Raw genomic sequence first — 144,179 nt, forward strand, 5'->3', positions numbered from 1 at the left:
TTCTTTGACGGAAGACTGAATTATTGTAAGGCACGATGCTATGGTGAATTTCTTCCAGTATTCTTTTAAGGTGAAGTCCTCCATCATATCCACTGCACTGACCAGGTGTTGCAGAGAGTTACGTGTGTAGAGGGCCTTAAATGTATGGATCATGCCTTGGTCCACAGGTTGTATGAGGGAGGTGGTGTTGGCAGGAAGGAATTCGATCTGCACACCATCATACGACAAATCTAGGGTGTGCCCTCCGGCATTGTCCATAAGTAGCAACACCTTAAATTCAAGGCCTAGGTTGAGAAGGTAATTCTCCACTTCAGGGATGAAACACTAGTGGAACCAGTAGGACGCTATAACTTTCATTATCCAGGTCTTGGGGTTATGCATCCAGTAGACAGGCATGGCAATCTTATTCTTGAGGGCCCTGGGGTTTTCAGACTTAGAAATCAGGCCTGGTTTGAGCAAGTGGCCAGCAGCATTCCCACACATAATGAATATGATTCTGTCCCTTTTGAGCCTTAAGTCCAGGAGCTTTGACCTCTTCCTTCATTAGGTATGTTCTCAATGGCAATTTCTTCCAGAATAATCCAATCTCATCCATGTTAAGGTATTCAGGCCTGTATCTCTTCTCCTGGATTATTTATTTGAAGGTCTCTGGTATCGATACCTCTCTGTGGCTTCTACGTCAGCAGATGCAGGCTCTCCATGCAATCTCACACTCTTTAGATTATAACGGTTTGAAAACTTTTCCAACTACCTCCTGCTGGCCTGAAAACTTCCAGTGCGTGGTGTTGTAGGTGTTCCTGGCTGCAGGTCTTGTGAATTCTCTTCAACAAGCTTCTTATGAAGATTTAAAGCCTTCTCCCGAATCACGTTGACCGGCAAGGGAATTTCCTTTTTACTGAAATCTTCAATCCATAATGAAAGGGCAGATTCCATCTTAAAAATGTATGGGTCTCTTTTGGTCGAAACCTGCTTTGCTACATACGGGTAGCATTTGCAGACTAATCTTCTAATTTCGGCCTCTTTACTTTTTATAGAGTGTATGGTGCTTTCATTCACTCCATATTGGCACCCTAAGCTTGTAGCCGTCTCGCCAGATTTCAACAAATGTAATACTTTAACATTTTCTTGTAGTGTCATCACCTTCTTCTGACGGTTAGAAACACTGCTAGGAGCCTCAGAACGCCCGGGACATTTAGGCATCTTGAGGGTTCAGTCATACACTAGTACTGTAGAGTACTGTACACAAAGCATCTGAGCTAAAACCAATAAGTAACAAGGAAAGCTGGTACTGTATCCTGCCGTGTAATTGGCTACTTCCAACCCTTCCAGCCAATAGCGTGTCATCATGGAGCCTACGTCATCGCCTAAACCCAATACAATACAGTGTCCATTCTCTATGAACATAAAACATCCAAGCTAAACACCTCTGCAGGGTTTTTCAAGGAATTTGCAGATCTGTGAAAAAATCGTGTGTAATTGTGAATGCAAATTACTAGGTTCCAATGAAAATTTTTCAAATCCATGAATCCTGAAATGCGAAGTATTACTGTAAGTTTTAACTATACATATTTTCCACTGCAGCTGAGACATTTTATTTATTTTACTCACTTATATAGCGCCATTAATTCCACAGCACTTAACAGACATTATCGGCACTGTCCCCATTGGGGCATACAATCTACATTCCCTATTAGTATGTCTTTGAAGTGTGGAAGGAAACCAGAGAACCCGGAGGAAACCCAAGCACACACAGGGAGAAGAACATACAAACTCCTTGCAGATGTTGTCCTTGGTGGGATTTGAACTCAGGACCCCAGCGCTGCAAAGCTGCAGTGCTAATAACTGAGCCACCGTGCAAGCATCTCTAAGAGCCTCAGTCACAGAAAAAACATCCAGTGATAAGTCAATGGCAGAGCTGATCTGGGTGAGCTAGGAACCAGCAGCTTAGTGTCAGGAGGAGTCCCAGCTATCATGTGACGATGAGTGTAAGGCCATGTTCACATATTAAGTATTTGGTCAGAATTTTACATCAGTATTGGAAAGTCAAAACCAGAACAATCAGAGAAAAAGTATAACAGAAACACGTCATCACTTCTGCATTTTTCACCCACTCCTGGTTTTGACTTGCAAATACTGAGGTTAAATACTGAGGTTAAATACTGAACATGTGAACGTGGCCTTATAGAAGCCTCAGCTGTGTCGAAGCTTTTATTCAGCTCCCTGAGCTCTCTGTGCCACCAAGAGAGAAAACAGACAGCGGTGATAAACCACTTCTGTCTTCTCGGGGGACACTCAGCATTGTGCAGTGTGTTCTCAGCAGGTCAGTGTTCTCACGCTGTGCAGTGCTACACTGAGGAAGTCACGGCGGGACACTGACCGGGAGAGACCCAAATTCAGGACTGCCTCACTGGTTCTGGGACGGTTGGGAGCTGTGGTGATGGATTCATCATCGGTCTTCATTTTGATGGTGTAGTCCATTCTTACTTGTCGAACAAGCGCCATTCCTAAAATGTCGGTGCTGTGTCTCCTGTTGGTCATGTGACACAGTCATGTCAGCCTAGGAAGCATGACTCTTTCTTGTTGAACCTTTTGGATTTTGTGTTACAACATCATTTTTTCGTCTTTCACGGAACTTTTTTTTGGCAAATATCTGGAGTGGCAATGGGAGCCTGCTGCGCACCAGCCTACGCAAATTTATTTTTATGCTGGTTGGAAGCAACAGTTGTGTACCACCTCCGAGCCTACCAAGAGAACATCTCTCATTGGCATCAATAAATAGACGATGTCTTTTTTGTTTGGACAGGCATGGAGGTGGATTGCATGAACTTCATCTTATGTCATAAACAAAATGATTGCCACATTTTTTTGACTCATGCATTGTCCCCTACCTCAATTAACTTTCTAGATCTGGAGACTTTTGTTGATGACGGAGGGTTATGTACGAGAGTATATCGTAAACCTACAGCCACAAATGGACTATTGCAATATTCCAGTTTTCATCCCTTCCACACCCGTAAGGGAGTTTCTACTGGCCAATTCTTGTTGACAAGACGGAACTGTACAAAAGAAGAGGATTTACGAGTTCAAGCGCAGCAACTTACGGCCTGTCTGAGACGAGGCTACCCCCAAAAAATCTTATCTTCGGCCTTTCAGCAGGCCAAGGGCCAGTCACAGAGCTCTTTACTTCTACCAAAGGCCAGCAAGCAGGATACATGTATCCAGTTTTATCACGGATTACCACAGCCAGTGGAATGAGGTGAGAAGCATCCTCGGGAAGCATTGGGGGATATTAAAGATAGATGCCCACACAAACACCTTAGTGAGTGATCACCTCCTACTTACTGCATAAAGAGCCCCAAACTTGAGTGATCGTTTAACTAGAAGTCATTTTATGCATCCTACCCATAGGTTACAACGGGGTATAAGGTGAAAGGGCTCTTTTCAGTGTGGAAACTGCAACATTTGTCAGCATATGCCCCCTACGAGGGACATTTTCATAAATCCATTGGACGCCCAACAGCATAAACTATGCAATTTTATCAACTGCAAAACAAAAAATGTGATTTATGCTATCATCTGTATGTGTGATAAAGTCTACACTAGTGGCCAAAATTGAGGCAACACCCTTAAGATTTATGAATTTTTAGCATTTTGCCAAAACAAATCCAAATTTCATGAATGTTTTTAATTTCACAGTAAAGTTTTTAAGTAGAAATAACAAAATCTCATATAGAAACACAATATTAGCAGGAAATTTGTTAACTTGTCACTCAGATGACTGTGGGAGAAAAGCCATTTATTTGTCCTATTTTCATATATAATACTAAAATGTTAATACTTAGTTGGATAGCCCTTGGCCTTGATAACTGCTTGGCATCTACTTGGCATGCTATCTACCAGTTTGTTTAAATCATATGGTGTAATGATATGAAACCATGATTTGGTGATGGCTGCAATGAGTTCCTGTTTGTTTGAAGCCCGCTGTTTTGCCACCGCTCTTTTGAGCCGTGCCCAGAGATTCTCAATAGGATTGAGATCTGGGCTGTTTCCTGGCCAATTCAATAGCTGGACATTTTTATCCTTGAACCAAGAGAGACATTTTTTAGCTGTATGGCATGGGGCTCCATCTTGCTGAAAAATAAACGGTGTCCCTTCACCAAATACATCACGTGCCGAAGGAATGAGTTTAGGCTGAAGGACTTCCTTGATGTACTTTTCAGCATTAACTGTTTCTTCAGTTATCTGCAGCCAGCCAACTGCATCCCCATACCATAACACTCAGAGGATGCTCCATGGTGGGTACTATACACTCTGGCAAGCAATCCTCTCCAGGTCGTCGTCGAACGTAGCGGACACTGTCGCTGCCAAAGATGAATATGCGTGTCTCATCGCTCCATAAACATTTCTTCATTGTTCAATGGTCCATTTAGAATGTTCTGTGGCCCGCTGCAGATGTTTCTGACGCTGTGAGGCACTCCTGTCTAATACTGCTGGCACAATATCGGTCTTAAATCACACCCAGGTGACTATAAACAAACATAGAATACATATCGCAGAAGAGGGCGTGTGTTCAAGTAAGTATGTCAGTAAAAACTTTCATTAAATATTGGTGATGGTGAAAAACTGCAGGTGTTGCCTCAATTTTGGCCACTAGTGTATGTTGGTCAAACATCACAGGAGCTCAGAAGATGGATTCAAAAGCACATTTCTACTACCCTGTTGACACGGACAGATCAAGAGAAAGGGAAAAGTCTCACTTCGCTGGCCTCACCCTTCCTAACGTACCATCAAGGTAAGCCTGAGGGCATCAGAACTGTTGGCTTACAAAATTTACAGACCAACATTAGGGGAGGAAACCTTCGAAATTGGCTACTTCAAACAGAATCGAGATGGATTTTCTCCTTAAATTCTTCCTCACCCAATGGGTTGAACGAAGAATTACTTTATACTGGCTTTTTGGGTTAATGAATATATGGGATTTTTTCTGCTCTTTTTTTTTTTTTTTTTTACCCCATGCGTATACAGTATAATAATTGTATTTATGTTTATTCTAGATTTATAGCAATTTTCTTCTTCTGTGATGTTCCATCATCTCATCATAATTATATCCCCATCTGGCATGGGTAATATATTGAAGACCTTTCATCCTAATGAATAGCATATTATATATCCTCTTCTTCTACAATTGTGGTGTGCTCTACAATTTTGGAGGTCTTTTCTACAACTGTGGCATTGTCTAGAATCTTGGAGGTTTCTTCTTTTTGAAATGGATTAATAGTTGAGAAAACCCACATGGAGTCAGCCTAGATATGGGATTTGGACTTGGATTTACAGTTTACAACTGTCTGAACTCTGATGAATCTGGACACACGGGATTTGGACCTGGATTTCCAGTTTATAAATGTCTGGACTCTCTTTTGTGAGCCACTCGTGGGGTTTCACATCTATATATGCTTGAATGGAGTGACTAACCAGTCCATTTGGACCGACTATGATTCCTTCCATGTACTTACTACTATATATATAGATATGTATATCTATATACAGTACAGACCAAAAGTTTGGACACACCTTCTCATTTAAAGATTTTTCTGTATTTTCATGACTATGAAAATTGTACATTCACACTGAAGGCATCAAAACTATGAATTAACACATGTGGAATTATATACTTAACAAAAAAGTGTGAAACAACTGAAAATATGTCTTATATTCTAGGTTCTTCAAAGTAGACACCTTTTGCTTTGATGACTGCTTTGCACACTCTTGGAATTCTTTTGATGAGCTTCAAGAGGTAGTCACCGGAAATGGTCTTCCAACAATTTTGAAGGAGTTCCCAGAGATGCTTAGCACTTGTTGGCCCTTTTGCCTTCACTCTGTGGTCCAGCTCACCCCAAACCATCTCAATTGGGTTCAGGTACTCACCTTTACACTAGCAGCTATTTTACCATGAAGGCCTGCTGCACAAAGTCTCCTCTTAACAGTTGTTGTAGAGATGTGTCTGCTGCTAGAACTCTGTGTGGCATTGACCTGGTCTCTAATCTGAGCTGCTGTTAACCTGCTGAGGCTGGTGACTTGGATAAACTTATCCTCAGAAGCAGAGGTGACTTTTGGGTCTTCCTTTCCTGGGGCGGTCCTCATGTGAGCCAGTTTCTTTGTAGCGATTGATGGTTTTTGCAACTGCACTTGGGGACACTTTCAAAGTTTGCCCAATTTTTCGCACTGACTGACCTTCATTTCTTAAAGTAATGATGGCCACTCGTTTTTCTTTACTTAGCTGCTTTTTTCTTGCCATAATACAAATTCTAACAGTCTATTCAGTAGGACTATCAGCTGTGTATCCACCAGACTTCTGCACAACACAACTGATGGTCCCAACCCCATTTATAAGGCAAGAAATCCCACTTATTATACCTGACAGGGCACACCTGTGAAGTGAAAACCATTTTCGGTGACTACCTCTTGAAGCTCATCAAAAAAATGCCAAGAGTGTGCAAAGCAGTCATCAAAGCAAAAGGTGGCTACTTTGAAGAACCTAGAATATAAGACATATTTTCAGTTGTTTCACACTTTTTTGTTAAGTATACAATTCCACGTGTGTTAATTCATAGTTTTGATGCCTTCAGTGTGAATGTACAATTTTCATAGTCATGAAAATACAGAAAAATCTTTAAATGAGGTGTGTCCAAACTTTTGGTCTATGCTGTATATATATATATATATATATATATATATTTGTATTTCCTCATACAGATCATGGCCTTATTGGGTGGATTAGGGTTGCCCAGTCCTCCTTTAAAGTATTACTTTTTAGGGAGGAGTTTTTTTTGTGGGGGGGGGGGGGAGTTTTCTCAGAAGGGGCTCTCCTTATCAGTACCATCAATTGTCTATGGTCTGAGGGTGTTTGGTCATACAAGGCTGCTTGCGCATGCGCCATTCATCTATGCTGCAACATAAATATACAGGTATTTAATTAAGTTGATATTAGTCTCTTTTAAAAAAATCTCTTGCAATATCTGGTACTTTCATGTGCATTACTGGGTTTATATTTACCCCAATGATAATTTCTGGTCAGCTTATGGGGTTCAGGAACTCCTGACCCATGCTGGCCGAATGTCTGTATATAGATAATAACTTTTATATAGTGATCTTTTAGGTCTAAAGACATGTCCACTTATGTTTGTTGACTGTGTCATTGAACACCTTCCTTTCATGTGTGCAAGGGTTACTATACCTTTGCACATGTTCCAGAATATGCTGTCCTAAATGTAATTTGCACATGATTTATATGAATGTGTCTACATAATGACCGTACCCCTTTTTCATCAAAATGATGGAGCTCTTGCCTATATTACTATACTCACCTTGATACATTCTAGGATGGGTTTATAGATGCTGTTGCACTGGTAGTGTATTATACATGCCAACATTCGTCAGGGTTGTTTCATGTAAGTTACTTACATGGATTCGCGTCCCTGGGTACAACGATTTCCGGGCATGTGATACAGTGCCCCGGGTCTAGTGTGCATGCGTTGGCGCCTATCATGGCGCAGTATGCTGCACGCAGATCTGTTCTACATGAGACCTTCCCTCTCCTCCCAGGGCGTCCCTGGTTACAGGCATTTCCGGGTATGCGACACAGCTTCCCGGTTCTAATGCGTATGTGCCGGAGTCTATCATGGCGCGGCATGCTACAAGCAACGATCTCCATTAGGTCTTCCTCCTCCTCCTGAGGCATCTTACAAACCACCAGTAATTGATTATTCTAGATTATTTATGCTTAAATACTTTCAGTGTCTCCTTCACTCCATACCTTCCCTGATGAAGCTGTGCTTCCCAGCGATACGCGTGAGGTCTGTGGGTTGATCTGCATCATATATTTTTTCTATGGGTGTTATGGCTTCCTACATATAATTGGTACTCTTGTATAGTAATGGGTTTTTGACTGGTAGCTTTACTATTCTATACTAATGGTTTTTTGACTGGTAGCTTTACTAGTACCACCTCGGCTCTGCTGTATTACAGTAAGTGCAAATTACCTGTTATACGGCATTAGACATATATAGGATATAGGATAGTAGGATTTATTATTGACTGTATATATTTTGCATATACAGTGCCTACAAGTAGTATTCAACCCCCTGCAGATTTAGCTGGTTTGATAAGATGCAAATAAGTTAGAGCCTTCAAACTGCAAACGAGAGTAGGTTTTATGAACAGAAGCATAAATCTTACAAACCAAAAAGTTATGTTGCTCAGTTGAATTTTATTAAATTTTAAACATAAAAGTGTGGGTCAATTATTATACAACCCCTATTTTTAATATTTTGTGGAATAACCCTTGTTTGCAATTACAGCTAATAATCGTCTTTTATAAGACCTGATCAGGCCGGCACAGGTCTGTGGAGTTATCTTGGCCCACTCCTCCATGCAGATCTTCTCCAAGTTATCTAGGTTCTTTGGGTGTCTCATGTGGACTTTATTCTTGAGCTCCTTCCACAAGTTTTCAATTGGGTTAAGGTCAGGAGACTGACTAGGCCACTCCAACACCTTGACTTTTTCCCTATTGAACCAGGCCTTGGTTTTCTTGGCTGTGTGCTTTGGGTCGTTGTCTTGTTGGAAGATGAAATTACGACCCATCTTAAGATCCTTGATGGAGGAGCGGAGGTTCTTGGCCAAAATCTCCAGGTAGGCCGTGCTATCCATCTTCCCATGGATGCGGACCAGATGGCCAGGCCCCTTGGCAGAGAAACAGCCCCACAGCATGATGCTGCCACCACCATGCTTGACTGTAGGGATGGTATTCTTGGGGTCGTATGCAGTGCCATCCAGTCTCCAAACGTCACGTGTGTGGTTGGCACCAAAGATCTCGATCTTGGTCTCATCAGACCATAGAACCTTGAACCAGTCTGTCTCAGAGTCCTCCAAGTGATCATGAGCAAACTGTAGACGAGCCTTGACATGACGCTTTGAAAGTAAAGTTACCTTACGGGCTCGTCTGGAACGGAGACCATTGCGGTGGAGTACGTTACTTATGGTATTGACTGAAACCAATGTCCCCACTGCCATGAGATCTTCCCGGAGCTCCTTCCTTGTTGTCCTTGGGTTAGCCTTGACTCTTCGGACAAGCCTGGCCTCGGCACGGGAGGACACTTTCAAAGGCTGTCCTGGCCGTGGAAGGCTAACAGTAGTTCCATAAGCCTTCCACTTACGGATGATGCTCCCAACAGTGGAGACAGGTAGGCCCAACTCCTTGGAAAGGGTTTTGTACCCCTTGCCAGCCTTGTGACCCTCCACGATCTTGTCTCTGATGGCCTTGGAATGCTCCTTTGTCTTTCCCATGTTGACCATGTCTGAGTGCTGTTCACAAGTTTGGGGAGGGTCTTAAATAGTCAGAAAAGGCTGGCAAAAGAGATCTTTAATCCACACATGTGAAGCTCATTATTCTTGGTGCCTGAACTACTTCTTAATACTTTAGGGGGACCAAACAGAATTCTTGTGGTTTGAGGGGTTGAATAATAAATGACACTCTGAATTAACTTTTAACGTTTTTAAAAAAAAAACAAAAACAAAATTTGCTGCAGTGCATTTCCCACTTCCAGGCTGATCTACAGTACAAATGTCACAATGCCAAGTTAATTCCGCATGTGTCAACCAGCTAAATCTGCAGGGGGTTGAATACTACTTGTAGGCACTGTACCCTGTCTTCATTGATCAACTGTTCTTGAGCTGGTTTAACCCCTGATAGTTTGCTTCTTCTGGGCATTTATATTACTATATGTGGTTTAATGGGCTGTAACATCATATGAATCATCGTAACATTATTTATGCTACCTATCAATCCTTTTTACATTAGGATATATGCCTTTCACCCATAGATGATGGGTTTGGTATTTTTATATGTTTTTTAAATGAGGTATAATAAAGTTTGCAATTTTTAGTTATAGTATGTTTAATCTAGGTGTGCGCATTGTTAGTTTTCCCGCCTTTCTTCTGAATCTGGTTCCAAAATGATGCACCCTATGCTACTCCTGCCCCTGTTTGTTCCAACTGTCATGTCAGCCGCCACTGATCACCTGACATATTCCGTCAGAGCGGTGTGACATCGGCGTCCCGGAGGGGAGTATGCAGAATAGTGGACAGGCCCTGTAATAACGTATATGAGCAGTGTGACAGCTGCTGACAAGTCTGCTGAGCGTTAGGAGTTATCAGTTACTTCTGTGACAGTACTTGCAATAAATGGTCACACAGCTGTGGTCTTCTCTCTCCTTATTCATCTGCTCCCTCAGTAACATCCTACACAGGACGGCATCTATTATGTCTGCACCTCAGCTTTCAGCCCCAGTGTCCTGTGGTAAGGCATTTCCCGCCACATTTCACGTCTTTACTTCACTATTGTCTACCTGGATGCTGATTGAAGAGTTCTATGGTTGCTATAGTAACCAAAGAGCTGAACGCAGTGACGTGGGAGAAGGAAGCGTCCAGCGTCGCAGCCGACGTCAGTGGTGCGTCTCGCTGTACCCGGCCTGCGTGCTGTCGTCATCAGTGTGCGCCCTGCAGGAGTCCTGAGTGAGAAGCCGCGGGAAGCGGAGCAGGAAGAGGTGAGGAGCGCGCAGTGAGGGCTGGACGTGCTGAGACACGAGCAGCGCCCCGGGGAATGGGGGGACCGCTAGTTCCGGTCTAGACCCCGGGCCTGCTTCTAGCACAGGATGTGTGTGAGGAGAAGCCGGCCGGTGTCTTTGTGTGCACGTGCGCTCACCGTGTGCTGTGAGGTGGTTCTGCGTGTCTGTCCGTGCCTGGTACCCGCACTCGTGTGGAATGAGCAGCCCTAGGCTGCGGCCATTGTCTGCCAGGTGTCGGCGATGAACCATCCCAGCTGTGCTGATAAGATGACGTCACTAGAAGCGCATGTATCGGCCATGATGATTTCCTCCTGTAGCCGGCATTCTGTAGTCAGAGATGATCTATTGTTCTCTGTTAGCAGCCAGGTCAGACCGCAGTGAGGCTGACAGTGATGTTCTCCTATGGGATTGTCTTATGATCACTGACTATCCAGAAGCAGCTTGTATAAGGGCTGATGACACCATTATTACATACAAATGAGGGGTCCATGGAAATAATCGGTTGTGGTTGTCCACTCCTCATTGGTTTATAATACTGATGGCAGCATTGAGCGTTACAACTCGGCAACCACGTCCGAAACCACATTTGTATAGCAAGAGGGCACGGCTTAATGGAAACCTGATCAGAATCTCATTGCTGAACTGCGTACATTGGTTAAACTAGAAAAAGCAGGTGAAGCCCCAGCAATCCACAGCCATTCCAGGGCGGTATTCTGCTGCTATATGGGAATGTGCAAGTGAGTGTCCTCAATATGACTGTGACCAAGGCCAACATAATTAGAAATGAGTAGATATTTCGTATGGGAGATTTTTCCATAATATGTACAAGATAATTATATCATAATTCACAGTGAAAAAGTCCATTGGCTATAGAATGCCGGTTTTGTATGGGCCTTTTCTCTGTGAATTGTGCTATAATAAAGATTAGTACTGTACATTGCGAAACACGCTTCTAGAAGGAGTATATTAATTTCTAATTGCTTTGGGCTCGGTTGCAGTCTGTTCACATGTGTGAAGGTAGCCTAGTCAGGCGGGACACTTCAGAGCTCCGTACTTCATTATTGTAGACCGGTATTCTGACTGGCAGCCATTAAGGGCAATGATAATCTAGTGATAGAGTCCAATTGTGTCTGCAATGTTTCCTACAGAAAAATGTAAGGTCCTGATTGTAGGACAGTCACATAACATTAAAATATAGAGAATGAAAACTGCATGAATCTGACCTCTAAATAGTGTTAGTGGTGGTAAATTGAAAAGTTCATCTATATGGAGCAGTTCACATCTGTCAAGCACTATTGAAAAATCAAACATCACCCCCCCCCCTTCCTTCAGCATATACATAAAGGGGTTTCACTTTTGTAAATCCTAGTCTTCTCGCGGCAGTTTAAAAAAAAACAAAAAAACAAGGCTATGCTTTACTCGTCCTGCATGAGTCTATGCCGCTTGCCCTGATGTTTGTTATTGTCTGCAGTGATGATGTCCCTTTGCCAGTGCTGCAGCCGCTTAGTGGCTTGTGCCGTCTTCTCGGACAGAGCCTCTGAGCTCCGGTATTGGCTATCGACGTGACATCAGGTCTGCAGACAATAACACACTGAAAGCAGCAGCAATTCCATGCTGGACCCAGAGAGGGTGAATTAACCATAGATTGATTTTTTTATTATTTTTTTTTTTAAACAAGTGGCATATAGTTGAGGGAGGCTGCTTCCTCTTTAAAAGAACTCTGTTAGCACAGAACAACTGTTCAAATCAAGTATACGTTTTGCACACATTGGGGACAGAATACAACTGTCAGCATTGTCCCCTTCTGGTGTTGATTGCAGGGGACAATGATGACAGATGCCTTCAGCACTTGGGACAGCGCTAACTGTACCACTGATTCCCAGGCACCGGTACGTGGCACACTGATGTCATTTGTGTGTTATCAGTGTGGGAGATGTTTTGTGGCCCGTGCAGAGTGTAAAAAAAACGGACATGTCAGCGTGTTTTTCACACGTTCCGTGGAAACACACTGACATATGCACAGACCCATTCATTTGAATGGGTCTACGTTTCTCCGGTACTTGTGAAAACGGTCACCACACGTACTGGAGACACTGACGTGTGAAAGAGAGCCCTTAAACTGTCCGTCTCTATATTTAACTCATATGGTGAACACTGTTAAAAAAAAAAATAAAAAAAAAACGCACCAAAAATATAGCCTTTTCAACATACTGACATGCAAAAAATGGAATAAAAAGTGATCAAAAAGTCATATAACAGTATCAGTGAGAAGTCACCTCGTCCCACAAAAAAAGCCCTTTTTAGGTTCTCTTGACAAGAAAATAAGTTATAGCTGTCAGAATGTGCTGATACAAAAATTATTTGTTGTAAAAAATTGTTTTTAGTGTGCAAAAGTAACAAAACATAAGAAACCCCAAAGCAGAAAAATTAAAAAACTTCTTTAATTGCTGTTTTTTTTTGTTCACTCTACTACTATATAACCTTAGTGTTGCTTTAATCATATTGACCCAAGGAATAGTAATCATCACTTTTATGGTACAGTGACTGTCAAAGAAAAAAACAATTCCTGAATTTCAGTTTAATTTTTTCATATTCTGTTTCCATAAAGCAAAAGTTATTGAAAATGTTACCCCCCCCCCCCCAATTGACACCAATAAATATTTTAACTCCTCCTCTAAAATCAAACTCCCACTCACATCTGTCTATAGAAAATAGAGGCTTTACTCGTTACAAGCAGCTTAAAGGCGCTGGAAAAGCGACATTGTTCTAAAAGCCAATCTAGCAAAATCCACGCTCCCAGAGACAAATTGTCCTTTCTGAGCCCTGCAACATGCCCAAACAGTTCCTGGGGTTGTCCAGGCTTGAAGTTCAAGACTCTGTGACTGCAGACTTGAGTCCTCAGTTCACCAGGATGGGCGGGCGTTTAACCAAAAGTATATGGTTTGTGCTAGATGTGCTCGGCATCTCTCAATACAAGTGAATTGAGCAAGGCTGGACACATCTAGTCGAAATGTAGCCGGAAATGTGCCAGTTGCGTACTTGCGGTCACATGACCGCCCCCTCCCCATGCGAGTATTGTGAGGATTCAAAAATCTGTAGTCACATAGAATATGATTACACACTCCTAAATCTTAAAATTGACATGTGTGGCATTGCTACAGAGTGGTGAACCCACTTAAAGAGTTCTCCAAGAACTAATAATTGTTGTCCTATCCGCTAAATAGGCCATCAATATGATATCAGTGAGGGTCCAACACCCGGCTCAACCACTGACCAGCTGAAAATTACTCCAGCAATAGTTAAAACTAAGATGTACAGGCAGCAGAGTAGTGTGCATTATCTCCAGTTGAAGTGAATGTACTTCAGTTCTCGGCAGCAGTCACTAAGCAATGCACGCTGCTACTGTGTTTCGACTGCCAGCCATTTTCAGCTCCTCTTTGGGGTTGCTAGATGTCAGACCACCACTGATCTCATATTGAGAGAGGTTATCAATTAAGTCCAAGATGACCCACTTTATGGGGCACGTGTCTCCCGAAGCAGAAGCTGGGCATTGTGTATTGGGCACTAAAATGGCATATTTACATTCTGCAACATTCCCTGCTCACTAATATCAGGGAGACACCAGTGTGGTCAAAAGAGTCACTACATTTATAGATGAATTCCCTGAGTGTAATTCTCAAAATTGGGTCATTTTTGGAGGATTTCTGTTCTTTTGGCTCCTTTTGAGGATTTTCAAATGGTTCCCACAAACTACTCGGGAACTCTGCACCCTACAAGCCCAATGGTGCTCCTTCGCTTCTGATCCCTGCCGTGTTCCCAAACAGTGCTATGTGACCAGGTATAGGGTATTGCCATACTTGGAAGAAATAGCGTAATCATTTATGGGATCCTTTTATTTTTCTTACCAGTCGTAATAAAGATGAAACATTTTGAGCAAAATCTCCTTGTTATTGTAACATGTAATTTCACATTTTCACACATCTCCGTGGTATATTAGTGTAACACCTATGGGGTAAAAATGCTCACCACACACCTAGATGAATTTTCTGAGGGGTGTAGTTTCCAAAATGGGGTCACTCTGGGTTTTCTCCTGCTCTAGCACATCGGGGGGCCAGATCATTATCTGTTACTGCAGGATGCAAGGCGTGCGAATCTACTTACTTCCCTGCTCTTGTTTTGATTAGCTGGCCTGGGGAAACATCACCTTTGTGGTATGACGTTCACACTACGTCGCGCCATTCCAGCTAATCCAAATAAGACCCCGTGATGACGAGTGGTAAGGAGATTTACAGGCCTCTGGTCCAGAGGTCATTGATTACAGACCTGGCTTAAAGGGGTTGTCCACTACTAGGACAACCCCTTCTTGATCTAAATGTTTGGCACCCATAAAATAAAAAAAGCTTATTCTCACCTCCCTTGCCGTCACCATTCCAGCAGCAACGGCGCTCTCGTGCTGCTGTTATGACACATGAGCCAGGCGCCCAATCAGCGCTGGCGTCACTGTCTCCGCCTTCAGACAAATCGAACATCAAGAGGAAGTGAGGATAGCTGTAGCCCTGACTTGTTCTTGATGTTCGATTTGTCTGAAGGTGGAGACAGTGACGCCAGCGCTGATTGGGCGCCTGGCTCATGTGTCATAACAACTGCATGAGAGCCCCAGGAACGCGAGTACCGACACCGCTGGAACGGAAAGAGATCTGGTGATTGACTCTGCAGAATATTCCACTTACTTGCCTAAGGCTATGTGCCCACGCTGCGGAAATGAAGCAGAAATTTTCTGCTTCATTTCTGCATGTCCTCTCCCGGATAAACGCATGCGGAATTCCGCACGCGTTTATTGTGCGTTTTTCGTGCGTTTATTGCGCGTTTACCACATGCGGAATTGCCTTGCGTTTATTATTGCACTGCTAAGGCAATTCCACTTGCAGAAACGCAAAATTAATTGACATTAAAACGCTGCGGAAACGCTGCGTGGAAACGCTGCGTAAAAACGCGGAAAAATCCGCAGCATGGGCATTGAACCTGCGGAATCCCCTTGGGGACTATGGGGGGCGAATAACATAGCGTTTTATGCTGCGGAAATTCCGCAGCATATCTGCTTGAAATTCGCTACGTGGGCACATAGCCTTACACTCCTGGGTTGATTTTACAGTATGTTATGAGTCACTGTTCTTCAGTACTGTGAAGCGCAGTCCGATCAACCTTACTGCATTTGAGTCTGAGCAGAAAGTATAACCCTGTACACTTCAGAATTCATCCGGCTGCTTCTGTCTTCAGTCACTTCATCAATAAACATTAGTGACCCAGTGCCATTGAATGGAGGGCGTCTATTAATAGCCATGGAGGGGGCTAGTATTCATGGTCCCTTCCATGGCTATTAATATCAGCCCACAGCATATACTGGCTAGATTACAGGGGGACCCCAGAAAAAAATTGACTTGGGGTCCTCCTATAAAATTTAGCCAGCAAAGGCTAAACTAGACAGCTGCGGGCTGATATTAATAGCCTTGGAAGGGGTCATGAATACTAGCCCCCTTCGCGGCTATTAATATCACCTCTCAGCAGTCCCAGAAATGGCGCATCCATAAGATGCGCCAAATCTGACGCTTAGCCTCGCTCTTCCTCACTGCAGAAAGCCGGCATCGATAGGAGTGTGACAATGCTGTGGGCCCTGGCCTGGGAGGAGGGTGTGTCCCGGCTGTGCAAGGCTGCGGGCCCTGGGCTTTCAGAAAATGTTGGCAGTGAACGGAGCCCATTGATTTCCCCGTGGTGGGCTTTGGGAAAATGGCCACATGCGCAGCTTGAGATCTCTGCTCCCAACATCTTCGAGCACAGATCTCAACCTGCTCATTCGCCGCCTCCGGCGGCCATTTTCCCGAATCCCACCACCGGGAAATCAATGTGCAGAGCAGGGACTGCGTTCACCGCCGACATTCTCTGAAAGCCCAGGGCCAGCAGCATTGCCCCACTCCTGCCACCACCGGCTTCCTGCAACATGCCCCGCTCCACCGCAGCCACCCTCCCTTCCCGGTAAGCTCTATTAGGATAAAATATATATAAATATTATCTCATTAGATCTTGGCGTATGTTCATAGTGAATGCACTATGTATGATATTCTTTGTTTTTTCAGTTTTTTGGCAATGGTTATTTGTGTATTAACATGTTCTATAGGTGTTCAATTGCAGCATACTGATTTTGAGTAGCTTGAGGCTAATTTATTCTTAATTGACAACAACTGTGCATGAGTGTTCAGTCAAAAGAATAATTTAAATAGGATGTGATGTCACACAAAGATTCTTGTCTTTTGTGTAACATGGCAGCAACACACTGCATAGAATAAGATCTGCTGTGATCGAAACGCGTCGCTTTGTACTTGCTAATTTTAGCCTTGCAATTTGGTTATGGACTGCACATTCATTTTTTAATCGCTTTACCAATAAATGGACTTTTTAGAAGACTTTCATTATGCTGGACCTTGCTTTTTCGTTTCACGGCATGATATAGGGTTCAAAACCCTGAATCCAGCAATGTGTCACTTACTGGGCTGTTTGATGAAGTTTTGATAAAATCAGTTTTATCAGCAGGAGATTATCACTAGAGGACTAGTAAACTTGCTGCCATGTAGTCCTCCATATCCATGAGCTCTGTATAATTGTGCCCCCACCACTGATTGGCATCTTTCTGCCTATGCACTGTGTTCACAGTTCTATAGAGAACTGTTAGATCTGCAGTAAATAAAAGTGATTTTATTAAAAGTATAGCAAGTAGCCCAGTAAGTGACACATCGCTAGAATCGGGGTCTCTGCTCCCACATCATGTTATTCTTAGATGTGGCAGCTAAAGCCTTGTGACAGATTCCCTTTGAAGGATTAGTCCACAGTAAGAGGTATGATGCATATACACCATTAGAAAATTGTCGACCAAGTGTTATTAGGGACATAAACAAGCTGGCAGCCACCTAATGTACTATCACCTCATGCCGACATTTTTTTTTTTTTTTTTTATCAGCTGCCTTTCAACCCATGTAAAAGATCATGTTCTACCGATAAAATGATGCTACTATGGGGGAGAATAAACGTTATAGCGATTGTTCTGTCCCCATCATTGTTTGTCAGGCCATGTAAACTCTCCAGTAAATAGTGCCATGTGATTTGTGTGTGTATATATACTTGGTGCTCGTTAATGACCTGAAAACAGCATGTCCAAATGCATCGTTGGCTTCCATAAGTTCTGTCCCTCCCCATATACCGAATGGTAATTTTGCAGTAATGCCCTGTACTTAGAAATCAACATTGGCCATGTAAAGTTATTTCTGGACCTTTCTTTGGAATAGCTACATGTGCACATAAATAGATTGGGGTGTTAAATCCTGCTAAAATATTCCATTTAAGATTTCCTTTCCTTGTCACTACACAGCATACGTTCCCATTTCTCCCGAGTCCAGTGGCTTCCTGCCTTACACCACTTCATCTCACACTTTGCATTGTGCTTGGTGACGTAAGGCCTGCATGCAGCTGCTCAACCATAGGAGCTCCTGGCACACAGTTTTTGTGCTGCTGTTCATGTCAGAGAAGGATTGGACTTCTGCCGTTATTTTGTCAGCAGAGTGCTTTCAATTTGTATGTATTATGCCCCTCAGCACTAAGTGACCCATCTCTGTAATTTTATATGGTCTATCGTTTTGTGGCTGAGTTGTGGATCACGAGCGCTTCAACTTCTCAGTAATACAGTGGTGGCCAAAAGTATTGGCACCCCTGCAATTCTGTCAGATAATACTCAGTTTCTTCCTGAAAATGATTGTGCATGCAATGTAAATGTTCTCTGCTGTCATCATATACAGATTACTGATAAGTGATCTGATTATAATGGCCCATTAGTTCCATGATCTTTATGCACAGACATGCAGAGAAGATGCAAATCGCTGCCACATACAACCTTTTTGAGGTGTAATCCAGGTTCACAAACAGTTAGAAAAGTGCTTGGTTAAACATTTGGATAACAAACATTTATTAACCCCTGAATTTTGAAATCTCTAACCTGATGACATCTAATATTTTTCTGGACTTTCTTAATTGTTAGTGGCACGGATTTAAGGGAACCTGACAGTAGATATATGTGACGCGCCCCTGGGCCTGTGTCGCGCTGCGTTGCGCACGCGGGAGCTTACCCGGAGCCGGATCTCTTGAGGGTTGTAGTCTCGTGGCGGTGATCCGGTCCGTGCCCAGGGAGTCAGACTAAGTGGCGCTGTATTAGCGGTAGATGTTGGACGACTACGCCACCCGTTGAGTACAGCTAAGGAGCTGCTGCTGCAGGGCAGACCGCTGAGGCCGGTGGTAGGATTGTGCAGCGTGATAGTATAACCCCCAACGGGAGGGGTATGGCCTCAGGGCAGCCGACGTGGATGATGGGGGTAGCAGGAATCACTCAGAGACGGTACGGTGTAGTTCAGGGTCTTTACTGGTGACAACGATAGACCCTCCCGGAGTACTGGCTAGCGATTGGGGCCTGGTCAGTCCTTGAGCAGATGGGATCTCCCCTGGCCAGGCGGAGTTGTAGGCCTCCCAAACTAACGATACTCTTCTGGCTACCTTGCTAGAAGCGGGTATAAGTAGCCCACGTCCCTGAGTGTACCGTGTGGTGCTCACCCGTATGGCCGGTGACTCGGGGCCTTCTAGTAGCTTCCGCTCCACGACGGCGGTGCTGGTCCCACGCGTGTGACCGTGCCTTCGGGTTTCTGGGCCAGAGGACCTGCAATCCCCTGCCGGTCGGTTTCTGCTGCTGGATAGGAGTTAGTCCCCACAGCCTCGGACTCCGGGTCCGGTGATAACTTCTCAGTCAGGGCGAGCTCTGCAGGTGCCAGCCCCTGACTCCTTGTAGCACTGCTCCCACAGAGCTCCTGATGTTCTTTTCCTATATCTGCTTCTCTTCTCTGTCTCTACTTCTTCTCTACTCACTAACCCTGCCTCAGCCCTAGGTTTATATAGGGGAAGTTCTTCCCCTCCCAGGACTGGGCAGGAGGTGTGGCATGCATAGGATCCCTGACCAAGAGACCTCCCACCTGCTCTCAGACATAACATTGCCGTTACTGTGGAAACCAGACCCCTGGGGTGCCACATATGCTATCCAAACAATGGGCACCATGATTCAGCTACTGGCTGTGTTATTACAGCTGTATACATTTTACACTGAAACGCTCTGGGGTTTCATTAAAAAAACATATTTTTAAAGCTGTCTGGGGACAATGGGCTGAATTTATCAAGTGTATTTGCCAGATTTCTGATGTAAAACACTTTAAAAAGTCGCAACATTTTTATGTAATTCGACTTTTAACAAAAATGTTGCAGGTTTTGGTGTTTTCACAAGTTCTGTCCAGATCCTCCAAAGTGATACCCGCCCAACATTCTTCAAAAGTTGCGTTGCTTTAGTGGCATAACTTACAGCCGAAATGTACTCTACTGAGTGACATTGAGTTGAGTGACAATGCTGGCGAAGCACATATCAGTGATATGTGCCTAATTTATCAAGTTGTGTGCTCCTCTTAATGAATTAAGCAATTCTTACTCCACCACACGCCTTCATTAAGATTGGCATCAACAACACTAAATTAATGAATATGGATGGGCCTTTTGCTTCTTGAATGGTCCAAGGCTTGTTGCGTGCTACTTCTCCCCCTCCACCCTAGACTGACAGGTCTCTCCCCATACATACACAGGATGGCACTTATCAGTGTCGGGGAGCAGGACATGTGGATCTAGTCATCCAAGACTCAGTCCCTGGCCAGCTTCTGAAAATATTTTCTCTGAGTAAGACATACAATACATTCTTTCAAAGTAAAACACACATGACTTCAATGCCTGATTCATGCTGTCTGTGATTCAGACAGCATAAATCTCCTGTCAGTTATCCTTTAAATGGAACCAGTCATGTTGAAAATAATATCTGATCTGTATTCTGGATGTTATAGAGCAGGGGTTGGGAATCCTTTTTCTGCTGAGGGCCATTTGGATATTTATATCATCCTTTGGGGGCCGTACAAATACGAACTCTCCCCCCCCCCCCCCCCCTTTACAAGATACGTCCTGACGCTGGCATTGGTGTCGGGACATAATCTTTCGTGCGTGCGCTCACAGAGCAAGAAGAAATGAATGGGTCTGCGGACATCAAAATACAGCTGCTGGCCCAAGCACTTCCGTTCCCGGGAATCTACCCGGGGCTGGATAAAAGTAATTGAGGGCTGTAAACTGCTCACGGGCCTGAGGTTCCCCACCTCTGTTATAGAGCAAAAGGAGTTGCGCAAATTTTCCATTTTTGTGGAAAATTTCTGTATACCTTGTATTTTTGTCAATGAAATTGCTGGTGTTTGTAGTATGAGTCCAGTGGGTGGTCCTACTCAAGGATTGACTGTCTTCTTTGTAGAACTGTTCATGCAGCGAAAGCTGTTACATCGAATAGGACCATCCACTGGGCTCACATGCATACACACACCAGGGATTTCTCAGTATAATACAAGTTATACTGAATTTTTTTCAACAAACCTATATATCATTGTGCACAGCTTCTCCTCTATACTATGCTGGTCACACATTGAACTACATGTGCAAAATATCAGGTTCCCTTCAATTTGACATATTGGGGGGGGAGTTCTGTGGTATGGAATAAAACAAAAAACTAATTTCTGTGTCAAAACTTCAACAGACCAGGTAACTAAAGGCTATGAGGGAGCCATAAGGAAGCTGGATTTACATCATCCCCCGGTCTTATATCTGGAAAAAAATGTAATGAGGGTATACTAAACAAATGGGAATTGTTATTTTCCCCCAAACTTTTTTTTTTTTTACTTTTAAGCTGGACAATCCTTTTAAAAGGTCATACATACAGTGAAAAAGATGTTTGCCCCTTTCCTGATTTCTTATTCTTTTGCATGTTCGTCACGTATAAATGTTTCAGATCACAAAACAAATTTAAATATTAGACAAAGATAACACAAGTAACCACAAAGTGCAGTTTTTAAATTAAAGTCTGTATAATTAAGAGAAAAAGAAATCCAAACTTACAGGGACTTGTGTGAAAAAGTGATTGGGTGGTGCCGTTGCGGGTTCAAGTCCCCATTCTGTGTATAGAGAACGACGGCTGTAACAGAGCCCCTGACACTGACTGACAGCCGACCCTAATGCTGAGCCAGCTGTCAGTCAGTGCCAGGATGTGATTGCTGCCACCTCTCACTATATACACAACGGTGGCTGAACACCAAGCACTGCCTGGAAGAATAAAGTTAATTTCCTCCCAGCAGCGGGGTTCAAAGTGTGGGCGCCAGGCATGTTCAGAACACTAGTAACCTGCAGATTAACCCCATATCTGCTGGTTAATAGCTTTTTTTTTTCACATGACAGGGGTGCCTTTTAAATGCATTCCCAAAAAAGTGCCTTATGTTTGACATATTTCTCTTTACATTTCAGTTTCTTCTAGATTGCTCATTTGTGTGTCTACTGTGAAGCAATGAGCTCCTTTAACCTTGACCGTTTCCGTTTTGATAATAAAAAAAACGACCAATTCTCAACTGAAAATGAAGGCTCAAGCCGGCCTAGCACTCCAATATCGGCGTTAGATGGCAAAGCAGGTAAGATGTTTTTAAAGGGGTTACATGAATGTAAGCTAGGCCATAACTTAGTGATTATTAATGTATGACTTCTGCAACCTCCATGATCTTCAGAAAAGTGATGACAGTCCTTTTCACGTTTTTTTTTTACAGTGTACCTTTTAAAAATTTGGTTACATAAAATGAATGTGTATGTAGTCATTTCATGTTTTATTTTGATAACTGTAACATGTTTTTTTTTACAGTTACCAGCATTCCCGAGACACCCGAATATAAGAGACTGAACAATGTGTCCTTGTTTAAGAAGGATAAAGGTGTTAATTTTCTTGAGTCAGATTCTGAAACTGAAGATCGTAAAAATAAGCCAGGTTTCAGTTTGACGCACAGGAAAGTCCACCCACGACAAGAGTGAGTAACCACTAGCTGATTAATCATTGTTTTTTTTTTTTTTAATCACGCTACCCCTCAATACCCCCCCCCCCCTCCACCCCCCTCCCCCAAGGCTGTTCGCACGTTAACGACCAGGCCAATTTTTACAATTCTGACCACTGTCACGCTGAGGTAATAACTCTGGAACGCTTCAACGGATCCCACTGATTCTGAGGCTGTTTCTTCGGGACATATTGTACTTCATAATAGTGGTAAAATTTCTTCGATATGACTTGCGTTTATTTGTCAAAAAATCTTAAATTTGGCAGCAATTTTCAGACTTTGAATTTTCATGGCCCTAAATCGGAGATAAATGATATTTGGTGAAAATTTGGAAAAATTTTCAATTTTAACACCGTAGGCAATATATAATATTTCCCACATGTCTACTTTACATCAGCACAATTTTTGCAGCCATTTTTTTTTTTTTTGTTAGAAAGTTATAAGGGTTAAAAGTTGACCAGCGATTTCTAATTTTTCCAACAAAATTTACAAAAGCAATTTTTTAGGGACCACATCACATTTGAAGTGACTTTGAGGGGTCGATGTGTCAAAAAATACCCAATAATGACACCATTCTAAAAACTGCACCCCTCAAGGTGCTCAAAACCACATTCAAGAAGTTTATTAACCCTTCAGGTGCTTCACAGGAATTAATGAAACATGAAAGGAAAAAATTAAATAACACTTTTTCACAAAAATTTTACTTTAGACCCAAATTTTATTTTCACAAGGGTAACAGGAGAAATTTCTCCTGAGTACGCGGATACCCCATATGTTGGGGAAAACCACTGTGACACATGGCAGGGCTCGAAGGGAAGGCGCGTAATTATGCTTTTTGAATGCAAAATTTGCTGGTATAATTAGCGGACGCCATGTCACGTTTGGAGAGCCCCTGATGTGCCTAAACACCCCCCCCACAAGTGACCCCATTTTGGAAACTAGACCCCCTAAGGAATTTATCTAGATGTGTGGTGAGCACCTTGAGCCCCCAGGTGCTTCACCGAAAATTATCACGTTGAATTTCACAAGTGTAACTGGAGAAGATGGACCTCAAAATCTGTTGTGCAATTTCTCCTGAGTACGCTGATGCTCCATATGTGGGGGGAAACTACTGTTTGGACGCATGGCAGGGCTCGGAAGGAAAAGAGTTCATGGAGACTTTGATGGAATGGTCTGCTTGCGTCATGTCGCGTTTGCAGAGCCCCTGATGTGCCTAAAGAGTAGAAACCCCCCCCCCCACACACCCACACACCACACACACACACACACACACACACACACACACACACACACACACACACACACACACACACACACACACACACGTGACCCTTTATTGGAATTGATCTAGTGTGTCCTCGAGTATGTTAATCTAATAATGTGGTGGCATACGTAAATTTTGTAGGTTGCATCAGGTTGTCACACACGAGTTGTGTAAGTCAGAAATTTATTTAGTAGTCCATGGATGTGTGGTATAGTCTGAAGCATTCTTTTATATGCAGGCCAGGTTTTTCCGTCGCATTGCCAAACAGTGTCCTTGCCTATCTCCCTTTTGTGACAAACTCTACACCTATTTTGCGACCTTCCTCTCTATGTAGTTTGACAGACCTCATCGACGAAATGTTGGCCTGGTATGATACGAGCACCTTCAGTTCCAGAAGTACTGGGGCCCACTCCTTCCTGACTGCCAAATATCAGGGCCTTAATCACTACCTCCTGGAACTGAAGGTATGACGTAGCAGTCTGGCCTGCACATCGTGATAGCACGAAAGCGTTGTGCATTGCCAGCTTCTTATACCACACCTTAGCCTTTCTCATGGCACTGTATGGCTGGAGGACTTGATCAGAGAGATCAACTCCTCCCATGTTCTTGTTGTACCCCTGTACAGTGTGGTTTGTGGACCTGTGTAGAGGTACCTCATACAGTGCTGGGGGTGCTGCCATCACCATAAATGGTGGTGATGAAGGATAACCTTTATCCAGCAGTCTGTGCACCAAATCCCTCTCAATTTTCCCACTCGCTCCCAGAACAGGGGGGGCATTCAGGGGGGTCAATCCGGGAGTCCTTCCCTTCAGAAGCTCTAAACCTGTGGGTGTACACTGAGGTACTTTCACACAGCTAATAAAGTTTAATTCTGTATCTGGCTCTCTTACTGGGCAGGTACTGTCGGAATTTGAGCCTCCCCTTGAAATGGATTAAGAACTCATTCACGCAGATGTCCCTTTTGGTGGAGCTTGTACACCTCAGCAAACGTGTTGCTGAAGTGCTCAATGACCGGCTAGACTTTGAAAAGTCTGTCAAAGTTGGGGGTCATCTCGGAGAGGACACCGTACATTCTCATTATGATTCAAGAATTTGTGGATGGCCTCAACATTTACGGGTCATGTCCATGCGGAACACTGGAGTGTTATACTAAATGTCAACACTCCAATATTGCCAAATTTCTGGCTTCTTCACTATCACCATGTGAAAAACCAGGCCCCCAAAACTTCATCATTTCTACTGAGTCTACAGGGATCAAGTACGGTTTTGTGACAAAAATTGCTGGGTGTACAAATTTGTCCCGGCCATCATGAGTCTTACAAAATCCTCAGAGAAATAGAATTTGTAAGTCTATTTCTGTGGGGTTGGTGGTGTCAAATTGGATTCCTGATTGCGCCATAAAATCATCAATTTGTGGCTCATAGTCTTCGGAGAAGGGGGTGAGGTCCATAAAGGTTCAGTAACAATGGGCGCGGGTTCATTTTTTGTCCTGTGGCGTCTACGTGGGGGTTTGGTATCACTTGAGAAAGAGAGTGAGTCAGTAACATAAAGGTGGGATCCTCTGCCTCACTGTCAGTGTCGGAGGCAAGGAAGGCGCATGCCTCCTTCGCTGAATACCGGCTTTGGGACGAGCTGGACAAAACTTTTTCGTGTGTGTAAAATAACCAAATTTTATTCAGGTGTGTGTGTGTTTGGTGTAAACTTTGTTGTTGTGTTTTTTTTTTTGTTTTTTTTTGCTATAAACTAATCTAAATAATTTTATTTATTTTTTCACAAAAGAGAAAAACAACCAAGGGCCGGTCAATGATGTTCGTTACCGACCAGCGCTCTACTGCTGTAGTGCGTGCATGCATGCGCGCACGGATGTGGTGCAAAAGAAAAAAGTCCTTTCCAAAAATGAGCATGGGTGCTAATCAGTGGTGTAAGTCTAATCGGCGGCTGCAGGACGCACACACAGTTGTACAAAAGGGGGGTGGGACACGAGGAGCAAAAAATAGTGGAAAACATCGAGCATGAGGGCAGATTAGTGATTTGCGTCACTGATCAACGCTCGGCACGTACTGATGTGGTGCAAAGGGAAGGGAGTGAATGGACAGGGACGAAAAAAAAGTCCTGGAAAACAGTGAGCTTGGACGTTAATCAGTGATTTGCGTTACTGATCTGCGCTCGGCCGCTGCAGGACGCACAAAAAAGGCAAAAACCTGCCAAAAATCGAGCTATGGAGTACTGATCAGCTCTCGGTGGCAGAGGGGGAAGGGGGATTGGTGTGGATGAGGAGAGATCAGGCAAGGATCAGGGATCAGAAACTCTTCTTTCTTCTTTTCAGCAGGAGCAGCGATTCACAGGCAGCAGCAAGAACTGTGATGACACAGGCTACTGTGGCACCACACGGCCCAGAACGGCGCACAGAGTGACAGTGTGACCGCCCTGTACAAAGCTGCAGCTAGAATGAGAAAGTACAGGGTGGTCACTGCGGTCAGATCGCCTCTGTGCGTTCTGATTGCTGCGATCTACGTCATCGTCAGAATTGAACAGCCAATCACAGCTATCGTAGTTGCAGGGGGGCTGCGACACCCCCCAGGACGCCACCACCATGTGCCCTGCTCCCAGATGGCGCCAGCAGATGAATGTGATCACCACGACAATGATCATGGTGCCACATTTTAGCCAAGATGTACTCTGTACGTCTAAGGTCGATAAGTACTTTCCAACCTGGATGTACAGAGTACTTTCAAGGCCCGGAAGGGGTTATTGAAATTCAACTTTTAAGGAAATACTGCCTTGTGTTTTTTTTTGTTTTTCTCTCACGTTGTGTTGATCATGGAAACATGACAAAAATTTTAACAATTCTTCGGACAATCCCTTTTCTTCCCAGGACTTAAAGGGGTTCTCAGGGAATATTAGAAAATAACTAAAGGAATTGACAAGTTCCTAATCACATTTTCTCTAGGGAGGTAATCGTTATAGGATTAAAATGTCTGCCACCTTTTTTCATTTGAGAGAATGTTAGTGGGACAGGTGCTTGTTAGCATGAGCAGTAGAAAGTACTTCTGTTGTCACCATAGTGGCTCAGTGATTAGCACTGTTGCTTTGCAGCACTACGATCCTGGGATCAAATCCCACCAAGACATTAGCACGGAGTTTGTATGTTCTCCTGGTGTTTGAGTGGGTTCTTCCCGTTATCCAAAGACATGCGGATAGGAAATTTCGATTGTGAGCCTCAGTGGGGACAGTCATGCTGATGTCTGTAAAACGCTGTGGAATTTAAAGGGAACCTGTCACCAGTTTTTTCCCATATAACGGAGGGCCAGCACCTGTAAGCCCTATGTGGCAGCATTCTAGGTGTCAATATGTCTCCAATGCACTCTCTATAAAACCAAAAATAGCTTTGGTTATACTTGCTTATGGTGCGGTCCAGTCCTATGGGTGTCACTGTTCTCCATCCAGCGCTTGCTCTTTTGCTTTGTGTTGATGACTCGTTCTACGTCATTCTCACAATGTCCTTGGCACCGAACTCCTGCACAGGCGCACTTCTCTGTCTTGCCAAGGCTAGAACAAAGTATTGTAGTGCGCATATGCCTGCGTTCTTTGGCTTTTCCTGGAGCATGTGCTTTACAGTACTTTGCTCTGCCCCCAGCAGGGCATAGAGAAGTGTGCCAGCGCAGGAGCGTGATGTTGGGGACACTGGATGACATAGAACGCGTCATCCACACAAAGCAAGACTAGAGGTCGCGCCGGATCAAGAACAACGGCGCCCATTGGACCGGAAAGCCCCGTAGGGGAGTATAATAAAAGCTATTTATTTTGTGTGATGCAGAGCACATTGGGGAGTTATACACAGCATCCTAGAATGCTGTCACATAGGACTTGCAGGTATAGGCCCTTCTTTATATGGGAAAAACCTGGTGACAGGTTCCCTTTTAATTTTTGCTATTTAAGTGAGTAAAATAAATAAGCTATCTACTAGTCACAGCAGCAGCACAGTGGCCTCTTCTTACTTTACCAACTCTAGTAGGTATCTCCAGCATTAGATCAGAAAGACATGATGGACAGCAGTGTGAACAGCCTCTTTCTTCAACACCTTTGGTATCTCCAGTATTAAATTAGATTATCCACTAGGAGCATATCTTCCTACATAAGAAGTGAGAGGGTGGAGCTGCTGCGCATGCTCATAGGGATTTATCATATTAACATTTTATTTCTATAGTGATTACCTTCCTACACCAAAATTATCATGATTTGCTAATTAAAGGGGGTGTCCAGTCCAAATCAATAAAAATCCCACCCCCCCAGCACATGCACTGTGCGCTGCTGGGATTTGCTGGTTTCTGACCTGGGGCCTGAGGGTATGTATAACTTATACATACTCCCTCCCGGCCAGTGGGCGCAGCCTCACTTCTATACACCTGTATGGAGCGGCAGTATCACTAGTCGGGCCAGGGCTGTTATATCCTCTCCTGATATTTCACAGGTTATGAATGGTCTTATCTTTTTACTCCCATTCTTTTGCAACCATTTGTGTGCCAGCAGTATATATTGTGTAGATGTCTATACTTGTGCTATTGATATATGTTCTGGGCACATAGTGACTATTACCTTTAGCATTTGCACTTTCAGCACTAGCACTTTACAGTTTTGTTTTGCTCAGGGTAGCATTATTTGACTGCATAGAAGTATTCACATGTGATATTAGATTGATGCTGTATTGGAGGGCTTTTCATGCATGTCATTGTATTATCATGCTTATGTTATGGGGTAAATAGCCATTTGTTTGAACACTGTTAGGTTATGTGCCCACGTAGCGTTTTTGTAGCGTTTTTGCGGTGTATTTACGGCCGCAAAAACGCCACGAAAACGCTTGTAAAACAGTCTGCCATGCAAAGCAATGTGAATTCGTATGTGCTGTGCACATGATGCGCTAATTTGCGCGCCGAATTCGCATTGGTTTGCAAAATGCAGCATAACCAATTCTACCGCGATTACGCTGCAAATTCATGGCCATTGAGGAACATTGAAACGCAGCAAACACGCAGGTATATGCGGATTTGCCGCGTTTCAATTAAATTCATTGGCCGCGAATTTGCAGCGTAATCTCGGTGCGTGTGGTACCCAGGATGAAGAGGAGACTACAACTCCTCTTCATCCCGGCTACCACGCGGTGAAAAAAAGAAATAAAGTTAAAAATAAACAAAACCTGTATATTCACCTCTCCGGTCTGCTCCCGGCCGCGTCTTCTCTCTTCAGCGTCCCGCAGTGTACTGTCAGGACCTGCGGTGACGTCATTTAGTCACCTGATGGTCACGCGACCGCTCACGTCGGCGGTCAGGTGATGGTCGCGTGACCATCAGGTGACTGACGTCACCGCAAGTCCTGAAGAGAGAAGACGCGGCCAGGAGGAGACCGGGGAGCAGACCGGGGGCTGCCGGAGAGGTCAGTATACAGGTTTTTTTTATTTTTAACATTTTAAATCTTTTTTTTTTTTTTTTTTTACTATAGATGCAGCATTTAAAGCATTTAAGTTGTTCTCACATTATAAATCCATGCCGATTGCATGGATTTATATTGTGTGATCAACTTGTCAAGCATTTTCCAAGTGATGCTCAAAATCGCTTGGAAAACTGCTTGAAAAAACGTATGTAAAAACGCTTCTCTCTGGCAGAAAAAACGCATGTAAATCTGCATACATTTTTTTTCTGCCAGAGAGAGGCAAAAACGCTCTGCATCAAATCTGCTACGTGGGCACATAGCCTTATACAACAGTTTTTGGAGGACCGGCCTAAGACAGTGTTGGGGCCTCATTTGGCGGTTTTTCGCTTTAATTCTTTTCAAATGTTTGTTTGTCAATAACGTATTCTGATTTCATTGTTGGTGATCCCTGTCTATATATACTGCTTTCTTCTTGTATATTCCTTTATGTGATGATTTTTCAGTATGTGATGGGCAGATCCCTAGTCATCATATGTTTTTGGGTGGTGCCCTCTTTCCTTCCTCCTATCCCCGAATTCTGTGTTTCAGCCTCTATCTCCTGCTGTCTTCAGATTACATACCAAAAACCTGCTGACAGATTCGGTTTAATCTTGGCTGTCTTATGATAAAAACTGCTCATAAATACATACCACATTTGTAGCAGTCAGCTGTCAAACGTTAACCCTTATAAAGAAGAAACATAATTACACTTCAAACATAATTTGTTCATGTATTTTTAAGTTGGTTGTGCTTTTTAATGTCTTTTTTTTTCTCTTTTTGTGAAATGTTACACTCTTTCTCCGTGCATACATTGAATGTTGTATTATTCATGGTTTGAGCTGAACATCACATATATTTTGTGCTGCTTGCTATGGCAATGTATTAGCAAAGTAATATGGTTCAATGTTCATCCTGATTACTGTATACAGGTAAATGCTCTTTGAGAAAGAAAATTGTCAGCCTCCATTTATGATTCATGCGGATCATTGGCACTAACTTACTCGACAGTTTTAATTTTTCCCAGAGATTATAATGGTTCATGAACAAATGTGCGGCCACCTTTCCTCTGCAGTAGTAGAAAATAATCCATAATATGCCTTTTCTATATTATTGGATTTTTCTGGAGACATTTCACACATTGCCGATCAAATTGTGTTATCTGTTTGTGACATGCCATCTTGCTGTGGATTTTGAGCCATCTTTGCAGCGGTTTTCTTCTGCGTGTGAACGTGGCCTTTTCCTGAAGCTTGATTGATTTTCAGCAGTGAAATTCTAGCATACTTAAGTACCCAGTACAACAAGCATTACATTATACAGCTAGTATGCTACTGAACACAACACAATTTAGTGATAAGTACACTTTAGATGACCTTTAATTCATTATCTGGCCTTAATCTCTTATGCAAGAAGTTTGTATGCCAAATTAATTACTACTTGCAAGTTTCCTTTTTCTAAATGCAAATTCTGCATGTTTAAGCTGGTGTGACTATGCTAAATACTGAATGGGTATTATGAACATTTCACACTGGTCTGAACTAGTGATGATGGGGGGGGGACGGACGCAAACTGCATCTGTATTGGGTTCTTTTTACATTGTGTTCTTGCCCATTTTCAGTAATCCCGTCGGGGCTTATGTCTGAACTTCCCACAAAACAGGGTACGAGTTTATGGGCCATAAACTATAGTGGTGCCGACAGAGTTAACGTGTGCTCTCATGTGCATTATTTTCGGAGGTACGATAGGTCATCAATGTCTGATCCGGGGGGGGGGGGGGGTGTACAACACCCTGCAGTCCCGCCGATCAGCTGTTGTAAGTGCCGGCAGCGGCTGGAACTGCTCAATTACGGAGCTATTCTGTCTACTGATTATTTCTGCAGCCGGGTACTGCACATTTACCACTATTCAAATCAATACTGATGTTTTGTACCAGGGCTGTGGAGTCAGTCGGTGTCCATTTTGGTGGAGTCTGTATAAAATGGACCGACTCCAACTCCTAAAATATATATAATAAATTGGTACAGTAGTTCAATGCAGTTTGTGGGGAATATTTTTTCATAAGAATTTGGGAAAGTTATGAAATGTCCTATAAATGTCTGTCCTATTCCTGATCTAAGGGTCTAGACTTTTAGCTGAGATGAATCTGTGCTGCTGTAAATTTATCACTTACACATGAGCCAAGTATGAGGGAGTCGGTGTCTTGGAGTTGGAGTCTGTGTCATGGAAATTGAGGAGTCTGAGTTTGGCTTACCGACTCCAAAGCCCTTTTTTGTACTCCAGTCTAGATGGATAGTGTACTAGAGTAAGACGTACCAAATTCATGAAGGATCGTATAACAAATTTACAATTTGACGGCTGCAATTGGCCATGCTACCTCCTGGCTAAGCTTTGCCCACTAAGAAAAAAATTTGGTGGATCTGGCCTGGACTGATGTAAAACTGTCAAAAATAGCCGAGTTTTTGCACAGCTAAGAGCTATGAAAAAACTTTGTGACATTTCACACCTTTTTACTCTACAATTCTGGCAAAACTGTTGGATCTATTTGAACTGCTGCTTTCTCTTTACAGGAATGGTTTTTCTGAATCTAACAATGACGATTCTGAAGATGAATGCTCTACAGAGAAGACCACTGCAATAAGTGTACCTCATAAGAAGAGTGAAACCAAAGATGAAAAAATGCAAAGGCTTCAAGAAACCTTCCCTCCAAGGACCAATGAAGAGTCATTACAAGTAATGTGTATCCATATGCATAATTCGCCCAATTACCAAGTGACTGTTTTCTTCCAGAAACAGTGGTCCACTGGCTGTGGGGATGGTATAAGAGCTTCTGCATTGAAGTGAATGGGGCCGAGCTGTAAAAACACAAACCACCACCATGCACAAATGAGTTCCGTTTCTGGAAGGATACAGACCATGGACCCAATTCATTATTTGTTTTTGTCACTTTATGTTGTGGTATTTGATTGTTTTGCACAAAATTCTTCAAAATGTCTTATGTGGTTCATGAATTTTGAGAGAAACTGTTTTTAATTTATTTTTGTTAATAAATCAATAGTACACTTAAATAAAAAACTTTTATAATTAATTTTATTAGACAAAAGTGCTTCTTTCTCCTCTTGGATTGATCATTGACTCTCACAATTCTCAGTTCATGAGTAAAATCTGTCTTCAGTGAATACAGACTTTCCTACTGAGATTAATGACGGTGCTCGTAAAGGTCTTTGGAGAACTATAACTATTTCAGGAGAACTTGCAGCAAAATGTCTGCTCTCTCCTCACATCTCCATAGAACTTTAAAAGCACCAACTGTCTCCTTTCATCTCAGTAATATGAATATTTGTCTTCTCTGAATACAGATTTTACCCATGAATTGAGAAAAATCAATCCAAGAGGTGAAAGAAGCAGATTTTTCTGATATTTTACAAAGTTGTTTATTTTCATGTGTACTATTGATTCATGAAACAAACATTAAAACGACTGTTAATCTATAAAAAAAAATTTGTGCAAAAAGTCTTGTTTCATTAAAATATCTCAAAATTTGGCCCAAAAAAATCCAGGCTCACATAAAATCACTCCAAGAAGATACTGGAGTACATTTTATGCAAACAATTTTGCCTCTTTAAAAACATCTGAGATGCCCCTAACCCCACCCAAAATAACAAACCTAAGAATAAAAACAGGTGAACACATACAAAATTCAAAAAAATAAAAATTCACAAGTTAAAAAAAAAAAAAAACAGAATTTGCCATTAATCAAAAGCAGGCTTAAAACACCAAAATCTAGACCATGCGCAAGTGCAATAATCTGCCTCATGTTTTTACAGTCCTAGACGTTTCCTTTAGCGAGTTCTCAGCAGGTATAAATCTAAAGAAGGCATATTGTGTAAATCTTTTTTTACGACTTTAAATGGTTACTGCACCATTAGGCTATGCCTATACATAGAAAGAATGTCAGATACTGCTCCTTTTAACCTGAATCGGTTTTGAAAAAAACTCTTGCACGTCGCAGAATTTCAGTCTCAGACAATTATGCTGCAAATCTAATATCCTAACTTAATGCTCACATCAGACTTCAACAGGAGGAAATCATAGTCTCTAACCCTTTCACTGTCCGGGATTTCAGAATGTGTCCTGTCTGCCGAAGGTGCAAACATTTTTTTTTTTTTTACATGTGCAAATTAAATAAGAATTCTAAAATGAATGCTGAACCCTTGTACTATCTATCTATTATATATATAATATATTATATTTGTTCATGCAATTTTTCAACAGTCACGATGCATAAAAGCTTGTAATTAAGAGTGAGTCACACGTAAAATGACTGTAGGTTCTGGTTCTGCAGGGTTTATACTATGCTTTTTACTTATGCCTACATCTACATGCCGATAGTTTTATTAAATCACCAGAGATGAAGAGAACAAAATAAAACTTATTTAAAAAGCATTGTATGTGTTGAAAAATGAGTAGACCTAATCAGCCTATGGCCCCTATTGATCGAAGTCTTTACGCCAAATAACTGTTGTATAACACTTAGAAAAGTCGCAAAATGTTTGTGCACAAAAATGTTGCAACTCTGCAGTTTCATGCCAGTTTTTGGCAACTCTGAAAAAATGTTTGCAGCTGGAGAAGGGGGTCAAAGCCGGTCTACTCCTGTCCCTCAATAGTGACAACGTTTCTTCCACCAGAATAGTTGCTCCATTTCCTGACTGTGTATGCCTCCTGTGTGGGTTCCCAGGTGGATGAGTTACTATAGCTGCCGGGAGCCCCACTAGTGGCACAACCTAATACATACCAAGTCAGTTTTACGCAAAGAAGCAATAATGCTTTGAGTATATCAAAGCATTACGGTATATCAAAGATTATATGATCGATTTGTGAATTTATTTATTTTTTTAAGTTTGACTAACAAAAAAATACAAGAAACCAAACCAACAAATATGATATCACTGCAATCCATAATGTGATCAATGTTATTTTATTTAAACTACATGGTGAATGCTTTTAAAAAAGCAAAAAAAAAACAATAGTTGATTTTGCTTTCCTATGCCCTCCAAAAACAAGTTAATCAAGAAGTGCCATAATTAACATAAGAAACCCTACATCTCAGTATAGTTTTTGTGACGACCCAAACTGTTTAATCACTGTAATGCCTCTAATAAAAATTAACGTCTCGCCTTAGAAAAATAAAAAATAAAATGCACTAAAGTGTCCAAAAATACTCAACATTACGGTAGGTTCACACTTACTGTACGTTTAAACAGTCTTTCAGTTTCATCCAGAAAACTGACAATTTTTTTCTAATTTGTCATCCGTGTGCTGTCCTTTTTTTGCAGCAGCCATTTTTAATTTACAAAACCATTTACAGTTTCCCATGTCACAGAATTGCAATGTATCCATGAAAATCAATGCTGTACTGTGGCTCCGTATGGCATCTGCCTTTTTTTTTTTCTTTTCCACACTAGTAGACTTGAATAGGGGAGTCTCATCCGATTTATGGAAAAAACTAAACTAGTGCATGCTGCAGTATAATTATTTTTCTTCTGCATGAAGATTCGGTCATTAAAAAAACAAAAATTGCTCATCTGCACTGCCACATTGGTTCAAGTGCGGTTAGATTTTTTTTTTGTGTGTTTTTTGTTTCATGGACGGCACTCGGACCGAAAATACTGTAGTGTGAATGAGCCCCTACATTTTGTCTCACGAACCAGTTTGTCACATTTTGATCCTGCAATAATCAAAACCATTTTCCATCCTCCTCCTGATACCACAGCTTTTAGAGAGCTTTTTACTGAAATGCCAGCTATCTCTAAGACATCCACTATATGTAAGTTTAATATTCCTTTTTGTATAGACATTGCATTCCTTAGGATGTACAGATCCTATATTACAGCTTGTGTAACAGCTCAGAGCTTCATTACTGATTCCTTTGGCTTTAATAGCGGAAAGCTTCCATAAGAATACTGTGCAGTATTTTGACGAAGAAAAGTAGTGAATATAACACTGCACTATATAACACGGGCCGTAACTCAGGTCACTGTTAGATAAGTGATGCAATCTTTTCGACAACTACTAATCTTTTATGCTGTGGATTCTGTTATTTCTCTTACCTGCCAACCTCCGCGTTAACTATTGTGACAAACTCCTCATCACTTGCAAGAAGTAAAAAGCACCTGAGAACCATGGAGGAAGGAAGTTGTATATTTTCAGTGGATATCCTCTTCAGGCGAGGGCTGCACTTCTGCATGAGTTGTGCAGCACTGAAAATGCAGTGCCGCATTGCAGCTAATGATTTCTGATGATTTTTATTACTGCTACTCTAACTCGTCAATTTTCCCTGACTCCCAGTCCACAGCCCGGCCTCACTACTGAGCATGTACATAAAGTGCAGCACTGATTCATCTCACTACTGAGCGTGTACATAAAGTGCAGCACTGATTCATCTCCACTAAAAGCAGAGATCCTTAGATCAGGAACAGAACAGACATTTATAGGACATTTCATGTCTTTCCAAATTCTTACGAAAACATTTACAGCACATCCTGCATTGTACTACTGTACCCCATTTATTATATATTATACCAACTCCTTTAAAGCGGGAATTCAAAGGAGCGCCATGATACCAGGCACCTGGTCTTCAACAGACTCCCGGCTGCCATAACAATCCATCAGTGCCTGGCAATCGCGTGACGGGGGCACCAATAGGCGCATAGAATGACGTGTGATCTATTAATGCTGCTGTCTTGAACAGTTGTATTTAACAGGTCAAACACACAGCTGTTAGAGGCAGGTCCTGACTGTCGGCCATTGTCTGTCGGTTATGGCCTGATACCCCTGCTACCAACTTGTGCCTTACAGCAGATGTCGTTAAGGCGTTATCTGCTACAGGTTTGCAAAGATGCCTAGAGGTTAAAATAAAAAATTACTGCTTTAGGGTATGTGCCCACGTAGCGTTTTACAAGCGTATTTGATGCGGAATTTCCGCAGCGGAAACGCTTGTAAAACGCTTGGTAATCCGCACCCCATGGTCCCCAATGAGTTTCCGCAAGTTCTATGCCCATGCTGCGGATTTTTCCGCAGCGTTTTTGATGCGCACAAAAATCCGCAGCATGTCAATTAATTTTGCGTTTCCGCAAGCGGAATTGCCTTTGCAATGCAATAAAAAACGCAAGGCAATTCCGCATGCTTTTTTCCGGGAAAGGACATGCAGAAATTTTCTGCTTCATTTCCGCAAAGTGGGCACAGCTTTAAATGCACTCTACATTTTATAATAGAGTCCATGGGAAAGCTCAAATAACACCTGGAAGATGTCCAGGAATTATTTATTTTTTTTAAGTTTTTTTCTTTTTTTTTTTACAGCATTTTTTCTTGAAAAACTGCTGGCAGTTTCTTCATTGGTGAATGGAATTAAATGAACATGAGGGAAATGGCAGTAAAAAGGTGTGGGAAAAATGCTTAAAAAAAAAAGGCCTGTGGTCAAAAATATTGGTGATGTGCTCAGAAATTGACTTCACCCCCCCTTCCCCTTCGCTTCAGTAAGAAAAGCCAGTGTTTCCTCCTAAACTAACTGGGTTTGCACCAAAAGACAACGTGTGCACATACATTTTAACAACTGTGCTGAAGTTTGATTACATTTTGTGGGGTAAAATTATTTGCTAAGGGTGTGCAACACAGTGGTCATTCTGTAAACAAATGTATTTTTCTACCTTTTAGCTTATTGATTCCACTGACACATTGGAAGATGCAAATGCTGCTGGTGCAGGTCAAGTTGACGATAAAGGTAAGTTTTAGTATATCAGAGATAATTTCTGTTATGGGAACCCCTGAATGTCCTTTGGAAAAGTCACATTCTACAATCGTTATGACATGTAAAGGGGATTTCCTGGCAATTAAAGACGCACTCCCATCAAAGTTTGTATCCTCTTAGTATATTGTAGTCATCATATTATATAGCCCTCGTATTATATAGCCCTGTGTACTTACAATTGCTCATTTTGCCTTTCTACCCAGCTAATCCTCCTCTTTTCTCTTGTCCCTGCATGACTCATTTCCCTCTTCAACTCTTGACCCAGCTGCTATCTCTTCCCCTCTGCCATAGACTTTTTGCATTGATGGCTCATTACTTGTGAAGAGAAAATTGACCTGTTTCTACATGGAGCTTAAAAAGATTCAGCTAGTCAGTTTTTAATCGTGATGTCATAGACCTAGTGGAAAAAAGAAGAATTAACTTGGTAGAAGGACAAAATGAGCAATTGTAAGTACACAGGGCTATATAACAGGGCTGTGGAGACGGTAAGCCAAACCTCCCGACTCCTCAATTTCCCTGACTCCCGACTTCGACAGCACTATCTCAGTACTGAGCGTGTGCATAAAGTGCTGCACAGATTCATCTCAACTAAAAGCAGAGATCATGAACAGAACAGACATTTATAGGACATTTCATAACTTTCCCAAATTCTTATGAAAACATTTACAGCACAAACTGCATGGAACTACTGTATCCAATTTATCATATATTTTAGGAGTCTGTCGATTTTATACCGACTCCACCAAAATGGACACCGACTCCACGACTCCGACTCCACAGCCCTGCTATTTAATACAATGATTGCAATATATTAAGACAATAAAACCTTTGATGGAAGTGCTTCTTTAAACATTGATGGGCTAACCATAGAAATGTGGCTGTGCCTGGAATGGAGTGTTTTTTTTGTTTTTTAAATCTGGTTTCTGGAGAGATTGGCTAGTAAAGTTCATGGCCTCTAATATGTTAATTTCCACTGCAACCAAGCAAGCATTGTCAAAGATCCTTCTCTGGCAGCGTTTACTTTTTCTCCTGCATAATGATGCCTGATCGTGCAAGAAAGAAATCCCCCCCCCCTCCCCCTCCCTTACCCTCCTGCCCCACCCAACAAAGGTCCGTCTCAGCTTTCACACTACCATGTGGTAAGCTTGATGTGTCTTCCTACACCACACAGATCTCACTGCTGGCACCTACTGTGGTTACTGTTTAAAAGTGCAAGAGGAGGGCAGAGCTGTGTGTCATTTTGTATATAGCTTTGCATTTACCCCACGCATCGGGCGGTGTATGTAGCGACACATAGCTCTGCATTCCTCACCCACACTTTCAGCGCTGTCTGAAAAGGGCTGCATTGTGTCATATACTTCATTGAATTACAGTACCCAATTTATTATATACTTTGAGTCGGTCCATTTTATACTCTGACTCCACAGCCCTGGATATAAGGGGGAAGAAGCTACCTGCGGGAGTCTTCCACCACCCCAAACCCTATATGATGTGGGACTACAAGCTTTATGGCTCATTCAGACGTTCATACAAATCTGTCTGAGCATGGACCACTAATGAGTGGACTGGCCACAGCTCTCCCGACCCCAGCATGACGGCCTCATAGAAATAAATGAAGCTGTCATGCTTTGATCGGGAGACCTACGGCCAGCTCGTGCATTGTGGTCTGTACGTGGACCGATTTGCACTGTCGTCTGAAGGAGCCCTTAGGGTATGTGCGCACATTCAGTATTTGATTGCACACATTTCTGCAAGGTTTCTGCATCTCTTGGCAGCAAAAATGCTGCGGAAAAAAATGTGCTTTTTATTCGGTCGTCCATGACAGCACCACGTGAGAGAGAGGATCCGCCCATCAAGGACAGGAAACCTACAGGTTAAAAAGGGCGGCCCTCTCTTTCCGCCTCAGTTTAGGTTTCCTGTCCATGATGGGGGACCTTGCAGGCTTACCTGCAGAAGATGGACTCCTGTCCCAGAGAGGGCCACAGCAGGTGGTTGGAGCCGGTCCGTCCCGGTCCTCTGGAGACGCCACGGCAGGGCTCATGGGGGCGCCTCCGTGAGCGTTGCGGCAGGCGCGACATCGCCTCACGGGAGGTAGATGTCCGCCAGGTGTGAGGCCGCTAGCGAGCTCCCCCCCCCCGCTACCGCTTGCAGGAGATCCTGGTCGCGCTGGCGGCGCACGTGATGGGCGCGACCTTCTGACGCGACTTCCGGTGCGCCGGGCAGGAAGCCCTGTGACGTCACCGGAAGGGGCGGGGCTCGTTTGAATTTTTTGGCGCGAGCAGCTGAACGCCGGGGGATTGAGGACCTGGCGGCGAGTAGCCCACCTGGATCCCACCTGGACCTGGAGAGGAAGACCAAGGAGCAGGTAACGCCCTCCTGGGTTTAAAAAAAAAAAAAAAAAAAAAAAGGAAGCACACACCCACACATGGTAACGGTATGGCCAGTATATAAAGGGTCTGGTAACATACAGAGGTGCTTCCCAGCCCATTCTTACATTGTAAGCTATGGAAGATTCACAGGAGCTGTCACCTAGGCAACAACATCTGCTGCAGGAGCAGCCCTCTGGGGAGCCCTCACAACTAGTGGCGCAGCGTCATTCCCGGCTAGGGTCTGGTCGTACAACTAGAAGAGCTACCACTAAGAGCAGGAAGGACGGTCCGGTGCGGCGTGATTCCTCGCCATGCATGCTGGATTCTTCTGCTTCTACGGTACCGAAGGTTCTGTGGGGTGAGTGGAATCTTCGTGAAAGTTCTACTAATGTTTCCTCCTTCTTTCTATCTATGATTTTCTTTTAGAGCAAGAAATGTTCCTCGAAGTCCAAGCACAGAGAGTGTGCCTTATGCAGCTGTCCACTCCCTGATTCATATAGCAAAAGGTTGTGTCAGCTTTGTATCAGCAAAATGATATCGGAGGAGACCCCAGATTTTTCCCTAAGCCTAAGAACTTTAATAAGGGAAGAAATAGGCAAAGCATTGCAAGGTTCAGAGTCTGGGCATATTCCTCAAGAAACCCAGCCGGGTTCAGACTCTGAGCTATCGGTCGCTTCCTCCTCCGCCTTCTCTTCCTCTGATAGTGAGCCAGACAGACAGTGCTTCCCCCTGAAGGAGGTCGATGCCCTAGTAAAAGCTGTCCGATCTACAATGGGGATAGTGGACTCGAGGGTAGAGAAGTCAGCTGAGGATGTTATGTTTGGTGGTCTGGGGCTAAAGAAGAGAAGGGTCTTTCCAGTAAATTCAAGGGTGAAAGACCTCATTGATAAGGAGTGGAGAAAGCCTGACAAGAAGGGTAGTGTTCCTCCATCCTTTAAAAGGAAATATCCGTTTGAGGATGCTATGTGTTCCTCCTGGTTAAAAGCACCCAAGCTGGATGTTGCTGTTACTAAAGCAGCGAAAAGAACTTCCCTCCCGTTCGATGATATGGGTGCATTGAGAGACCCCCTAGACAGACTGGCTGATACTTTCCTGAAAGGGGCATGGGAGACAGCTGCGGGAGCACTGAGACCAACAGTAGCAGCTACCTGTACGTCCAGAGCCCTGATGGTGTGGCTTGAACAGCTAGACAGTCAGTTGAAGGATGCTGATGCATCTGTGGACTCGGTGAGGTTGGCAGCAAAGTCAGCAGCGCTGTCAAATGCGGCTCAGCGAGCCTTGTGGATTAAAAGCTGGCCAGGGGATTTACAGACTAAGTCCAGTCCCGTGTGAAGGGGAATACCTCTTTGGTCAGACCATGGACGACTTATTGGAGAAAGCAGGGGACCCTAAGAAGGGGTTTCCATCAGTACCTCTACCCTCCTCTTCCGGAATAGGAAATTTTTCCGGAAGAGATATTTCAGGGAGCAAGACAAGTCTGATGAAAGAGGTCGAAAAGGTAGAGGTCTACTCTTTGGTCCGTCTCCAAAAAATGAGCAGAAGACAGGGGATACACAATCAGCCCAGGTCGGAGGGAGATTGTCATTTTTTTTGTCCCAGCTTGGGAACAGATTTCTCATAGTAATTGGATTTTGAGCCTGATTAAGTATGGTCTTAAGTTTCTATTTAAAGCATTGCCTCACAAAAGGTTCATGGTTGTTCCCTCCAGTTCTTCCCCAGAACGCCAGGCTGCCCTCGTTTCGGAAGTACAAACCCTAATAAGAAAGCACGTCCTGATTGAGGTTCCGGAAGCTGAAAAGGGTCTTGGTTTCTACTCCCCGCTCTTCTTGATTCCGAAACCGGATGGAAGTTTCAGGACAATTATAAATCTGAAATCCCTGAATAATTTCCTTAAAATACACACCTTTAAAATGGAGTCTTTAAAATCCGTAATAAAGTTACTTTTTCCCCACTGCTATATGGTAGTGCTCGATCTCAAAGATGCGTATTACCATATCCCAATTCATAGTGATTACCGGAAATACTTGAGGCTGGCCATTAAAATAGACGGGGTGGTTAAACACTTCCAATACACTGCACTCCCCTTCGGTTTAGCTATAGCCCCACGGGTTTTTACTAAAGTAATGGCGGAAGTTATGGCCCATATAAGAGAAAGGGACATTCTAATTATCCCTTACCTGGATGATCTCCTGATAGTGGGGAATTCGTTGGTTCAATGCGAGACCCACCTGTAGGAGACCATGTCGGTCTTAAAGAGTTTGGGGTGGTTTCTAAATTTAGAAAAATCTAGACTATCTCCACTCAAGGTACAACAATATCTGGGGGTCATATTAGATTCCAGGAAACAGCTATGTTGTCTTCCAGAAGAGAAAATTGATAGAATCCGGGAGTTGGTAGAACAATGTATACGTAAACCTTTTATGTCACTCCGTAAGGCCATGTCACTGTTGGGAACCTTCACCTCCACTTTTCCTGCGGTTCGTTGGTCACAATTGCATTCAAGAGCCTTTCAGTGGGATGTGTTGTACAATAACGCAGCTTTAGAGGGGCATCTAGACCGTAAGTTTACGCTAGGTCCTCGTGCCATATGGTCCCTTCGTTGGTGGTTACGACAAGACAATCTTGCTAAAGGGGTTCCCTGGGAATGTAGTCCAACTGCAGTCTTGTCCACTGATGCAAGTGCTACAGGTTGGGGAGCTCACTTTGAAGGGAAATTAGTGCAGGGAACCTGGTCAAGCAGTGAGCAACAGTTGTCATCAAATGTTAAGGACCTTCTGGCGGTGCAGCATGCGTTCAACGAGTTCCTTATATATTTTCAGGACCAGCATGTCCGTGTACTCTCGGACAATCAAGTCACGGTAGCTTACATAAACCACCAAGGGGGAACCCGCTCAAGAAACTTGATGAGGGTAGCGAACGCACTTCTGCTGAAAGACGAAGATCACTGTCTCTCTTTTTCGGCTACTCATCTAAAAGGCAAGGAAAACATCACAGCGGATTTCCTCAGCCGTACTTCTGTAAAAGAAGGAGAGTGGTCCCTAAATACACAAATATTCTCCAGAATCGTAGAGATGTGGGGCCTTCCGTCTGTGGACTTATTCGCAACAAGAGCCAATCGGAAAGTGGAAAATTTTTGTTCCTTAGACCCCAGAGAAGGACCCCTGGCAGTGGACGCCTTTATGGTTCCCTGCAGGTTTCCTCTGGCATATGCCTTCCCTCCCATGATCCTGCTCCCAGCGGTGATAAAAAAAGATCAGGGCAGACCGGGCCAGAGTGATACTCGTATGTCCCTTTTGGCCCAAAAGACCGTGGTTCCCTTGTCTCCGGAAGATGTCCATATCAGATCCCTGGGTTCTTCCGGAGATTCCGGACCTCCTCACTCAAGGGCCACTTTCCCATCCTCCAACCCCGAGTCTACATTTGACGGCGTGGAATTTGAGAGGGTGTTATTGACCAACAAAGGAATCCCTGCAAATGTAGTGAATACTCTCCTGGCTAGCAGAAAACCTGTTACCACCCGTATTTATGCCAGGACCTGGAGGAAGTTTCTGTCCTTTGCAGAAGTTAAGGTGGAGGAGGGGCCCCCTATTGGGAAAATTCTGGAATTTCTGCAGCGAGGCTTAGAATTAGGTCTCACTACCAGTACCTTGAAAGTACAGGTGTCTGCTTTGGGAGCTTTATTTTCTTCCAATATTGCAGATAACTATTGGATAGGCCGTTTTATAAAAGCTTCCTTTAGGTGTAGACCCATTACCAAAGCAAAGATGTCTCCCTGGGATTTGAATTATATCTTAGATGCCTTGACCAGTCCTCCTTTTGAGCCACTAGATTTAGTCTCCCCCAAAATTATTTTCCTAAAGACGGTCCTGTTAGTAGCCCTAACTTCAGCCAGGAGAGTCAGTGACCTACAGGCCCTTTCAATATGCCCTCCATTCACGCAAATTCTGGACGATAGGATTATATTAAAACCTGATCCAGCCTTTCTTCCTAAAGTGGCCACTCGATTCCATAGAACCCAGGAAATAGTTCTCCCAACTTTTTGCTTTCCGCCCAAAAATCAAAAAGAGGAGAGACTTCACACTTTAGACGTTAGGAGGTGCGTACTAAGGTACTTAGAAGTATCACATGGCTTTAGAAAGGATAAGTCCCTATTTATTTGCTATCAGGGGACTAGGAAGGGTTGTAAGGCCTCAAAGGCTACAATCGCTAGATGGATCAAGGAGGCCATTTCCCTCGCATACTCCTCAGGGGATAAAGAGATACCGGAGGGATTGAGGGCGCATTCTACCAGAGCGGTGTCAACCTCCTGGGCGGAGAAGACAGGGCTTTCCATTGAGGAGATTTGTAAGGCTGCCACTTGGTCTTCTCCCTCTACTTTCTATAGGCACTATAGGTTGGATCTGGGTGGCTCTGCAGATCTCACTTTCGGGAGAAGGGTGCTTCAAGCTGTGGTCCCTCCCTAATTTCCTTTGTCTCTGTAATTCTCTCACGTGGTGCTGTCATGGACGACTGAATAAAGCCTTAGTTACTTACCGGTAACGGGATTTTTCGGAGCCCATGACAGCACCCGTATATTCCCTCCCTTCACTGGTGTTGTGCACTCCTGTAGATTTGATTTTTTTGTGCACCCTTGTGGGAAATTGATGAAAAGTAATGTACTTAATGTGATTATGTTTTGTTATAACTAACCTTGGCGGTACTCTCATGCTCTGTTAACTAAACTGAGGCGGAAAGAGAGGGCCGCCCTTTTTAAACTGTAGGTTTCCTGTCCTTGATGGGCGGATCCTCTCTCTCACGTGGTGCTGTCATGGGCTCCGAAAAATCCCGTTACCGGTAAGTAACTAAGGCTTTTTCTTTGCGTTTTTTGATGCATTTTTGTACAGCAATGAATGCTTTTTGGAGCTAAATAAAGATATTTGAAAGAAACGTGGAACATCGCTTTGGATTACCGTCGAACCTGGGGTGAGTATATTGGATTAATTTAAATTATTAAAGAATATCTGTTGTATTTCATTAAAGTGTTTTATTCTCCGTGTGTGTGTGTTTATTTTACTCTTTACTTCCCATTACCCCTATGCAACTGCACCAGGGCATCAGGAAGAACCTGGGCTAAGTGCCAGAATTGGCATTTCAAATATGAAGTGTCAATTCTGGGGCAACTGGGGGCTGGTATTTTTAGTAGTGTTGAGCGAACGTCCTCGGTTAAGGGGTTAACGGGTGCTTACTGAGTATCTTCGGAGTGCTTGAAATCTATGTTCGAGTCGCTGCGGCTGCATGTCTTGCGGCTCTTAGACAGCCGCGACACATGCAGGGATTGCCTAAGAGCTGCAAGACATTCAGCCGCGGTGATTTGAACATAGTTTTCGAGCACGCCGAAGATACTCAGTAAGCACCTGAGCTTGCTCGGTTAACCCCTTAACCGGGCTCATTAGCTCATCACTTAATTTTTAGCTTAGGAAAGGGCCATTAGGCCAACATGTTCCCTGGCTCTTGATAACAGCTCACGGCTGTTTGGTTAGCCATTACTGGCTAGATTACAGGGGGACCCCAGAAAAAAATTGACATAGGTTCCCCCTGTAAAATCTAACTGATATAAATAGCCAGGGAATGGGCCATGGATATTGGCCCCCTCCAAGGCTGAAAAAAAAAAAAAAAAGCAGCTCTCAGCCGCCCCAGAAATGGCGCATCCATATCGCTGTGGGACACTGAGGATTTTACCTGGATTACGGCGGATAGGGGAGTATATGGTGGTTTATTATTTTTTTACAGGGGACAAGGGCATCTTGGATTTGATGTAGGTGAGTATAATGTGATGTGTGTTTTTTCATTTTTATTAACTTTTTTTTTGACTGTTAGAACAGGCGCCATCTGACAGGATTGGTCTCTCATCAGCGGACGCCTGTGACCCGCGTTCAATTCTTTGTGTGTTTTTGCTGCGTTTTTGACCCATTGACTTCTATTGAGTCAGTCAAATACGCAGCAAAAATCCGCAAACACTTTTATACCTGCGTTTTTGCTGCGCATTTGACTTACTCAATTGAAGTCAATGGATGAAAAATGCGACAAAAACACACAAAGAATTAACATGCTGCGGATTTAAAGGCACTGCAAGTCCTTACTGGAAAATTCCTGATCCAGTGCACAGCACTTCAGGATTCTCCTTTAGTTAGCTGGCACAAGGATTCCCTAGCATTTTTGGCCCAATTCTGTGCAGAAAAAAATGCCGCTAAAATGCTTAGGGTGAACACCGCCTTAGAGTGGAGTCAAAATCTTAACCTGAAGTATTTGTATTAACAGTGAAAAACCCAAATAAATAAAGACTGATTTATGTTTTGCGGATATTACCACCCCCTTCTTCAGGAATACAGTCTGTAATGTCTTCCGCATCTAGCACAGCTGTGTGTACTGTTGCATGCCGCTCGGTGCAGCCCCGTATTATAAGGTTATTTTCTTCATGAAACAGTGAGCTGGAAAAATTGACAACCTCCCGTTATTTGCTTGGTATGCTGTAATATTCTTGGGGCTCTGTGCACACATGGCACCTTTTTATGTCAGCCGACAAATGTTACAAAATAATGTATTTTATGAAATCCTATTCACAAACTGTAACTAAAACCAGAAATGGTGTTTAGGCCCCTTTATATTTATGCCTCTTGCCTTTTTGATGTCAGTCTGACTCTTGTAGTGCAAATTTCCCTTTGACAAGAATGCTTGCGATTCAAGATTACATGTAAAAAACATCAATTGGGCAAAAACCGCGTGTGCTTGAGTAATAATGATGCATGTCTCTGTGAATATACACTTAATCCTTTAACTTCCAGATGCCACTAATGTGCCAAATATTGACTCCAGATATTTGATCTTACTTGATCTGTACCTGATTCCTATAAATGTTACTCCCAGTGCTTCATGCCAAAGAGCGAGTCTCCACACACAAACCTGTGGGGCTGTCTGCCATTCCATCTCACAGCTGTTGCCCACATTTAAAAGGTTTAAACAGGAGAAGGCATGTTCATGTGAAATAGCGAGGGATTTCTCTTCAGGCACTTCAGTTCTGAAAGGCGAGAGACCTTGTTTAACATCTGCTATTGGATCATTTGCATCATAACCGCTATACAGCCACCTTAGTGGCATAAAACATGTTACATTAGCACAAATTTATATCTAATGTGCTGAAACTAGCTGAAGGCTTCTCACATAAACATTCCACATGGCGCACGTGTTTTACCTTATTTTTATTTTATTTTTTTTGGACCACCATTTTTTTACTGTCTGCTATTCTGTGATTAGACCTCAACAAACTAATATGTTTTGTTTGTTAGCTCTTGCACGTTTGTGCCCCAGGTATGTCCTAAAGTTCAGTTGATGATCAAAGCAATGCAGGAATTTACCCTTCAGATCATAAAAATAAAAAAGCTCAGCATTTTCTCCCATCTGCATCATTATCTTGTCACATGAAAAATCCCTCAGACGAGAGTTGATTTGACATGTCTCATGTTCATGGTCTGCTATGTCTGATTTTTTTTGGTACAGTTTCTGCTTTTTTTTTTTCTTCTGGTCCTCAAGTAACTAGTATTTTTTGGCTTGAAAAGCTAAAATAGTTTGGCTCTGTGTACACTGTTATCAGTCCTCTGTGGAAAAAAAAAGCTTCCTGCGTGTATATTGTAGGAATTCACTCAAAGTAGACCATCAGGATGCATTAGCAAACATTTTTTCAACTATATAGGAGAGCATAGTAGACTTTTTTTTTTCTACAATGTAATTTAAAAGGAATCTGTCACCAGGTTTTTGCCACATAATCTGAAAGCGGCATAATGTAGGGGTAGAGATCCTGATTGCAGCGATGTGTCACTTACTGGGCTGCTGGCTGTAGTTTTATAAAATCACTTCCCTGTAGTCCTTCATATTCATGAGCTCTGTATAACCATGCCCACTCCAGATTTCTGCCTATGCACAGTTACAGAAAGCTGTCAGTGATTGGTGTAGGCACTGTTTTCAGTAGAGAAAACAGTGATTTCAGCAAAACTGCAGCAAGCAGTGCAATAAGTGATCTCCGGAATGGTAGTCTCTGCTCGTACATCATGCTGTTCTCCAGATGAGGTAGCAAAAACCTGGTGACAGATTCCCTTCAATATACTGTGTTGCTTTAATGCAACTACATCACATCCTTCCAAATAGAGGGGGCACATTTAGAAATATCCCCAACATATATACTTGTGGAAAAATTGCCCACTAATGTCACTGTACTTAAATAGCCCTCTTAATTACTTTTGAAATGCTGCCAACAAAATCTGCAACAATTTGGGTCTCCAGGTCTTGCATGCAGTAGTTGGTAACGTTGCAGTATATCCAGACTGAATGGTATTATAACAGGACAATCTGCTCCATCTGCTTTTCCTGGGTTTGGTAGCAAGCACATGCATTTCTGTAAATGCTTTTTATATAGATGTGAGAGTCACAGAAATGTCTGCAACAAATGAGCCCCTTGGCACTACCCCTTAAAATGGATATTTTAAACATTTCTATGTCGCAGGTGTTGATTTTTTGAATAGGCTATAACTACCCTCATATACATACATACCATAGTCTAATATGACTATTACAGTATTTAGTGATAGCTACTAATTCTGGCTGTGACTTGTCAGTTTGACCTGAATATTTGTTATAGGTAAACTACAAGTCAGTGGACAGTGAAAAATGATTTTTTTTCTATACCCCCCACCCCACCCCACCCCACCCCACATCTTGTGACTGCTGTCTACTAATACGTGGGCATTTTCAATTTGTCAAGTACATGCATTACAGGTTAGAGCTGGTAACTAAACACCAGTCATTCCCTGGACTGCTAAAATGCCTCACTGCCAGTCAGACGGTTAATGTAGATGATTAGCTATAGGCATTGTCTTTTGAATGTATTTTGTAGTCATGTTAAAGATACTCTGTCGCCAGGTTTTTGCTTTGTAATCCGACCTCAGCATGAATGGTGGACAAAGACCCTGATTTCAGCGATGTGTCACTTAGTTTACTGGGTATAGCAGTTATGATGGTCAGTTTTCTGTGCTGCAGGTCTAGCAGAGCTTAGTTTTTTATTGCTTTCTGTTTACATTCTGCAGTGACAGAGCTTGGGTGTGGTTGGATTAGCAGGCATGACGCCAGTTGTCCTGTAGTGATTATTTCCTGCTGATAAAACACTGATTGTATTGAAACAGCAAAACACAGCCCAGTAAGTGACACAACCCTGGAATCCGGGTCTCTGCTCCTACATTATGGTGCTCTCAGATTACAAAACAAAAGCCTGCTGACATATTCCCTTCAGTGTGCATCATGATTATATCATCATTTTTTAAGAACTAGGATGATTTTGTTATTATTCCTAATATTTTTATTGTTTAAGCTGCATCTCTGAAAAGGAAACTGGAAGACAGTCCCAAAGGAATGGCTAAAGGGCAAGATAAGAGTGAAATCCAAGTTGCGAAGAAAACAAAATCTGACTCAGTAAGTAGTGGTCAGTCACATTACATTGTTCTGCCTAATCAGACCAATTCTAGAGATGCGTAGCATAGTTATAATGAAACAAATGAGAAAAAATTGCAAAATAATTAAAAGACAACAATGGTGTCCCCCACATCAGTAACACGGAGTTGGTGTCTTGGACAAAGTCCACATTTTGTGGAGGGCATTACCTATGGATTTCGCTGCAAGAGTTCGAAGCAATTCCACAGCAAAATCCACTTGTGTATCAGATTTTTCTGCCAATTCACCCTGAACTTAACCCCTTTGCTTTACATTCAAGAGGATGAAATCCAAAGTAAAAACTAGTGACGGATCTGCAAAGTCCCACTAAAAAATACTGCAGCTTTGGAAGTTTCCAATATTTTATATTGTTGCACTATAGTATGCAGCCCACATCTTGAAGGGTGATAAATTAGAATGATCTGATACAAAAATAACAAATTCCGTTTTTTCTTCAGAATTCCAATTTTGGGTATTCCTAGAATAGTGTAGTTAGTTATAAAATGTAGACAGTACTAAAGTATTTGTAATACAATTTGTAATCTAGAACAGATTCATTCATGTAATAACCAACTGGTCTCCTGCTATTCAACATATTCAGCTCTTAGACATGAAATTTATTTTATTATAGCCATTTGTTTCCACAATCAATAGTCTATTAGTTTTTTTAATCTTTGCCATCAACCAGGGGCTTTGCTAGGCATTTTGATTTGGGTCTGGGCCCTGGATCAGAAGTGCACTTCCCCAAATCTCTTGAATCTTAGTTCACTTTTTTTTTTAAATAAACTTTATTTGTGTATACAGCTACACACACTTGCAGGATGTACCTAGCATAGCCCTGCATGATGTGTGTCTGTGATTAATTATGAAGCGCCCCCCCTAGTCCTTCTCTTTGGCGCCAGTCACGAGACATTTCTCCGTCTGCAGAGCGCATGCTTTGTGAACAAGGGAGAAAAGGAAGAGGTGGGCGAGGTATGTAGGGAGAACGAGACAGCTGAGGGGGGAAATTACTGAGGAGGAGGGTGGTTAAATGGTACTGGGGAGGGGGTTAAATGGTACTGGTGAGAGAGAGAGGAAAAACTACTGAGGAGGGGGGTTAAACAGTATTGGGGGAGAGGGGAGAAACTACTGAGGAGGGGGAGGTTAAACAGCACTGGGGGAGAGATGGGGAAATTACTGAGGAGGGGGGTTAAACAGTACTGGGGAGAAACTACTGAGGAGGGGGGTTAAACAGTACTAGGGGACGGGGAGAAACTACTGAGGAGGGGGGTTAAACAGTACTAGGGGACAGGGGAGAAACTACTGAGGAGGGGGGTTAAACAGTACTAGGGGACAGGGGAGAAACTGAGGAGGGAGGTTAAACAGCACTGGGGGAGAGATGGGGAAATTACTGGGGAGGGGGGTTAAACAGTACTGGGGAGAGGGGAGAAACTACTGAGGAGGGGGGTTAAACAGTACTAGGGGACAGGGGAGAAACTACTGAGGAGGGGGGAGAAACTACTGAGGAGGGGGGTTAAACTACTAGGGGACAGGGGAGAAACTACTGAGGAGGGAGGTTAAACAGCACTGGGGGAGAGATGGGGAAATTACTGAGGAGGGGGGTTAAACAGTACTGGGGAGAAACCACTGAGGAGGGGGTTAAACAGTACTAGGGGACAGGGGAGAAACTACTGAGGAGGGGGGTTAAACAGTACTAGGGGACAGGGGAGAAACTGAGGAGGGAGGTTAAACAGCACTGGGGGAGAGATGGGGAAATTGCTGAGGATGGGGGTTAAACAGTACTGGGGAGAAACTACTGAGGAGGGGGGTTAAACAGTACTGGGGAGAGGGGAGAAACTACTGAGGAGGGAGGTTAAACAGCACTGGGGGAGAGATGGGGAAACTACTAAGGAGGGGGGTTAAACAGTACTGGGGAGAGGGGAGAAACTACTGAGGAGGGGGGTTAAACAGTACTGGGGAGAGACTACTGAGGAGGGGGGGTTAAACAGTACTGGGGAGAGAGGGGAGAAACTACTGAGGAGGGGGGTTAAACAGTACTGGGGAGAGACTACTGAGGAGGGGGGTTAAACAGTACTGGGGAGAGACTACTGAGGAGGGGGGTTAAACAGTACTGGGGAGAGACTACTGAGGAGGGGGGTTAAACAGTACTGGGGAGAGACTACTGAGGAGGGGGGTTAAACAGTACTGGGGAGAGAGTTGGGAGAAACTACAGACCACCCGCAGATATCATGACCCGAACGAACTCTGCAGCCTTGTATTCACATATGAAGCTGTGGAGTCCAGGTGAGGAGAGCAACAGTCTGTCTGGAGATAGCGAGTCATACAAGGACCATAAAATGTGGTCGTCTGACCCCGGCCTAGGGTTACATCAGACCTGCACACTGACATGCCGTTTGTCTGTTCCATTTTTAGATACAAAAACTGAATAAATGTTCAAAATGGATTCATTGCATAACTGCTACAAATTGAAGCAGAAAGACCCCATTAATTGGGGTGCATGTGAGTCCCGCTATGTTCACATATTTGGAAAGAGAGCCATAGAAAAAATAAGGTTCTGTACCGTAAAGCTGACCGATGACGAAACCCAGTCTCCCCCATAATTTAGACATTATTCCTGTTTGACTCAAAAAACAGAAGTCCTATATAATTTCCGCATACAGGTGGGGATGTAGTCTGACTGAGGATACTTTTATTGCCTTCATGATGTTTCCCAACACTATGTAAAATTATGTAGACAGCAGTTTCCAAGCAATGCACTTTTTTCCAACATGTTGCACATTTCTCTGCACTTTGGTTTTGTTGTATATTATCACTGTTAACTGTGGTCCTACATGGGACTGCACGTTTCATCTACTTTATCTTAACTCAGTTATCACTGTGTTACCTGGATTGTAGTTAAGATCCAGTACATTATCTGCACTCTGTTATCGCTTTGTTATATGGGGTGTTACATAGGACTCCAGGTAACATCTACATTATTTGTTCTTGGAGTTTTCTCTTCTATCTAGTGTTAGATAGTGTAGTAGATGTCATCTGCAGTTCTATCTATGCAGAGAGTTATCACTGGGTTATCTGTGTTACATAGGACTGCAGGTGATAACTCTCTGTATAGATAATGTCTGGAGTTCAGGATTTGTGCTACCTTTGGGGTATAGAAATGACTTGTGTTCCCTTTATCCTTGCAGTTTGCTGTAGATGACAGTTCTGATTCTGATGATGAATTTGAAAAGCAAGAAGCCAGTGTAAGAAAGTTGCAGAAACATTTCCCAGATTTGGATAAGGAGGTGAGTGAGTGTAACTGCACAGTGTTTGTATATATGTATTTTTTCACACTGTTATACTCTTCTTTTTGGACTCGAGAAAATACATGTATTTTGTTTTGTATTTCTTTTCCATTTGCTTTAACAAACTGTCTGCCCTAGACACCCATTGTGCAAGAAAATGCAGCTTGGGCCCATTTTAGAGCATGCGGCCGCCTGCAGTTCCTTGCCCAGCTGCTGGCTGCAAGTGTTACTATATAGGCAAAACTGTGAAAGGAATGCTATATCGTAAGGGACACTGGTAGTCGGAAACCTGCTGATTACAGATATGCTGTTGCTTTATTACATAGATATAGCCATTCCATAAAAGTTTTTTTTGGAAGATTTAGATTAATTTGTATCTTATTTAAATCCCTTCTCACCTCAGTCTTGGTCTAGTGAACGGCTCTATAAGGAATCAAAAGCTTCTCCTGCTCTGTAACATAGGGACTTTGGATATGGCACCGGTTTCAATGTAATAGTTTGCATTAAGTAAATGACTGAGATAGCAATTCTGAAATGAGTAAGTAAGTAGACAGCTGTCTGGACATCAAATGGCATTATCCTACATTTAAACTAGCGTCTGAACTTTATTGTGAGCCCACACACTGCGCACCCTCGGCCGGCCCATGACCGCACGATTGTGAAACAGAATCCAGCAGCTGAATTGTTCTGTCTTCCTCACAGACTGTTATGCGCCTCCATCAGCAATTATTCTGAGTAACAAAGAGCAGGTGACCATCCCTGTCCATCATTCTCCTCCAGTTGAAAACACTGTACGTAGGAAAGCTGATTTCTTCTTAATAGTAATGCCTGTAAAGGCCCTGTGGGCATACGCCCTGCCACTAGGAGGCTTGACACTAAAAACTTAAATTGTTGGCTTCTCCTGATGGGCTATACTCTCTCCTAGGACAACAAGCAGCTCCGCTTTAGCTTGGTTTCTGTAGAAAACACACCCGAGCTGTATCAGATCTTCTGCAAGTTTTTTTTTTTTGGGGGGGTAGCATGTATGTCCCACACCTTTTCTTTCACCCAAGGCAGGACACACTATGCACAATGACATAATTATCATCCCTGCTCTCTCTTCTGACCCCCATCCTTGGTCGGTCAGAGATCAGGGTTTCTGTTGTCAATCAGCTCTTTTCATTGTGGGAGAGTCCCTATTTTCCTCTGCTCGCCTTCTGGTCATCCTGCATCTCAAAAACCTCCAATCGGCAGGTCCAGCCACCTTTCTGCCATTATTGTCACTTACGGTTTTATGGCTTTGGAAAATCAGTTCTAGCTTTTACCAGACACTGTATCCACTTATCTGGATTTTTTTTTATTTTATTCAAACATTTAACTTTATATAGGATATGCAGAACAAGAATAACTAACAGTATAGAACATTAAGCATAATGTCCAGATCTGATATTGCTAAATATAAAAAAAAGTTCCAATAATAGACTTTAAACATTGGTTTTCTATGTGCAGAAATTAAATTGACATAGCAGACACCAAGGTAGACACCAAAGTGTATTCATGTGTTTTGAATGGCCCAGTCAAAGTCCAGACTTAAATCCCATTGAGAATCTGTGGCAAGACTTGAAAATTGCTGTTCACGGACGCTCTCCATTCAATCTCGGTGAGCTAAAGATATTTTGCAAAGAAGCATGGATAAACATTTCACCCTCTAGATGTGCAAAGTTGATAGAGACATACCCCCAAATATTTGCAGCAGTAATTGCTGCAAAAGGTGGTCCTGCAAAGTATTAGACTACAGGTGGCTGAATACAAATGCACGTCACAATTTTCAGTCTATATTTTTAAAATCCATGTAGCAAACCATGTATCATTTCCTTTTATACTTCACAAATACCTGCTACTTAGTATTGGTATATCATATAAAATACATTTAAGTTTGTGGGTGTAACATAAAAAAGTGGAAAAGTTCATGGGGCATGAATACTTTTTCAAGGCTCTGCAATTCTGTGTTAGAACGAATTCTCCTTCCAGCCCCCAGGCAGGTTTTTTTCCTTCATCCCCTCAGAAGACTCGACCTTGTGACCATAAACTGAACAGTTCCAGGTATAATACTTACCTACTGACAGTTTCCATAATGAACAGCTTGGTCTGCCTATTCTGGACTTATAGCGGATCTGAAGATTTCACATTGAGTTACTGTTATCTATAATCATGTCACTGGAGCTAGGAAAATCCTTTTCTTCTGTAGAAAAACACAACTGGTTTCACATCCCCACTGCCATGTCCCACCAACAATCTCTTCACTTCGCTTTTTTTACTTCAATCCTTTTTTGTCGTTTTGACTTGCAACAGCTCACATGGTTTTCACCAAGGTTATTGCTCTTTATGCCATAGGGTGGCAATCTTCTTTTATCTGGATGATTTTTTGGGTAAGGCACCAAGACAAGAAGATAGCCTTGTCTACTCTTTAAATCGCCTTAAATTCCTTGGATTATTATGGTTGAATCATCAACTGACTGAAGTCATGTCTAACATCATGCTAGCACCTGGAATTTCTGTGTATGGTCTTCGACACCTGGGTGGGTTGGGTCTGCGTTCTTCGAGCTGACGTGTCTCATTTGCAGTAGATACTTTCCTTCCTTTACCATTTCTAATGGTATACTATTGCCAGTCTTTGTCTGGTGAGTGGTGTTCAACCAACACTTTGCTCATGCTCTCTGTAGGTATCTGGCCTCCAAATAAAACTTCTGAAACTGAGATTTTTTTTGATCTTTCCAACTGTCTTTCCTTTCTATGAGTGAAGAACGAAAACTAAACTGCAGTGGGAAATCTGAACCATCAGCAAAAGCCCCTTGACAGTGAGGGACACCTCCAGGATTCTTCACTGAGTAGAACTTCACTTTCCTGCACTTAACAAGTACACAAATTAGTGGGGTGGAAAGCTGTGCCACGGACATTTTCAGTCAGCAAATCCTGGATCAGGGAAAGTAGGCTTTCCACCCAAAGTATTCAGCAAACTATGCATTCATTCTTAAGCACCTTCAATGTAGTCATCTTTGCATCCCATCTCAATCAAAAGGTCATAACCTATTTTGCCAGGTACTGAGAACCGAGTGCCTTTGCAGTAGACTCTAGTCAATTCTTGGGCAAGTTTTATCTGATTTCTCTCTTTCCCTTCTGCTCCATGTTTTCAACCAGATCAAGACAGAGGACTGTGATTTTATCCATTTGGTTGCAGACACTCCATGGCCCCTTCCTCCTTGCCACGGCCTTCTTTCACAAGGTCCTTTTCACCCCACTTTTAACCTCAGCTGTGTTTTAAGAGCAAGTTTGTTGAAACCTAGATTCTGAGATCCAAAGGTCTCCCTGACTCTGAACCTGGATCGCAAGCCTAAATCTGACAACGTTTATTACAGTACTTGATTGTCCTGTTTTTGCTCGTTTGAGCAGAGGGATTTTCATCACCTGGTTTTATCCATTCCAAGAACTATTTGCTTTTCTCAGTCCAGTCTGGACACAGACCTCAGCCTCCCCTGCAGAGACATGTTTCTGCCCTTTCCCTTTTCGTTAATGAGTTTAAAACCTTCCCCCAGAGGGACTCATTGTGCCCCTCCTTACACACATTTGGTGGAACCTTACGACCTCAACCTTGTTCTATCTGCTTCAGGATTATGCCTAAGCACCTTAGCAGCATCTCCCCATCTTACTCGCTGTGCCATTCTTTCTGCTGCAGGTCATCTCTGCTTTCCACATAGAGGATATTGTTTTCCCCTCCTTTTGCCCATCTTCTATTCGTTCTCTTCACTCTCTGGATCTGGTCGGAGTCATTTGGCCTTCCTTTTTGTCATAGTAGTCTTCCAGCTTTCTGATTTCTTCTTTTGTGATCACAGATTGGCCATGAAAGCACCTATCACCTCCAAGATGACCATTTCCAAAGGATCAGGTCTGCTGTTTTAGAAACATATGAGGCTGACGTTTAAATATCCATCTTTTCATATTATTGTTCATTCCATGAGGGTGGTTTGGTCCACCTAGGGGATCAGGCATCAGGACTATCTTAGGTTGAGGTGTTAAGTGCTGCAGATCACTGTCTGCTAGGTGGTTCACTTGGTCACCTATTGTTTTAGCCATTGGGACTGCTTTGGAACATCCCAAGGTCCTATGTCCCCTTATTAATGAGAAAATTGGACACATGCTGATCGACACCCTCCTACAGCAGCCATATTGAGAATGGGAGAGCTGTCCAGTCTGTGAGGAAGGCTGCACTAACAAATGTAGGAGAACGGGTAATACTTTGTCTAAGTATATTAGTGTCACAAAATTATGACCCCTAACACTGTTTAAAAAAAAAAATCTGTAGTAACTTAAGGCCCCCCCTTCCTTCAAATAAATACTACAATTTTTTTTTCTTCACCCTTTTTACTAGATTTTTGGGGTCCATACCCGTTTTTCCAAACAGCATTATCAATCTGTGGCTGTATGATTTTCTTTACTGAATGCCACTGCATAGGGAATAAAAATCACGTGTGTGTACAGTGGGGGAAATAATTATTTTATCTCTTGCTGTTTTTGTAAGTTTGCTCACTGACAAAGACGTGAACAGTCTATAATTTTAAGGGTAGGTTAATTTTAACATTAAGAGATAGAATATCCAAAAAAAAATCAAGAAAATCACATTGTATAAATTAGATACATTTATTTGCATTTTGCAGTGAGAAATAAGTATTTGATCCCCCTGGCAAACACTAAATACTTGGTGACAAAACCCTTGTTGGCAAGCACAGTAGTCAGACGTTTTTGTAGTTGATGAGGTTTGCACACATGTCGGGAGGAATTTTGGTCCACTCCACTTTGCAGATCATCTCTAAATCATTAAGATTTTGAGGCTGTCGCTTGGCAACTCGGAGCTTCAACTTCCTCCGTAAGTTTTCTATGGGATTAAGGTCTAGATACTGGCTAGGCCGCTCCATGACCTTACTGTGCTTCTTTTTGATGCCTTGACTGTATGTTTTGGGTCATTGTCTTGCTGGAAGACCCAGCCACGACCCATCTTCAATGCTCTTACTGAGGCCAAAATCTCATGATACATGACCCCATCCAACTTCCCTTCAGTACGGTGCAGTCGTCATTTCCCCTTTGCAGAAAAGCACCCCCAAAGTATAATGTTTCCCCCACCATGCTTCACGGTTGGGACGATGTTCTTAGGGTTGTACTCATCCTTCTTCCTCCAAACACGGCGAGTTGAGTTAATGCCAAAGAGCTCAATTTTTGTCTCATCTGACCACAGCATCTTCTCCTAATAACTCACAGAATCATCCAGGTGTTCATTGGCGTACTTCAGACGGGCCTGCACATGTGCCTCCTTGAGCAGGTGGACCTTGCGGGCACTGCAGGATTTTAAACCTTTAAGGTGTAATGTGTTACCAATTGTTTTCTTGGTGACTAGGGTCCCAGCTGCCTGGAGATCATTAACAAGTTCCCACCATGTAGTTTTAGGCTGATCTCTCACCTTCTTCATGATCAAGGATACCCCATGAGGTGAGATTTTGCATGGTGCCCCAGATCGATATCGATTGACAGTCATTTTGTATTTCTTCCATTTTCTTACTATTGCACCAACAGTTGTCTCCTTCTCACCCAGAGTCTTACTTATGGTTTTGTAGCCTATTCCAGCTTTGTGCAGGTCTATGATCTTGTCCCTGACATCCTTAGAAAGCTTTTTGGTCTTGCCCATGTTGTAGAGGTCAGTCTGACTGAGTCTGCGGACAGTAGTCTTTTATACAGGTGACTATGTAAGACAGCTGTCTTTAAGATTAGGAGTGTCTGACTGGTCTGTAGAAGCCAGAACTCATAATGGTTTGTAGGGGATCAAATACTTATTTCTCACTGCAAAATGCAAATAAATGTATCTAATTTATACAATGTGATTTTCTTTTTTTTTTTTTTTTTTGACCTTCTAACTCTCAATGTTAAAATGAACCTACCCTTAAAATTATAGACTGTTCATGTCTTTGTCAGTGGGCAAACTTACAAAAACAGCAAGGGATCAAATCCTTAATTCCCCCACTGTATATGTGTATGTTCATACAAGGTAGTCTGAGACAACCTTCTGCTTTATCATTGGTTCAGGCTGCTGCTCTCCCCTCCCCTTGCAGCTCTGCCTCCTCAGATTGGCTGCTATGAATTAACACTTTGACTTGATCACTGGGATGTCATTTCATAGAGCGCTGAATAATTATTAACCACGTATTACTGTATCACCATTGGGGAAACTGATGAACACCTTGGCCACTGGGGCTTCTTTAGACTCCTACTTCCACCCTTCAAGAATAATCATTAGCAAACCTCCTTAACAGAGGAGAATTACAATGACAGGTAACACCTCTATACACAACTGATAATACAAGATCTATCATGAGACACTTCTATACAAAAGAGAGGGTCGTGGTCTGACCATTGTTGCTATGTACATGTAGATTTCCTAAAACTGGAAATTAGTCTTAAAAAAAATAAAAAAATAAAATAAAAAAAAGCCTAGTGGCCAACATGAGAATTGCCAGATTTCAATTTTTAAAGGATCTTGTCACTTCCCAAAACGCTATTAACCTGGGATTAATCTGCTGGTTCATAGCTTTCCAAAGCTGCCCAGCCGCTGCACTGAAAGCCTGCCTTTTCTCGTGGCAGCCTCGGAATCTCAGCCATAGAGGCTTGTGCGGCTTCAGTCACCGCGCAGTACATAGTGAATGGTGGCTGTAACCGCGCCCCTGGTACTGACTGACAGCCTGCTCAGCAATGCATCACAAGCAGATCTCCCTGATAAGATATATCACAGAGTTCCTTATTTTCTTATGTACTATTGATTTATGAAATTAAAATTAAGATGGTTAGTCTTTAATACGAATTGTGATGTAAAGAAAAAAACAACAAATGCCTACGTTGTTTTAAAAAAATACATTTAACACAAATCTGGTTTAAAACAGTAGGTCTTTTTCTGACGATCACTTCTCTTTGAGTAATCAGAAATTGACAATTGTAGGGATAGGAGAAATGGTCTGTGTAGACCAAGGTTGGGCTTAGAGGTGATTAGTTTAGTTTATGAATATTGCTAAAATTCTGCAAAGAGTTCTCAGACAAAATCTGTTAGGCTGTGTGCCCACGTAGCATTTTTCAAGCGTATATGCTGCGGAATTTCCGCAGCGTAAACGCTTGAAAAACGCATGTATATCCGCACCCCATGGTCCCCAATGGGATTCCGCAAGTTCTATGCACATGTTGCGGATTTTTCCGCAGCGTTTATGCCGCGTTCAAAAATCCGCAGCATGTCATTTAATTTTGCGTTTCCGCAAGCGGAATTGCCTTAGTCCAATGCATAAAGAACGCAAGGCAATTCCGCATGTGGAAAACGCGTGATAAACGCGTGAAAAATGCGCGATAAACGCGTGCGGAATTCCGCATGCGTTTTTCCGGGAGAGGACTTGCATTTATGCAGCAGAAATTTTCTGCTTCATAAATGCAACGTGGGCACATAGCCTTACAGGAGGATTTTGCTGTGGGTTTCACACAAAAAAACTGCTGCAATTCCATAACCTAATGGGTGTGCTGCAGATATCAAATCCACTGCATGCCTTGAAAATTGCATACAAAATCCTACATAAGAATGGGGTATTGAGAAGCCTATCCACGCTTACTGAACAGTAAATTGTCAACTTGTCGATAATCCACAACATCTGAAAATGCCAAAAACCACTAACACCAAACATTTGCATCCTCAATCTATACTGGCAAAATATCACTTTCTATAAACTTGGTCTATTAAAGGGAATTATTATTATTATTATTTATTATTATAGCGCCATTTATTCCATGGCGCTTTACATGTGAAAAAGGGGTATAATACAAGAACAATTACAATAACAATAATCTTGAACACAATGTGACAGCGACTGGTACAGGAGGAGCGAGGACCCTGCCCGCGAGGGCTCACAATCTACGAGGGATGGGTGAGGATACAGTAGGTGAGGGTAGAGCTGGTCGTGCAACGGTATGGTGGAGCTGTGGTTACTGCAGGTTGTAGGCTTGTCGGAAGAGGTGGGTCTTCAGGTTCCTTTTGAAGGTTTCCACGGTAGGCGAGAGTCTGATACGTTGGGGTAGAGAGTTCCAGAGTAGGGAGGAAGCACGGGAGAAATCTTGTATACTGTTGTGGGAGGAGGAGATGAGAGGGGAATAGAGCAGGAGATCTTGTGAGGATCGGAGGTTGCGTGCAGGTATGTAACAGGAGACTAGGTAGGAGATATATGGAGGAGATAGGTTGTGAATGGCTTTGTATGTCATGGTTAGGGTTTTGAACTGGAGTCTCTGAGCAATGGGGAGCCAGTGAAGAGATTGACAGAGAGGAGAGGCCGGGGAATAGCGGGGGGACAGGTTGATTAGTCGAGCAGCAGAGTTTAGGATAGATTGGAGGGGTGCGAGAGTGTTAGAGGGAAGGCCACAGAGCAGGAGGTTGCAGTAGTCAAGGAGGGAGATGATGAGGGCGTGCACTAGTGTTTTTGCAGATTCATGGTTTAGGAATGTGTGGATCCGGGAGATATTTTTGAGTTGGAGTCGGCAGGAAGTGGAAAGGGCTTGGATATGTGGTTTGAAGGAGACTTCCGAGTCCAGGGTTACCCCAAGGCAGCGAGCTTGAGGGACTGGGGAGAGTGGGCAGCCATTAACGTTGATAGATAGGTCAGTTGGGAGGGTTGAATGAGATGGCGGAAAGATGATGAATTCTGTTTTGTCCATGATAAGTTTTAGAAATCTAGCAGAGAAGAAGGATGAAATGGCGGACAGACATTGTGGGATTTTGGTTAGTATGGAGGAGATATCGGGTCCAGAGAGGTAGATCTGTGTGTCATCAGCATAGAGGTGATAATGAAAGCCATGAGACTGTATGAGCTGTCCCAGGCCTAAGGTGTAGATGGAGAAGAGCAGGGGTCCTAGAACTGAACCTTGGGGGACACCGACAGATAGGGGGCAAGATGAGGAGGTGGTCTGTGAGTGGGAGACACTGAATGTCCGGTCTGTTAGGTATGAGGAGATCCAGGATAGGGCCAAGTCTGTGATGCCGAGAGATGAGAGAGTCTGGAGTAAGAGGGAATGGTCCACTGTGTCAAAGGCAGATGACACGTCTAGGAGGAGGAGGACAGAGTAGTGTCGCTTAGATTTGGCGGTTAGTAGGTCGTTTGTGACTTTAGTCAGTGCAGTTTCAGTAGAATGGTGCGGTCGGAAACCAGATTGTAGGCGGTCAAAGAGGGAGCAGGAGGAGAGGTGGGAGGACAGTTCAGAATGGACGTGTTGTTCCAGTAGTTTTGAGGCATAGGGGAGAAGTGATATGGGGCGATAGCTAGACACGGAGGATGGGTCAAGGGAGGGCTTTTTGAGGATGGGTGTGATTGAAGCATGTTTGAAGCATGAGGGGATGACACCAGTTGTTAGTGACAGGTTGAAGAGGTGGGCTAGGGCTGGGATGAAGATAGTGGTAAGGTTTGAGATGAGGTGGGACGGGATTGGGTCAAGTTTACAGGTGGTGAGGTGTGATTTGGAGAGTAAGGAGGAAAGTTGATCTTCAGAAATGGTGGAGAATGTGGTTTTGGAGGAGGAGGGTTGAGTAGGTGTGGGGGGGAGCTGTGGGGGCTTTAGGCAAAAACTTTGTCTGATGGTGTCAATCTTCTGCTTGAAGAATGAGGCAAAGTCTTCGGCTGAAATAAGAGGAGAGGGAGGAGGCACTGGGGGACGGAGGAGAGAATTGAAGGTGTTGAATAGTTGTTTAGGGTTGTGAGACAGGGAGGATATGAGAGATTCAAAGTATGTTTGTTTTGCTGCAGTGAGTGTGGACTTGAAGGTAGTGAGGGACTGTTTGAATGCGATAAAGTGCTCATGGGAGTGGGACCTTTTCCATCTACTTTCAGCAACCCTGGAGGCCCGTCGCAGTTCTTTAGTTAGGCTGGTGTGCCAGGGTTGTCTGTTGATTGTGTGAGCCTTGGTATGTGTGAGGGGGGGTGACCGAATCGAGAGCTGCAGCTGTTGTGGTGTTGTATAAAGTGGCAGCAGCATCTGCATCATGTAAGGAACTAATGTCTGTAAGAGGGAGGAGGGATTCAGAGAGAGAGTGTAGGTCAAGGTGTTTGAGATTTCTACGAGGGTATGCAAGTTTGTGGAGTGGGGATTGTTGCCCCGGGGAGGAGAGAGAAGAGAATGTGAGTAGGTTGTGGTCAGAGAGAGGGAGAGGTGAGTTAGAGAGGTTAGATAGGGAACAGAGGCGAGTGAAGATGAGGTCCAGTGTGTGGCCATCTTTGTGGGTGGGTGTGGAAGACCACTGAATAAGACCAAAGGAGGAAGTGAGGGATAGAAGCTTAGAGGCAGCTGAGAGAGAAGTGTCAATGGGGATGTTAAAGTCGCCCATGAGGATAGTGGGGATGTCAACGGAGAGGAAATGAAGTAGCCAGGTGGTGAAGTGGTCAAAGAAAGTGGTGGTTGATCCTGGGGGGCGGTAGATGACAGCCAGTTGGAGGTTGGAGGGGGAGTAGATGCGCACGCAGTGCACTTCAAAAGAGGGGAGAGTAATTGCGAGCGGCAGTGGGATATGGGTGAAGGAGCACTTTTCTGAGAGGGGGAAACCTATTCCTCCACCGTGCTTGCCGGTGGGGCGGGGGGGTATGGGAGAGGTGGAATCCGCCATACGAAAGTGCAGCAGGAGAGGCTGTGTCGGAGGGGGTGAGCCAGGTTTCAGTGATGCCGAGGAAGGAAAGCTTGTTAGTGATGAAGAGATCGTGAATGTAGGAAAGTTTATTGCGGAATCTGTCAGTTAGGTCAAACCGCCCTTCACCACCACCCTGAACCGCATATATGTGCATGAAGATCTTAGAAAATATATATAGTTTTTGATGGATTTACATTTTTATCCAATCTGTTGCTCCATTCACTGGCATTCTCTGGATGTTTAGCAGCTGTGTATCCGCCATAATACATGTGGCTGCGGCTACCCGAGCGTTTGACTCCTCTATCCGAACTTGAGCATGCTTGTATAGCTCCATATCCGAGCATGCTCGCCCATCCCTAGAAACTGTTTATTACTATAAAATGAGGCATTAAGTGCTCTGAGCGTGACAGCACTTTAATGCCTCCAGAGGATGGTGCCCGGCATGAGGCAAGGAAATCATACAGTTAGCAATGGAGCTAAAGAGACTGGTGCTGGATGGGGAACCAACCTCTGGAGGCAGTGACTCCTTAAGTGCTATTTCATACCTAGAGCTCTTAATGCCTCCTTTGCATATCAATTAAAAGACTATTCACTCAGGAGTGAAGCAGCTGTTAGAAGATATAAAGGTGTAGTTGGATTTACATTTCAAAGACCTGCATACCAATACATACTGTAGTTTGGGGTGGTGGGCGGTTGATGTTACTGACAGATTCCCTTTAATGAGAGAGCTGATGGGCTTAACGAGAATTGTCTTTTCCTGATCTGTAACTAATTGGCTAAGTGCTTTATATGATTATGCAATGTTTTTTTATTTTGACAGGAGCTTAGAGAAGTACTTCAGGAGCATGACTGGTCTTTTCATGAAGCACTTGAGGCACTAAAGTTGTTTGCAGAAGATGAACAAGGTAACAGAAGTCAAAGAAAAGTCATATAAAGCTCAAGTCATAAGTGTTCAGACTTTAGCACTGAGAAAATTCAGGAAACAAGGTCTGGTTGGGAGAGAGCGAAGTCATGAGGATGATTCAGAAATCCTTGTGTTTTAAAACCTGTTGACCACACAATCAAATCATTACATTGCATCCATTCTTCTTCACCATTATTTGCTTCCACTTACTGTGATCCAGTGTATATTTCACCCACCTGAGGAATCCTTTCAGATATGTCCAGCAAAAGCAGGTGCGTTTGAAGAGCACTTGGGCGCGAACACTTGACACTACTCCCACTTTCGTCTGTTCACACTCTTCACAGTTGTCCCAAAAAAGAAACTACATTGAAATCTTACAGTCACTATTATAGGTACCAGTAATATCTGTTGTACTGACTTAGCAGCGAAAACTACAACATTAATATGAACATTAAATATACATAACCTGTGACTGTTGTCTTTAAAGAGGTCATCTGGGACTATTTTTTTTTTTTTTTCATATGTGGCTAAGAACTGACAAGCTGGTTGTTACTAACTACCTGCCGGCTCAGAGCGATCACAGACCACTTTTGCCGGCGATTCTGCTGTTTCACAGTGGAATAGAAACAGCTGCTTTGTCGACGTGACATCCCCGGAAGCGGCAGAATTCCTGGCAGGGCCAGTTTGTGATCGCTCTTAGATGGCAGAGATTGGCATAGGGCAGGTAGTTACTAACTACCTGCCTGGAATTTCCTAAGCCCATATAAAAAAAAATAAAGTAGTCCCAGATAACCCTTTTTAAGGACATATGTAATTTGTTATTTTAACGGGTGTATTCCACAGAATGAATACCCTACACCAAATGCCTTGTTACTTTATATCGAATTAATAAAGGGGGGAAGGACTCTCCAATATTGGTGATACCAGAGATCCATTCTGGAGGCTTGCTTTAAAAAGCATTTGCATCTCTGCAGTTGTATTGAGTTTAGTGCCATATAGTTCCTCTCACTTGGTGGCATCATAAGGTACCTGCCTAGGATATTTTCAGGATTTGGCGGCTGATAAAGTGAGCTTACGGCTGTGCACTGACGTGCACTGACGCACACTATTCATTCCAACTCTAAGTGGAATTGATTGGACTCATGCAAGTTTTCATTATAGTTAATTGTTAGTTTTTAAAAGTTCTAAAACAAAAAACACTATCTTAAATTTGCCCAAAATGCTGAAATAATCTACTTAATCATTTTGCTATTCACTGGCTTAAGCCTGACCTACCTACACATGCTTTGAACTATTGAGGGACTTATTTGGGGATGTGACGATGATGGGGATTTCCAAAAGTCAGTGTATTTGGACCTATGTTATTTTAGAATTATAGGCAGCATTTTTTATTTAGTCTCTTTTGTTGAAACCAATTGAGATTCCTGTAAGAGCGAGAGAAATAAAGGAGTCTTCAGAAATTACAAACTTAATCAGTATTTCGCATCAGTATTTTGAAGCCAAAATCAGGAGAGCATGCAAAGTGAAATATGAATTTTTCCATTATATTTCTAAAGATTTGTATTTAACGTTTACATTCAGATTTGAAAGCAGTTTTTTTCTCCTTTTGTCTTCTACCTGCAAAGAATTGAAATCCACTGCAAAGTCTAGGTTTATACTGGCACAAAGAAAACTAAAGATACATGGTATGGGTTTAAAGGAAACCTGTATTCATCCTGCCTGTGGTTACCGACCACCAACAGACCCCATCTTTATGCCAATCTGCACTTTTGGCCTCATTCAGACATTTGGATTTCACATACGTATTCTATTCATGTTTTTTCACAGAAATAATTCCAACCCCCTGAACTGGGCTGTGCACATGTCCGTTTTTGATCAAACTCACCAGTGCATATTTTTTTGGATCTGTAAAAAAAAAACTTGGACAGTACATTGATGCCATCCTGGTGCTGTCCATTTTTCACAGACTGCTAGGTGAAGCTTGAGAAACCTCCATTTTCTTTTGCTATACCATAAAGCTGATGAAACACTGATTTTAAAAACTGACAAACAAAAAACCTAATGAAAATTGGTCAGTTTCCCACGTACAGAAAAACAGTTGTCTGAATGAGACCTTGTTCTGACCTGCTGTAGCCTTTGGAGAAGTAGAGTTTGATTTACTAATGAGGAAATGAGAAACAGTTTTTATGTTTTCACTATTTTAGGAATACCTTCCCATAGTTCTTTGTAATTGGGGATCCAAACCGTATTCTGTGCTGCCTGTGGCTAGGACGGCAGGAATCTCATGTGAGATTCTGCTTAATCATATTTGCCAAAATAACATGATTGTCCGAGATCTGATTTAATGCAGTATAGTCAGTATTTATGTGGATTCAGTGGAAAATGTATAATATATATAATTTTTAGCAAAGATTGAACATTTTATACACTGATGTGATTTTATTTTGTTTTGCTTTATTTTATGATGAGGTGCAGCTCTGGTTCCACCAGGGTTGATTACTATGAGCCAGTTAAAACTTTTTGTTAGGAGACGACAACAGGTACAATTCTAACACATTTGCTATTTTATACCCCACGAAGGAAGGTCGGTATCGTGAGTTTTTAGAACTGTATTCTGTTGTTCCTCCTTTATTCCTCCTAAAGATGTATGAATATATCAACCATTGAATGTTACCACTTAAGGTGTGGCGCTACAGTTTGACACTATCCAATGCTGCCAGTATTGGACTATGTGAGGACACACCCCTCTGACAAAGAGAATGGTAACACCCAGTTGTCTGTTTACAAATGACAGGGATGGCAGAATGCAGAACTATGAGTTATTTTGTAGGGAATTGTTATATTTTACACCAACATTGTGCATCTGCCTATTCATTAGATTAGGACAGGTGCACGATACCAGCTGCTCGCTCACACAGTCCGGCTGATATTATCAGATGTGACATCACTGGTCCTTTAGATGCAGAAGTGAGCAGAATAGAGGAGCAGCACATAGAGGATTGCCTAGACCTTGACACAATTGAAGCAAATCCTCAGCTGTGAAAAGTATTGGTGTCAGCCTTAAGACATGGATAGAAATGTTTGCTGACACAAAGCAAAGAACTTTGACACCAAAGTATTAGTAACCTACAAAAACACAATGCTCACAATGTATAAAGAGAGAATAAACAACCTAAAAAATGTATAGATATAAATATTTTATTAAATAGGAATATATAGTTATGGAATAAAAAAAGCCAGCCCAAAGTATTATAAGGCCACATTCAGTATTCGGTCAGTATTTTCCATCAGTATTTGTAAGCCATAATCAGAAGTGGTGCCGTGTTTCTATTATACTTTTCCTCTCAGTACGTGCACACGATCAGTAATCGCTGCGGATTGCACGCAGCGGGCAGATGTTACAGCACATTGGATGGATTTGTAGAAATCCCATGTCCACTATGCGTCTACGTGCACCTGTGGATATGGACATGTGGCGCGTCTTTCCAGACCACAGCATGTTAATTTCTCTTGCAGAGTCGCTAGTTTCCGCAAGCAAAATTAGATCAGTACAATGTATTGAATGCGGTGAATCCGCATGGTTCAATCAACCCATGCGAATTCACCTGTGTGCAGCGCTTTGGGCACCGCATAAAGTATACGACATTCAAAACGCTGCCATTACCAACCGTGTGCACTCCTGATTTTGGATTTCAAATACTGATGTAAAATACTGACCAAATACTGAACGTGTGGCCTAAGAGTGATCTCTTAATTGGCTAATCAGAAACATCTTAATTGTAAGCTTAGATTTTCATGCCTAATTCTTCATGCTGATGGGCATATTGTGCCCTTAGTAAATCCCCACGTTCCACTTGTAACACACAAACAATGCGTAGCACTCCATGGGCACCTGGATCTGGCATCATAAGTACGGTGTAGTCTACATGACTTCATTATGGACATCTGACTGATGCCTAACACAATACTGCTATTTTTGATGTATATAATCCTCCAATCACTGCACTACATTAACATAAATCATTAAACGATTATATCTTTGATACGACTTTGCAGATATTTTATGTGGAAGCAGAGCCCTCTGCCGTCTGAATCGATTTTACATTTTACAACACTAATGCTAATTGATTGAAACCAATGTCATTTTTCAGGATATGTTCATAGTCACATATGCACAGTGCAGTACATTGTCTTTTATTAACCATAGTTTTCTGCTTCCAGAAATAAACTGCTGATTTTACAAGTGTGCAGCAAATCAACTGTTAAATGGGGGGATAGCTTGACATAGAAATAAAGCATGGCTCTTTCACTCCTTCCAGCATGTGTATGGCACACTTCTCTCCGTTCAGTAGAACATGTATGCCGTGCACAGCTGTACAGACCAGTAGGACAGGAGTGATCTCCCGCAGTGATTGGGCTAAGGTTAGAGCATCCCTAATAGTTCCACCCACTGTGTCAGAAAAGAGAGGGAATAATGTATTAACGTGTGACCAGACATATTGTTCTTGAAGACCTAGTGTTCTATATTCTCTTTTACCATGTAAATATCACTAAAGGCCAAGAAAGAACTGCCATTCACTACTTGAATATTAATGTTATGCTGCCGAGCGCATTTTTCCCAAGCGCACTTATTAGTTGTGAGACACGTGCGAATCACAGTAGAGTTCAGAAAGCTGCATGCGTAAATTGTATTAAAACCGTATTTGTGTTACATGAACAGATGGCTTGCGGAATGCTGATGTGTCTAATGGCAGAGGAGCTTCCGAAAGCACCCCAAATTACCCTAAAAACAGCGCCAAAGAGAAGCCCAACAAGAAATCGAGCCAGGAACCGGCGCAAAACGGTGTAAAGAAAAAATCAAAAGACAAATATAACCTCAGCAACTTTAAAAGAGACTCCGAAAGCGAGGAGTCCGCCTCGGATGCAGGCAGTGTCCTGGATGAAGACTACAGCAGTGGAGAAGAAACAATGGAGGAGGAATACAAAGCTAAAATAGTCAGCTTCTTACAAGATGCCTCCCTGGATGAGCTCGCTCTCATCCCTCAGTGCTCTTTAAAGAAAGCTCAGAGGATCACTGAGCTCCGGCCCTTCCATTCTTGGGATTCTCTGGTAAGTTTTCACTGTACTCTACCTTTTTTTTTTTTTTTTTTTTTTTCTTTTTTTTTTAATACTCCTTTTATGCTTATAGGCAAGAGGTGTCTACAATCTAAGGAGGCATAGATGGGTGGCCTTTTCCTGAGCAGGCTAACACTAGATTCATGCTAAGCCAATAGCAGATGATATAGTGTCATATGACCTAATTTTGAATAAATTAAGGGGTGATTTTCCTGAAAAATCCAAGCTGATTGGCTGGCAATGCTGTCACTCATTCAGCAGCCTAGAAACTTGGTTCAGAGCTCTGCTGAAGCAGACATTAGAGCTTTCCTTTGAGAAGGAGAACTTTGCCAGTCTGTCCTGAGCTATTTTAGCAGAAAAGTCAAGCAGAAGGCAAGAATGTGGCAGGATTTCTCCCTCCACTGCGACTGCTTGGAGAAACAGCTGCAAGGGCAGCTCCATGCTTCCAGATGCCAGCATGAATTGTTCTTTTCCCCATTTTCACTGCTTGCTTCTCAGCTGTGATCTGTGAGTTTTTTCCACCTTTCTTCTGCTTACACATTGCTGCCATTTTCTCAGACGTTGTCAGACTTTTGCTTCACCCAGAGAGCATTGAAAACTGATTTTTTTTTTTCTGAAATGGATCTTTTAGCTGAACATGGTAAGTACACGCATGTTATAAATCATATACTTTTCCAAATCTGGTACAAATTCCTTTTTTGACTGTAGCGAATGTTTTTTTTCCTAAATGCTTGCTTGGATTTTCTTTTATGGCTTTCCATGAAATGCCATTTGTAATTTGTACCAGTGCAGGCCTTGTTGTATACATGTTGTTCTGTTTTCTGCAGAATTGTGTTAGAAAAGATTACATTGTCATTCAGATATAGTATTCTTTATATGGAGAGACGAAAGGTTTATGGAGTTGTGAAGTGGGCATACTCACTAGGTATTCTGGGTAACAAAACCAATTTTACAGTCCCGTCTCTGAAACAGCGGAGCATTTTTTTTTTTTACGTTTTAGAAATGGGGACAGAAAAGAGGGTACACGGGAGAAGTAATTGCTAAAACTGCAGCACGGAGCCACAAGCTGCTCTCTGCACACAGGAGACTCGTTTTGCCTGGAGCTTTTGGCTGCTCTGACAACATCTGTCTATTAGACAGCTCACCGCTGAACTTGTTGGGCTTCGCCTTAACTAATTCTTTGTAAAAGTATTTGCTAAAGGGCTGCCATTCCCACAGATGTCTGTCTTCATTTACTTTCTCCCCTTTGGCGAATAGATAATGTAGTAAATGATGTGTTGACCTGCAGTGAATTGAAGATTTTTTTTTTTTCCCCCTTTTTTTATTTGATTAAACTTGTCGCTTAGCATCTACGCCCAAATATTCTCTGGTAGTTGTAACTACATGCCCCAAATCACAGAGAAGAATTAGACTTCAAGCAGATGTTAGGCTGCCAAGACATGAACATATACTAGTGTAGTTAATGGATACCTTTTCCGTCTTGTATTAACAGGACAGATTTTTATAGTGCATTTTGCAAAGTTTTACTCTTTCTATTCCATGTGTTCAGTTGTGAGAGTTTGGGTGGACACTTTTGCTATTACACTGTTTCAATACAGTACAGATTTGAATGGGTTTTCCCACAAACAATGTACATTTTAATTAATAGAACTTGGAATAAAAATAAGTTCCACAATTGGATGTGTTTAAAAAAAATAAAATGTTCCTGTGCTGAGATAATCCTATACTTGTGTCCCTGCTGTGTACTGTGTAATGTCTGTGTCTGACCGTACAGAACATGATCTGATCATACCACAGCTCCTGGGCAGGGGAGGAAGAAAAAGGGTATACAGACAGGACAGCATGGGATCACAGCTGATTCTGTTTGTGAGGCAAAACACTTCCCTGCCTCTTCTTGAGCAATGCTTTACCTCCAAGAAGGAGTCAACTGTGATCCCCTGCTGTCCTGTCTGTATACTCTTTTGTGTCCTCCCCTGCCCAGGAGATGTGGTATGATCAGACCATGTCCCTGTACGGTCAGACACAGCCATTACACAGTACACAGCAGGGGCACATTTATAAGATTATCTCCGCACAGGAACATTTTATTTAAATAAAACAAACAAGATTGTGGAACTTATTATTATTAAAAGATCTATTGACTAAAGTGTTGGTTAAAGTGAACTTTGTTCATGGGAAAACCCCTTTTAATATATTGCTCTTGTCTTTATCTGGAGCTTATGGCTATAGTTCCAAAAAGAAGACGAGGTTCTTTTGAAGTTTAGTTTTATTTTATATAATTATTTTTGTTTAATCCACAATTTATTGAAATAGAAATTGTAAAACTTTTATGTTTATTAATAAGCCTTAACGGTTCCAGTGACTAGAAATGGGTAAAAAATAATGTAGTCTAATGCAAGATTGAAAGCAGCCCCTATATCTCAGATGCTGCCACACATTACATCCCAGTTCTCATGTAATTCAGTACCCTGAGCCTATTGTTGGTGAATAGTAAAACACAGCCCTGAAAGTGCAGAATCTGAAAATAGATCTAGGCTGATGCTCTATCTGTCGCTAAACAGCTCCAGACTCCTGAAATATATGGTCCTACGTGTTTCCTAGAACTATGAGGCTTCTGAAGAAAAAACATTAAAGGTCCTGTACAACGGTACGCTGTGCAGTGTGGCGTGGCTGTGGCAGACACTGCTTTTAACCACTCTGTGGTTACTAGCCTGGCATTGTATTGGACCTCCATTGTTAATCCTTGTTAGCTGTCTCATATAGTGTGGGGAAATATTGAAGGTCCAATACAGTGGGAGGCCAATAATCACACAATGGTGTGGCAGAGGCTGAAAGCAGTGTCTGGTGCAGCCATTGTCACACTACTGTATGGGTACTAGCCTGCCATTGTATCGGACCTTCTTTGTTAATCCTTCTGGACTCTTGTTTAATCCTAGCGGCTTCATATAGTGTGAGGAAACCTTGAAGTACCTATACAATGGTAGGCGAATAACCACACAATGGTGACTGTGGCTGCACCAGACACTGCTTTTAACCTCTGCCTTACCACTGTATGGATACTGGCCTGCCATTGTATCGGACCTTCAATGTTTTCACACACTAGTTGAGGCTGCTGGGATTCGTCAGTCCGAGAAGGATTAACAATGTTGGTCCAATACAATGGCCGGCAAGTACCCACACAGTGCTTCTTTCAACCTCTACCACACCACTGTGAGGTTATTGGCCTGCCCTTGTATTAGAACTTTATTGTTAACCCTTATGGGCCCCTGATGGATCCTGGTATCCTAATTATAGTGTGAGGAAACATGTAGGGTCTTATATTTCCGATCCCTGAACATGGCTATGGACAAATTGAGGGTAGAACTTTATCAGTTTCTAAACTCTATAGTTTTAGATATTCTGTGCAACCCAATGAATTGGTTCAGAGGTATAGTAGGAAGAATATCCGTATTAATGTTAGTGGAGAATGTTGGCTTTATGTTGACTCCGCCATGCGTGGGGCACGTCCATAGTGATTAGTATGTGTCCTTTGATCATGGGTGAGGTGTAAGTAAACTTTCCATCGCTTACATGCCACAATCCCATAAGGTAAACTAGGTTTGTGCTCCTTTCTGCTTATAGTTTGATAAAATCCCCTTTAAGTTATTACTCATTCTGTGTGGCATGTCTTTTTTATATCTGGTCCCTTAACATCTGCCTATTCAGCGGTATATTGTGCCATTCACACACGCTAAGGTGTGTAGCATAGCTTCTCTGCCAGGTGTTTTTAGATATTCTATTCCTAGGACTTTTTGATCTATCTTACAATCAAGTAACGTGGTGACACCTTCAAATCCATGAACTTATCCCATTGTCATCCAGGAGCTTGGCGCAGCTGTGTAGATGTTACCAGGTGTCCCACATAATGTAGAAGGCGCTAGGACGTCACCCATATTATTACCTACACAATCTTCTAATGTATCCTAGTTTAAGCTCATGGATAAAGTCTTCCTGGGCTTATTTTTGCATGGGGCTTATACTAAGTCTTTATGTCATCTTTTATAAAGATGCCTAGAAGGCTTTCATAAATGGCACTTTTGTTTCCCATGCTGTTCAGTACCAATATTGTTACTCTTTCATTTTAAGGGGTGAGTAGCATTAGGGTGCATTGAAGTTGGGGTGGGTGGGTTCTTTTTCTTTTTTTTTGTGTTTTAAAGAATAATGGTTATTCTACGCTTTTGATTGTATTACTTGGTCCCACAGATTGTGCTGTTTTTGTTCTCTAGACTGTTGCATTGTTAAAGGCAGTTTGCTGTTCTACCTTTTTGTTTCTAAAACGGGTGCACAATATGTGGCTTGCAGTGCCATTCTATGCAGCTCTCGGCCAAGTCTAGGGTCCTTGAACTGGAATCTGCAATTATTTATGCTATAAATTTCTGAGGGTCGCACATAAGTTTTGCAGCTCTCAAGGTGCAGTTAGCCGATGTTGCTGCATTACCCTGCTGCTGCTGATAAATATTTACTGATTTGGTGGTTGTTTAAGTGCCGTTTTGGGCCTCATTCAGACATGATTCTTTGTTCACATACGCAAAGGTCCATTAGTGTTATCGATCAGTGTTTCATCTGTGATTGGTTCGTGTGTCAATTTTTACCATTAGTGTTTCATCGGAGATTTCCACAAATGGTTAAATAAATTAATTACAAAGCTTCTCCTATCTTTTGCAGTGTTAAAGGGGTTGTCCACTACTAGGACAACCCGTTCTTATACCCCCTGCTTTGCCCTGATAAAATAAAAAAGCTTATGCTGGCCTCCCGTGTCGTCGCCGTTCCCGCAGTGTCGACACTCATTCTCCCCAGGGCTCTCGTGTGGTGTTGCGACACCCAATCAGCACCGGCGTCCCTGTCCCCACCTACGTACGGATTGAACATGAAGAGGAATTCCGGGCTGCAGTTCCGTGCGGGGACACAACCGCACAGAAGCCCCGCGGAGAGCGACTGCAGACACCGCGGGAACGGCATCGGTACGGAAGTAGCGTATAAGCTTTTCTATTTTATGGGGGCCAAGCAGGGGGTATGAGAAGGGGTTGTCCTACTAGTGGACAGCCCATTTAATCATAGACCGCACACAGACCCATTGACCTGTACTGGTACTTCTCATCCTATTTCAAAAATAGGACAGGTCTCCGTGACTTTTGCTCAAACACGTGGTCTGAAAAAATAACAGAACACATATGTGAAAAACGGACGTCTGAATGAAGCCGACGCACAATAATCTGTAATACCCTGCCATTGTACTCGGCAGCACAGGTACTGTTTACAAAGGATGATGTGCTGCTGAAAACCATGATCTTTTTGGCAAACTAAAACATCATTTCACATATTCGGCACCCTGTTTAGACTGCACAATTATTGGAAAGCGAGACTTCCTAGGAACACTCATTCGCAATAATGCAGTGTAAATGGGCCTTTAGGATTGGTTAATTCTGACAATTAGGCCCTCCAGCTAGAAAATGTTGTACGCCGGTTTTAAAATGGTCTAGAATTGGGTCAAGGCACAATTTTCTTCAGTCCATTGGAAATCACAGATATCAGGTGGGTGTGATGGGTAAAAACCAGAGCAGTTCAAAGCATGACTTTTTTTGTTTTCCCCCCAGTGGAAGACCATTTGAGCATGACATGGATGCCTTTTTAGCATAATTTTTCACACCAGTAAGTGTTTTTGTAATCTAGTGTCACCTTGGAGTGGCTACTTGGTTGCCACCATGCTTAATTTTTATTTGTGTTTTCTGATAGAATTATGTTTTAGGTCAGACCTGGAAGTCCACTTATTTCCAGACAGGCACCTTTTAGTATTGACCTGTAAAACACCGATCACATTTTGCTTTAGCGGGTGCTATAATTCTGTGAGAACACCTTTCTAAAACAAGCCGCATAAGGCTGCATTTCCTTCTAGCATCCGGGTGCTGTGCGTGCGAATGAGTGATGTCTCAGTCAATCAAGGTGAGGGTGCCATATTGGACATGGTGTTTATGGCAGATTCTCTGTAAAAGGCTTGAAGGAGGCTTAGAATAAAGACTCCTGCTTCTTTTCAGGAACATTGCTACTTTTGTGCCCACAGGCAGTGTCTGGCAATGCGGCTCAGACCCACTCACATTTTGTTTTGCAATATAATAGCACTAGAAATACACCAATAAAATAAATGCGGAGTACAAAAAATGTAACTGAACACTTAGATATAGATATTAGTCATGAACTAAATAGAGAACAATCATGCTCATAGTCTCCCTTTTTACACCGTATCAGATCTTGTCCATACAGCAGTATTAGTCAAAGTGTGCTTCAAAACAGACGCTTATTCTGAAGCAAAGCCTTGTGTCCATGTTGGTATCATCTAGGCCTTGAAGGCGCGCAGAAGCCTTCATTCACTATTTCCCCACTCCATACTACTCGCGTCTGAAGCAGTATACTGGCCCTTCCTCACCTCAAAGCTGTCTCCATTTTATTTTATCTATCATATATTGTGTGTGCGCATTGTACGTGGTTTAAAGAGCTTGTCCACTACTTGGACAACCCCTTCTCATTCCTCGTGTTTGGCCCTGTTGAAATAAAAACGGCTATATTCAACTCCCATGCCAGTGTCATTCCAGCGGTGTTGGCACTCGCGTTCCCATGCTCATGTGAGGTTATGTCACGTGAGCCCTGCGCCCAATCAGCGCCAGCATCACTATCTCTGCCTTCGGACGTATTGAACATCAACAGGAAGTCAGGGCTGCAGCTGCTCGCTCACTTCCTCTTGATGTTCTATTTGTCCGAAGATCGGGACAGTGACGCCAGCGCTGATTGGGCGCAGGTCTCATGTGACATAACCTCACGTGAGCCCTGGAAACGCGAGTGCCAACACCGTTGGAACAGCATCGGAGGTGAGTATAGGTATTTTTTAGTTTAACGGGGCCAAACATGAGAAATGAGAAGAGGTTGCCTTGTAGTGGACAACCCCTTTAATTACTGCAAATTTGAGCAGTGTCTCAGCATGGTTACATGAGAGAGTGGCTGAAACAGCACAGATCTTTTCCTGTCCAAGTGTTGTTGAGGTTGTTTGCCATCCACTTATGTGTGAATGATGTACATTTACAAGTTTAGAACATGCCCAAAGTGATTACTTTGAGGAGAAAACAAATGCCGGGTTCAGCTTTTTAATGTGGTGTAATTTTCTAGGTAACATTTAAAGGGGTTTTCAAGATTCTTAAAATTGAGGCCATCAATATCGGATAGATGGTGGTCTGACTGCTTGAAGGGGCATTTTGGTACTACTGCCTCTCCGTTGATTACTCTGCTCCTCAGTGTTACAGCTCGGTCCCATGCACAGGAATGGGAAGAAGCCCACTGACAGCCTGTAGTACAAGATAAGGCTGTTCTTGGTAGATAATGTAGCCCCACAAAGCAACTGACTAACAGCGTGCTGAGGATTGGACCCCCATGATCCCTCATTGGTGGAATATTCAATTCATAAATTTAAATGTACTTGGAAAAGCTTTTAGCTGTAAGGTTATGTTCACACATGGCAGACATTTCTGCAATGTGAAAAATCCTTTTCCTTTTCCTTCATCTGAATGTTTGTTTTTTGTTTTTTGCACTCACTTGGATCCTTGGGACGGTGACTGAAGTCTCTGCAACCAATCTGTCTCTTGTGAACATACCCATTTCTTTCTTTTTGCATTATGAACATCTACTGATGTACTATAACGTCTGTCTTGTCTATCCACACCTGTTCTGAATGTCTTACAGCTCCTATGGAAAGGATTGGCATGAAGTAGACTTGTCTAGGTAGTGACCCTCCATTACTGACCACCAGTGGTACTCGCATATATTGGATAATTTATGCCGTAACTGTCCCAGATGGGACAACCTTACTAAGACCCCAGCATTGAGAGAGTAACAGGAAAAGTCCAGTGTATGCACCAAACCATCAGTGATTCTCATCCAGAAAAATGACTGTGTATAATAAGTAATGGTCGCTCTCAGGCTCGTCCCTACATATGGGTGCCATAATCGGATGTGCTCTCACATGGACAGGAATTGTGGTATAGTGCTCATATTAGGGCAATGCTCGCCACCAGTAATCATTGCTCAGTCTTACATTTTGTGTCTACGTTATCACATTTTTGTATTTGTCATTCTTTGGATTCTAGTCTTATATTACTGAGGAATAACACAGAATCCATAGATAATTCTGTGATCATTTGGATTTGTTAAATCCCTTTAGGTATTAGCTACATGATTTTTCTCCCCGCTTCCACTACTGATAAGGAATAAAGTAGAAAATTACACCTTCCAGCTAAGAACTTCAAACCTCATTCTCTATCTCCACACCTTAGCTATACAGCTAAGCCCTGAAGTGTCCTGTCACTCCAACATGCCATGACTACATAAGGCGCAGCAGAGTGCTGCTTCCAGATAAATCCAGCTAACAGGAGAGGCACTGGGTGGTGCCTCCTGACTACCAGTATATGGTAGTAGCACTCGAAGAGCTTATTAACATCTCTAAGCTCCTAGGTATTATCGCCTCCAAGCTGATGATTCCATTGTATACATTGCCACCATTTCTTTCCCAAAATGCAATACAAAAGAACCAGTTGGCATCTCTCTTGATTGATTGGCACGATTACACTGGGCATCTGTTCCAAGTGCTTGTAACTATTATAGGGGTTTTCTGCTCTTGGCTACTTTGTCCTCTAATCACCAGCGCTGGGTTAATACAATACAATTAAATGTTACTCTCCCTCCCCAGGTTTAGGGTGGACTGTCTGCCATTGGTCCATTTTGTGTATTGGCTGCAGCGATGACATCACGAGTGCAGCGTACACTCCTGCTGCAGCCATCGCCCTTCAGCAGCTCATGTTGTCTACATTGGTGCAGCCACTGGGCTCCCCGCCTTCATCAGTGCCAGGATGTGACCGCTACAGACAATAGTTGTCTCCTGCAGTCGTGCTATACTTTACTGGCATGACCTGAACCATGATGCCAGTAGTTGAGCACAGGACTACTGAGGCCTCGGACTGACTGGCAGCTGGTAAACCAAGACTGGGCAGGAGTGTCAGTGCTAGATTGCACAGTGAAAGTGGGGAATATATTTTTTTTAGTTTTTGAAGATGATCAACAACTAATAACGTTTTTTCATCAATTTGTGCTAGCCAGTTTTTCTGTGGGATTTGATCAAACATGGTTGCCTTCCCTTTCCAATGCACATCTATGAGCTATGTGTTCCCAAGCCACTGTTGCCAATAGCACTTTCTTGGCCCGCTGTATACTAGGAACATGCTCTAAGATCTGACATTTTGAAGCTGCTGTGACAGTTCTGTGACTGTCCCAATTTTGCCCATCACTTGGTTTTTTACTCTTGCTTATTTATTCCTGCTTTTAACAATTCGGTGGCAAATACTGTGTGTTCACTTGCAGCCTAGTATATTCCTACCCTTTAAATCCTTTAAAGGGGCCATTGACTTTCCATATTCGTATGATAATGAGAATCTGTTTTGATCAAATTGCTGATTGGTGGACCTGCACAGATTGAATCACTGTATGTATGTATGTATTCCTCAAGGCTCAATCCACACATTTACTTGGGCTACATATTGATGACCAATGATCAGCTGTTACCTGCTTTGATGGTTGCCAGATATAAGCATGGACACAGCAGCCCTGAACATTTACTGCACTTTATCTGCTATTCAGTTGATATGTAGTTAAAAAGCTTATCCTACTTCTAACACTTTTGAGAAAACTGTGCAAAGCATAATTGCAGAAAAACAGTGAAGAAAATGAAAGTACTGGTGCCCGTAGCCACAGAGCGAGCATTTACGGTGTCCGGGGAGGAAGTTGTTAATAACGGTGCTGTTCCTCAGTCCAGACAGCCAGGTTGCACATTGGTCTCCCCATCAGTGTCAGCAGCATGACCGCTGGTGAAGAAGTGTGTAGGGGCATAGTACTGGAGGCTAATGAAGTATGTTGGATAGAGGCTTCTTTTAACCATCTGCCACTTTCTTCATATCTTCTTTAAATGCACGTTATCTTGTCTGAAATACTGTAATGTCATTGCAGTACCCATTGTAGAACAACAACCCCACTCAACCGGCATGTTAGTATGTACTGTAAATGATTACACTTTACTTTCTTGAATTTAGACTAAAACTAGGTAATCTCACCCCTGACTATGTGGCCATTGATGAGGATATTAACTTGGATTTTGTTCAAGTCAACCAACCCTTGTGTGAGGTTTTCTTTTTTTTACATAAAGGTAATAGCAATGTTGAGACAAAAACATGAAAATGTGAATTCACACACAATGGCTTTTCTTTCTAATTTTGCAGTTAGAAATATAAAATGCGCTCCTGACCCTCGTTCTAGCTTGTGGAATGATATGAGTGCCATCTGCTGGTCAGGCGAGGTATAAATGAAATGTACCGTGAAATGTGAATCGATATTAAATAAAAGGTTGTGTTTTCTCTGCAGCTTAATAAAGTGAACCGAGTGAATACACTTTCAATAGACCTGATTTGGGACTGCAAAATATTGATCAAAGAGCGAGAGGTGGTTTTGAAGCTTATGAACAAATGTGAAGACATTTCAAAGAAGTTGATGAAGCAAGTCACTCACATCACTGAGGATGGGGAGAGTGGATGGAACGTACAGCCACCATCTATTCTATCAAAGAGGTATGTTATCATAACTAGGCTAGCTGTGCTATGCTGCCAGGTATTCTCTGAGAGCTGTGTTCACCGATCATAACTAGGCTAGCTGTGCTGTGCTGCCATCTATTCTTTGAGAGGTATGTTCACCGATCATAACTAGGCTCGCCATGCTGTGCTGCCAGGTATTCTCTTAGAGAGGTATGTTCGCCGATCAGAACTAGGCTAGCCGTGCTGTGCTGCCATCTATTCTTTGAGAGGTATGTTCACCGATCATAACTAGGCTCGCCATGCTGTGCTGCCAGGTATTCTCTTAGAGAGGTATGTTCGCCGATCATAACTAGGCTAGCCGTGCTGTGCTGCCAGGTATTCTCTTAGAGAGGTATGTTCGCCGATCAGAACTAGGCTAGCCGTGCTGTGCTGCCATCTATTCTTTGAGAGGTATGTTCGCCGATCAGAACTAGGCTAGCCGTGCTGTGCTGCCATCTATTCTTTGAGAGGTATGTTCACCGATCATAACTAGGCTCGCCATGCTGTGCTGCCAGGTATTCTCTTAGAGAGGTATGTTCGCCGATCATAACTAGGCTAGCCGTGCTGTGCTGCCAGGTATTCTCTTAGAGAGGTATGTTCACCGATCATAACTAGGCTAGCCGTGCAGTGCTGCCATCTATTCTTTGAGAGGTATGTTCACCGATCATAACTAGGCTCGCCATGCTGTGCTGCCAGGTATTCTCTTAGAGAGGTATGTTCGCCGATCATAACTAGGCTAGCCGTGCTGTGCTGCCAGGTATTCTCTTAGAGAGGTATGTTCGCCGATCATAGCTAGGCTAGCCGTGCTGTGCTGCCAGGTATTCTCTTAGAGAGGTATGTTCACCGATCATAACTAGGCTAGCCGTGCTGTGCTGCCATCTATGCTTTGAGAGGTATGTTCACCGATCATAACTAGGCTCGCCATGCTGTGCTGCCAGGTATTCTCTTAGAGAGGTATGTTCACCGATCATAACTAGGCTAGCCGTGCTGTGCTGCCAGGTATTCTCTTAGAGAGGTATGTTCGCCGATCAGATCTAGGCTAGCCGTGCTGTGCTGCCATCTATTCTTTGAGAGGTATGTTCGCCGATCAGAACTAGGCTAGCCGTGCTATGCTGCCATCTATTCTTTGAGAGGTATGTTCGCCGATCAGAACTAGGCTAGCCGTGCTGTGCTGCCAGGTATTCTCTTAGAGAGGTATGTTCGCCGATCAGAACTAGGCTAGCCGTGCTGTGCTGCCAGGTATTCTCTCAGTACTCTAAGAGGCAAAAGCTCATGTTTCTAACTTCTATATCACCTTATTAGGCTATGTGCCCACGTTGCAGAAATGAAGCAGAAAATTTCTGCTTCATTTCTGCAAGTCGTCTCCCGGAATTCTGCATGCGCTTATTGCGCGTTTATCGCTCGTTTTCCACATGCGGAATTGACTTGCGTTTTTAATGCATTGCACAAGGCAATTCCGCTTGCGGAAATGCAAATTAATGGACATGCTGCGGTTTTTTGAACGCAGCATAAACGCTGCGGAAAAATCCGCAGCACGTGCATAGGACTTGCGGATTCCCCTTGGGGACCATGGGGAGCGTATTACCTAGCGTTTAACAACCGTTTACGCTGCGGAAATTCCGCAACATATATACGCATGAAAAACGCTACGTGGGCACACAGCCTTAGGCTGTAGATTTGCATAGGCTAATTCATGTCGTACTTGTACATAATCCACAGCAGAAATCCTCGGATGAAACCTAATTTCTGCTGCAGATTGGCCAGTCCAGTTTTTATTAAATGAAGAGAATCCTCTGCTTTGTAGTTTACTTACCCTGGCAGTAATGAACATGCTGTAGACTTTGAAATCCCCAGCATGGTCATCATTCTACCCCAATTTTATTTTTCTGAACATGGGGCATAAAATATTCCATTCACTTGCAGATGAATGTTTGCATATTTTGTCTAGATTTATTTTATTTGTAGCCCATTCTTTATATAGCGCCATGATATTTTGTAGTGCTGTACAGAGCTAATTCCCAATTCTGGAGCTCACAATCTACTTTTTATCTGTTTTCACTCAAACACCCGCTTATGCACATAATCTCACACACATGCTCATACTTAATACTTTGACCATTCCTTATGAAATACTGTATTCCCCAGTGTAAAATAAAAAATAGCTAATACCTCCCACACGGCACTCCAGCAATGTTGGCGCTCATGTGGGATAATCAGTCAGCGACTGCTAAAGGGCTGCAGTTCTCATGCCTTCCCCAGACGTCTTGAGTTTTGTCCTAGGGAAATGTGAGCGCATTAGCGGACGCTGATTGGCTGCAGTTCTCATATGGGATGACAATGTCATGCAAGGACTGGAGATCCGACGCTGTTATCCCTTGAACGGTGCCGGTGCTGGAAGTGAGTAGCTGAGATATTTATATTTTACGCTTGGGAAGACAGTATTTAAGGAGTTGTCCAAATAGTGGACAAATCCCTTTAAGATACATTTCATAGGAAGCCATTTAACCTCTTGGAGAGTTGCAAGGTAACTAGGGGGGTTCCACGTAAACAGAGGGCGATGTTGGCTTTAGTTTCTGGACCTCATTACTGCAAGGCAATAATGCTAACCCTTAAGCCATGTTCAGACTTGGACTGGTGTCCATTCTGACAGAATCCTTAGTGTATGAACGTGGCCTAAGAACCCGAACATTACTTGCTGACATTTTGACTTTTTTTTTACAGCCTGGTGCTCAAGCCTTACCAGAAGATTGGTTTGAATTGGCTAGCCCTCCTGCACACACACAGTGTGAATGGGATCTTGGCTGATGAGATGGTTAGTAATTGTTTCCTTGTTCTCCATTGCTGTATTACAGGGTCACTGTCACTTCCTTTATCCTCTAACTTCAGTTTGCTAGAGGAAAGGCACTTAAACGCTAGGCTAAGGGCTACCCATTGGCTCTTATGTTATTTTCCACCTCTCCTCCATCTGAAGGGGTCAGCTGAAGACAGTCATGGGCTTTGTATGATGTCTTCAGCTGGCCGTGGCTTCTAGAAGGTGCTGATTGGGGTGCAAGGGCTGATTGAGGTGCATGAGCTGTCATTGCTTCTGGTGGTGAGTGTGTCATTGTCTCTGCAGTGGCTCACAATGATTAGCTTCATAGTGGATTTGCTCCTTTACGATCTTGTTGTCTTATTACTTTGCAGGGTTTGGGAAAAACTGTTCAAGCCATAGCATTCCTAGCACATCTTTATATGAACAGAGACACCGGCCCACATCTTGTGGTTGTTCCCGCTTCCACATTAGGTGAGTAGAGCTCCTCTGGAAAATCTCTTGGCAGACTGATCCTTATAAAGGGCAGAACTAACATCTACACTCTTACAACAGTTATTGACTCTAAGGCTGCATTCACACATTCGCTTTGAAATGTCCCTGTGTTTTGACCATTTTACTCTGACCCATAGGGTTGATATATTCATACATCCTTGAAAGTCACAGATCCGCGTGTGATGTCGGTGAGACTCAGAGCATGTCCTATTCTGATCTCCGTACTTGGATAAAAATTGAACACCACAGGCGAAGCTTGACATTTTTTATTTATTTATTTTGGGCCGCAAGAAAAAAACTGATATCACACTGATGGCAAATTGGACATAAGGACCAAAAATGGAAGAAACTCCGATCCACCTCGCAGTCTGTTTCCTCTCAGATGCAAAAAACGCATGTCTGAATGAGGCCTACAGAATTATTGCTGCAGATTTCACAAAGTACAAATTGGTGAACTCAATCTGAATATAACTCTATATCTCTATATTTTTGGGGTATGGGGGGAGGGGGATGCGTTTTTTTCCACAGCAAGTAGTCTAATGGTAATCTATTACAAAATGTAATTTTCCAATTATAAGCCCCATAAAGTGCTCTACTTTCTCTGTTTTTACTTCTTAGATAACTGGGTCCGAGAGTTCAATCACTGGTGTCCAGATCTGAATATCTTACTATATTATGGTATATACAGTTTCTTTTTCCTTTTTATAATAATGACTTACAAATTTAAGTTTGCATTTTAAGCACTAATATGCCATTATTCTATTTTGTGTAGGTTCTCAGGAAGAAAGAAAGCACTTACGATATGACATCTTGAGCAAAGTTGTAGAATTTAATGTTATTGTCACAACGTAAGTTTTACCATACATTGACTAATTGCAATTACTAGATATAGGGCGACCTCTTGTGGTGAACATGTCACATTTCTGCAACCAACATTGCTTTCTTCTTAAGTAAACCTATGTAATATATGGATTTCTATATTGTGAGAATGTAACATACGGTACAACAGACTATTAAAGCACCACTCCAGCGTTTTTTCTTTATATTTCAGCACTGGAGTGGTGTTACTAATGTAAGGTCCCTGACCCTAGTATTGCACTTACCCACTGCTGTCTTCCTCACTATTCCCGGCGCTGCTCTGGTCCTGTGCCTCCATCATGTGACCCCAATTACTGACTGACTGGAAGTCAGAGGCAACAGTCACAAGCTCTCAATGCAAGTTTAGGATGGCCTTGTTCTGGCCCTCATAGACTTAGATTGAGTTGTGACTTTCGGATCACCCAGCAAACACCGAAGCGATCCGGCAGCTCACAAACTGCTCGAGACCAACCAGAGCGGCGCTGGTAAGTATAAGACAAGGGGCAGGGAACTTACATTAGTGACACCACTCCAGCACTGCAATAAAAATGCTGAAGTGGTGCTTTAAATTTCAGAGCTAGTAGGAATTAGATGTAAATATGCACCATTCTTAATAACTGCTAATTTTACTTTATATAAAGGTTTTCTTTATCATAGAAGCAATGAGTGACTTTCTGTGCAAAATACTACTATTTATTAGCTGCTTACCCGCTATACCGATAGATGTGGCTTATGCCTGTAATCACTTTCTAATAAGCTGTGCCTCACTTTTATAAGGCCATAAAATGCTTGCTTGTTTGCAGGTACAATTGTGCAATCAGCAGTGCTGAGGATCGCAGTTTGTTTCGTCGCTTGAAGATCAATTATGCGGTATTTGACGAAGGGCACATGCTGAAAAACATGAGTTCCATTCGCTATCAGCACCTCATGACTCTAAATGTAAGTGTCACACAACGTGCATCATTTCCAAGGAGGGTTCGTGCAGGGTTCTCGTAGCCTCCGAAGTCTCGTCATTCCACATGCATGGCCATTCTGTTGATTTATTTCCTTTCTTCAGAGGAGCAAATCTGAACTTGAATGCATATTAAGTGTTCACGTCTGCTATAAATTACACTGCTTGGACAAGCGTAGTTTTCAGTCTGTGGTTCACATTCTGTCCTGTAATACATCAATGTCAGAGAAAGAAGCTGCCTTAACTTGAAACACTTGCAAGCTGTTTTACACACATTAATCTGTACAGATTAGCGAACATTATCATATTTACACTGGAATCTAGCACGGCTCCGATAGGGTGGTAATGGCTTTTACAAGAGACAGTGAAATATGAGATCGCCAATATACTTGCATGTTCATGCTGCTGTTTGAAAATGCCATTGGCTGCTTATTAACATTTCTTGGCTCCTATTTTTAAGTAATAGATCATATTCGAGTTGCTGAAGGTAATTTCATTTAGAAAAAAAATTATGGTTCTTAAAGAGCAATTAAATCTGAATTACAAAGCTCATAGAGATTAAGGCAAGATGAAAGCTGCCTATGTCACTCGCTTATGTGTGGAGCTATGTAAGAGAAAGCAGTGTGCATGGAGGCAGCATTTCCTCTCCTCAGTATGTAATGGCTCCATAAAGTATACCCAAAAATTCTGAATGAGTTCCAGCCCATTATAGCATGGCACCTGTTTACAGTGTTTGCACATATTGGGTGGTAATGCTCTTATGGCTGTCTGTACTGCTGATCTAGAGGCTTAGGGGTATTGCCTTCTGGTTTCACACCTCTCTGCAGCTCTTGACTTTTTTTTTTCTGGGGAGCCATCAAAATTTAAAGCCCTGAGAAATAAGATTGTACAGAAATGGTTCCTGAAACTTTTTGGCAAAGGGGATCCATTATTCCTTTTTTGCATAATATGGTTAGGGAACATTGAAAGGGGTTCCCCAAGAAGTAATCCAAGATGGCTGCCTTCACCTATTTCATTCTGCAACCTGTCTTAGGCACTCATAAGGCAGGTTGCAGCCTGTCAGGCTGAGGTGCAGCATCTCGAACGAGCATATCGTCTTACTCAGCCTGAATGGTTTACAACGGGATGCAGACCAGAAGAGAGAAATGCAAAGAAAGGGAATCCAGCACGCCAGGTGTTGTAAATGAAACTAAAGCTTTATTTGTTGTGCAATCCCCAAAATAACATAGAGTTTCAGTCTTAAAATTCAGACCTTCATCAGATGATTTACCATAGTGTAGGGACGATATGAAGTAACAGGAGAGAAAAATTAGTCTGCTTTGCTATCTGTACGATTCATGATGCTGCCCCTCTGCCTGTCAGGAAATTGCTCTACCATACAGAAGCTGAGACCTTTGTTTCGAGCAGTGTTTTTCAGGCTGCAACCTATCCTAATGGATTCCTAGGAAGGGTTGCAGCCTGAAAAAGGTCATGTCTGCCATCTTTGAGTACTTCTCTGAGAACCACCTTAAGGGCCCCTGTTTTGAAAGTGCCTATGATAGATTCTGTCCTTGTTGCCTTTTTGTGTGGCACATTTATGAACAAAAGGTTTTGTTAAGAAAAAAAAAAAAAAAACTGTTACATGAGGATATGGTACCCAATAATTAAGTTGACCGAAAATTATGGTAAATGTCCATAGCGACCACAGAACAAAACTTTATTACAGTTTTTTCAAAAGGCCAATGAATTTTCTTTAGGTTTGCATTCATTTATAGCCTGCTTTCATCTTTTTAGGTGATGGCTGATGCAGAAACAAACTGTACATGGCTGGTCTAATGTAGCTTTCTAGATGTCAGTAGAAAGGAGCGTTCTAAAATGAGCTAGGAACACCAGCCCACATTAAGCCATTTGGGAGCCACAAAAAGTTGCAGATAACAAGAACATTTAAATGTATTCATCATACTCACAGAAAGTTGGAAAAGTGGGTTTGCCAACATCTTTTGGACAATTTTATTTATACCAGAAAGTATTTCAAGTTTTGGCACAAAAATGCTTTTTCATAAAGGACTAGATTTAATCTTCTGACTTTAGAAATGCAATTTTAGATTGTCCTAAAGAAATCAGGACTCTGGAGTCGGAGGCTATTTTGGTAGAGTCGGTATAAAATGGACCGACTCCAACTCCTAAAATATATAGTAAATTGGGTACAGTAGTTCAATGCAGTTTGTGGGGAATATTTTTTCATAAGAATTTGGGAAAGTTATGAAATGTCCTATAAATGTCTGTCCTATTCCTGATCTAAGGGTCTAGACTTTTAGCTGAGATGAATCTGTGCTACAGTAAATTTATCACTTAAACATGACCCCATGTATGAGGGAGTCCGACGTCTGGCTTACCGACTCCACAGCCCTGAAAGAAATACTAGTCTTGATGATCTCCTCCACTGGGTGCATGGTGGGGGTCTTTTTAGGAATCACAGCTGAGGCTAATACATGGCCATACAGCAAAATAAACAGACCAAATATTGTTCTTTTGTAATTCTTAGACATATTTTGTCACATTGGCTGTGAGATGTCATATAGTTGTCAACATGTCCTCTTATTGTCCAAACAGGCCAAGAATCGTTTACTGCTAACTGGAACTCCCGTCCAAAATAATCTGCTGGAACTCATGTCTCTCCTGAATTTTGTGATGCCACACATGTTCAGCAGCAGTACCAGTGAGCTCAAGAGAATGTTCTCCTCCAAAGCGGTAATTAGGAATGAATTCTGTACAAAAATAAATATTTAGTGTCTGAAAAGTGCATGTAATGCACAATATTCTATCTGAACACAACTGTACTTAGAATTCCTCATTTTGCCCTTCTACCCATTAAAATCTTCTCTTTTCTTTACTCTATGTAGAAACAGGAAGTCTCTTTTCCCTGCATTTATCATTCCCCTCTTCAGCTTCTGACCCAGCTGCTCTCTCCTCCCCCTGCAAGAGACTTTTGCAGCGACTCATGACTCATGCAGGGAAAATTGACCTCCTGTTTCTACATACAGTTTTGAAGGATTCAGCTAGTCTGTTTTTAATCATGTGATACCATAGACCTAATGGAAAAGAGAAGAAATTAGAAGTGGGGTATTTAGTAGAAGGGTAGAAATTTAGTACAAGGGTAAAATCAGCAATTGTAAGTACACACTGCTATAAAATATGATTGCAATATTTTAAGAGGGTAACAACTTTGATGGAAGCGCTTCTTTAATAAATAGATCTTGGATAATAAGTTCCACAATTGGATGTGTAAAATAAATAAATAAATAAAATGTTCCTGTGCTGAGATAATCTTATAAATGTGCCCCTGCTGTGTACTGTGTAATGTCTGTGTCTGACCGTACAGAACACGGTCTGATCATACCACATCTCCTGGCTTCCTGCTTCCCTGGAGTGCTGCATCTCTCCTTAAAGATTGATTGTTCTCAGTGGGAGATTAAAAAAATAATAATCTTGTAGTTATACCTTTTAATGGCTAAAAAAAGTGATGTTACAAAACAAGCTTTCAAGACTACTTAGGTCTCTTCATCAGGCATGGTGTAACAAAGTATTTGATGAAACACATATACAGGTGCATCTCACAAAATTAGAGTATCATCAAAAAGTTAATTTATTTCAGTTCTTCAATCAAAGAAGAGAAACTCATATATTATATAGAGTCATTACAAACAGTGATCTATTTCAAGTGTTTTTCTGTTAATGTTGATGATTATGGCTTACAGCCAGTGAAAATACACAAGTCATTATCTCAGTAAATTAAAATAATCAACAAAATACACCTGCAAAGGCTTCCTAAGCATTTAAAAAGGTCCCTTAGTCTGTTTCAGTAGGCTCCACAATCATGAGGAAGACTGCTGACTTGACAGATGTCCAGAAGGCAGTCATTGACACACTCCACAAGGTACCAGAGTTCCAATTTTCATTTGGAAATCAAGGTCCCAGAGTCTGGAGGAAGAGTGGAGAGTAGTGTTGAGCATTCCGATACTGAAATATCGGGTATCGGCCGATATTCGCGGTATCGGAATTCCGATACTTAATTCCGATACTTTTACAATATCGAATACTGGAATCGGAAGTTCCCATAATGCCTGCGCTCTGCAGTGTCTCTGAAGGATGACAAGCTGAATGGCAGCGCTCAGCTGCGATCCAGCCTGTCATCAGAATGCCATCCCAGCGTGAGAGAATTCTCCTGATTGTTTAAAAGCCGACGGGCGGTAAAAAGCCGCCGGCTTTTAAACAATTACACAGCCACCCCGATCCTCCGCTCCCCTCGCCACCTCCCATCCCGATCGTAAGTTAGGACCGGGCGGGGAGCGCAGCACCAAGGAGCGGGGAGCGAAGGACCCGGGCGGGGAAGCCGGCAGTGAAAAGACTTCACCGCCGGCTTTCCCGTTCTGTGCTGCGCTTTCCCGCCGGTTATTTCAAATGAACAGCTGAGGTATCAGGTGATGCCGATCAGCTGTTCATTTGAAGTAGCCGCGGTGCCCTCAGAGGGTTCATGTGAGTTCATGCTTGACTGCATTGCATGAACTCACATGAACTTTCCCACGGTCGCACAGGTCAGCCTCACCTCCCAGACCCGTCATGATTAGTGTGTGTGGGTGTCTGTGCGATGTGTGCGCGGTGTCTGGGCGATGTCTGCGGGTGTGCGCGGTGTCTGCGGGTGTGCGCGGTGTCTGTGCGATGTCTGCCGGTGTCTGCGTGCAGGCAAACATAGGCCGATGTGACACTAATACTCCCATCGGCCTATGTCTGTCCCCCGTCCACTCGTGCCAGCTGGATCAGCTCGATGGGAGCTGTAGTTCCCATCAGCCTGATCCTGCTATTTAAACTGCCCCATATGTTATTTTGGCCCCCATAGGTTTATATTTTTGCCCCTATACGTGTTTTTTTTTAGGCCCCCATATATATTTGTTTTTGGTCCCCAATAAATTTTAAATACATGTCATTGGTGGCCAGTGGTTACCTACAATAAATTAGTTTATACATTACCTGTCCCCGCCGATCGCCACCTAAAATAAAAAACTACACCTATACTCACCTAGACACCTAATTCCCCGAAGCCATCGATCTCCTGTAATATAAAATAATAAACCACAACCTTATCCTTACCCCTCCGTAGTAGTCCACGAGTGTCCCACGATGATCTCCAGTTTAGAGCAGCCACATAGAATGTGACCGCTCTGAACCGCTGCCGCCGCTAGAATGATGGGGCCGTAAAGCAGCCCCGTCATTGCATAAGCGGGTTCACCGGAGTTCAGGCAGCGCTGCTCCGGTTAGCTGCTTTACGGCCCCGCTGTACCGTGAGAAATTCCCACGGTACAGCAGTGCCGTAAAGGAGGTCTCCGGAGCTGCGCTGACTGAATGCACACCGGTGACCTCAGTCAGGGCTCACGCTGCCGGGAGCGGACGTGTTCCCGGCAGTGTGAGCTTACAGCAGCCATGCACAGCTGTCACCATCTCCAGATGTGACAGCTGTGCATGGGAGATCAGCGCAGGAACGTGGACAGGTAACTATTTTTTTTTTAGTAAACTAGGAATTAAATAAAATGGTGTGTTTTATTTCAAATAAATTATTTTTTTCTGGGTGTAGTGTGTGTTTTTTATTTTTAACACTTTGTAGGTTAGTAATGGGGGTGTCTTATAGACGCCCATCATTACTAACCTGGGCTTCATGGCAGCTGGCGCTGACATGAGCCCCACCACTATTACCCCCTGCCACCGCACCAGGGCAGCGTGGAAGAGCGAGGCTAAGTGCCAGAATTGGCGCATCCTATGGATGCGCCATTTCTGGGGCGGTTGACGGCTGGTGTTTCTAGCCTGGGAGGGGGCCAATATTCATGGCACCCTTCCTGGGCTATTAATATCAGCCCCCAGCTGTCTGCCTAGCCTTTGCTAGCTATTAAAATAGGGGGGACCCCACGTCATTTTTTGGGGGGGTCTCCCATTTTAATAGCTAGTAAAGGGTAGGTATTCAGCTGGGGGCTCATATTAGTAGCCTGGGAAGCTCCGTGGGTATTACCCCCTTCCCAGGCTTCAAACATCTGCCCCAGCCGTCTGCTTAACCTCCGCTAGAGCCTAAAATTAAGGGGAACCCTACGCCAATTTTTTTTTAAATAAATCCTTTATTTTAACACTAAATGACAAGTACAGTAATCAACACTGTCACTGTACTTCATATATATGTGACTGACATGTTTCTATCTATCTAATCTTTGTGTGATTCTCTATTCCTTCTATTCTAAATTGTCGGGTACCGCTGCTGAATTGCCGGCCGGCTTTTTTTAAAGAGACAGTGCATGAAAACACTATTATTTTTTTTTTTATAAATCCTTTACACTAAATGACAAGTACAGTAAGCAACACTGTCACTGTACTTCATATATGTGTGACTGACATGTTTCTATCTATCAAATCTATGTGTGAAGCTCTATTCTTTCTGTTGTAAATTGTCGGGTACCGGTGTATGCCGCTGATGAATTGCCGGCTTTTCGCGTAATACATTCTACATTATTCTTAGTTGTTTTACTTCATGTAGAATTAACCTACAAGGAAAGAAAGGGTTTATTTTCATTCCGATATTTGTGTCCCATTGACTTGCATTGGTTTCCGGTATCGGAATCGGCGATATCCGATACTTTTTGGGTATCGGTCCGATCCAATCCGATACGATATTTCCTGATATCGGAAGGTATCGCTCAACACTAGTGGAGAGGCTACAATCCAAGCTGCTTGAGGTCTAGTGTGAAGTTTCCACAATCGGTGATAGTTTAAGGAGCCATGTCATCTGCTGGTGTAGGTCCACTGTGTTTTATCAAGATCAAAGTCAGCGCAGCCGTCTACCGGGAAATGTTAGAGCACTTCATGTTTCCCTCTGCCGACAAGCTTTTTGGAGATGGAGATTTCATTCTCCAGCAGGACTTGGCACCTGTCCACACTGCCAAAAGTACCAATTGAGGAAATTGGAGTTGGAACCAGCTCAACACACCGGAGTAATTAAAAATTCACAAAATCTTTATTGGAAATCCTTTAAAAATAAAATTGCTGAAAAATTGGGCATCTCAGACAACAAAGCAATAAAGACGGGTGGTGTGTATAACAGAAATCAGTCCATACGCGTTTTGGGCCACATGGCTTTTGAACACTGGAACTTTCAGTGTTCAAGAGCCATGTAGCTCAAAACGCATATGGAGATGCCCAATTTTTCAGCAATTTTATTTTTAAAGGATTTCCGATAAAGATTTTGTGAATTTTTAATTACTCCGGTGTGTTGAGCTGGTTCCAACTCTAATTTCCTCAATTACCTTCAGCACTGTGCAGCAGCGGGGGATACCGTGCTCCTCCCGGATTGGAACAGCATCTCAGGGGTGAGCGGAATTTTCCTGTTATTTATTGCCAAAAGTACCAATACCTGGTTTAAAAACAACAGTATCACTGTGCTTGATTGGCCAGCAAACTCGCCTGACTTTAACCCCATAGATTCTCTGTATTGTCAAGAGGAAGATGAGACAGCAGACCCAACAATGCAGACGAGCTGAAGGCTGCTATCAAAGCAACCTGGGCTTCCATAACACCTCAGCAGTGCCACAGGCTGATCGCCTCCATGCCACGCCACATTGATGCAGTAATTGATGCAAAAGGAGCCTCGACCAAGTATTGAGTGCATCTACTGAACATATATTTCAGTAGGCCAACATTTCAGATTTTAAAAACATTTTTCAAGCTGTTGTTATAAAGCATTCTAATTTACTGAGATAATTTATTTATTTATTTTACTCACTTATACAGCGCCATTAATTCCACAGCTCTTTACAGACATCATCAACACTGTCCCCATTGGGGCTCACAATCTAGATTTCCTATCAGTATGTCTTTGCAGTGAGGAAGGAAACCGGAGAACCCAAAGGAGACCCACGCAAGCACAGGGAGAACATACAAACTCCTTGCAGATGAGGTTCTTGGTTGGATTTGAACCCAGGACCCCAGTGCTGCAAAGCTGCAGTGCTAACCACTGAGCCACCCTGCTGCCCCTTTGTGTTTTCATAGGCTATAAGCCATAATCATCAACATTAACAGAAATAAACACTTGAAATAGATCACCGTTTGTAATGACTATATATAATATGAGTATATATATATATATATATATATATATATATATATATATATATATATTAATTATATTGTGTGTATGTATGTAGATGGTTTAATGGCCCATGAGGCAACGTTTCGGTCCAGCAGTGGGGACCTTTCTCAAGCAATGTTAAAGGGGCAAGTGCATAATATATAAAGGCAGACAAATCACACAAGTAATTAACTGCAATATGTTTACAGAATCCACAATATCACAATATAATACATGATGCATGTTACATTCAATAAAGTGCATATACGAGGGGCAATCCAAAAGTAATGATAATCAATACTAAACACAATGAATATAGTCAAAAAAAAAAAAAAATTTTCTACATAGTCTCCTAACAAGTCTATACATTTCGTCCATCTCTTTTCTAAACTTAGAATTCCCTTCGAAAAAAATTCTTGATCTTGACCCTCAAATAAATCCCCAACAGCGGTTATTACGTCGCTATTGTCGTCAAATTTCTTGCCCCGGAGGTGTTCCTTGAGCCGAGGAAAGAGAAAGAAATCACTGGGGGCTAGATCTGGCGAATAGGGGGGGGTGTTCCACCAGTTCAAAGCCCGCTTCTTGAATGGTAGCCATGGCAACTGCAGCTTTGTGAGCCTGCGCGTTATCTTGGTGAAACAGCACTCCAGCCCGCAGTTTGCCGCGCCTTTTCTCCTTGATAGCCTCCCGCAATCTTCTTATTTGTTCTGCTTAGTAGGATCCCGTAATAGTGGCTCCCTTCTCCAAATAGTCCACCATAATAATTCCTTCAGCGTCCCAAAAAATGGACGCCATAACCTTCCCTGCTGAGCTTGACAGTTTGAATTTCTTCGGCGTCAGTTCGTTGGCTCGTTTCCATGTCATCGATTGTTGTTTGGTTTCGGGATCAAAGTGGTGGATCCAGGTCTTGTCCATGGTCAAAAAAAGTAACAAAAAATTCTCCTTGTCTGCTTGGAACTTTTCAAGATTTGCTATTGAAATGTCAACTCGTTTCTTCTTTTGCTCGTCGGTTAACATTTTTGGCACCCAACGCGCCGAGACCTTTCTCCTATGCAATTCTTTTGCAAGGATTCTTTGAATACTGCCATATGAGATCCCTGTGACCTCAGCTACATGCCTGATAGTCACTCTTCGATCGGCCAATACAACTTCAACTTTTTTCACGTTTTCTTCATTGAGGGACATGGATGGGCGTCCTTCACGATGTTCATCTTCCGTCGATGTTCTTCCCAGCTTAAATTCCTTGGCCCAGCGTGCAACTGTGGAATATGGAGGAGAAGAGTCCCCCAATGTTTCCACCAAGTCGCTATGTATGTCTTTGGTAGTCATTTTTTTCAAGCAGAGGTATTTGATGACAGCTCTGAGCTCGTTTTTTTCCATTTTGATGTTCACTCCTCGGCAGTTCCTATTCAAATGAATGTAGTTCCCGGGAATCGTGGCCTCTTTAAGTGATTTTTTTTTCCTGGACTAGTGGGTACCTAAGAGAGGAGAAAACATTTTATTTTAATTTCTGTGTGCAATAGAAATAACCGATTATCATTACTTTGGGATCGCCCCTCGTATATGTGTAACATAAAGTGACTAAGTGGAAAAAGTGTGTGATATTAATATAACAAATAATAATCCATATTAATACATGATTAGTCATTAATAACAGCTGAATATCCTTATTGGACATAATGACTCCACGTTTCATTACTACACTAACGCCAAAATTCCAGCGTCTATGCATATCTAGTGCGCATGTCTAGAGGAACAATTCAGAAAAATGTCCACGATTGCACAGAGACGTGTGACCTAAGGTCATATGTGACTACTCCATAGAAACCACCGCAGCTGCGCAGTGTATAGCGGGCCTATTCGCACCAGCTTGGATCAGGGCATACAGCCCAGTGCGCAGGCGCCGGACATCGCAATACTCCATCTGAACTCGTGCATGTGCACAAGGATACAGATAAACACAGCGGCCATTTTAGAAGAGGGAAACCAGTCTAATAAGCGCTCCACATGTCGCATTCATCATGCTAAATACAACAAATTGCGGCGCAGGGCACAATTCACCTACTTCATGGTATTCTTGAGATAACCTATAACAGGTCAAAATAGAAGAATAATAAAACTGATACAAGGTCTTCAAAATCATTGGAGGTGTGCTGTATGATGACACAGTCGGATAAATGGAATGGGAACACCCCCCATTAGCTGGGGACGGCAACCCAGTGTCCAATCCAGGCAGGAAGGGAGATATGCACTGAAAGGCACAAATCTCAACCACCCATACCTATAACAACTATAATGTCCATTACATACCACCTAATACCATGCATCATATTCATTATACTCTATAGATAGATATGATATATATATTTATTTGTGTTTCATCATATACTTTGCTATATCATGCTTGATGGAGAGACCTAAGTAGTCTTGAAAGCTTGCTTTGTAACATCACTTAGTTTATTTTTGTTAGCTACTAAAAGGTATAATAACTACAGGATTATTTTGTTTTGCCCACTCTAAGCAAGCAATCAATCATTTTTCAACTGGATAACATGGTACAGAAACTTTTTTTTTTTTCCCTATACATGCATGCAGGGAGAGACCGGTCACTCCTGTCTGTCTAGTCTCACATGCGGTTCGGTTAATGGCTGCTTTTAAACTAGCATTGACCGCCAGTGTCTGATACATGCTGTTCATGGATCGGGGAGCTGGTGTCAGCTGTCAGCTTCCCTTCAATCCACAGTATTATACATTCCACGTACTGAGATGATCGCCATCTTGTAGTAGATATGTATCTATGCAATAAGAATAAAGCATTTATGTCCTCGAACAATTCTGATGTAACTGTGCAGTCAGCTGTATGCCTCTCAGTATAACACACATACATGGTCTCTTCTGTTTTCTTGTTGCGCCCTAGAATCATAGATCATAGGCTTTTTGGAACTACTTTTCCCTGTCGTCTTTATTTTTCACACCACCATTTCCACTCACTACTGTAAATTTTAATGTTCATAAAGTAGAATTATGACTGAATTGCTTTTATACTGGTCACAGAACTGAAAATGTTCTATAGATCTGACAAATGCCAAAAGTTGTAGCGTTTTTTGTTTTCTTTTTTTTATACCACAAGCAGATTTGATAACGCAGTTGCATATTTGCTTGCATGGCAGAAGTTGGCACTGTGGTTGCTATTAATATTTCTATTTGTCTAATGATCTTTTCGTTTAGAAATCTACTGATGAACAAAGCACTTTTGAAAAGGAGAGAATTGCCCATGCAAAACTAATCATGAAGCCATTTATTCTCAAAAGAGTAAAAAGTGAGGTAAGAGAAGCAGGATAGATTGTAATAAATTTGCAATGTAATATATTTTATCATGTTCTATTTAAAGCGCTTTATCCAAAAATACAAGTTATCTGCTGACGGATAGGGGTTGAATTGCTGATCACTAGAACGGAGTTCTGTAGTCCTCCCTGTCTTGCTTGATTGGAGCAGAGAGGCTCATGCTCAACCGTTGCTCCATTCATTGTCTATGGGACTTAGCGAGCATTGTACTTTGCTATTTCCGGCTGTTCCATTGACAATGAACAGAGCGGGGGTTGAGCATGCGCTGCCTCCGCTACATTCAGGACGGGGTTTCCGAGGACCATTGTTCTGATTGCTGCTGGGGTCCAGTGGTGTTGGATCCCTAATGGTCATCAAGTTATCCCCTATCCTGTAGAAAGGGCATAACTTGTTTTTTTGGGTAAAGACCCTTTAAGTAAACATTATCTTCTACTTTGAGATGTGAATATCTGCTGTTCTAACTTGATACAAAGTTGTGTAAGGACTCTTGCTAGGTCTTAAAAGAAATTGTCTCTGGATGGAGATTACTGTCGAAATTAAACTCATAGCTACAAAACATTCACAGTCGAAGGCAAAATACCAAACAGTGACGTCTTGTATGATAGTAGATATTCTCTTTTCCATTTGGCCCAAACCACTGTGAGCACTTCTTCTGCCACAACACATTTCTAACGTTTTACTTTTCTAACAACCTCGGTACGTTCTCTTTAAAAAAAAAAAAAAAAAAATGAATAAACTCATCCTGCTGCTGCCCCCGTAGTAATGGACTTTTTGCACGGTACCCTTAAATGCAATTCTGCAAAGCAATGTCCATCTGTTTGCAATGACCAGTTGACCAAGCAAAATTATTACCCAATCAAAATAAAGACAAAAAAACTTTTGCTATCTGAAGAATTCTTTTCTTATTGAAATACTAATTAAAGGGAGCCTGACAGGTGATTCATGCTGCCTGTACTACGGTGCTGCTTGAATCGAACACTGGCTGCGATGTTAAAGCTGTGTCATTTTTACTTTGAAAAATGGGTTGACCCTGACTATAGAGTTCGATTAAGGCCACGTTCACACATTCAGTATTTGGTCAGTATTTTACATCAGTATTTGTAAGCCAAAACCAGGAGTGGGTGATAAATACAGCAGTGGTGATGTGTTTCTATTATACTTTCCCTCGGATTGTTCCACTCTTGATTTTGGCTTACAGATACTGATGTAAAATGCTGACCAAATACCGATAGTATGAACATAGCCAGAGACCCATTTCCTTCGATGATGAGCAACGTCTTCAGGGCTCGGAGTCTTATGGTTTGGAAACACATACCATATATTTTTTCCATCTTTTAGACTCAGACTTCGGATTGTACGTAGTGCTTTAATTGGTGACATTTAGGTCAAGACCTTATTTCACCTATTTATTAGTAGTATTTATAAAGTTCCAGAACAGATATCGCAGAGGCCTACAAATCAGATGAGATAGGGAATGCCGCAGATAGTAGAAGGTTCACAATGATCTGGGCTGATGTCCAGACTATTGGCCAAGGTCATGTGAACTAGTTCCAACATAACCTTGATAGTAATCTCAGTTAGGATCTAAGTTCCATAACTAATTGACTTTTTTGTCCAGGGGGCACTACACAAAGATTTTAGAATTTTGAGTATGTGCTCCATGTATTGTGATTCTATATTATGATTTCTGTCTCGTCAGGTCCTCAAGCAGTTGCCTCCTAAACAAGATCACATTAAGTTTTGCCAAATGTCCAAAAATCAGCAACAACTATATGATGAGTTAATGATTAAACTGAAGAGGTCAATTGAAGGATCAGGTAAAAAAAAAAAAACCTTTCCCAATAAGTAGGTAAAAGGTGCGTCCTGTTGTTGTTAAAAATAGCTGTGGATTTAAGTATTTTTTTTTTTTTTTTTTTATTTTAGAAAAAAGTTCTGAGCTTTGCAATGTAATGATGCACTTAAGAAAAATGGCCAATCACCCCTTGTTACACAGACAGCATTATACAGCAGAGAAATTACGTTCCATGTCCAGGCTAATGCTTAAGGTAAATATATCCTCGTCCAGTGTGAAATGTGATCATTGGATCAGCAGATCTGGGTAATGGGGACTTGTAGTAAGGAATTGTTTGCTTACCAAACAGCCCATTCCTTCTGGTGGAATAGAAGAGTATGTACACGTGTGGATGACCTTTCTGCATCAATATTGCTGCATGTGAATATACCTTGTCTATACTTATTTATTCAGCCCTTACTAGAAGGGACATTTACTCTTCATGCACAGACTTCCTGGTGAGCCTCATAGACTTCAGCAGGAGTGTATAAATACAGCCTGTCTGAACCAATGATGAGATATTGGGTGCATCTCTGACTACATTAGACTCCTATAGGAGCCTGAGATAAAAGGATGGTCCACCGCTGGACAGCCCCAGATTTAATCATTTCAAGACACTAATTTACAGTAGAAACAATCTGTACTCTCCTCCCGCAGCGGCTGCGTTCCAGCGATGCCAGAACCACTGTTTGTGGAGAATGACTTGGTTTATTGTGTTACATGCAGGCTGCAGGCAATCAACAGCCGCTCATCAATATTCCATCGGGTCCGCTCTGACGAATAGTAAAGGCTGCAGCTGACAAGTGGCTACTCATTGGCTGCAATCGGCACATGACATAACAAGATCACATCCCCTTTAAGAGTACACAGAAACAGATTTACTAATCTTGGTGGTTGGACCTAATTTTAACCTGCTAAGTGAAAGCCAATATTCCTTTTTACTGACCTGAGATATAACAGCATCTCCCGATGGGTGAAAATGCAGTGGCTGTACACTGTAACTGACAGACTACTGCATCAGTCATGATAAGTGTTAACACTGACCATGGCCGTTTAACCCCTTAGATGCTGCTGACAATAGGGACTACGGCATCTAGTTGGTATCAGAATGTGGGGGCTCCCTCTTTACCCCCATGGGCATCGTGAGATCATGATTGTGCGGTCCTGATGTTTCTCATGGCAATTCACAGCCAAATAACGGCCTTAGATTCTGCCGGTTACAGTGGCCTGTTCAGAGATTGGAAACATATTTAGGTGGTATAAATACAATTTTTCATTTCTGTCATGCCACTTTGCAGTAAATCGTGAAAAGCACTTGTAGGGTTAATAAACTACCTGAAAGCAATTTTGAATATGTTGCGGGGCGCTGTTTTTAAAATACCATATATACTCGAGTATAAGTCGAGTTTTTCAGCACATTTTTTGTGCTGAATAAGCCCCCCTCGGCTTATACTCAGGTATATACCAGAGTATATAGAAATTCCGTTTGTGCATAGTGGGGGGGCGGGTTGCGGCGGTGGAGGAGCTGGGCACACGCAGTAGCCGCTGCTGCAGCTCCATGTGTGCCCGCTGCTAAAGGGAAATGAATGTTCCCTTTTCTCCACTCCCATGGAGAATATTCATTCTCTTAGTAGCTGGCACAGAGGAGCGCTGACAGTGCCTGCTACTAAAGAGAATGCATAGTCACTCTTCTCCACGCCCATAGCCCTGGCGTGGAGAGGATTGAAAATGCCGGCAGCTCACCTCAGCGTCTGAGAGCGCATGGCATTGACGCCATGCGGTCTCAGATGCTGACATGAGCTGCAGCAGGAGAACAGTTTTTCAGCGCTGGAGCAGAGGTGAGGAATGAAGGTGAGTAGAAGTGTTTTATTTTTTTGTGTGTGCAGTGATGGGGCCATCCTATGCATACTAGAATTGGGGGATGAGGGGTCCTATGCATACCAGAATTGGGGGATGAGGGGTCCTATGCATACCAGGATTGGGGGATGAGGGGGCCACGTATACCAGGATGGGGAAATTTACCAGTAGCTGCTGCATTTCCCACCCTAGGCTTATACTAGAGTCCAATACATTTTCCCAGTTTTTTGTGGTAAAATTAGGTACCTCGGCTTATACTCGGGTCCACTTATACTCTAGTATATACTGTAGTATCTTTTGTGGGTTTTCCAATATATAGGCTCCCAAAGTCACTTCAAAACTGAATAATTACCTACAAAAATATGTTTTGTAAATTTCCTTGAAAAAATGAAATAACACAGCTACATTTTTAAACCTTCTAAAATGTTAACAAAATAAAAGAACATTTTACAAATTGCGCTGATGTAAAGCAGACATGAGGGAAATGTTATTTATTAACTTTTTTTGTGTAGTGTGGCTATGGGATTAAAGGGATAATCATTCAAAGTTTGAAAATTACAATTTATTTTTATTTATGTATTTTTGTCAAATTTATAATATATTTTATTTATAAATGAACACAAAAGAAAAATTGACCTAAATTTACCATGAACATACAATGTCATGGAAAAAAAACGTTTTAAAATTCCTGGGATATGTTGAAACATTCTAGAGTTATTACCACATAAAATAACACATGTCAGATTTGAATAATTTGGCCTGGCACTAATGGGTTAAGGTGTACACATTTTAACAAAATAGGTGTGTTTGGGTATGTCTACCTGTAAAACACACCAAAAGGCGTGACATGTGGCAGGATTCTGGACATCAGGACCATTTAACTTATTTTGGGGGGGGGGGTTCTGAAATATGGTGGCATACACAAACCCTGACAGTCCAGAGTTTTTGCTTTTGAAAATGTCCTTAAAAATTACTACTACATTTTGAAACCTTGTAAAATGCTAACAAAATAAAAGAACATTTTACAAATGGTGCTGATATGAAGCAGACATTATTATATATTAGGATATTGTTGGACATTGTAATTGATGCAGCCCTGTGTGAGCTGTGCGTACATTCCACCAGCAGAGGGCGGTAATGAGAGAATTTTACAGCCTTAACGCAGACAAAAAGCCAGCAGTGTTGTGAATGTAACTTTTGTGCCGTTGAATCAATAGATAATGGAAAATTGAACCTTTTGAATTGGATGGGTTTAAAAAAAAAAGTTGCTGTACAGAGATAAAATTCTAATGGTTCTCCTGCTGTAGAGGGGCTTTAGCTGCTGGTCGACAGCACGTGCTGCTTGTATTGATCCCACAGAAGCAAGGAGGGAGGAGGAGAAGTGAATATTCTCCACTGATGCATCTGGCAAGGCTGTCCCATGCTTATGACATTAATCGTCCATGCCTGCTCCTTTCAGTAGTGATCATATGTGCTATAGCAAAGGACCTTTAGGTTCACCTCCAAAATTCCCACCAGTGCAGTACAACAAGCTCAGTGTCTGGACATGCTGTATTTTATGGGCTATAAGATGCACTGTTTAGCAAGAAAAAATGTTGCTACAAGTGTGTGCGTCTTAAAGTCTGGAGGCAGCGTACTTTCCAATCACTGAGAGAACTGCTCTCTCCTACTGCTGGACACTGATCAGTGTAGGGGGGCAGGGCAGCCGAGAGCCACCAGCAGTGTGCAGCATAGCGTGTGTTAATGTGTGCTTTGGGGATGCGGCTCTATGTACTGTACATGCTGCAGTGTTGTGTATATGTGCGTAGAATACACATCCTGCAGAGAAATGCTAACAATAGATCTATTATCACTTTATTTTACCCTAGTGCATTTAAAATGAGTGATATCGCCCCCTCCACTTCTTTATACTCCCAGGGAAATTTTAATTAGTATAAAATGTATTTCCTGTTTTGTGCTGTCAAAATCTGTGGTGTGTTTATAGTTAGGTGCATCATGCAGTTTGAAAAATATGCTATATGCATTTTTTTAGTTTGTGTTTGTCCCTTGTACTGCACTGGTGCGATTCATTGCGGGGAGTCCAATGGTCCTCTGCTATAGCACAGACCATGGCTGCTTAGATGAAGGGACCGGCAGGGAGGAGTAACGTCATGAACATTTTTACACACCTCCAATGCTTTATTTTCCTTTATGGTTAGACAGCACTTTTGGTGGAACAAACATTTTAAGGGTAAGATTAGTACTAGTTGATTTGCAATCAATTATTGCATTAGTCTGACTTTGTCTGCATTAATTAACCCTTTCTATATAATCTGTATTAGAATGGGTTTCACTATAGCAGAACGAATATTATTTCAAGCAACCCAGAATATAACCACCCACACTATTTTCTTAACATATCACTTATTGTTCTGGCTTCGTATTCTTTAAATGCTTTCTTTTTGTCATCCTTCATACAGGAGCCAACACATTGTGAAGCCAATGCTGATCTTATCTTTGAGGACATGGAAGTTATGACAGACTTTGAACTGCACAGACTTTGCTCTGAATTTTCAAGCCTCTCTCAATATAAGCTTGAAAAGGAACTGATGTTAGATTCTGGGAAATTTGTGGTTCTTCACAAACTATTGTCTGACAGTAAGCAAAAGGTATTTGGATGTAATGCTATCAATGTATTTTAATCTTTTCCAATCCAAGTAGCCCTTACTGAGAAAATGTTCCAACCATTTACCCCCCATTTACATCCCGCCTTCCCCCCCCTCCCGCCGGGCGCGGTCACGTCCGGAGTCCCGCCGGGCGCGGTCACGTCCGGAGTCCCGCCCTCCCGCCGAGCACGGTCACGTCCAGAGTCCCCCCCCCCCCCCCTCCCGCCGAGCACGGTCACGTCCAGAGTCCCGCCGAGCACGGTCACGTCCGGAGTCCCGCCCTCCCGCCGAGCACGGTCACGTCCAGAGTCCCGCCCCCCCCTCCCGCCGAGCACGGTCACGTCCGGAGTCCCGCCGTAAATATGCCCAACATCAAATATGGGGTTGCTAATTAACCCTGTAATATCCCAGTGATGTCATTTGTACTGGAGAGAAATGTTTTGAAAAAAAGACTGCATGCCATTTTTCAAATAATATTTTTTATAAATATTGAGAATTTTTTAAATGGGTTGTCACCCAATGTACATTTATTACCGATCCATAACCTCAGTGAGGACGAGTATGAACAGTGCGACCGTCAACCCCTGCTGAGCCTAGCACTCAGCCAGATACTAACCTCTGATCATTAAATGCTAAATATTAACCTTACACTTGCTCAGGAGAAGAAATGACCACTATGTACATAGCATGTCATTCATTATATTTTTAATTACATTAAGAATATACACTGTAACAAACATTTAAAAGCAATAAGGTGATGTGGAAGGCATTTGTGTGGCACTATAGACAACAAGGTTAAATTAATAAAACTACGGTAAAGGGGCTTAGGTGTGTTTTTAGAATTTGTAAACCTGAATAAGAAGCAGATGGTGCCCAATCATAAAAACAATGGAGAATATTGTCCTAATAAATTAAGCCAACCTCAGGTCCAGATGCCTGTATTGCCCCAAAGCTTCCTCCGAAGATTAGCTATATCTTTCAAAGGGTTTGGTTGAGGATCTTATTTTTGACCAATACAATGTACAATGTTTGGTCATTTTCTCCAAAGAGTAGTCTTTCCGATTGTCCAGGTGGTCTGTAAATGCGCAGTTGTGGAGCTGAATGTTATATCAATGTTTTTTTTGTGGAAGGAAAATGGGAACAGCAAATGCTCTAAAATGGCAAAAAAATAAAACCACTAGCTGATTCAGCATGGATGCTGCAGTCCGTGGCTTTACCAGTCCTATTCTAGACTCATAATGGTAGTAAGTGCTTCCCTAATTGTCTGCAGCGGTCACATCATTGGAGGCAGAGCAGCATGTGTGCTTAATGTGCCTGACCTAGCATTGCATATTATTTGTTGCAGGGTGACAGAGTGGTGCTATTCAGCCAGTTCACCATGATGCTGGATATCCTAGAAGTTTTCCTGAAGCACCACCAGCATAGATATATTCGGCTAGATGGAAAAACTCAAATCTCTGAGAGGTACCAGTTAATGTATTTTTTTTTTGTATTTTACACTTATTTGTCCTTGTTAAATACAAAGCAATACGAAGAGTTTTGAACACTGGTGATAGTCTGGGTGTAATTTTGTCACTTCACTGTATGTAGATGTGATATAGGTGAAATTGTCATGTAAAGGAAATATTCTGTAGTGGTGGATGTAAAGTTTTACAGTGATTATGTAGTATTTGCCTCTGTCTTTTTCTCTCCACTACATTTCAGCAGATCTGTGACGGCAGCTCAGGGTCTACAGGCAGTCTAAGGTTGTCAGAGATCCACTCTCTGACTTGGCTGGAAATCACACATACCAAATTTGCCGCAGAAACTTTTTCATCTGTCTAATTCATCTATATGAGGCCTCCGGACTTCCATGTACATGCTGCAGAAACAAATTTATGCAAAATTTTCAGTAACATGTCTGCTACTTGTTTACTCTTAAAGGGTATTTCTAGTTTCAGAAAATCCCTGTCCCCTAGCTACAGTTTGTTTATTAAAAAAAAACAGACTTTGCTTTACTCACCCTCCCTTGGTTCTGTTCTGAGTCTCTGCCACTTCTCCCAGTGTCTGTTGTTGTCTGCTGCGCTGACGTCATGTCGACACACTGCTGCCAATAACTGAAAGCAGCTCTGCGCAAGCTCACTGCAAAGCCCCTTTTTAAAGCCAACAGGTTTCACAAGTCCTAAAACTCCTTTATGGGAATTTAGCATTCACCCATGCTTTAAACTACAGCTCTGTATGCTTGTTATCTTGTATTGCAAGCACTACAGGCTTCCTAGGAAGTCACTACAGAGAGTATACTTTCCATTACAGCAGGAAGAAAGTTATAATAAATTGCAAGAAAGAAAAGTACCATCATATTAGAGCCACATAGACTGAAATGTAGAGACTCTTGCAAGGGAAAAATGCCAGGGGTCCTGCTTTAGATCCTATTTAAAGGGGTTTTCCCATGAACAAAGTTCATTTTAATCAATAGATTTTGGAATAAAAGGAATTCCACAATTGGATGTGATAAATAAAATGTTCCTGTGCTGAGATAATCTTATAAATGTGCCCCTGCTGTGTACTGTGTAATGGCTGTGTCTGACCGTACAGGAACACGTTCTGTTCATACCACATCTCCTGGGCAGGGGAGGAAGCATAAGAGTATACAGACTGGACAGCGTGGGATCACAGCTGATTCTTTCTTTTGAGGTAAAACATTGTTTAAAAATAGACACTGAAAATGCTTTATCTCTCAGAAAGTAGCAGCTGCGATCCTATGCTGTCTGATCTGTACACTCTCTTTTGCTTCCTCCCCTGCCCAGGAGATGTGGTATGATCAGACCATGGAACAGGAACATTATTTTTAAACCCATCCAATTGTGAAACTTGTTATTCCAAAATCTATTGATTAAAATGTACTTTGTTCGTGGGGAAACGCCTTTTACTCCTTTACAAACTCAAAGTTAATAAATACTGAGTAGGTACACTGCGATTAATGAATGCATGAATCGCACTATTGCTATACACATAAACAAAAGTTAAGAACTTGGTTACAAAAAATTGATCCAAATGTCTGAGGTTGTCTGAAATCTGCTCACTGACTTTGGATGGAAAAATCATAGGTTGAACTGATTATATATGTACATAACTAAGATGATTCACAGCGACTCTATATTTCTTTGTTGTTTTCCTTCAACCTTTACACCCTTTTTCCCCATCTCCAGTCTCCCCCCTCCTTTCTTTCCATTCCTATCCCCTTATTCCAAGTTTTTGTGATTTGCATTTTTTTTCTGGTTTCCCCTATTATTGTAAAATTCCCTTAATAAAAATAATTTGTTGAAAAATCATACATTGCAAATACTTTGGCAACTCCCCAGTTCATCTAAAAATATTAGGAACAAGTCTGCTACCTGGGAGTTTAACCTTAAAATGGTATTCTGGTTTCAGGCAAGTCTTGTCCCCCGGCTGCATTTTGTTTAAAAAAATTAAAAAAAATAGTTTTACTTGCCCTCCCCAGGTCTCTTGCTGAGTCTCCAACGCTGCTCACAGTGTCTGCTATTGGCTGCAGCCAATAAGCTCAGCAGCTCTAGCCAAGTTCATGGCCGTGAGCAGCGACATAGTCTCGGCGAGGGATCCGGGGAGGTTGAGAAAACCGCAGTTTGCTTTTTTGTAAGACAATCTACAGCTGGATGAACAGGGTTTTTTCAAAACCAAAAACCTCCTTTAACCCCTTAACGACTTATGAGATACTACTAGATGGTGGCCCGATTCTAACGCATCGGGTATTCTAGAATATGTATGCGGCCGACCGGGCGCAATCAGCAGAGCGGTGTTTAAATTTGGCGCCAATATCGCTGATTCAGCGAACCGTGTTACTGAGGATCGGAGAGCGTGTTTAAATTTGGCGCCAAAATCGCTGATAGGTCGCGACCTTTAAATGGCTAACTTGAGAGAAAAATAAAATAGTTATGGCTCTTGGAATAAGGGGAGGAAAAAACAAACAAGTAGAAAATCGCCCAGTCTTTAAAGGGCCAAGAGTGTTTAAGGACCTTAATCCATGTATGCTCGTATTCTTATTTTGCAAGCCCTCCTACAGGCTTCTTAGGATGTCACTACATGAATCCTTTACATTTTAGCAGGGAGAAAATTATTATTAATTACAACACTACACTAAAGAAAAGTATGGTATATTTATTTTACTCGCCGTTAATTCTACAGTGCTTTACAGTCCTCATCATCACTGTCCCCATTGGGGCTCACAATCTAATTTCCCCATCAGGATGTCTTTGGAGTGTGGGAGGAAACCGGAGAACCCGAAAGAAAACCACACAAACATCGGGAGAACATACAAACTCCTTGCTGGTGTTGTTGGTGGGATTTCACCCCAGCACTGCTAGACTGCAGTGCTGACCACTGAGCCACTGTGCTGCCCATATATCATATAAGAACCACATAGACTAAAGTGTAGGGACTCCACAAGTGTGGAATTCCAGGGGTCCTGTGTTACTTACATTGGATGATTTCCTAAAGGTCATTATAAAAAAAAAAAATATAGTAATCACAATGCAGGAATGAGCACCAGTTCATAATGGATATCAGTTATTTGTTGTTGAAGGGTTAAAAGCCAGAGATGACGGATTGTGCGATTACAGTACCATATTGACTAAAGGTGGTCATACACATTGCATAGAATAGGTTAATGGTTGAACATCCATTATAGGAACGGTCTTTATGCTTTGCGACATCACCGATTTTAGTCAAGACAAGTTTAAAAAAAAATGTATATATTCCAGATAATGCATCATTTTAGTCATTGCCAAACTATAGTTCATCATCATTAAATTTCACTTAACCATTGTTAATTATAGTTGAAATCATTCATTTTTTAGTAACTTTATTCTGTGTATGGACATATTGACTTGCATATATAAATCACTTAGTGTTTTTTTTGGCTGCGTTGAACTGGAGTGCTTAATATTTACACAAGGACTATCTTTCTTCACAGGATACATCTTATAGATCAGTTCAATAGTGACATGGATATATTCATATTCCTTCTATCTACTAAAGCGGGTGGACTTGGAATTAATCTTACTTCAGCAAACATGGTAATCCTTCATGACATTGACTGCAATCCTTACAATGACAAGCAGGCAGAAGATCGGTGCCATAGAGTTGGGCAGACAAAGTAAGGACTTGTTTTAGTAATATTATCTGTCAAGTCTAATGTTTAACGCATTGCTGTAAAATTCTGGTCAGATGAAAGCAGATTTGAAAATATTGCTCTGGTCTGACGTAGATTTAAATTGGTGCTTGGAAGTTTGTGAACCCTTCAGAATTTTCCATTTTTTTTCCATAAATTTTACCTATAACTACATGAGATTTTCAAGTCCTAAAAATAAAGAGAACCCAATTAAACAAATGAGTCAAAAATATTAGTCGTGCATATATTGGTAAAATACACCCCCACCCACTCGTGCTAGGAGTTGGTGAAACAGTAGCAGCAGATTGAGAGTACACCCCTGTCAGTAGTGTACTGGAAATAGCCACACAATAGAACACTGAACCACCGCACTATAGATCACCAAATAATTGATTTACTGCTCAAGTAGAATCCAAAATGAGTTAATGAGTTGTTAATGTTTTACTGCGATCTGTAGTGACCCTTGAGCGCGGTCACAACTATTTTGATACTTGGATTCACTTTTTTTCTACTTTTTGCCAGTAGTTGCCTGCGACCTTTTGGATTCTACTTGAGTAGTAATCAATTATGATGAAATAAGAGTCTAGTGTTGTCAATCAATGGGATGACAAAAGGTTGTCATAGAACAGGGATCTATCGATGTCGAACAAACAAAGGAGATTTCTTAGGTTCTCGTAAAAAGAATTGTTGATTCTCATCAGGCTTGAAAAGGTTACATAACTTTCTCTAAAGAGTTTCGGCTCCACCAATGGATTGTGTACAAATGGAGGAAATGTAAGATAATTACTACCTTCCCCAGATGAGTTCAACCAACAAAGATCACTCCAAGAGTAAGGCATATAATAAGCTGTGCGGTCACTAAGGAACCCAAGGTGACGTCTAAACAATTAAAGGCCTCTTTTAGCTAATATTAATGTTCGAGTCCACCATCAGGAGGACACTGAACAACAATGACTTGCATGACAGGACTGCAAGGAGAAAGCCACTGTTGTCCAACAAGAACCTGCATAAAACTCCATACCATCTGTGAAACACAGTATTGGCAGTATCACGTTTTAGACCTGATTTGCTGCATCTGGGCCAGGACAGCTTGCCACTATTTTGAAATATGCCAGCAAATTCTAGAGGAAAATAACAGGAAATCTGTCCATGAGCTCAATCTCAAAAGAATGTTGATCATGCAGCAAGATATAGATCACAAAAGTCATACTACAAAAGAATAGTTAAAGGGAATCGGTCACCATGTTTTTAATAACCCATATGAGATTATCCCGATGTAGGGGCAGAGACCCTAATTCTAGCAATATCACTTACTGGGATGTTTGCTGTAGTTTTGATAAAATACCTGTTTTATTTGCTTCAGATCTATCAGTTCTCTGAATGCTGAGCTCTGTGTAACCTCACCCACATCACTGATTAGCATCGTTGTGTGTACACTGTGCATAAGCAGAAAGCTGTCAATCGGTGGGGCAGGGTTATACATAAGTCATGAATATGGAAGACTACATGGCAGCAGGTTTACTAGTCCTCTAGTGATAATCTCCTGCTGATAAAACAGTGATTTTATAACTACAGCAAGCAGCCCAGTAAGTGATACATCGCTTGAGTTAGTCTGTCTCTACATTATGCAGCTCTCAGATTAGATGGCAAAAACCTGGTGACAGCCTTTACATAATTGTAACTTTTATTCTTCTTTAAATGAAATCTAAGCTTAATATTATAGACATGTTATGAATGCACTTGAAGCCAGCAGTTCATGGGAGAAAACCCGCCAACATAGCAGATTGTATGAAGTTTTGTAGGGAGGAATTGGCTAAAATTCCTCCAAGCTGACATGCAGGACTAATCAGCATGTAGCAGAAATATTTTGAGGCTGTTATTGCTACAACTATCTACACACACAAAATAATGAACTCAGGCTCACATAATTTTGCCACTCAGACATGTAACATTGAATCATTTTCCTCATTTAAAAGCTGACCGTGTAATATTTTTGCCTCATTTGTTTGTTTCCTTTTAGATGAGCTTTTTTTCAAAAATCCTAAAAGTGGATAGTTTTAGGTAAAATGTATGCAAAAATATGGATAATTCTGAAGGGTTCACAAACTTTAAAGCATCACTGTTGTACATATGTCGGCAGCTGGAGCCAGCTGTAATAAACAACTAACCTCCCCCTACATCTGCTGGGACTCGATCTAGCTCCGATCCCAGCATTCTGACTCTTCAGGAGCCGCAATCAATAGTGGCTTTGGAGTTCAACAGGGAGGACTCTGGCAAGGTCCTGATGGATTTCCGTGGTGTCCAAGGGCCTTCTTAAATGGTCTCCATGTCTACTGTACACCTTATTAGCCTTATTAGATCCCTCCATAACATTAACAGGCATAAATAATGCACTGCACTATATAAGCCTGTGCGATCAAATGATTTGATTGCATGTTAAAGTCCACTTTCAGTACTATGTATTGTATAATAAAGAAACCTCAAAAATCTGTTTTCCCACAAACTAATAGTTTAATTTTTTTATTTTTTATTTATTTTTTTTTAAGAAAAGCAAACACCTCAATTAAACACAATTTTGTATTTCTGCCTCTGTGTAACAACCTGTACTAGAAAACGATCATTAGTTATGCTAGTTATTCCACACCATGAATTTCTTAAAGGGGAAAATAAAGCATTTTCTAACTTCTTTTTGCATCCCACCTCACGACAACTGAAATAAAGTGGAATAAATCAGAAGGTCAAAAATTTACCAAAATGGTGCTTACAAAAACGACCTGTTGTCACAACAAATATAATCCCTTCTTGGAAACTACACCCTTAGGAGTTTTCCCATGAACGAAGTACATTTTAATCAATAGACTTTAGATTAAAAATAAGTTTTACAATTGGATGTTAAAAAAAAAAAGTTCTTGTGCTGAGATGATCCTTATAATTGTGTCTCCGCTATGTACTGTGTAATGGCAGTGCCTCGCCGTAAGCAATGTGTTACCTGAAAGAATCATCTGCGATTCCATGTTGTCCTGTCTGTATACTCTCTCTTGTGTCCTCCCCTGCCCAGGAGATGTGGTATGATCAGACCATGTTCTGTACACGGTCAGACACAGCCATTACACAGTACACAGCAGGTGCACATTTATAAGATAATCTCAGCACAGGAACATTTTATTTAAACACATCCACTTGTGAAAGCTATTATTCAAAGATCTATTGATTAAAATGTTGATTTAAAATGAACTTTGTTAGTGGGAAAACCCCGTTAAGGAATTTTCTATAGGGGTCTTGTGCACACTGTCACCCAACGGGTATTTCACATTTCTTTCTTTGACTTGAAAACTATTGACCTAAATGTACATGATACTACAACAATTTTTGTTTATATTCTCCGGTCTACCTAAGATAATAAGGAAAAGTGTTTTCCATAATTTATTGCTCAATTTCTCCTGAGCAATGCAATACCCTGTGTGGTTGTACACTGCTGTTTGAGCACACAGCAAGGCTCAGAAGGAAATGAGGACCATATGGAGCATACATTTTGCTGGAATGGATTCCTGTTGCCCATTCTGGAAACCACCCCTCAAGGCATTTATTAAGGGGTGTAGTGACCCTTTTGACTTCTCAAGTGTCTTCATGAAATTAATGTGCAGCAGATGGCAAATAGTGAAAACTGCTATATTTTTAAATTTGGGGTTAATTTCTTTTGGATGTTGACTGGGTTGTATAAGTAACACATTATCTTTATCTTGTGGATCAGTACAATTGACTAGGCATGAAATTCATATTCTTTTCTTTGTTTTACTTTGTTTGCACATAAAAATACATAATAAAAAAACTATATATTTATCCGGTGGTTACTGGGGGATATAAAAGCTGTTGCCTCCTGAAGGTAGTGGGCGAGTGCAGGCAGAGCAGGTAATGATGGGCTAGCCCGAAAGAAACTTGCACTTTCATGTGGACTATGCAAAGTATCTGACCAGTGGTGGTTGCAGTACTGGTTAACCTGATCTTTTATCCCGGAGGCCAGACCTACCAAGAGAAAGAAGACAACCTGAATGGAGCAGATGCCATCAGGAAGTGGGCTTGGGCTGCAGAGGTGACATACATTCTGTCACAGATTCAGACAGACAAGGCCTACCAGGTCCTGGAGGGCTAGAGACATAGATAATTGGTAAATGGGGTGCAGGTGCAATGCTGTGAACAGGCGGCTGGCCAGTGTAGACAGATAAGTCCCTTGGTTCCTGTGTTACAGAATGAAGACTATGAAAGAGATTTTATGGTGAGCACCAAAAGTCCTCTTTCTTTTTGTGTCACCAGATTCTGGGAGATATAACTTATTTTATTTTACTGTGCTGTATGAAGGATTATATATATATATATATATATATATATATATATATATATATATATATATATATATATATATTATAATATTTATTTTTTTTTTTTTTTAAAAACGAGTTGTAGGTTTTATGGGTGCCATTTTGGTGTCTGTGACTTTTATTACAGACACTCGCATACGAATATGAATATTTGCTAGATCTGCTGTTCAAAATGACTATTCTTTGAACAAACAAGGCAGTTGAAACGGTCCATTCAGCATGGAGTTGGAGAGAAAAGGAAACAAGATAAGGTAGTGGAGCATATTACAAAAATTTATAACTTTGCAAAGATGATTAAAAAAATAAGTTTCTCTTTAACCCCTTTCTGACATTGTGCGTAATATGTCTCTGTGCCGTGGGCCTTATGGGCCAGGTACGTATTATAATACACAGCTGTGCGGGCGCGATCGCCGCCAGGTGTCTTCGGATTCTGACAGCTAACACTCCCTGCACTTAAACCCCCTAAATGCTGCGATTTAGCGAGTTAGCAGAGGAACAAAAGCCCCTCTGCTCTTGGATCGCAGACCCCACGCAGTCAGCGGGGTCCTGATGGTTGCTATGGTGACAACATCCAGGTCACCAGGCACCGGAAAGGTAGTTTGATCATGCGTAGTGTCTGCAGGGCTGACAGGTCATAAGTGATCCTGCACTGCTATACCTTATAACTGCGATCAGCCTGCAGAAAGTGAGTCACTTAGTGGGACTAAAACAAGTGAAAAAAAAAAAGTTCTAAAAATATTTTTTGAAAAATAATATATATATATATATATATATATATATATATATATATATATATATATATATATATATATATATATATATATATATATATATATATATATATATATATATATTTACCCATAAATGAATATTATGAGGAAAAAAAACAATAGTACACATACAGATGCTTCTCACAAAATTAGAATATCATCAAAAAGTTAATTTATTTCAGTTCAATACAAAAAGTGAAACTCATATTATATAGTCATTACAAACAGAGTGATCTATTTCAAGTGTTTATTTCTCTTAATGTTGATGATTATTGCTTACAGCCAATGAAAACACAAAAGTCATTATCTCAGTAAATTAGAATAATTAACAAATAACACCTGCAAAAGCTTCCGAAGTATTTAAAAAGGTCCGTTAGTCTGTTTCAGTAGGCTTTTTTTTGTGAGAAGCATCTGTATTTGGTATTGCCGCGTCTGGTACGACCTCTTTAGTGAACACTGTAAAAAAAAAATAAAAAAAAAACTGTGCTTTATCATCATACCGCCAAACAAAAAGTGGAATAAAATGCAAACAAAAAGACAAATTTAAATAAAAATGGTACCGCTGAAAACGTCATCTTGTCCCACAAAAAACAAGCCGCCATACAGGTCCATCAGCCGAAAAATAAAAAAGTAATAGCTCTCAGAATAAAGCGATACAAAAAAATCTTTTCTCTTTAAAATAGTTTGTGTAAAAGCGCCAAAACATGATAGATATATATATATATATATATATATATAGATATATATATATATATATATATTTTAGTATCGCTGTAAATGTACTGACCCAAAGAATAAAACTGCCTTATCAATTTTACCACAAGCGGAACGGCATAAAAAAAAAAAAAAAAAAAATTCATTAATTGGGTTTTTGTTTATTCTGCCTCCCAAAAATCGGAATAGAAAGCGATCAAAAAATGTCACATGCCCAAAAAATGGTACCAATAAAAACGTCAACTTGTCCCACAATAAACAAACCCTTACATGACTGTCGGCCGAAATAAGGAAAAATTATAGCTCTCAAAATATGGCGATGCAAAAACTAGTCTTTGCAGAAAAAAAAAAAGTTTTTTTTTTAGTGTGTGACAGCTGCCAATCATAAAAACACAATATAAATCTGGTATCGCTGTAATCGCACCGACCCGAATAATAATGTCGTCTAATCAATTATATCACATTAGGAATGGTGTAAAAAATAAAACCAATTCTTCACCTGCTGCTGATTTGTTAATTCTGCCTACCAATGATTGCAGTAAGTCTCGGCTCACATTTATCCTGCGCTCTGTGCTTACACCGGGATTTCCGTGTAAATCTCTGAAATACGTGATTCAGACGGAACTCCCGGCGGAAGATTCCCTGTAATGAGGCAGATAGAGGCGCCGTGGACGCCGTCTGGCCTGTGATCTTACACTGTCCGTCTTTTATTAGGTGTGCGTAAAAGTGCCGCTGGCCACAGTTTTGTGAACCTCTGGAAAAAAAAGACACTGCTAAACAGAGGCCTGTTTCACACGTTCTGATATTTCCGGTACCGGAAAAAACAGTACCGGAGATGAGTGTGGCAACCATATACCGAATTAGCGGTACAGTTAGCGCTGTTCCCAAGCGCCAGGTGCTGAACGCTGCCTTCATCATTGGCACCTGTCGGCGCTGCGATCAGCTGATCGCAGCACAAGCAGGGGACAATGATGAGGGCAGTGTTCACCACCTAGCGCTTGTGCCTCAAAAGTAGTTTTCGACCACATATAGGGTATCTGTGTGCACAGGAGAAATTGCACAAATTTTGGGGTCCACTTTCTCCTGTTAACCTTGTGAAAATATATATTTTTGGCTAATATAACATTTTTGTGGAAAAAATTAAATTTTTTTTATTTCTTTTTATTTTCACAGGTCAACGTTATATTTTTCTGTGACGCACCTAGGGATTCAAGGTGCTCACCACACATCTAGATAAATTCATTGGGGGGTCTTACATCAGGGGCTCTGCAAATGTGACATGACACCCGCAGACCATTCCATCAAAGTCCAAAACGTCACTCCTTCCCTTCCGAGCCCTGACATGCAGCCAAACAGTAGTTTTCTCTCACATATGGGGGTATTGGCGTACTCAAGAGAAATTGCACAACAACTTTTGACGTCCAATTTTTCTTGTTACCCTTGTAGAAATAAAAAGAAAATTGGGGCTAAAAGATCATTTTTGTGGAAAAAGTTTATTTTCACGGCTCTACATTATAAACTTTTGTGAAACATTTGGACATCTAGATAAATTCCTTAAGGGGTCACTTGTGGGGGGTTTCCACTGTTTAGGCACATCTGGGGCTCCCCAAACGCGACATGGCGTACGCTAATTATTCAAGCAAATTCTACATTCAAAAAGCCAAATGGCGCTCCTTCCCTTCCGAGCCCTGCCATGCGCCAAAACGGTGGTTTTCCCCCACATATGTTGTATCCACGTGATACAGGAGAAATTGCACAATAAATTTTGGGGTCCATTTTTTTCCTGTTAGCCTTGCGAAAATAAAAAAAAAAATGTAGGTCTAAAGTAACATTTTTGTGAAAAAAAAGTTAAATGTTCATGGTTTTCTTTTACATTCCAAAAAGTCTTGTGGTTTTGAGCACCTTGAGGGGTGCAGTTTTTAGTATGGTGTTACTTTTGGGTATTTTCTGTCATATAGACCCTTCAAAGTGACTTCATATATGATGTGTTTCCTAAAAAAAAAAAAAATAAATAAAAATGGTTTTGTAAATTTTGTTAAAAAAATTAGAAATCAATGGTCAACTTTTAACCCTAATAACTTCCTAACAAAAAAAAAAAATTGGGTTCCAAAATTATGCTGATGTAAAGTAGACATGTGGGAAATGTTATTTATTAACTATTTTGTCTGAGATGGCTCTCTATTTTGAGGGCATGAAAATTCAAAGTTTGAAAATTGCGAAATCTTCTACATTTTTGCCAAATTTCTGATTTTTTCACAAATAAACATAAGTCATTTGGAAGAAATTTTACCACTATCATGAAGTACAATATGTCACGAAAAAACAGTCTCAGAATGAGGATCCATTGAAGCGTTCCAGAGTTATCACATAAAGTGACACTGGTCAGAATTGTAAAAATTGGCTTGGTCATTAACGTGCCAACGTAACAACCTTCGGGGGTAAAGGGGTTAACCCCTTAGGGCAAAATTACGTTGATGTACTTGATTGCTGGTTTTGTAGTGTGTAGAGTGCTATGAAGCTAAGCTCTCTCCACACACTGTAGATGCCGGCTGTATTACGTAGCTGACATTTGTGTCCAACAGTGGCGTCTGGAACGGAGGTCTCTCGCTACAGCGTTTAAATGGTTAGCAAAAGTGAAATCTGACAGCTGCGTTAAAGTGGAAAATGCATCAAGCCTCGTACGCCTCCTTCCCCATGGGTTACTATAGCAGTCGGGGCCTGTTGAAGGTTGTCTTGGTATTTCTGTGAGTAAATATGCAAGTTTGGCAATACCATAATCGTACTGACCTAGAAGAATCTTGATTCAGTCATTTTTACCACAGAATGAACGCAGTAAAAACAAAACCCAAAAACAATGGCAGAATTGCTTTATGTTTTTCACATTTCCTTGGACTTATTGTTCACTCTGTTTTTTGTGCATCGGCTGTTTCAGTGAATGGTGTCATTCAAAACTGCAACTTGTCCTGCAAAAAAAACGAGCCCTTATAATGCCCATGGTAGAGAGTTTTGTATATGTGGGAAAGTCTGTGGAGAATAGGGTCAGTAGAATAAACATATGTCTGGCCAGACAGAACAGAATGCTTAGTTGGTTTTTGTTTTCTTTTCCTATAAGGGAAGTTACTGTTATCCGACTGATCGGCAAAGGAACAATTGAGGAGTCAATGTTAAAAATCAGTCAGCAGAAGTTGAGACTGGAGCAAGATATGACAACCACAGATACAGGTATGCCTCAAACTTCAGTCCAAAATGAATTTGTGCACCTGCAGTACCCCCGTGTGTGTATGTGTATAAAGATAGATAGATATACACACTTCCTCCAACACAACCCACTGTGTGTATTTGTGAGCTTGATGCTAGCATGGAATCTATAGATACATACATATATTGTATTAAAAGGTTTGTCCACTCCTAAAGAAATTTTCAGCAAGCCTTAAAACTTTCTGAATCCTAAATCCTAGCAGTGTGAAATGTAAACACCTTTAAGATTCAGCTCCGCTTAGCGGTCGTCACCTGGGCATCATTATTGCTGCTTTTCACAGTAGATGCATTAAAGTGACGATTGTTGGAACCGGCAAGTGAAGTCTAATATTAACTTTGTGTACATTTCACATCGCTGCTATTTGGCAAAGCTGTGAGGCTTTCCAAAAATTTTCTTAAGGGGTGGACAACCCCTTTAATAGTAAGATGCTTCAGCAAAGACTATGATTGCCTACAGTGTTGTGAAAAAGTGTTTATCCCCTTCCTGATTTCTTATTCTTTTGCATGTTTGTCACACTTAAATGTTTCAGATCACAAAACAAATTTAAATATTAGACAAAGATAACACAAGTAAACACAAAGCGCAGTTTTTAAATGAAGGTCTTTATTAAAGGAAAAAGAAATCCAAACCTACAGGGCCCTTTGTGAAATGTGATTCCCCCGCCCCCTTTAAAACAAATTAACTGGAATGTATCACATCTTTGGGAACCTGGGTTCAATCTCCCTAGCCACACACAGGCATCATTACTGTTTTGTGATCTGAAACATTTAAGTGTGACAGTCCTGCATAAGAATAAAGCCCCTGTCTCACATAGCGAGATCGCTAGCGAGATCGCTGCTGAGTCAAGGTTTTGGTGACGCAACAGTGACCTCACCAGCAATGTCGCTATGTGTGACACTTTGCAGCGATCAGGCCCCTGCTGTGAGGTCGCTGATCGCTGCAGAATGTCCTGGACCTTTTTTTGGTCGTTGCCCTCCCGCTGGTCAGCACACATCGCTGTGTGTGACCAGCGGGAGCAGCGATCAGGCTGGTAACCATGGTAAACAGCAGGTTACTACGGGCACACGCGCACTTAGTAACCCACTGTTCATCATGGTTACGAGCCTGCTAAAGTGAGCGGTAACCTCCCGCTCACTGTAGCAGAGTGGTGACCATGATATACAGTGGGTTACTAGGTGCGCGTGTGCCCCTAGTAACCCGCTGTTTACCATGGTTACCAGCCTGCTCCTGCTTCAGCAGGCTGGTAACCAGGAGCAGGACATCGTGGAAAGATTCTTTCCACGATGTCGCTGCTCCCCTGATCGTTGGTGAGCCTGCCTGTTTGACAGCTCACCAGCGACCACATAGCGACGCAGCAACGATCCCGGACAGGTCGTATCGTTGTCAGGATCGCTGCAGCGTCGCTATGTGTGACTGGGCCTTTAGATATCAGGAAAGGGGTAAACACTTTTTTCACAACACTGTATATACGGAGTACTTGGCATCACCAGAAGTCACGTGACCAGTGTGTGATTATCATGGGTTTTGACCTTACTCCAACATAAAATTTGACTGGATAATTATTTAGATTCCTGGACCATTAGGTCCCAGAGAAATAGAATTGTAGTACTTAAAAGCAAAAAAAAAAAAAAAAAAAATGTAAATATATAATGCGATATTTGTTATGTGTGTGCCTTAGGTGATGAAGGAACCATACCCCTGGACATGGCGACTCTTCTAAAAACATCACTAGGTCTTTAACAAGACCTATACTCTGCGCTTAATTCTGAAAATGCAGTTTCAAGTTATTGGTTTTATACGGTCTTTAGGACTTTGAACACCTGTACAGATTTTCTCAATTTCATACAAGAGCAACTGCTTTCAATTTACTGAAGTTTAGTACGTTTTATGTCATACAGTTGGCATTGACTGTCATACTTTCAGCAGTTGGATAAACCGAATTGAAAATTAAAAGCAAAAACATTAATATGAGAATTTGATGTTTGTAACAATAAGTTCATTAGTTCCTTAGATGTCAGTATTTTTGTATTATTTCATTTCCCTACCTCTTTAATGCTGTCTTCTAATGTATAAGTATATTTTGTTTTATGTTATGTTGTTATGTGTTTCTTCAGTTCATTTCTATGCCACTCGCTTAACTATGATTTTTTTTACTCTGCAAAGAATAAAATATTTCCAGAGTCCTCTGTGTTACTTTAGGAGGTTTTTGTATGTATATTTAGTTTTGTAGTTTAATTCTAAGGATATTGGTGGAAAACTCCTCCTACGAACAGCATTTTCTTAGATTAAAATGCAACAAGTCCACAGTACATATACAGTACAGACCAAAAGTTTGGACACACCTTCTCATTTAAAGATTTTTCAATATTTTCATGACTATGAAAATTGTACATTCACACTGAAGGCATCAAAACTATGAATTAACACATGTGGAATTATATACTTAGCAAAAAAGTGTGAAACAACTGAAAATATGTCTTATATTCTAGGTTCTTCAAAGTAGCCACCTTTTGCTTTGATGACTGCTTTGCACACTCTTGGCATTCTCTTGATGAGCTTCAAGAGGTAGTCACCGGAAATGGTCTTCCAACAATCTTGAAGGAGTTCCCAGAGATGCTTAGCACTTGTTGGCCCTTTTGCTTTCACTCTGCGGTCCAGCTCACCCCAAACCATCTCGATTGGGTTCAGGTCTGGTGACTGTGGAGGCCAGGTCATCTGGCGTAGGATCCCATCCCTCTCCTTCTTGGTCAAATAGCCCTTACACAGCCTGGAGGTGTGTTTGGGGTCATTGTCCTGTTGAAAAATAAATGATGGTTCAACTAAACGCAAACCGGATGGAATAGCATGCCGCTGCAAGATGCTGTGGTAGCCATGCTGGTTCAGTATGCCTTCAATTTTGAATAAATCCCCAACAGTGTCACCAGCAAAGAACCCCCACACCATCACACCTCCTCCTCCATGCTTCACGGTGGGAACCAGGCATGTAGAGTCCATCCGTTCACCTTTTCTGCATCGCACAAAGACATGGTGGTTGGAACCAAAGATCTCAAATTTGGACTCATCAGACCAAAGCACAGATTTCCACTGGTCTAATGTCCATTGCTTGTGTTCTTTAGCCCAAACAAGTCTCTTCTGCTTGTTGCCTGTCCTTAGCAGTGGTTTCCTAGCAGCTATTTTACCATGAAGGCCTGCTGCACAAAGTCTCTTCTTAACAGTTGTTGTAGAGATGTGTCTGCTGCTAGAACTCTGTGTGGCAATGACCTGGTCTCTAATCTGAGCTGCTGTTAACCTGCGATTTCTGAGGCTGGTGACTTGGATACACTTATCCTCTGAAGCAGAGGTGAATCTTGGTCTTCCTTTCCTGGGGTGGTCCTCATGTGAGCCAGTTTCTTTGTAGCGCTTGATGGTTTTTGCAACTGCACTTGGGGACACATTCAAAGTTTGCCCAATTTTTCGGACTGACTGACCTTCATTTCTTAAAGTAATGACCACTCGTTTTTCTTTACTTAGCTGCTTTTTTCTTGCCATAATACAAATTCTAACAGTTTATTCAGCTGTGAATCCACCTGACTACTGCACAACACAACTGATGGTCCCAACCCCATTTATAAGGCAAGAAATCCCACTTATTAAACCTGACAGGGCACACCTGTGAAGTGAAAACCATTTCCGGTGACTACTTCTTGAAGCTCATCAAGAGAATGCCAAGAGTGTGCAAAGCAGTCATCAAAGCAAAAGGTGACTACTTTGAAGAACCTAGAATATAAGACATATTTTCAGTTGTTTCACACTTTTTTGTTAAGTATATAATTCCACATGTGTTAATTCATAGTTTTGATGCCTTCAGTGTGAATGTACAATTTTCAAAGTCATGAAAATACAGAAAAATCTTTAAATGAGAAGGTGTGTCCAAACTTTTGGTCTGTACTGTATGTTAATTGGCATGGCAACCAGAAATAAAATATTGTTTACAGAAATACATAAAAAGAGTAAGGATATGTTCACACACGTTGTGTTTTGCTGTGTATTTTGCAGCAGACTTTTATGCAAATTTTCAGCTGCGTCTAGCAGTACCAGCAAAGTCTATGAGAAACCAGAAGTCTCTGTTCACACATTTTGCTTTTTGTTTGCTGCATATTTTCTGCCTTGCTTGTGTGGCACCCCTGCGGGTTCAGTTGCCACAGAGGTACTGCATCTCATCCAGAGTTGTGGTATCCCAGTCTCGGGTAAGGATGGAGTACTGCCCAGGACCCACACACTTGCATCCATTACACTCCACTTCAGAGGGAGGGCGAGATTGTTCCTAAGGGAGAGCACAGTCCCTGGTCCCTAGCTGGAGGGCGGGACCATGTAGTGGGTGTGGTTGGAGGAAGGAGTTTAGGGGAGCACTTCAGTCTGAGTATAAGAAAGCAAGGAACCATCTAGAAGCAGCCAGTCCTGCTCAGGAGGACAGTGAGGAGAGAGTGTGTGGAGCAGGAGCTCTGCTCAGGAGGAGCAGGCCTGAGTTGAGAGGCCCAGGAGGAAAGGCTGAAGAGGAAGGGAGCAGAGGAAGCCTCCAGGAGTGAGGGGATCCCAGGGGCACAGGAAGTGCAGATGCCACCCGTGCGCCCCAATCTGCAGGAGCGTGGAGGGATCAGGCCGCAAAGGCGACTGGCCCCTAAACTAGTGGAGAACTACAAGGCTCAGCTAGAAACCGGAGGCTGCTGTACTTGCAAGGTGCAGCTGCCAACCACCACAATTACATCGCCAAAAAGGTGGCCACAGAGGGTCCAGGGGACTGCAGGTCACCCGACAAGATCCGGGGCTACTGGCTTGGGACACCGATTGTGAGGGGCAGGAGGGTGAGAGCCAGCGCAGGAAGACGACCGAGGAAGGAACATAGAACGGGGTCCTGTTTAAGTACTCCTGAGATACTTGAGAGATTGCTGAACACCTTCCTTGGTGAACGCAGGACGACGTGGAAAGTTACTCTAGTACTGGTAACCTGGAGGTCAACAACTGTGAGTAAACCTTGAAGACTGCACCCCACTGTGTCCTAGAATTATTATCTGTGCCATCACCTGCACTACACTGCACTACAACATCTACCTCATTAACCATCACTTACTGCCCTGGAGCTAAGCTCTACCTGTGGAGAGCTGAACCAACTCTGCTGTGTCATCATCAGCTCCAGAGGATCTGCACCGCAGCGGCGGCTCCATATATCCACATACCACAGGTGGCGTCACGAACATTATATAAAAACTATATTCCCTTTTCTTTATTCCCCTTTTATTGACCGCCCTGGGTCACGGAGCGGGTCACTGCCACTGTGACATCCCCCAGCACCGACCGAACCGGCTACCGAGTACGTGGGGTCCCAGGGGGCGCGTCATACTTGCATATTTGGAAAATAGTTTCACTTCTTTCAGTGTTTCTGCAGCAGAAAACGCACCTGCGTTTTTTCACCCATAGGAAGTAATGGGTGGTCAAAAAATACGCAGCAAAAAAAGTGCATTTTTTACGCAGCTGTTTTCTGCCAGAGAAAAGTTAGCAGCAGAAAAAAAATACTTGTGTGAACATAGTCTAAAAGTACATTTGAGTAAAATACACTGAAATTTCCCTCAAATTTTTGCTTCACCTTTTTTTTTAGTTCAGTCAAGTTTTAAATCAAATTCCGAACAGCATAGCTTGGGAAGTAGTACCAAAAACATATAAGATGAATGTAGGTCCCTTCATTATACTCTTTCTAATTATTGGGTTTTTTTAAGCCTTAAATGCATGCACACTTTATTTTTGCCACCTGTTCAATACAGTCTATAACCCCTTTCTGACATGCTACGTAATAATACGTCCCTGTGACCTGGTACTTATGGACCAGGTACGTATTATTACAGCAAATCTTTAATACGGGCGTGGTGATCACATTAAAGTTCCGGTGCCATCTTACCTCAGGGTAGATGCCGTCGTCGTCCTGGGGGGTGTCGCCCCCACAACTACGATTGCTGTGATTGGCTGTTCAATTCTGAGCAGCCAATCACAGCATTTCTCAGTGTTTCAGGCAAACAGATTGTCTGAAACACTGATGTGCAGCCTAGGATCGGTGCTGTAAGAGCAGACAGACCTGGCCCCAGCCCTCTTTGGTGCGATCGGTGACATCAAATTTTTTTTTTTTTTTTTCTTGCGTCCTGCAGCGGCTGAGCGCTGTTCAATGACTAAATCACTGATAAATGTCGGTCCTCGCTGTTTTCCAGGACTTTTTTTTTTTTTTGTCCCTGTACACACGTACACACACACACACACACTTGGCACTACCTCCGTGCGCACATCCAGCAGCTGCCGAGCATTGATCAGTGAATCATATCACTAATCAGCACTCATGCTCACTGTTTTACACTGACTTTTTTTTGTACCGGGTAGTCACGCTGTCCGATCGTGCACCGTGTTGGGCCTTGTGGTGCCACAGAAGCTTGTGACACCACAATCGCTGTGACAGAAGAAAGAAGACCACTATAAGTAGATTTTTTTGATCCCTCCTCATGCACCCCAATCCCCCTTTCTGCCACTCAGGGCTGATCAGTACTTGATCGCTCGATTTTTGGCAGTTTCTTTTTTTTCATGCATCCTGCAGCGGCCGAGTGCTGATCAGTGATCGCCGAGTGCTGATCAGTGATCTCCAAACGCACATCCAGCAGCCACCGAGCGTTGATCAGTGACGCAGTTCACTGATCTGCACTCATGCTTGCTGTTTGCACCACCTCCGGTTGTTCGTTTCTTTTTTTCTTTTTTTTTTTTTTTTCTTTTTCTTTCAGAAAAAAAAAAAAAAAGTTTACACCATGTGCACACACACCCACACTCCTACCCCTGAATAAAGTACTGACACAAGCACCACATACATAAAAAAAAAATGTCATCCAGCTATTCAGTGGAGGAGGCATACGCTTTCCTTGCCTCTGACCGTGAGGGAGAGGATCCCACCTTTCATTATTTTTCGGACTCTTCCTCCTTTTTCTTCTCAGGTGCTACTGAACCACCACGAAGAAGCCCCAGGACAGAAGATGAACCAGCGCCCCCCCCCAATTACGGACCCTGTATTGACCTCGCACCTTGAAAATTATGAGCCACTGGCCTCACAGAAAATACTTTTTCAGTCTTTTTCTCTGAGGAAGTTTTAAACCTCATAGTGGCCATACTAATTTGTACGTACAAAATTTTTGGCACAAAACCGCTCATCATTTTCTAACTGGACTCCTGTAGACGCAGTAGAAATGAAGTTTTGGTGCCTGGTCCTTCATATGGGGATACAAAAGAAGCCAGAAGTTTGGCAATATTGGATTGTTGACGTTGTGTATAACACGCCAGTTTTCCAAGTGGTCATGACCCGGACACTTTTTGAGGCCATCCACAAATTCTTGCATTATAATGATAATGCACGGTGTCCTCCACGAGATGACCCCAATTTTTGTCGTCTTTTCAATGTTCGGCCGGTCATCGAGCACTTCAACAACAAGTTTGCTGAAGTGTACATGCCCCAAAGGGACAGCTGTGTGAATGAGTCCCTAATTCATTTTAAGGGAAGGGTTAAATTCCGGCAGTCCCTGCCCAGTAAAAGGACCAGGTACAGAATTAAGCTGTACAAACTGTGTGAGTACCTCATGGTACACTCACAAGTTTAGGGTTTATGAAGGGAAGGACTCCCGGATTGAACCCCCTGAATACCCCCGCCCCCCCCTGTCCTGGTAGTGAATGGGAAAATTGTGGGATTTGGTGCACCCACTGCTGGATCAAGGTTATCACCTCTACGTGGATAAATTTTATACCAGCATCCCACTCTTCAAGTCCCTCTCTGCGCGAGGTACCGCAAAAATCAGAGAGGCCTCCCGAAGAGGCTAATTGGGCAGATGCTTAGAAAGGGTGAGAGCAGAGCCCAATGTAGCGACCACCTTCTCGTGGTCAAGGACAAGAGAGATGTCCTTTTCTTGACCCCCCTACATGGTGATGGAAGCACCCCCAGCACTGTATGAGGTACCTCTACATAGTTTGTCAAACAAGACTAGGTACTGGGGTACAACAAAAACATGGGGGAAACAGGTTGACCACTGGAAAGATCAAAAAAGTTCACATCTACATACTCATCTATGGATCAGGACCATGCAGACAGTTCAACGTCATATAGAAGATAATTAGAAATTGAAAAAAGAACAACGAATTAAAATACACTTTATTGATATTAATAAATTAAAATACAGTAAAATCATAAGGCTGTGTGCCCACGATGCGGATTTAATGCATTATTTCCGCCACGGAAACGCATTAAAATCGTTTGTTAAGATGTTTGCCATGTTTTCCAATGATAATCCACATGTGCTGTGCACATGCTGTGGAAATTTCTGCTGCGGATTATCATTGCGGAAAAATCCGCAGCACAACCATTTATTGTGCGATTTAGCGGCAAAATCGCCGCCATTAACTGTATACATGCGAATGTTATGCGGTCCAATGCGCGGATGGTACCCGGGTCTGGAGAAGAGGAGACTCCTCCAACCCGGGTACCATGGTACCTGCAAGTTGAAAAAGAATTATAAAGTAAAAAATATTCGGCCCCCTGTCTGCTTCCTGCGGCATCCTCTCTCCTTGGCGGCCCGCGGTGTTCTGCCAGAATGTGCGGTGGCATCGTTTAGTCAGCTGATGGTCACGCGACTGCTGACATCAGAAGTCAGGTGATAGTCACGTGACCATCAGCTGACTAAATGATGTCACCGCAGGTCCTGACTGAACACCGCGGGCCGCAGAGGAGAGAGGACGCCGCCGGGAGCAGACCCGGGGCTGCCGGAGAGGTGACTGAATTTTTTTTTTGTTGTTCTACGATAGGTGCAGTATTTTAAGCAGAAATCTCGGTAACACAATATAAATCCATGCCAGTTGCATGGATTTATATTGTGTGACCAACTTGTCAAGCCCTTTTCCAAGTGATGCTCAAAATCGCTTGGAAAAGCGCTTGAAAAACGCGTGCATAAACGGAACGCTTCTCCCTAGCTGAAAAAACGCTCAGGAAATTTCTACTTAAAATCTGCATCGTGCGCACATACCCTAAAAGACACCACAGAGTGGCGTACACTTAATCAAGGCTCAAGTAAATAGGACATAGATAACTACTAAAGTGCATGGTGCAAACATAGATCTTCTGCATATTGAGAGTAACCACTACCAAACTGACACCCCTGGAAGAAAGCACGTGGCCGAAACATGCGTAGGGGCAGTGGCACCGTCGGCTGGTACACTTGTAAGTCATTAGTTTTATACTTACCTTGGATAAGTTTGGTAGTGGTTACTCTCAATATGTAGTAGATCTATGTTTGCACTTTAGTAGTTACAGTGCCTACAAGTAGTATTCAACCCCCTGCAGATTTAGCTGGTTTGATAAGATGCAAATAAGTTAGAGCCTTCAAACTGCAAGCGAGAGTAGGTTTTATGAACAGAAGCATAAATCTTACAAACCAAAAAGTTATGTTGCTCAGTTGAATTTTATTAAATTTTAAACATAAAAGTGTGGGTCAATTATTATACAACCCCTATGTTTAATATTTTGTGGAATAACCCTTGTTTGCAATTACAGCTAATAATCGTCTTTTATAAGACCTGATCAGGCCGGCACAGGTCTGTGGAGTTATCTTGGCCCACTCTTCCATGCAGATCTTCTCCAAGTTATCTAGGTTCTTTGGGTGTCTCATGTGGACTTTATTCTTGAGCTCCTTCCACAAGTTTTCAATTGGGTTAAGGTCAGGAGACTGACTAGGCCACTCCAACACCTTGACTTTTTCCCTCTTGAACCAGGCCTTGGTTTTCTTGGCTGTGTGCTTTGGGTCGTTGTCTTGTTGGAAGATGAAATTATGACCCATCTTAAGATCCTTGATGGAGGAGCGGAGGTTCTTGGCCAAAATCTCCAGGTAGGCCGTGCTATCCATCTTCCCATGGATGCGGACCAGATGGCCAGGCCTTGACTGAGAAACAGCCCCACAGCATGATGCTGCCACCACCATGCTTGACTGTAGGGATGGTGTTCTTGGGGTCATATGCAGTGCCATCCAGTCTCCAAATGTCACGTGTGTGGTTGGCACCAAAGATCTCGATCTTGGTCTCATCAGACCATAGAACCTTGAACCAGTCTGTCTCAGACTCCTCCAAGTGATCATGAGCAAACTGTAGACGAGCCTTGACATGACGCTTTGAAAGTAAAGGTACCATACAGGCTCGTCTGGAACGGAGACCATTTGCGGTGGAGTACGTTACTTATGGTATTGACTGAAACCAATGTCCCCACTGCCATGAGATCTTCCCGGAGCTCCTTCCTTGTTGTCCTTGGGTTAGCCTTGACTCTTCGGACAAGCCTGGCCTCGGCACGGGAGGACACTTTCAAAGGCTGTCCTGGCCGTGGAAGGCTAACAGTAGTTCCATAAGCCTTCCACTTACGGATGATGCTCCCAACAGTGGAGACAGGTAGGCCCAACTCCTTGGAAAGGGTTTTGTACCCCTTGCCAGCCTTGTGACCCTCCACGATCTTGTCTCTGATGGCCTTGGAATGCTCCTTTGTCTTTCCCATGTTGACCATGTCTGAGTGCTGTTCACAAGTTTGGGGAGGGTCTTAAATAGTCAGAAAAGGCTGGCAAAAGAGATCTTTAATCCACACATGTGAAGCTCATTATTCTTGGTGCCTGAACTACTTCTTAATACTTTAGGGGGACCAAACAGAATTCTTGTGGTTTGAGGGGTTGAATAATAAATGACACTCTGAATTAACTTTTTACGTTTTAAAAAAAAAAAAAAAAAAATTTGCTGCAGTGCATTTCCCACTTCCAGGCTGATCTACAGTACAAATGTCACAATGCCAAGTTAATTCCGCATGTGTCAACCAGCTAAATCTGCAGGGGGTTGAATACTACTTGTAGGCACTGTATCTATGTTCTATTTACTTGAGGCTTGGGAGCTCTTAGCTACTACTTCCTCAAATTGACTATCTTCCTGCTCTATATATATTGTCTTGATTAAGTGTATGCCACTCTGTGGTGTCTTTTATGGTTTCACTATTGATTAATTTGTTGCTACTTGAGATTCTACGTGTGTATTGTTTTAATTTATTATCAATCAAGTGTATTTTTATTCATTGTTCTTTTATACGTCGTTTTTTCAAAAACATGGCAAAAGTTGATCTCTCTGATCAAGTCCTCCAGCCGTACAGTGCCTTGAGAAAGGCCAAGGTGTGGTACAAGAAGCGGGCCGTGCACATCGTACAGGTGGCACTGCACAACGCTTTCCTGCTATCACGATGTGCAGGCTAGACTTCTACATCGTACCTTCAGTTCCAGGAGGTAGTGATCAAGGCCCAGATATTTGGTAGTGAAGGAACAAGCCCCAGTACTTCTGGAACTGAAGGACTTCGAATCGTACCAGGCCAATATTTCCTGGGAGAGGTCCATCAAAGCGGAAAAAAAAGGTAAGTCACAAAAGAGGTGCTGAGTGTGTTACAAAAGAGGGATACGCAAGGACACCATTTATCAATGTTACACCTGCCCCTATAAACCTGACGTGTATGAAAGAATACTTCAGACTGTACCACACATCCATGGACTTCTAAATTCATTTCTTACACAACTGACGTATGACACCCTGACTAACACTACATAGCTGAAGTATCACAACCTGACAAACGCTACATATATGACGTATGACACTATATTATAAAATTCATATACCAGGAATCAGTAGATCAGTTCCAAAAAGGATGCACTTGTTGGGCACTTCCACTGTTTAGGCACATCAGAGGCTCTGAAAACGTGACATGATTCCCACAGACCATTCCATCAAAGTCTGCATTCCAAAACGTCACTCCTTCCCTGGCGTGCGCCCAAACAGTAGTTTTATCCCACATATGGGGTATCAGCGTAGTCAGGAGAAATTGCACCATAGATTTTGAAGTCCACTTTCTCCTGTTACCCTTGTGAAAATAATTTTTTTTGGGCTAAAAGAACATTTTTTGTCAAAAAAAAAATTTTTTTTTTCTCCTTTTCACAAGTCAACGTTTTCTATGAAGCACCTGGGGGGAACAAGATGCTCACCACACATCTAGATAAATTATTTTGGGGGTCTAATTTCCAAAAAGGGGGCACTTGTTTGGCATTTCCACTGTTTAGGCACATCAGGAGCTCTGCAAATGTGACATGACCATTCCATCACTCCTTCCCTTCCGAGCCCTGGTGTGCGCCCAAACAGTAGTTTTCTCCAACATATGGGGTATGAGCGTACTCAGGAGAAATTGCACAACAAATTTTGGGGTCCAATTTCTCCTGTCACTCTTGTGAAAATAAAAAAAATTGCGGCTAAAAGTTAATTTTTGTGGAATAAAGTGATTTTTATTTTTCACGGCTCTGTTACAAACTTTTGTGAAACACTTGGGGGTTCAAAGTGCTCACCACACATCTAGATAAGTTCCTTAAGGGGTCTAGTTTCCAAAATGGGGTCACTTTGTTTAGGTACATCAGGGGCTCTCCAAATGCGACGTGGTATCCTCTAATGATTCCAGCAAATTTTGCATTCAAAAAGTCAAATGGCGCTCCTTCCCTTCCAAGCCTAAACAATGGTTTTCCCCCACTTATGGGGTATCAGCGTACTCGGAAGAAATTGCACAACAAATTTTGGGGTCCAATTTCTCCTGTTACATTTGTGAAAATTAAAAATTTGGGTCTAAAGTAAAATTTTAGTGAAAAAAAGTTTAATGTTCATTTTTTCCTTTCACGTTCGATTAATTGCTGTGAAGCACGTGAGGGGGTTAATAAACTTCTTGAATGTGGTTTTGAGAACCTTGAGGGATTCAGTTTTTAGAATGGTTTCACTTTTGGGTATTTAAAGCCCCTCAAAGTCACTTCAAATGTGATGTGATCCCTTAAAAAAAAAAAAAAGTTTTGTAAATTTTGTTGGAAAAATGAGAAATCACTGGCCAACTTTTAACCCATATAACTTCCTAACAAAAAAAAGAACTTTTGGTTCCAAAATTGTGCTGATGTAAAGTAGACATGTGGGAAATGTTATTTATTAACTATTTCGTGTGACATATCTCTGATTTAGGGCTCTTTCACACGTCAGTGCGTCCAGTACGTGTGGCAACAGTTTCCACACGTACCGGAAATGAATGGGTCTGCGCACATGTCAGTGTGTTTCCACGGACCGTGTGTCCGTGTGATCCACATGTAGACATGTCCGTTTTTGGCTGGCAGCACGGATCACACGGACCCATTCAAGTCATTGGGTCCGTGTAAACACGTACTGCATACGGATGCCATGCATGTGACAAGTACCAGCGCTTGGGAATCAGTGGTAAAGTTAGCGCTGTTCCCAGCACCGGGTGGTGAACGCTGCCCTCATCATAGTCCCCTGCCGGTGCTGCGATCAACACCAGCAGGGGCCCATGATGAAAGTAGTCTCCACCTGTAAAAATAAGAGTAAAATAAAAAAAATCCATATACTCACGTTTCCTAAGTGTTCCCCGCTGTAATCCATGCGACTGATCAGAGGAGCCGGGGAGGATGACTCCTGCAGCAAGCGGGTCCCGGGGCTTTCACACAGGAGGACATGGATATCTCCGGTACTGTTTTTTCTGGTACCAGAAATATCAGGACGTGTGAAGGAGCCCTAAAGGGCATGAAAATTCAAAGTTTGAAAATTGCTAAATTTTCAAAAATTTCAGATTTTTTTCAGCCATAAACGCAAGTCATATCGAATAAATTTTACCGCTATCGTGAAATACAATCTCAGAATCAGTGGGATCCGTTGAAGCGTTCCAGAGTTATTACCTCATAAAGTGACACTGGTCAGAATTGTGAAAATTGTTCTGGTCATTAACGTGCAAACAGCCTCTGGGGGTAAAGGGGTTAAAGAGGGAAATTACTAAAGGGACTTAGAAAGATGCTGGGTCTTGCAACTATGGCCTCAACCATATGAGTAGTTAAGCTCACCTGCTATCTTCCACAGAAAGTATAATTGGAGAATAAAAAAATGTATCAGGAGCGTATCATTGGATCACATAAGTTTTTAAAACAAGAAAGCTAAAAATATTGAGATATTACATCTACGAATACTTTATTAGCTACAAAACAATGTGTATTACTACTCCATACAAAGTGAAAGGATGTCAACTAGTTCAAGTAACTTCTTCCCAGGGCCCTAAAAAGGAATGGCCTTTTTTTTTATTTTTACTTTGCTGTAAATTTCATTTTTTTGTGCCTATATGTCTGCAGAAAGCCTTTTTGGAGAAAAGTATTTTTAAAAATTTTTTTTTTTTTTTTCCAGTCTTGTTGTGTATGCTGGTAGGCATGTATACATGATCCCCTTTGAGGAGTGTTTGCTAATCTAGGCTTCACCCAATCCTGGTGTTCATTAGTACCAGTCACTACAGAATTAATAATCGTCACTTTATAGTTATAGCTGAGGGTACAGTGTAGCTGGAATGCTGGTTGCTGGGGGAAGGTTGTCGTAGTGGATTGGAAGAGTAGAAGGTGGACAGGGTGGCATGTTATTCCTGTGTGGTCAATATGCAATAAGAGAGTTGGAGCTGTGTAAAAGGACAAGGCAGGTGAGTAGAAAAAGCATTACCAGTGAATAAGCAAATATGGGATCATGGTTCCGACATAGTTATCGAAGATGCTTGTAACCAAAGAACTGCTGCTCTTCCTCCAAGTTGCAAGAGCCAAAGGTAAGACAGTCTTACTTTCTGGCAGTCTCCTCTGGTGCTAACCCCTGAGCCACCATGCTGCCCATATCCTGTAGGGAGCACCTGGTGTACCAGTGACCTGAGAAACACTCTTAGGCCTGGTTCATACTACCATATTGAAAATCGTCAGTTTAATTTTCTCTTCTCATACATGTGCAATCCAATTTTATACAGCAGCAATTAATAAGTTACAATACCATTTACAGTTTCCTATGTTAAAGAATTGCAATGTACAAGTGCTTCTCCCTAAATTAGAATATCATCAAAAAGTTAATTTCAGTTCTTCAATACAAAAAGTGAAACTCATAGACTCATTACAAACAGTGATCTATTTCAAGTGTTTATTTCTGTTAATGTTGATGATTATGGCTTATAGCCAATGAAAACACAAAAGCCATTATCTCAGTAAATTAGAATAATTAACAAAAAACACCTGCAAAGGCTTCAGATGTGTTTAAAAAGGTCCCTTAGTCTTTTTCAGTAGGCTCCACAATCATGGGGAAGACTGCTGACTTGACAGATGTCCCGAAGGCAGTCATTGATACACACCACAAGGAGGGTAAGCCACAAAAGGTCATTACTAAAGAAGCTGGCTGTTCACAAAGTGCTGTATTCAAGCATATTAATGGAAAGTTGAGTGGAAGGAAAAAGTGTGGTACAAAAAGGTGCACAAGCAACCGGGATAACTGCAACCTTGAAAGGATTGTTAAGAAAAGACCACTCAAATTTGGAGGAGATTCACAAGGAGTGGACTGCTGCTGGAGTCATTGCTTCAAGAGCCACCACACACAGACGGATCCAGGACATGGGTTACAAGTGTCGCATTCCTTGTGTCAAGCCACTCATGACCAATAGACAATGCCAGAAGCGTCTTACCTGGGCCAAGGAGAAAAAGACCTGGACTGTTTCTCAGTGGTCCAAGGTGTTGTTTTCAGATGAAAGTACATTTTGCATTTCATTTGGAAATCAAGGTCCCAGAGTCTGGAGGAAGAGTGGAGAGGCACACAATCCAAGCTGCTTGAGGTCTAGTGTGAAGTTTCCACAATCCGTGATGTTTTGGGGAGCCATGTCATCTGCTGGTGTAGGTCCACTGTGTTTTATCAAGATCAAAGTCAGCCCAGCCGTCTACCAGGAAATTTTAGAGCACTTCATGCTTCCCTCTGCCGACAAGCTTTTTGGAGATGGAAATTTCATTCTCCAGCAGGACTTGGCACTTGTCCACACTGCCAAAAGTACCAATACCTGGTTTAAAAACAACAGTATCACTGTGCTTGATTAGCTAGCAAATTCGCCTGACCTTAGCCCTATAGAGAATCTATGGGGTATTGTCAAGTGGAAGATGAGAGACACCAGACCCAGTGCAGATGAGCTGAAGGCTGCTATCAAAGCAACCTGGGCTTCCATAACACCTCAGCAGTGCCACAGGCTGATCACCTCCATGCCATGCCGCATTGATGCAGTAATTGATGCAAAAGGAGCCCCAAACAAGTATTGAGTGCATTTACTGAATATACATTTCAGTAGGCCAACATTTCGGAATTTTAAAAGCCTTTTTCAAGCTGTTGTTATAAAGTATTCTAATTTACTGAGATAATGACTTTTGTGTTTTCATTGTCTGTAAGCCATAATATCAACATTAACAGAAATAAACACTTGAAATAGATCACTCTGTTTGTAATGACTCTATATAATATGAGTTTCACTTTTTAGATTGAAGAACTGAAATAAATTAACTTTTTGATGATATTCTAATTTTCTGAGAAGCACTTGTGTGCATAAAAAATGGTTGCTATTTGTATGACATTCAATTTTTTTGTGAACCCATAAACTTGAAAAGGAGAATCTCATCCAATTTGCAGAAGAAATTAGTGCATGCGGCTTTTTTTTTTATTATTATTTGTTTTTCCACACGCAGTTTCAGATAGTGAGAAAAACTGCTCATCTGCACTAAACCATTGAATAACAATGGTCTCCGTGTGGTTCATTTTTGTTACGTACAGCAATCGGACTGAAAATGCCGTCATGTGAACAAGAGAGTATTGTTCAAGTGAATTGCCACGCTTTGTGGATGGACACCATTTGTTCTTTAATTGAATTTTGGACATATATAACAGAAACCTTTACTACCAGTTCCCTACTTGCAATAACTTTTGCACTTAAAGTAGAAATTCCTTTTCCCATACTCTTGTGATATTTATATCTTCTTGCTACATCTGTAAAGACAGAGTTAAAGCCCATTTAGGCAAGGCGATAATCGTGAACAAGCGTTCATCAAAATCCTCGTCAAGTTACACAAACTGATCTAGAATGTGGAAACATGCTGGCAATCACCGACAGTGATTGAATTGTTCATACTGACATTGAAATTAAAGTTATCTGCAGCACATTTTCCTATGTAAACAGAAGATGTGCTGCCAAGAACATGAAATTCTATGCACACGGAACGATTGTATCAGTGATTGTTCTATGCACATAAAGTTCTAGTAGGGCTGTATAAACAGGCTGTCGCAGCCAGAGTTGCCATGTAGACCTTGCCTAACAGGGCTAATACCCTATAATACATAAGTATTTTGGGGTAATAGAGCAGCAATTAAATGATATAATCTTCAATTTCCATAGAGGGACTAAGTACGTATATACACTGCTGAAAAAAATAAAGGGGACACTTAACAGAATATAACTCCCAAGTAAATCAAACTTCTGTGAAATCAACACAGATTGACAATCAATTTCACATGCAAATAGAATAGACAATAAATGGAAATTTTTGGGAATTAACAAGATACACTCAATAAAGGAGTGGTTCTGCAGGTGGGGACCACAGACCACATCTCAGTACCAATGCTTTCTGGCTGATGTTTTGGTCACTTTTGAATGTTGATTGTGCTTTCACACTCGTGGTAGCATGAGATGGACTCTTCCACCCACAGAAGTTGCTCAGGTAGTGCAGCTCATCCAGGATGGCACATCAATGCGAGCTGTGGCAAGAAGGTTTGCGGTGTCTGTCAGCGTAGTGTCCAGAGGCTGGAGGCGCTACCAGGAGACAGGCCAGTACACCAGGAGATGTGGGGGGGCCTTAGGAGGGCAACAACCCGGCAGCAGGACCACTACCTCCGCCTTTGCGCAAGGAGGAACAGGAGGAGCACTACCAGAGCCCTGCGAAATGACCTCCAGCTGGCCACAAATGTGCATGTGTCTTCACAAACAGTTAGAAACCGACTCCTGAGGGTGGTATGAGGGCCTGACGTCCACAGATGGGAGATGTGCTCACAGCCCAACACCATGCAGGATGCTTGCCATTTGTCACAGAACACCAGGATTGGTAAAGTCACCACTGGCGCCCTGTGCTCTTCACAGATGAAAGCAGGTTCACACGGAGCACATGTGACAGACATGACAGAGTCTGGCGACGCCATGGAGAATGATCTGCTGCCTGCAACATCCTTCAGCATGACTGGTTTAGCAGTGGGTCAGTAATGGTGTGGGGTGGCATTTCTTTGGAGGGCCTCACAGCCCTCCATGTGCTCGCCAGAGGTAGCCTGACTGCCATTAGGTACCGAAATGAGATCCTCAGACCCCTTGTGAGACCATATGCTGGTGCGGTTGGCCCTGGGTTCCTCCTAATGCAGGACAATGCCAGACCTCATGTGACTGGAGTGTGTCAGCAGTTCCTGCAAGATGAAGGCATTGAAGCTATGGACTGGCCCGCCCGTTCCCCAGACCTGAATCCGATTGAGCACATCTGGGACATCATGTCTCGCTCCATCCACCAATGTCACGTTGCACCACAGACTGTCCAGGAGTTGGCGGATGCTTTAGTCCAGGTCTGGGAGGATATCCCACAGGAGACCATCTGCAACCTCATCAGGAGCATACCCAGGCGCTGTAGGGAGGTCATACAGGCACGTGGAGGCCACATACAATACTGAGCCTCATTTTGACTTGTTTTAAGGACATTACATCAAAGTTGGATCAGCCTATAGTGTGTTTTTCCACTTTAATTTTGGGGGTGACTCAAAATCCAGGCCTCCATTGGTTAATAAATTTGATTACCATTGATGATTTTTGTGTGATTTTGTTGTCAGCACATTCAACTTTGTACAGAACAAAGTATTCAATGAGAATATTTCATTCATTCAGATCTAGGATGTGTTATTTGAGTGTTCCCTTTATTTTTTTGAGCAGTGTATATATTTAACAGCAAAAAAACAATGAAGAACATAAAATTCACAGAAAGATGTTTTTCCCATAAATATTCTTTTTTTATGTAAAAACAAAAATAGGCAAAAAGAAAGTACACATTTGCACTGTCAGAATGAGTCGATCAATAAAACTTTCAAGCTATTTAACCCTTATAGCCTTAAAAAAAAAAAAAAAAAAGAATAAGGCAAAAATGCTGAGATGTTTTCCACTGCACAAACTGGAATAAAACGCAATCAAAAGGTATGTATAAAAAAAAAAGAAGTGTGTACAAGTAGCAAAACGAAGAACATGTTTAAATCTGGTATCACTGTAATGTATACTGTGCTCTACCCTCAACACATACATTGAGGTTTCTGTCTAAATCTTTATCAATCACCCATGACAGCACCAAAAGAGGGGGGATCCGCCCACCAAGGACAAGAAACCTACAGGCTAAAATGGGCGGCACCTCTCTCCTGTATCAGTTGTTTTCCTGTTTTTGATAGACAGGCTTACCTGTTGAAGATCGACAAAAGTATTTTCTTGTGTTCTGGCCGGCCGGGTTGTAGGCATGGATCCCTTCTCTGTCGGTCGGCACAGGTCTCTTGATCACCACGATGCGCTCAAGGGGGTTGGCACGTGGGTGTGGGGCAGGCCTATGAGCGGCTCTGGCATTGCGCAAGTGGTGGTCATGACCACTGCATCCTGGAACCCCCCCCTGCAGTCACATGGGCCGGAACTGGAAGTGCCGCACACCTGAGAGTGGGCATAGCGCGTGCAAGCACGGCCGGGAGGTGTGGCTGATGACATCATTGGGAAGCGCCGTGACGCACCCAAAGAGCAGTTGCACCTGCATCGCTCCATAGTATGGTAAAGGTGGGGGCATAGGTAATTGGCACAGGAAATGGCGCTGGCATAAGCCAGAAGTGTTTGAGTACCATGAGCAGGTGCCACAATATTGTGGTGAGGCACCATTGCTCAGGGCTTACCAGTCCCATCTGTCCCCTATTGGCTAAGTATGGAGTGTGAGCAGCCGCTGCATGGGATGCCCCAGGAGCGATGGCGTCTTTGGGTGAGTGGAGGCAGCTAGACCACAGAAAGATGAGGATCTGCAAGCAGGTCCAGTCAACGAAGCTCCAGCAGCGTGGACGAATCTGCAGCCTCAAGGGCCGGTCCCCTGGCTGAGAAAGGTCCTTCCTCCAAACCAATACCAATTATTTGAGTCATGATGGTAAGTGATCTTTGTGATAGTTCACTTGGTAATAGGGTGTCCCTTCTTTCTTGTCTGTTTTGCCAGGGAAAGAAGTGCTTTAGTAAATCTAAGCACAAAGAGTGTGCTCTGTGTAAATCCCTGTTAGCAGACTCATGTATTCATCAGACTGTGGCGGAGGAGACCCCTAGCTTTTCCTCTAATTTAAAAACCATCAAGGCCCTCTCTAAGAAAGGGAAGCTGTGAGAGGTATCTCCCCAGTTTCTGATGTCTCTCTCCCATTGGACTACAAGGATGACTCAGACTGTTCATCGTTGTCGTCCTCGGATAGTGGCTCAGGCCACCATTGTTTCCCGTTGAATGAGGTTTATGGACTATTTAAAGTGGTCCAATCGACCATGGGCATTATGGACGCTAGGCCTGAGAGATCAGTGTAGGATTTGATGTTTCATGGCCTAGATCAGAGGAAGAGGAGGTGTTTCCGTTAAATGAAAAGATCCAGGGGCTGGTGCAAGAGGAGTGGAAAAGACCGGAGAGGAAGGGCTCCCTTCCCCCTTCTTTTAAAAGAAAATACCCCTTTGAGGAACCTTCTTCATCCTTTTGGGATAAAGCCCCAATACTGGATGTAACAATAACTAAGGCATCCAGGAAATCCTCTCTGCCCTTTGACGATATAGGAGCTCTGAGGGACCCACTGGATAGCAAAGTAGACACCTTTCTCAAGGGTACTTGGGAGACAATGGCCGGAGCCTTAACCCATTATCTACCAATGTCCTTTTTTTGGGACGCCTAATTTTTTGCTTCTAGCAACTAAGATTTTCTAATTAGGTCCAAAAAAAACAAAAAATGAAAATTGCTAATTTGGCAAGTAATGGGTTAAAGCTGGCAGGAGCAGCAACATGCACGGCCAGGTCATTGATGATCTGGCTGGAGCAGCGAGAATCCCAACTGAAAGACAGGGTGTCGAGAAAATATGTTTTATCCACCGTCCCACTGATGCAGGGCACAGCAGCCTTTTTAGCAGATGCCTCGACAGACTCTGAGCTTGGCAGCGAGGTTGGCCACCCTCTCCAATGCCACCTGTAGGGCCTTATAGCTAAAGTGTTGGCCTTAAGATATCCAGGCCAGAATGAGACTGTGCTCCATTCCATGTGAGAGAAAGTATCTCTTCGGTCCAGTTCTGGATGAGATCCTGGAACAAGCAGGAGATGTGAAAAAAGGTTTCCCTAGCCTATACATGCCTACCTATAGGTGATCGTTCCGTAAAATAAGATTTGTCCGAAGAAGGCCTCCAAAAGATCAGGACAAATAGGAAGATCGCAGAGCAAAAGGTAGAGGGCTTCTGTTCGGTTCCTCCTCTCAGAGGCCCTGAAAGCCGAGTTAATGACTCTCAGCCCAGGTAGGGGGGAGGATTTCTGGCTTCTTCCCTGCCTGGGGAATTATTTCAGCCAGTAACTGGATCCCCAGCCTGATTAAATCAGGTCAGAGGTTTGAGTTCCAGTCGATTCCTCAGGGAAGGTTTGTTCTGACCCCTGCTCGTTCCTCCCTGAGAGAGCAGTCAGCCCTACAAAAGGAGGTCCTAATGGAGGTCCCGGTGTCCGAGAGATGGAAGGGGTTCCACTCCTTCTGATATCCAAGCCTGACAGCTCCTTCAGGACTATTATCAATTTAAGATCCCTGAACAAATTCCTGAAGGTACAAACTTTTAAAATAGTCTGTCAGATCAGCAATAAAACTACTTTTTTCTGGCTGTTACATGGAAGTATTGGATTTAAAAAATGCATATTATCATGTACCCATACTTGCAGAATATCAGAGATACCTTAGGTTGGCTATTGTTATTGATGGGGGAGTTAGGCACTTCCGAATTAGGGCCCTCCCATTTGGATTAGCAATAGCACCTAGAGTGTTTACAAAGGTAGTGGCGGAAGTCATGGCTCATATCCGAGAACGTGATATTTTAATTATCCCTTATCTGGACGATTATTTGGTGGTAGTGATTTCGGCCCACCAATGTAATAAACACCTAGAGGACATAATGAACTCCCTTGAAAATCTGGGCTGGTTGCTGAAGGTAGAGAAATCAAGATTAGTGCCCTTAAAAATTCAGCAGTTTCTGGGGATTATACTGGATTCGGAAACTCAGGAATGTTACCTCCCGGTTTCGAAAATAGTAAAAATCCAGGGCCAGGTAGAAAAAGCTATAGCAGCTCCCTTCATGTCCCTTAGGGATGCAATGTCCCTGTTAAGTACCCTGACATCATGCATCCCAGCGGTTCTATGAGCACAATACCATTCCAGAGTTTTGCAGTGGGATGTGTTACATAATGAATTTTCCCTTAGGGGGCACTTAGAAGGAAAAATGTCATTGTCACCTTGGTCAATAGAATCCCTGAGGTGGTGACGGGATGAGAGAAACTTGTCCCTGGGGGTTCCCTGGGTCATAATATCACTCAAACGGTCACCACAGGGTGGGGAACCCACCTAGGAAAAGAGGTGGTCCAGGGAACCTGGACAGAGAGCGAAAAAATCCTTTCCTCCAATGCAAAAGAATTACTGGTGGTGGATAAGGCTGTAAATAGGTTCCTGGTATCTCTACAGGGCCAGAGTGTTAAGACCCTCTCGGACAATTGAGTAGCTGTAGCCTCCATGAACCGTCGGGGGTACGCGGTCAAAAACACTGATGAGGGTGACAGATCATCTCTTCCAGATCGCAGAAAGACATCTCCTCTTTTTGATGGCTCTCCACATAAGGGGAAAAGAAAACACCAGAGCATATTTCCTAAGCTTCAATCCTCTGATGCAAGTGGAATGGGGACCGAATCAAGAGGTCTTCACCCAGATAATATGGAGGTGGGGTCTCCAGGTGGTAGATCTTTTTGCCACATAGCTAAATCGGAAGGTGAGGGAGTTCTGTTCCCTGAACCCCAGGGAAAATCCCTTAGCTGTGGATGCTCTCCTGATTCCCTGAGATTTCAACCTTGCATATGCCTTCCCCCTTTGCCACTGCTCCCCACGGTCATAAGGAAGATAAGGGAAGTGTAACATACCTGGCGGCGTCCTTGCATAGTGGTCCATCTCCCACTGTGCAAGAGCGCGCACTTGATCTCCAGTCCAGTCTGCTAGCCTGGCTTCCCTCCATGCTGTCTGCTTGCCTCTGTGTCTGCTGCTTAAGGGCGGCGGCCGATCACTTCCTGTTTCTTGTACCTGCTGCGGGCACACCCCTTGTACGTCCTCAGCCTATTGCTGTCTGTCACCTGGTATTTAACCCAGCTGCTTCAATGAATCCCTGCCTGAGCATTGTGTTTCATTCAGTGTGCTCTTTCACTCTGAATGTGCCAGGTCCCTTTCTGTGTTTGCTTGCTTGCCTTTCTTGTAGGCTGTATTTCCAGTCCTGTCTGAACACGCTCCTAGCCTGTTCCTCCCGCCTTCTAGGGGCTGCATACCTAGACCCGCTCCTGTATCTTGCTACTGTGTCGTTTCTTGTCTGTATACTCTTCTAGCCTGTTTCCTGTTTTTCTCTGTCCGTACCTTTCCTTTTTCTGCAGAGTCTGAACTTGTACCTAACTCCTGCTCGTTGTCACTGTACTTCCGTTTGTGAGTTTGTGGTCCACTCGCTACTTCACTGCAAGTACCCTGTGGGTATCTAGTTCTGCCTTTCCCTTCCTGCCTGTTCTGTGTGTACAGAGCCCTGTCCCCCCTGCTCTGCCTTGCTCACCGCTCCGGCGGTTCTAGCCTGCTCTGCCTTTGCTCACCGCTCCGGCGGTTCTGGCCTGCTCTGACCCTTTGCTCACTGCTCCAGCAGTCTTGCTCCGCTCTGACCCTTTGCTCACTGCTCCGGCAGTCTTGCTCCGCTCTGACCCTTTGCTCACTGCTCTGGCAGTCTTGCTCCGCTCTGACCCTTTGCTCACTGCTCCGGCAGTCTTGCTCCGCTCTGACCCTTTGCTCACTGCTCCGGCAGTCTCGCTCCGCTCCGACCCTTTGCTCACTGCTCCGGCAGTCTCGCTCCGCTCTGACCCTTTGCTCACTTCTCCGGCAGTCTCGCTCCGCTCTGACCCTTTGCTCACTGCTCCGGCAATCTCGCTCCGCTCTGACTCCTTTGCTCACTGCCCCGGCAGTCTCGCTCTGCTCTGACTCCTTGCTCACTGCTCCGGCAGTCTCACTCAGCTCTGACCCTTTGCTCACCGCTCCAGGCGGCCTTGTCCTGCTCTACTCTTGCTCACCGCTCTAGGCGGCCTTGTCCTGCTCTACTCTTGCTCATCGCTCCAGGCGGCCTCGTCCTGCTCTACTCTTGCTCACCGCTCCAGGCGGCCTCGTCCTGCTCTACTCTTGCTCACCGCTCCAGGCGGCCTCGTCCTGCTCTACTCTTGCTCACCGCTCCAGGCGGCCTCGTCCTGCTCTACTCTTCCTCACCGCTCCAGGCGGCCTCGTCCTGCTCTTCTCTCGCTCACCGCTCCAGGCGGCGTCGTCCTGCTCTACTCTTGCTCACCGCTCCAGGCGGCCTCGTCCTGCTCTTCTCTCGCTCACCGCTCCAGGCGGCCTCGTCCTGCTCTTCTCTCACTCACCGCTCCAGGCGGCCTCGTCCTGCTCTACTCTCGCTCACCGCTCTAGGCGGTCTCGTCTTGCCCTGCTCTCGCTCACCACTCTGGGCGGCCTTACTCTGCTGTTTGTCCACCACATCTGTGGTTCTGTTCCAGAGTCCCAGTGTGTACTGGGTCCTATCCTGCCTGTGTTCCTACCTGCTAGTGCCTACCTGTCTGCACTCTAGCCGTGCTTGCCTGTACCCCCCTGCCTGCATACCAGTCGTGCCTGCCTATACCCACCAGTCTGTGTGCCAGCCTAACCTGTCTGTTCCTGTATTCCCCTGTGTGGGTCAACAGCCGTGTCCGGGGTCTGTCCTGGAGTAGCACCTGGTCCCTCTGCTCGGTTCCTCCTTGGTGCACTGGCGTCGTATGCCGTCGTGCGACCCTGGTCGGATCGGGTTAATACCTAGTTACGCCCCTCCAGGCATTCACTCTCCGGCACGGTCCAGTGGAATCACACGCACATGCCGCTCAGCCCGGGCGTGTGCATTACAGCATGCTCAGGCCATGGTTCCCGTTGAGCCCCACGGCCTGCGCTCTCTGAGATGTTTTTCCAGTGAATACGTGCATTAAAAATAAATAAAAAAAATATATATATTTTTTTTTCTTTAGCTGAGTTCGAGGCGAATTACGCACCCCTCCAGATGGATCTTTCTGCACTCGTTCCTGCGGATCCGCCACGGTACTTTGGGGATCCAAAACAAAGTCGTGCATTTGTGGAGCAATGCATGCTACACTTCAAGGCCTACCCTCTCTATTTTCCTTCCGATTGGGCTAAAGTGGCCTTTATGATTGACTACCTAGCGGGTGATGCCTTGAAATGGGTCACCCCCCTATGAGAAGCATGGGATCCTGTCGTCATTGACCTGCAGGCCTTCCTGGTGGCCTTTCGTATGGTCTTCGAGGACCCTAACCCTGAAGCCCCTGCTGAAGCTTCACTTCCCAATATCCCAGAGCAGCCCCGACGCGTAATGTGTGTGGGTGGCGCACTAGTCCTCCTGCCCGAAGAGACTACTGCCCACCCAGAAGCCACACAGGATGACTACCCTCTCCGGAATACTTTGCACGACCTCAAGAGGCAGTCCAGATGTGCTAGGCGTAGAGGCAAGCCGTCACGCCTGGGTCTGTCCTCCCAAACACCTCCTGATCCCAACCTTGAAGTCCCTGCTGAAGCTTCATTTCCCTGTATCCCGGAGCAGCCCCTACGGGTAATATGCGTGGGTAGTGCACCAGTTCTCCTGCCCGAAGAGACTTCTGCCCACTTAGAATCCTCCGGGATACCACCTGATGACAAATGGAGAGAGACTTCCCTACACCCGGTACCCGATACTTCGTCCGCTCCGTCCTGTGAGCCTGACAATGGGTACCTCAAAGCGGTAGTTAACCCCGAGTCTCTACACCGCTCCGACCAGGCGGAGGACCTCCAGTTGTCTCCAGAACCCTTCGGGGTGCTACCTGGTAGCAAATGGACAGAGTCTTCCCTATACTCTGTACCTGATACCTCGCCCGCTTCGTCCAGTGAGTCCGACCTAGTGTACTCCGAAGCAGAGGTTATCCCCGAGTCTCTACACCCCTCCGACCAGGCGGAGGACCTCCAGTTGTCTCCTGAACCCTTCGGGGTGCTACCTGGTAGCGAATGGACAGAGACTCTCCTATACTCGGTACCTGATACCTCGCCCGCTTCTTCCAGTGACTCGGACCTAGTGTACTCCGAAGCAGAGGTTACACCCGAGTCTCTGCACTCTTCCGACCCAGCGGAGGACCCCCAGTTGTTTTCTGAATCATCCGGGGTACCACCTGATAACAAAGAGACAGTGACTTTTCTACATCTTGTACCTGATACCTCGCCCATTTCATCCTGTGAGCTTGACAAGATGTACCCCGAAGCAGAGGTTACCCCCGAGTCTCTGCACCCCTCCAACCCAGCGGAGGGCTTCCAGTTGTCTCCTGAACCCTCTGGGGTGCTGCCTGATAATAAGTGGAGAGAGACTTCCTTGTGTGCTGTTCCTGGTACTCCACCCATTTCGTCTGTTGCTGAGGATGACTGGATAGGAGGTAGCATCCTAGCTACCCAAAGGAGACCAGTTTTTCCGGTGGACAGTGGAAGTGATCTCATTGAAGTAAAGGATTGGCCCTCGAATTCCCTGCGGAACATTCTGGCAGGCCTGAAGAAGATGGGGCGTAAGGGGGGGGGGGTACTGTAACATACCTGGCGGCGTCCTTGCATAGTGGTCCATCTCCCACTGTGCAAGAGCGCGCACTTGATCTCCAGTCCAGTCTGCTAGCCTGGCTTCCCTCCATGCTGTCTGCTTGCCTCTGTGTCTGCTGCATAAGGGCGGCGGCCGATCACTTCCTGTTTCTTGTACCTGCTGCGGGCACACCCCTTGTGCATCCTCAGCCTATTGCTGTCTGTCACCTGGTATTTAACCCAGCTGCTCCAATGAATCCCTGCCTGAGCATTGTGTTTC

The 144,179-nt window shown here is 42.8% G+C and overlaps 1 protein-coding gene and 1 long non-coding RNA gene across 3 annotated transcripts; one reads left to right on the forward strand and one right to left on the reverse strand.

Moving 5' to 3' along the window:
- Positions 1-10,451: 10,451 nt before the first annotated feature.
- Positions 10,452-119,179, forward strand: SMARCAD1 (SNF2 related chromatin remodeling ATPase with DExD box 1). 2 transcript variants are annotated; one of them, XM_073638184.1, is made up of 24 exons: positions 10,452-10,601; positions 22,080-22,240; positions 22,465-22,627; positions 31,946-32,108; positions 37,089-37,155; positions 48,946-49,046; positions 52,250-52,348; positions 63,886-63,970; positions 68,690-69,078; positions 79,573-79,775; positions 82,500-82,590; positions 82,962-83,061; positions 83,701-83,760; positions 83,855-83,930; positions 84,744-84,879; positions 87,485-87,622; positions 96,261-96,356; positions 98,077-98,194; positions 98,301-98,422; positions 102,525-102,713; positions 104,056-104,174; positions 107,680-107,862; positions 116,850-116,959; positions 118,675-119,179. In XM_073638184.1, exons 2-24 carry the CDS (start codon positions 22,120-22,122, stop codon positions 118,734-118,736), a joined length of 2,991 nt encoding a protein of 996 aa, XP_073494285.1. In that variant the 5' UTR covers positions 10,452-10,601; positions 22,080-22,119; the 3' UTR covers positions 118,737-119,179. The 2 variants fall into 2 exon arrangements, with proteins under 2 accessions (XP_073494285.1, XP_073494296.1); XM_073638195.1 differs by lacking the exons at positions 10,452-10,601; positions 22,080-22,240; positions 22,465-22,627; ... (4 more) ...; positions 63,886-63,970; positions 68,690-69,078 and adding an exon at positions 69,346-69,724.
- On the reverse strand, positions 84,966-104,921 carry LOC141153430 (uncharacterized). Its single transcript, XR_012247302.1, has 3 exons — positions 104,713-104,921; positions 104,501-104,571; positions 84,966-85,098 (listed from the first exon to the last, which is right to left on the reverse strand). It is a non-coding gene; the product is annotated as an uncharacterized lncRNA (long non-coding RNA).
- Positions 119,180-144,179: the final 25,000 nt, after the last annotated feature.

The sequence above is a fragment of the Phyllobates terribilis genome, unplaced genomic scaffold, assembly GCF_046119375.1.
Source record: "Phyllobates terribilis strain yellow unplaced genomic scaffold, ASM4611937v1 Scaffold_1__5_contigs__length_1240528914, whole genome shotgun sequence".
In the NCBI taxonomy this organism is placed as follows: domain Eukaryota; kingdom Metazoa; phylum Chordata; class Amphibia; order Anura; family Dendrobatidae; genus Phyllobates; species Phyllobates terribilis.

Bases quoted from the DNA above. Each gene is read 5' to 3' on its own strand.
- SMARCAD1 (XM_073638184.1), top strand. From the start codon at position 22,120: ATGAGCTCCTTTAACCTTGACCGTTTCCGTTTTGATAATAAAAAAAAC. The intron at 69,079-79,572 runs GTAAGTTTTCAC...TTTTCTCTGCAG, and splicing joins TCCATTCTTGGGATTCTCTG to CTTAATAAAGTGAACCGAGT. The intron at 104,175-107,679 runs GTACCAGTTAAT...CTTTCTTCACAG, and splicing joins AAAACTCAAATCTCTGAGAG to GATACATCTTATAGATCAGT.